Raw genomic sequence first — 121334 nt, 5'->3', positions numbered from 1 at the left:
ATCATTGAAATTGTTGAATTATTTATTTTATTAAAATTATAAAATAATAAAAACCTGCGCATGCGCCTTAGAGCATTAAGGCATGCGCACATCATACATAAACAATGCGAAATTTAAAATGGTATCGTTTCATTTATTAAATTTAAATCAATAAATAAATCTATACTAGTCACGTCCGAAAGATGAAACTGGCTTTTTATTTCGAAAATTTATTTGGCAACTCTTGACAGTTAACTGTCATTAAAACCCAATGACTAAGGAATCCTGGTTCCTTCGTAGACTGAGAAACTAATAGACAAAGGTACTCTGTAACCGCGACTGAGACAAAGATAGTTTGTCAATGTATAAGTTGAATGTTGCCACAGTATCCGAGCTCCCGGATGTTTTGGAAAGGGTAAATATTTTTAGGAGCAATTAAATAAAACCAGTTATGAGATTTTTCTTTTGTCTTTATAATCAATTTAGTAGATACAAAAAATATAAGCAGATTGATTATTGATGACGAAACACATTTCTTACTTTTTCATTGGCTTGTTCATATTTTACAATATTTTGTGAGAATCCAATCTTTTCTACCACTTCGATCCATTAATTACGTAGGTCTGGATCATCTGGAAACAAATCGATAAACATAGGTTAATAATAATTAATGCTCGCAGGTAGTTCAGGTTCTCTAAAATTATAAGTGTAATTTTATGTCAATCACAATTATTACTATGAGAAATAATAAATTAAAATATGTTTTCGATGCCGAAGTCTTCCCGAAACACTGGGTTATTATGGGATTTCATATTCATTTACTTTCGAGTTTCGCCATATTGTCAAATCAATATTTTTTTATTGATGATCGGGGTATTATTTTTCCCAACACTGGCAACACTTACTTGTTGATGTTTATAGGTTATTGAATGTAAAAATCGATATTACGCTAATATTTTCCTTGTTTTAACGCGACTTGTTGTTACTTTAGGCTAAAGTATAAATAATCATCACTGAGAAACTATAAATAAGGACAATAAAGTCGTACTTACGCGTGAAAAGACACAACGGCAATTTTCTTCTCACTATCGCTTATACATGCAATAACACGACAACGCACCATTCTATTTACTTCGATGTCTATATTAAGATAATTTCACCGTCTTTTCAATGTACTCGTATCGATTTTTTACTAAATAATATCCAAAATTCGAACACCAAGCACGATGAAGGCACGAACTGTCAAAGTTTGTTTCGCAACTCAAGTTGCGGATCTTGAAAAACAGGTTACACACTAAGGGACAAAAAATTGGGTATTTGTGTCTTTGTCTTATGCATTTGTTATGGTATTTTCGCTCTCTTTCTTGTGTAAGTGAGAAAGGTATCGTCATTGGGTCTATTAGTTACTCTGTCTACGGGTTCCTTATTCATTGTTAAAACCTGAGTTGTTGATGTGTCAAAGCTTGTCAAAGTGATTTTTTTTTCTGCGATTTTAGCTTAGGATTTTAGTGATTTCTAGAAAAAAAAATTAAAAAAAATATATTTTTGAAAACTGAGTTGAAAATGTGGTTGAAAACATGACGAAAACTTTAAACTATGATTAATAAATTTAAAATGAAACAATTTGAAAGAGATGTAGTTTTCAAGGAAAAACAAGAGTGTTTACGAGAAATATCTCAATACATTGTTAAGTGTGACTTGATATTTTGATGCTTTTCATCTTGATTGCATTGCACATTATTATAAGTAGGTATGATTTGTTTAATATTATTATTTTGCATGGATGATACCAGTAATCAAGTTAAAAACTATTCAAGCAACAATATAAAATTGAACGATCTGGTCCGTTCAAAATGTTTAAAGACACAAAATCAGTATCTCGACGAGATTTATTCTTTGACCGAACCATGTTATTCATGTTGAAGAGCAGTACAAAAAAAAACAAGATGGAATATCTGCAGACATGGAAGAGTTAATGATGTCAGAGATAATGATAGTGATTCTTATTCTTTATTCGCGGCTGAACGCGGCTTTTAGATTTAATATGATTATATTGATTAAACAAAATTTAATTGTATTTTATTATGTTTTTTCTTACTTTCACTAGCTGTTCTTTTTTTTATCTGTATCAGATAACAGTACCAGATTACATATATATAATATTATATAGATGAAGAGGTTGTTAATCTCTCAAAAAAACAAAGCTCGTAATAATAAATTAAAGTATCAAAACTTTATTTCCAACTATAACCTAAGTTACCATTGACCCTACGCAGAAACGCCGCGATGACATTCCAGATAGTGTGGTCCTGTGGCCGCTACAAAAAATATATATACAGCTTAAATTGACACTAATACACTAATAGTTATTTTAAGTCTAGGTTGAAAAGTAGGTTTTTAATAAATAAGCACTCTCAGAACAATAGATTTATTTAATAAATGAAACGATACGATTTTAAATTTCGCGCTGTTTATGTATGATGTGCGCATGCCTTAATGCTCTAAGGCGCATGCGCAGGTTTTTATTATTTTATAATTTTAATAAAATAAATAATTCAACAATTTCAATGATGAGCCTATACGGACCTAACGGTAAAGAATACGATTTTGATAAAATTTGCCAATTTTGCTATGGATGGGGTGCTAAAGTGTAACTTTTTTATACCTAAAATTAAAAAAAAAATTATTAAAAAAAAACTAAAGGGGACCTAACGAAAAAATTGTGGGACCTTATAGGACCTAACGGAGACCTATCGATTAAGGTCATTTTTGACCCAAAATTCTATGGATGGGGTGCTAAAGTTGCATTTTTTTATACCTAAAATTTAAAAAAATATTAAAAAAAAAACTAAAGGGGACCTAACGAAAAAATTGTGGGACCTTAAAGGACCTAACGGGGACCTAACGATCAAGGTCATTTTCTACCCAAAATTCCATAGATGGGGTGCTAAGTTTGCACTGGTGGAAAGGTGTGCTGTTTAGTTGATCACGCATATTATAATATAATTATTACTATTCGTCATCGGTCATTATATTATAAATTGTAAAGATAGCAAAGTTATGTAGCTTTTAAGGAAAAGCAGGCGCGCGTGTATTAATTTTATAATAAAAAAAAAATGCGCAAAATTATTTTTTTAATTAATAGATAATATGTATTAGATATCTATTAGTTTAGCCGTGCCAAGTGAGGCATTTTATAATGTGGTAAATAAACATAAATAAATATAATTAATATAGAGTATTTTTCCCCGGGAAAAACACGCATTTAAATGTTCCTTTTGATATTTTTTGTGTTTTTTTAACAGCAGCGGTCGTGGGAAATTGATTAATGGCAACACTATTTCCGTCGCCATTTTGTATTCTACATGCGGCGTCTTGGTGTGCATCGATTAATTTATCGCCGATTCGTTTTGAAGTGTTGAATTCTTATGAAAAGCAATAATTATAGTTCTAAATCTTTATAAGTACACTTAAGTTTAGTTTTAAAGAAAAGAGGTATCGCTTAGAGTATGGGTCGTGGCAGGTAAACGATTTGTTTTTTATAATTACGTTACTTCAACTGTTCAACATTCATTTGCGCATATCGATTGCATTAATTACTCTTGGTAATTACTATGGTCCCAGTATAATATATGTTTCAAAATTTCTAGAGATCGTAGTCGCGATAGACGTCGTAGTCGAACCAGGAGTCGGAGTAGAAGTCGTAGCCGTAGTCCGCGCTATGGTCTCGGTTCCGGTGGTGGCGGCGGCGGCGGCGGCGGCGGCGGATATGGCGGAGGAGGGCGGAGAAACAATCCGGGCGCTAATCTCAGAAAACCGAAATGGGACCTTAGCAGATTAAAACCTTTTAAGAAAGATTTTTACATCCCTCATCCTGATGTTGAGAAAAGACCCGATTCCGAAGTCGAAGCTTGGCGAAGTTCAAATGAAATCACTCTCAAGGGTAAAAACATTCCCAAACCGACGTTGACATTCGATGAAGCTGGATTCCCTGATTATGTTATGGATGAAATTGATAAAATGGGATTTTCAAAACCAACACCAATTCAAGCCCAAGGTTGGCCAATTGCTTTAAGTGGATATGATATGGTAGGAATAGCTTCAACTGGTTCAGGCAAAACATTGTCATATATTTTACCAGCTATTGTACACATTAATAACCAACCTAAATCTAGTCGAGGAGATGGCCCTATTGCATTAGTATTAGCTCCGACTCGAGAATTGGCTCAACAAATACAAGAAGTTTGTGATAAATTTGCAAATACATCCAAAATTCACAACACATGTTTATTTGGAGGGGCACCTAAGGGTCCTCAAGCCAGAGATTTGGATGCTGGTGTAGAAATTGTAATAGCTACCCCAGGACGTTTATTAGATTTCTTGGAAAGTGCAAGAACCAATTTAAAAAGATGCACATATTTGGTCTTGGATGAGGCTGATAGAATGTTAGATATGGGGTTCGAGCCTCAAATAAGAAAAATAATTGAACAGATTAGACCAGATCGGCAAACACTCATGTGGTCTGCTACTTGGCCAAGAGAAGTTCAAAGTTTAGCTTCAGAATTCTTAAAAGATTACCTTCAAATTAATGTTGGTTCCTTGCAATTAGCTGCAAATCACAATATTTTACAAATCATTGATGTGTGTATGGAATATGAAAAAGAAACAAAATTAAGTACACTTCTTAAAGAAATAATGGCAGAAAAGGAAAATAAAACTATTATATTCATTGAGACAAAACGCAGAGTAGATGATATAACTAGAAAAATGAAAAGGGATGGGTAAGTAGGAATGTTTCATACAATTTCAGTATTGAGATATTGTGTGCTACATTTAAAATGTCAAATGAAAATACATGGATTATATAATTTTAATATTTTCAGGTGGCCAGCTGTATGTATACATGGAGATAAATCTCAAAATGAGAGAGATTGGGTTTTGCAAGGTAAGACTGATGTGACTAGTGAAAGGCTGCAAATCTTTTATTTCTTTTATTTTTATATTGATTGAAATCCTTAAAAGCTTTGAAATTTGATTGACAGTAAAGATTAAACAGTAATTAAAGATTGATATTAAATTAGCGAGTTAAGAGAAGCGGTGTCAGGTCAGTCGATCAGTCGGGTGTGGCAGGTGCATGTAGTGCAATGTGGGAACAGTATCTGAGAACATGTCTGCATGTGCAGGCTGTGGCGGGCTGCGGCAGGGCGGCGGAGGCGGCGGCTCGCGGGCGAAGGGCGCCGCGTCCGTCTCTAGTTGCCGGGGCTAAGCCCAATGCACTGAGCCTTGCCACGCGGCTACTGCGCCGCTTCTCGCTAGCGGCGAGGTGCGGCGGCCGGCGCGGCGCTAGCGCTAGCGCTCGCTGCTCGACCCTCACCGCGCGCCGCCCCCTCGCCGTTCGCGTCCATTCGCGCTTCAAGCGCTTCCGGACGCCCACTTTCCTTAATAGTTATTTTGCGCCATTTTGTAACTTGCGGATTATTTTTATTAGTAAGTTTATTGAGATAGCGTTGAGATCAGACGCATGACATGACTGTTGAGTTCTAAGAATCATTTTATATTTACGATATATAATATATATGTATAATTTATGTATTTCCACTAATAATCATAATAATCTTAAAAGATACAATCTAAGCATAACATGTTTAGACATGAGGCTAAGATAGCATAAATATATTTGTATTTTTATATTGAAACTTGCACTATATAAAGCTGGATGTATCATAAAATAGGAAAAGCTACTCAAATATTTAACTGGCCCAAACAGTATGCCTGCACAAATTATTTTAAACATGTTATCCGGTGCATTAGTGATAAAGTTTTTCAATGAAATCCAAATTAAATTGTTGTTCTTGAATCTAGAAGCATTTTAGTATTCGAAATAAAACTTTATATATTATATTTGTATATCTGTATTACAGTGTATTTCAAAAATATTTTGATAAGTATACAGTGAGTATTTTATACTTAAAAATTTTATAGCACAATGGATGGCTGGCTGGTTTGATTTTCAAGGTGCGGGAGAAATTGAATTTCAAAAATATTGTATTAAATAAATAACATATTTTCAGACTTTCGGAGTGGGAAAGCTCCTATACTTGTAGCCACTGATGTTGCTGCCAGAGGTTTAGGTATGTATTGAAAGCTATTTCGTGATTAAGTCTTATTTCATGTTGAGTAAAACTAATGACTCATTCAATAATCACATTTTTGTTTGCAGATGTTGATGATGTCAAGTTTGTAATAAACTTTGACTACCCCAGTAATTCAGAGGATTATGTGCATCGCATTGGAAGAACGGGACGAACAAACAAGACTGGCACTGCATACACCTTCTTTACACCTTCCAATGCTGCAAAAGCTGGGGATCTTGTCGCTGTTTTAAAAGAAGCGAAACAAGTGGTTAATCCAAAATTACAAGAATTAGCAGAGCGAGGGAGCGGTGGCGGGCGACGTAAGTTAATTTTTTTACTAAGTTGCCAAATTGTGTAAAGTTTAATAGTTAAAGTAAAATATTACAGTTAAGTTATATATTTCGTATGATAATTAACAATCATATCGAGTTTTATAAATTTCAAAGATATTGTTATCACTTAACACCCAGCTCATACTCGTACACAATAATTAATGAATATTAAATGTTTGGTCAGGTCACCGTGGGCGCGGAGGTCGCTACCGCCGCGGGCGTCGCTCGCGCTCGCGCTCGCGCTCCCGGGACCGGCGCCGGCGCACGCGCTCCCGCTCCCGCTCGAGAGACCGGCGCCGCCGCAGACACAGCTCCTCAAGATCGTCCAGAAGTCGCTCCTCCAAGTCGTCGCGAAGCCATTCACGCTCCCGCTCCCGTTCTCGAAGCCGCTCTCGATCAGGCAAGTGCAGCCCTATAAAGGACGCTCCGGCTGTGAATCAGATACCGTCACAAGGCTTATTGCCTACTCCCAAACCGCTTTTGCCCACGCCTATAGGCCCTCAGCTCCCCCCTAACCTCTATGATAAATCTCATAAGAAAGATGCGTCGCCTCCTCCGCCTAGAAATGAATCTAGAAATAAAAGTAATTATCAAGAAAATAGTACCCCCCCTGAAAATGTAAATAATTTCCAACAACCACCTAATGTCATTCCACCTTTAATGACGATGAATCCTCAAATGAACATGTGCATGCCTCCTATGGCCGCCATGAACGGGCAAGGTTTCGTCATGCCGTCATATTTTCCCGATCAATATGGCATGATGATGGCCCCACCTTTCACTCAAAATCCGATGCTTAACGCCGCCAACTGGGGCGCCCCTCCACCCCCGCCCCCTCCTCCGGCTCCCGCTCCCTCTAATACGCAAAGTTATGGGCAAATTGGTTTGGGACAAAGTGGCATAGAGTCAGATTCCAGAAAAAGAGGACGTTCTGGCGGGCTAGAGAGCTCGAATCATTACGGCGGCGGAGGACTCGGCTCCGGTGGCCAAGGCTACGGCGGAGGCTCAGGTGAGAGCCTCGGCTACGGCAGCGGGCTGGGCTCCGGCGGAGGCCTGGGCTCCGGCGGGGGCCTGGGCTGCGACGGCGGCCTGGGCTCTGGCGGGGGCCTGGGCTCCGACGAGGGCCGCGCGCGCGGCGGCCGCGACCGGCGCCGGCGCGGAAGAGGACGCGACCGCGACCGCGACGGCCCCGACTCGGATTACGCGAGCGGGGGCCTCGGCTCGGGCGGCCTGGGCCACGGCGCGCCCGGCCCCGATCCTGGCGGTCTCGACGTATCCCATGGGAGCCTATTGCCGCGCATGCTCCCCCAGAACGGTGACTTCGTCGGACCGCAGGGCGCGAACTTTACCGCCTTCGGTTCTTACGGAAACAAAAATAAAAGAAATCCACAAGATAACGGAGATCAATGTTACAATCAAAACAATATGGGCATGGATTATTATGGACAACAAAACTTCGGCCCCGGCAGACCGTACGGGGACGGATTGGATCAGAGCAACGGCGCGATGGCTAATGGCTCCATGGGATACCACAATGACCGCCAGGGCAACCGCCAGCGCCGGTGAATACGATTGAGGTTTGTTATATTGAAAACCAATGCAGTCTCACCTCTAACCATACTCAGTAAATTTTAAACTTTTTAACATTGCAATAATACTCATAAACAGAATGTCCTTACCGTCATTTTATGCTGTATTCTTGTCTATTAATTTTAAGTTGTGAAAATGAAAAATAATAATGTAAAAACATTCTCTCATTGTTTACAGAAAACGGGTATAATGGAGATTCCCGGCGCCGTAGGAGGCGATAAAACTAAAATACGACAGAAGACAGTTCATTGAACAAATATATTATACTGAGCAAGATAGAAACAACTTCATTCCATGTGTAAAAGTGTTATTTTGTAGCATAGAAATGCAAATTTTGAGAAAATTTAATAGGTACATAAAAAAAATTCTGTTAAACACCACATTCATAACATTGTGTTAATTTGAATGTGTACTGCATATTAAACAAAACTGATTATTAATCATTATAATAATTATAAGTTACAACTGTGTATTAGGTTTTATTAAAATGCCATGTTTTATACTTCTGAAAAATAAAATTGAACGACGCATTTATGAATACGAAATGTATGGAATACTCTTGTTATTCACATAGGTTGTTTAGGGATAATTTCAATTCACATTTGTTAAACATTTCAATATAATAGTTTCTTTGTTCCATCCATGGCATCTAGTACACATTTAATTTCATACTATAATTCCAAATTGACTGTTTTGTAATTACCTTTGAACATGATACAAATACCGAGTGGTATGAATTATTTGATCTTAACCTAATTAAGGATAAGTATGTAACATCTTAATATTAAATAAAAACATTTGTAAGCAAATAATTATTATTTTATTACCCAATACCTATGAAAATTTTTCTAGCGTAATTTAAAGACTAATTGTCATTACATAGTTTAAAAAATTTAATGTAATCTTTATTTTGTTATATTCATATTATGTTCTTTTACTATCCAACATAAAAATCATCTACTAGTTATTTACTGGGACTTCTCTGAGTTGCGAGAAAGGACAAAAGTACATTATTTAGGAATATTGTAATATTATATCTATACTAACATAAAGCTGAAGAGTTAGAACGCGCTAATCTCAGGAAATAAATTCTTTCGGTGTTAGATAGCCTATTTATCGAGGAAGGCTACAATATATCAGCAAAGTGGGTGAAACCTTGGAGCACAGCTAGTGTAAGTTATGAATGGAAATAATATTTCAAACTGAACTGATACTTACCTATTATTATTTTTAGTATTAATATATTGTAAGTATATGCAATGTCATTGTTACTATAGAAACTGGAATTACTTGTTTATTGATTTTGTTATCAAAATTTTTCTTGAATAGACTTTTGAATCTGTAAAATGAGCTTTTGCGTAGATTTAGTGTCGGAGGATTCTTTTTACGAAAATATTACTTTAGGTGTTACAAAACTGCTTGGTAAGTAAAAAACGTATTATAATAATATAACAACTATAATTTCTTATAAGTACTATAAACATGAATCATCATAATCTGATTTTTACATTCTTACATTACAAATGTAACAAAACAGCTTAGTTGGTTATTAAATAAAAATATGAGACTATTCTAATAAGAATTAGCCTTATGTTTTGGTAAAAATATAAAGCCTTCAGGTACAGGTCCCAGAAGCATTTCACTTATTTTAATCCAGTCGGAACAGTTTCCAGATGCCATTAAAGTCTCTAAATCATTTCTTCCAAAATAACTAGGAGGCCTTTCATTTATCTTTTGAGGTGGTCTTTCTAACAGCCCCACGGGAACATAGCGATATAAGAAAGAGAGCCATTCTAATAAAAAGCGTCTTGTGTTTTCTACACCTTGTGTGTCAGAACCCCAATGTTCTAGTCCATAGTTTGTGAATTTTTTAATAATCTCAAATCTTTCAGTGCTGCTTATATCCCAAAGTCTCTGTTCTTTAATTTCTGTAAAAATCCATGGTTTTATAAGTGCTCCCCTACCAATCATCACACCTTGAACTGTTGGTGCTAAGGCTTTTCGCTGTATATAATCATCATAACATAAAATATCACCATTCCCATAGAGAGGACATGGAGAAGCCGCTTTTGCACACATTTCAATGTATTCCCAATCTGACATTTTTGTGTATCTTGCTTCTCTTGATCGGCCATGTAAAGTAATGAGAGAAGCACCCCATTCCCTCATTTGTGGTACAATGGTATGAGCTATTTTCTTATCTTGATAAACCCCAGTTCTCATTTTTATAGTGAATGGAATACTTAATATACTTGAAGCTCCCCTTACAGAAGTTTCCAAAGCTGGCAGTCTATGCATCATAGCTGTGCCACCACCTTTTTTATATATTAAATCTATAGGACATCCTAAGTTGAGGTCAATAAAATCTAATTCTGCATTCTCTTGTAAAAGTTGAGCAACTTTGGTGATTGCAAAAGGATTGTTTCCACATATTTGGGCACCAAATAGATCTTCTGATTCATGTCTTTTGACTAATGCCCATTCTTGTTTCGTACCTTTTAGTAAGGATTCACAAAGTGCCATTTCCCCACATGTTACATCAGCACCAAATGACTTACAGATTCTTCTGAAAGGGAGGTTACCCACTGTAGTAAGTGGACTCAAATATAACTTATCCCTCCAATCAATTTCCTTTTTTTCTCTTGGTAATAACTTTATCAGGTCCTCATCAGTTATAGGTCCCCTACATTTTTCCTTAGTATCACTGTCATTATTAGATACCGATTTGTTATCATAATTAGGATCACTTTTTTTTGCTTTCCGTGCATCATCTAATGCTTTCACTAATTTTTCAGCCAAGGAGAAGTCATACCTCCTTTTTTGTAACTGTATTTGTAAAGATGATTGCATGGTATTTTTCGTATCTTCTAACCACAACTTAGCCTTCTCCTCATTCACTATATTGTAGCCTTCGTCTGAAATATGTTTAGAGCCAAAACGACAAGCAATACCGCGTGGACATCTTCCCCTAAGATTAAAAACGTGACATTCTTTGCCTATATCTTCTTTTTTTATTTTTAAATATTCTAGATAATTATGAATGAACTTACAATTAGCATATTGACAAGGTTTTGTTTCATCTTTTGATGAAACATTAATAATACTTGGGCATGGTTTGTTTTGTTTATCATCTTGATAAGTTTTTGGTCTAGCTTTATTTTGTCCTCTCTTTTTTACTTTTCCTAAACAAGAATTATCATTACATTTTGCCTTTTTAATATCGCAGTCAACATTTTCGTCGTCCAACTTTCTTTTTGCTACATTATCGGTGCTTATTATTTCAATATTTTTTTCAGTTCTATGAATGATAAATTCTTCTTTAATGTTACACACACCCGCATTATGATTTGCCGCAGTAGTCATAGCCTTTTCTGGTGCTGTATATTTAAATAAAATCACTTTTAATTGAGAAATAAGGTTATAATCAAGATTGGACCCAATGAATAAGGAATCACATGGAAGTGACATACCTACAAAAAAAGTGTGGCCGGCGCCATATTGCTTGTAACAAAACATGGCGGTGTTTAGTGCCGAGAATATATCGATAAACATTATTATGTTTATCGATATAAAAATAATATTAATATATTTTTTTTTGAAGTTATACTTCTTTTGGCGCGTAACTTGTAACGCGTGTACATAAACACACACTCTTTTTTATTTATTTTAACTTTATTGTACAAAACATAGAAGTAAAATTACAAATGGAAAAAATGACAATGCCAATTAATAAAATTAAGTATGACGATGGCTGCTCGTGACGGTAACACCTATACAGGGTTACTTGTAAAACACCAGCAACCTCGCCGGACAAGATAGCTAACCCTGTATAATTTGATAAATCCAGTTCAATTTTGACTTCGATATAAGGATTACGGTAGACTTACAATTTGGTAATTTCAGTTTTGAGGAATGTAATATAATGAAACAACATAATATATACTAATATAGGTATATAATAGTATTTTATTACGATGAACAACACAATATACAGTAATTGTATTTATTTATTTATAAATAATAGACAAAAAAAACAATAATATATAATAATAGAGAAAATTATAGAGCTAAACTATTTTGTGTAGCCTGGAATGCACTCAGATACACTCTGTTCATTTTTGAGTTCGGGATTTGAGGCTCAACTGGTACCTGGAAATGAAATGTCACAGTTTACATTAACTAGCATTGTTCACTTTACATTTAAACTAAAATGCAATACATTTTAATTATAAGGGCAATGCTGATGGTTTGAAATTAATATCAACATTAGGGCTTACAATAGCGGAACTTGAATTTATATTTTTGGTTTTATGGCATTGAAATGCTTTATAAATATAAATTTATAAAGAATAGAAAAATAACTTAAAACACCCCATGTATTTAAAGTAAATTGCACTTTCCCTCAGTCAATAACATTTCAACAACCAAATATCACCCAAGTTTGTACTCAAAAAATCATATAAAACCATCTCAGTTTGTTCACAGGCCTCCTTCAAAATAGGAGAAACGTTAGATTATAAATGACAGCCCTAAATCTAAATAAAAAGACCAAAAGTAAATTGGAAGACATCACGTGTCTACAGATAAAAACCTCACCCTGTGTGAATGCAGCGGCAGACATACTGGTATAGCATCATCGTGCAGACTAATCACATCCATTGTTCTATTGAAAGCACTTTCGGGGAAATGTAGGGAACATACTATGATATTATATCCTTTACATTTGGCTTGATATTTTCAGTTTCAATTGCTTCTAACCATTCTCCTTTTCTATTTTCACTTCTTGGTAACCTTCAAAAAATGAATTTTTAGGTTATTATAATTTTAGTCCTGACCTGACTTATTTATAAATACATTTTTAAAGTACCTACTATAAAAGCGATTAATCTTACTTAAGTTAAAATTCATATTAGGTAAATTTAAGTGTTTTATTTTTCCTTCTGCTGCTCTTGGCAAAATTAATTTGTTATTTTGGAAGTGTATTCACCAAAGCAACTATTCTTAAGATTAATGACACAGCCTTGGGAGACGCACGTCTTCATCGAACATTTTGCTGATGTCGAAATTATAAGTCATCACTAGCACCCAAATTCATTATTTTACTAGAACGAAAATATACAAAATAAAGCTATATTTGGTAACAATTTTACACTGAACATAGTCTGTGAATACTCCTCAATTCAATATACATGAAAATAAGTAAATCAGCAAAGTAATAACTAATATTTCAGTCAAAACGTATACATACCGGTGCAAAGACAAACTTTTCTAGTTTTCATTCTTTCCGGAGCCACATCCCACAATACTGCGCTTTGGTATTATGCCACTATTTGTCCTTGACCACTCTATATGTTTTAGACACAAATGTTTGTCACAATCACAAAAATATTCAATATTTTTCAATGTTTACTACGGAGCAATGACAGAGCATGTACATCATAATAACGAGAACATAAAATGGCGCCCGGCCACAGTAGGTATTTGAGCTAACTTCAAATGTCAAACGGTATAGAATTAGCACTGACTGACGTATAGTCATATATTTTCACTTAGCAGAATATTCATTAGTTAGAAAGAGACAGTATTCGTTTTATTATTTCGGTATCGAAATGCATGATATTTGTATAATCAGTTGTTTGTATAGAACATTATGCCCTGTCCATAGGATTCCTTAGTCATTGATTGGACCACACGCCGAGTATCATCTGTCATTTGACAATGACAATCAGTCAGTGTCAATTGTCAATAATTTGTCAGGCGTCAGCTGATCACACAGATATATAAACATTATATTTGGATGTCTGTGGCTGATCATAACTATTAATTAATATTCTCTGTGAGCGAACAGATACAAACATTTATTGATAAAAATTTAACCATAATATATTCTTATTTAAATTTAAATGTAATGCACAATGGAATGGGGATGTCCTAATTGTTTTGCTTTATTATCTATGATGTAACATTCTTGATATATTTTGTGTAGGTATCCAGGAATTTTGTTGCTCTTTCACACGAAAACCACTGAACCGATTTGCTTGATACTTGGCCGTGATAATATAGTTTTTGTTCCAGAATAAAGCTTATGCTAATATAAATATTTTCTTTATCCCGCGATTTCCTCCCCGAGTGAAAACTGAAACTGCGCGGCGCACTTAGTAATAAAAATAACTATGTACATTTTTATTTTTTATCATGATACCATTTCATAATCACGTATTTATTGATCATTATTTTTGTGTCTATTATTTTAGAATCAGATCCTCGTATTTCAAATGTTGCCGTAGAAAGAAGACCTCCATGTGACCGCGTGGCACTTTCGAATTGGGAACAAAAGCATTCGGCAATACTACCTGATGATCTCCGTAACTTTTATCTATCAACAGACGGATTTCAACTCATATGGCATTATAAATATTCAGGAAAGGGAATACTGTCTCCAATATCCATTTTATAGCAAGAAATATGAAAATGTATGTCTGTCTTATCCTAAAAACGACTGTATCGATTTTAATGAAACTTTCGCAAACAGAAAAATAAAAAGGAATCGTTGCCCACAAAAAAATCTCACTAATATCACAGAATACTAATCAATATTCACTATGAAATAGCAGGCTTTACTTAGTAGGCCTATTTTTTTAAACGCTATATAATTACTATAGGTGTAATATTTTTTAATTATAGCAGTTTCATAATAAATCTTATTATTTTCAAATAATTATTTTTATAAACTTACAGCTGATGAAATATTACCAGTTGGATCGATTCGTGTAAATTCGCTGAATGAACTCTATTTATCACCGTCTCTGAAAGATTTGTTAGACTTTTCACTCACCAGACAATCTACCGGGCCTCGCCCCGTTCTCAATACAAAAAGCAAAGTTTTTGAATTGGACTCATGTCGGAATATTGGAAAAGTAAGAGCTTATGCCTTAGGCTTCTGTTTGAACTATGTACATACTTTAAATTAAATGCCGATTTGTGACCGACCGCCGTATTTTTCCATAGTCAAAAATTTAATGTTTATACTTAGCCTACTATAAAATACTTATCCTTGATGCTCTAAGTATTCATCCTTAGGTATGAAAAATTACTAGAATATAGACTAAGACTTAAGAATCATTAAAATCGGCCTTGTAGTTGTTGAGTAGGTAGTATGTTGCTATTGATGATGCTATTCAATGGTTTTTCACACCCCTGCCCTCTGCCATGCTTAGTTACCTATTTTTTTTGTAAGTAACTAACTAACTAGTAAAAACTTATTTCTTTTCGCCTATCATTCGTGTTAATAGTTCGAAACTTTCTCAACATGTAAATTAAAAAAAAACTAGGTATGTTTGATTTACACGGGCGGCGCATGGTCTGTCTGGTTGGCTACCCGTGAAGGTGGCTGGGGCTGGTTGGCGGATTCGTTTACGCACTACTTCAGAATGGCTCTGGTTCACCTAGGCTTGCCGGGCTGGCAAGCGGCATTCGCTAATTTGCCACTCATCCCGTGGGCTGAGGTAACGTACTTCGATGTTTAATAAAAATAAAATGCTATAAAACATGTAATAAACGCTTTTGATTCTTGCATTGATTATATTAAGTATACTATAATAGATAGGTAGTAGGTATAGAATATATTTAGTGGTTTTTCGTGAATTCTTGAGTTTAAAATATTCATTAGGTAGTTACTTATTTCAAGAAAAAATTGTGTTAGTAGCCTAATAGTTTATCCTATTTGGTGCTGAATTCCTGGAAAGTGAAAGGCACAATGGGATTATTATTACGTCTAACATTTTCATATAAAGTTTTGTTATTCTTACAGCAACTATTTCTTCTACTCGCGCCCCATCTTCTGGAGAAAACGGACACGGACGTTAGTTTGATATCTGCCGGTAGTGAGACCGGGCTAAACCACATCGACCCTAACATATTTAAGACCTCTGCAAGACATCACAAGAATAATTCAAGACCGGCTAACTGAAAGTTTTTTTCTTTCATACATACAAAGAAATGTAAACGAATATGGAAATAATATATTGTCATTAAATGATTTGAGTTATGAATGCTTGTTTTATTTTCTCAATATAGTTCTTGCATGTGAGGATTGACGAAAACAGATAAACCAACTTGTAGCGCAACAGCAATGTGATTTATTAAAAATATCAAATAAAAAAAATAAAGCGAAAATAAAATAAAAAGCCATTTACTTACATAAAGTATATTGAAAAATTCTCGATACAATAAAATCTGTAGCTAAATAACAAAACAAAATGGACGGAATGTGAGATTCTTAATGAAGTACGAGCTAACTTGAAGCTTAACTTATACATTGATATTCAATAGCAAAATATTTAAAAATTGCAAAAGCCATAACATTAATAATTATTATTAATTAATTATTAATTACATATTAAATTGATTATTACTATCCTAAAATTACACTGGTTTATCACATGATTACATTTAATGTGATAGCACTGTGATGAGACTGTCTTTATTTTTATATTATAATAAAAAGCATATATCTATGAACTATCAGTGAAATTTATATACTACATTAATACAAATGCTAAACATTCTATAATTAAATGCAAAAGTACTAATTAGAGTACAAAATCAGATAGCCAAATTACATAAGTTCGAAACTTAATTTAGGCCTTGATAACTCTTACATTACAAATAATTGTTAATACAAACACTAGTAATTTTAACTACGTTCTACTTGATTATAAAAAATAATAATTCGAGGGCTAAAAATACTCAATTACAAGATGTCACATAGTCCTTAATTTAAGGCTATTTTTGTGCTTTCGTTCAAACATTTTAAATGACCTTACAATATCTTAGTTATACGAGATTTTATTTGGTGGGAAATTGAACACCATTCGTGAAGCATGTGAATAATTCGTAATTTATTACTATTTATATAGAGAAGAATCTTTTACAATCAAATGTAATATAATTATTAATAAAGATTACAAAAGGTTAATGAAATGTTTTTATAAATGGTAACATTGTGTGAAAAGGCATGGATGATGGAATGATAAATAAATAAACATAGAATATTTTTATGGCATCAGACTTAACTAATTAATACATATCATATGTGTTCAGGCATAATTTCAAAAACCAAAGTACACCATGAAAGATTTTCTAATTAAATTTATAATAACGTTTCTAACAGGCTTTTATTTAAGATCTACCTAGAAATTATTTACTAACATTCTTTTTGTTATTTTAAAACACATTCACGTAAATTCGAAAATAATCCACTCTTCTATAATACAATTAATCATTTGTAATTGTTCTTAGTTAAAAGCAAAGTATTGAATTTTAATAATTATAACATGCCGTAAAGTAAATGACAATGAATTATGCCAATTAACATGTATAAATAAATTAATTGAATGTCTTAAAAATGTGATGTTGTTTAAACCAATCTCAATTTGCTTTTTGAATAGGTATAGTGTGTGAAATAGAGAAATTTATAAGGTTTCTCTAGTTCAAAAGAGTTCGAATATTTTGTAATAAATGACACAATAATATACGGAAGTTCTTGTAAATGCTAATATTAGATATATAATTCTTCGTTTGCGAAATTTTAGCGGTAGCATTTTCGTAAGCTTTGTGCTTCATATAAAATGTATGAAGAAGAATAATGTGACATTTTAAAGAAACACCTACGCGTGAATTAATACGTTGGTATTAAAGTTATACATCTTATGAACTAAGAGCCATGAACATTTCACAGTTGAAATGTAAACATGCTTTGTGATATAAAGTTAACAGCTATTTCGATGCACCAGCATAGTAAACCTATTTTTGTATATATAGTAAACATAAAAAGTGAAAGACCAGCTTTGCTATATATTTTAAATCTTTAAATTGCACATGTAGCGAGTAGCCAGCCATATTTACGCAGTTATGCCATCCAACTAAGAATAGGAACTACCGACTGTTCAACTATCAACTACCTTACCTCAAATGTCATTTGAAAAAATAAGATTTTCTTATCAATAACGGTTTATTTATTTTGCCCTACCCTAGCGCAATGTAGGTTAATATGTATAGGTAGGTTAATAACTCAACTTAGATTACAAATTTATTTAAAATAACAGCTATGACGTCATAACACTGCAACATGGTAATCCTATTCTTAGTATGCTTCATAATCGCGTTACAATTTCAATCTTGCCTATTATTTTAACGGATACACTATGTTATTTAATCGCACGCGTTATCACAGCTTAGGAAAATGCTACATTTATAAAAGTGTTAGTAAATCCAGCTAACGGGAACCCACTGGTGGTCGGTAGAAAGGGAATGGAGGGCGTCCATGATTTTAGAGTAGGTTGTATCGTTGTTTGTGTTAACAATTTCAAGATCTATGTATTTCTCGTACTGTCGCTGTATGCGAGCGCTTTCTTCTAGTGTTTGCTTCAGATCTTCTTCCTGTTTTAATAGTAGGACACAGAAAAATTAAAATGAGTTTTTTTAAAGTGATAAATGCTCAATCGCAGGTAAAACTGATATTTTTAAAATATAATATTTTCAATTAATTATTATTAGAATAAGTATGAATGAATAATTAATCTCATTGTTTGACAATAGATGATCTCAATGTAAATAGTAATACGGAAATAACTCAATATTAATAAACTAACATTAATATTTTTAAAACATGTAAATTCTATTTTTTGAAAACATATTAGCCGGGCCAGAACAACATCAACAGGCGAAAATGCAAAATTCACAAATCAAATCATATCACTAAATCCCTAAAAAAAGAACATAAATAGTTACCAAACTATAAAACTAATTTTACCACTAACACAAAACACATTTCTTTAAAATCTAAACATTCAACATCTCAAATCAATTATCAAAAATAATAATAATTAAAAAATAACCTATAATACTAACCTCATAGAGCGACGCAAGCGACTCGAGCGTTCGCGCGCGCCGCGAGCTGTAGCGGATCGAGCTCTGCCGGTCGAACTACACAAACATGCGCACTTACTACAACTACCACTACATACGTACACTAAACGCTATGTACAAAAAGTGTGAGTTTTTGTAAATATTAATTTCATCTTAGTTATTAATTATTATGTAAATATTATTTTATTTACATAATATTATGAAGTAAAATTATGTAAAAAAAAAGATATTTATTTTTTGCATAATATAACTAATAAAGGACGAATTAATCGTCAGTATAACTATTACATAAAAGTTTCGACACATTCTTTGATATTTGTGAGAGACGGCGAAAAATTTATTAGTATCAAAACTCACACTAGATGTAAATGCAGCACTTTTTTTTAAATCATATCACAAGCAAGAAACAAAAATACCGGTAAAAAATCACAATACTATTATAAATGAATACTTTGACAAATTTTTCGATGCAAAATCAAGCACGCAGAGTAAGTATACGCATTTATTATTTATTAATGATTTAATTAAAATCAAAATTATGACTAAAATTTTTATGCAATAATTAACAGGGACAAAAATCATGCTAAATCGGGAGCAGCTTTTACTCTAACACTATTATATAAATTTTCTAGCAAAACTATAACTTGTATTTAAAACAAATTCATAATTATACCCAGCGCGGCCTAAGATGATCCCTATGACAGTTCGTCTTAGTGATTGCTCGTATGATGGATCGTGTCGATACTTTACTATTTTATAGGCAAAGGCGTGGTTTGCATTCAGCCACGTCGGTAAACATGTTTTTACAAATATTATAAAATGAATTTTTAACGTCTATTATGTAAACGAAACGGTAAGTAAAACAAAAGTTTTCCAAAACATAAAAATGCACCTTATCATTTTCTCGTAATTTTTAACCCGTTTAACACAGTGTATATTATTTTATCATGAAAATGGAATCCCCCATTTAATTTTCCTAAAAAACTTATATTATCATAGGTAAGTAAATTAACGCGAACGGTAATTAATTAATTAATTATGCTGCGATCTTCTGTTCCATTAAATAGTGAATGAACTATAGCTTAAGCATGGAAAAAATGTGAACTCGTTTCCATTATCGAAATTTGTTTATCGATACTTTCCGCACTAGTCGATAAATGCCAACGATGTAAGTTTTGAAGGACGTAAACGTAAAGTCAGATTGATCTAATTTCTCGTTAATGTTAAGAATTGTTATAATTCCAACGGAATATCATTGTAATGGCATAAAGCTACTTAAAAATTAATAAATACCATTTTTAGACGCCTCCGATACGTTTCTAATTTAATGGTGACGCCATTACAAGTTTGTCTCTTGAGAATAACTGTCAGTGTCATAGGGATCATCTTAGGTCGCGCCGGGTATAATACCAATGCTGGTTCACATAACTTCATAAGGGAGAAAAATCTAAACGCAATAATTCTTGCCAAGACAGCTAATTAGATAATATGTATAAGACAAATATCTTTTTCCATATAAATACCGTCAGATTCCTATTGGACGCGTAGGTAAGGTTGCGCAGTTGGTCGATACCGGGCGCGCCGATCATTACCACGAAGGGTAAGAACTCACTGCTGTTGTGTAGAAGCTTCAGTGATTGTGGCGCGCAGTCCAGGATGCACATTTTGCCTGAAATTGAGGATTTTTTTATAGGGATAAATTTTAAAATTTCTGGGCCTATCTTGAAATCTTATTACACTAATGGAAAAGTAAAACATTCCTGATTTTCATCGGCAGTATTTTTTTTTGTTATCCATACTAATATTATAAATGCGAAAGTAACTCTGTCTGTCTGTTACTCAAACACGCCTAAACTATTGAACCAATTTGCATGAAATTTGGTATGGAGATTTTGATACCCGAGAAAGGACATAGGCTATCTTTTATTGCGAAATATGTACCAAGGGCGAAGCCAGGGCGGACTACTAGTAGGTATATATGTCGCAGTCATTTGGTTGACTCTGATATTTGATTGCTGCAATTGAATGGCTAGCGCGTTCATAGGATGACGACATTTAATTAAATGACTAAAGGACAACTCGTCAAATTCTTTGAGCACAGTCTTTGTTTTAGATAAGGGGGTGGGTTAGTTTAGTTATTTTTTTAACTACACAGAAATGTTCTAGAGGCCTGCTCACTATATAGTTACACATCTGTATAGTTACCATCCTTAATAACGGCGCGTATGGAGTCCAAGTGCGTCCCGTACAAGTGTCCGTTGTGCTCGCCGTACTCGAGGAAGCGGCCCGCGTGCGCGTCGCGCTCCATCTCCTCGCGGGACACGAACCAGTACGAGTCGCCGTTCTCTTCTAGCGGACGGGGAGGGCGGGATGTATCTGCGAATAACGTATTATTATGTTTTTGCGTACCGATCAAATTAATAAAGTAGTATTAAATGATGAACACTTGAACAATAAAAGTATGTAATAAAAAATCAGCTACTTATAAGTAAAAATCATAATCTAAAATTGCTCCGTTGCAACATTAAAACAGTTCTACTAAAAAACTCACAGCTTTTCGTATTTATTTATTTTTTCTAATATTGTAGAAACGATTACATATTTTTATGATTCTAAAATTTATTAATCATCTGGTTTAATTATTTGACCATTTTTTGTTCCCCTTTTACATAAAAAAAGATTTATAATATAAAGTGCACTTACGTGGAACAACAGCGCCGAACCGGTCCGGGTGTTCTTGTATCATCTTGTTCTTGAGCGTCCTTCGTCCGACTCCCCTTGTGCCTACGAGAGCTAACACGCGTCGAAGGAACGGCGGCGTGCGAGCCACCTCTTCATATAGGGCTAATTCCGCACCCTCTAGTTGCACGCTTGAACGGGACTCGTAGACAAATTTCTTCTTCTTTCTTGATATCTAGAAGTAAAAATGATTTTATGAATTGTAAACTCCTATAATGGCCATGTTTCATGACTTTTGGTAGGAGAAAATTCTATGGATCAGCAAAATGGTAGTGTTCTCTCGCTTGCCCATCGCACATCTGTGAGCCTTGTCCAAACAACTATTTTTCAATGTAGTGTAATTTTTTGCTGAGTGTATTTTTATTTATCTCATGAGACCGTGGCCTGGACCTTTATATCGCTATAAAGGTCTACTTCTTGTGTGAATAAAATGGAATATGTCAATTGTTACTACTATCTATTAACAAATGAAGTTTGTTAGGAGAAGATATTTGTTAAGGTGTCAGTTATAACTTACTCTAGCACCACATATGCTAATCTTATGCACAAAATCAGCCTCCGGAGGTACATAAGCCTTCCTCCTTTCTTCTAATTCCGGTGAAGGTATTAAGCCCACTACATCAGGCTTTTCTACATGACTCGCTTGCCACCAGTTTGGGTCTTTTCTGTCAGATATCTAAAAACAATAATAACATTTAAAAAAAAATAAGTTTAACCAAATGTGTAATTTTTTTATTTCTACCACTATTTACCTGATAAAATAATATATTTAATATTATAAATTTTCAAGTATTAAATATCAACCTCATACTTATCTCATAGTAAATGTTATTTATACTCACTTGTAAAATGTCACCTTTTTTAAACTCTAATCCTATTTCTTTACATGGAATAAGTGTGTCTTCAGCTGGACTATAGTCAAATAGAGCCCTTACGTAACACTGAAAAAATTTAAAAAATATGTAAGTAATTGAATATTTAATATTCAATAATAATGGGAAAGTTAACTTTTTTTTTTTTTTTTTTTTTTTATTTTTTTTTTATGCGATAGAAGGCAACAGAGCAGACGCGTCACCTGGTGGTAAGTGCTCCACGTCGCCCATATGTACCCACAGTGCCAGAGACATTGTGAGTATGTTGCCGGCCTTTCAGGTAGGTTATTTCTAGTTTCCTTGTATATTAAACAAAAAAATGATGAATTTATTATTATTTTTATATACAGTAGACCCGCAATATTCTGACAATCGTTTTGCAGGGCAGTGTTGCAGTATCGAATTTGTCGGATTATAGGGTACATTTAAATCATATTTCATTGCTTATGCTGGAATAAATACAATATCTTTGAGTAGGGCATAGTAATGGTGACACGTTTTTTGTACAGACTGTACACTGTTAAATCATGCATGATCGAGGCGAAAATTGTTAAAATATAGGTATTCAGTAATTGATGACATGTCGGATTACAGGGGGCGACAGATAGGCCAGGTGCCGGAATAACGCGGGTCTGCCTTAGCGGCAACAAAGACAAGCGACTACTACTAAACCATACCGAGAGTATAAAACAAAATACATACACTTAGTTTATTAGTTAATTGAGCACTCTTATCTTTGAGGTTTGGTCCCACTTTCAAGGTCACCCTGTCATTGGGCTTAGAGACAGCTTCCTTTAGCTGGTCCTCTGAATCTATTTGCACACCGTCAACTTCAAGCAACACATCCCCAACACTGAGTAGGGCTTGCTTTGCAGCCGCACTGCCCGCTAGTATCCTAGCCACTATTAACTGACCATGTTCATCGGTGGTTACCTGTAAAAAGGTTGAGTTTTAATTTTTTAATGATAATTCTAATTTTGAAAATATGTACACACAAAATAATAAATCAATGGAGAGCTCTAGGAATTTACTACTTTAAGAACTGCAAAGAACTTCAAATTCTCCTTTTTCAATTCAAAATATGCAGTTGATTTATTAGTAACAGCATATTTTGAATTGAAATATAATTCCAATCACAATCTACATGTCTCAAATGAATTAATGAATTCAAGGAAACATCCAGGTTTATGCAGTCAAATTAATATTAATAACTCAGGCTACGGAATCACAGACACAATAGAAAATCTATTGTGTCGTGGACCGATCGGGCCACTCGGGGCTCAATGGGTTAATAAGATGCATATTAAATATTTTTACTCACAGTCAAACCCAATGGTTGTCCAGGTACTTTTCTAAGGCCTACAACTTTAACTGTTTCTACAGGCATATCTCCGTTTTGTTCCGCACTTGGATCTAATGCTTCCGCTGTATCTTTTTCACCCTCTTTAATTTCTATTTTATCATCTACGCCTGATCCTCTCTCTAACCAAATCTTTCCAATTTGGTCATGGGCATCTATAAGCGCCTAAAACACGAATAATATCCACTATAAATAGTTACAAAAATAACAATGTTTTTCTTTTAGGTATCAAGCATACCTATTTATTTTATATCCTAATATGTTTGACGATAACATATTTAATACACACCTTAAAGTGAACTCTTGACAGTAGTATAGCAAGTTCTGCTTGTTCAATAGTTCGAATGTTGTTACCTCGATATTCACTGAGTGAACGTATAATGTTTACATTATCCAAGGAGACGGGCTTCACTCTCAAGTCCTCCTCCGAATCGATCGACTGTGAAAAATAGTTCAATACATTAAAACAAACAGACACTAGTGCAACAGTGCATCAAAACAAGATTAGGCGTGGCACTCTTTATTTAAAACTTGAATGAGAACACTTTGAATAAACATCGTATACATTAAATCACTATTCTTTTCGTAGTTTAAAAGTAAATAAATATACGCACGGTTGTTTTACCTGTATTTAAATATTGATTTTCAAACAATATGTAACGTAAACTTATCGAACACACCCTTCTCTTCACAACACAATACGAATTTCAAATATAAATTTCCAATACTAAGTTAGAGAGTAAATAACTCCAATTTACATTAACCCTTAGGTGCAAGGAATAAGGTTAGTATTCCTATCCCCAATTCGCTGAAAACGAGCACAGTGCAAACCTAAAACATCGACACAGTAAAACACAGTGTTTGCGATGTGTCATATCATCTGTCAAGTAAGCTTGGTATCTAGGGCACAGATTAACTATAACAACATTTATATTATATTATAGTTGCAAGTTTAAAAACACATAAAACTTAGATCATAAGTGTTTAAAATAATATTTTAATATAAATTACATTTATTAACAAATAAACGTAAAATTGAAAACTTAATATTTTTTTTTCATTTTTACACATTAATATAATAATTATGAAGGGAAGAACCACAAACCCATATTTTAATAATTATACTGTGCAATCGGAATAATGATTAAAATAGATTTACTGTAGATAACGAGTATATTATGTAATTGTTAGATACATGCCTCACATTTTCTAGCAAAGTCAGGACTTTCAACAATGCTCCGTAAAAAGATAACTTCATGATTAGATAAATCTTCTTCAGGTTTCTGTTCCTCCTTTTCTGAAAAATAGTAGATGAGATTATTTGAACAAACAAAGACTAAAATTTAAAAGATGCCTCACTTGTCTCTCCTATTTAATTTACGCAGCCTTGCCTATTTAATTTCGTAAACGATAATAATATTATAACATCCAAATCCTGAAACTGCTCCCGTCGCGTAGGTACCTAGGCCGTATCATCCACTCAGGCAATTCGGAATTAGTATACAGCTGCTCAAAAGTAGATTATGGTAAATCCTTGTTTAATTAGTTGTGTATTAAGTAGTAGGTATGTAGCTTTCTCTCGTATATAAATTCGTTAGTGTTTTCATAAATTGGATGCAAAGTAAATCGTAATTTCACTTATTTCAATGACATTTTAATTATTTTAAATAAAAAATTTCGTATGGCACCCATTTAACAACGAATTAAACGTCTTGCAATAAAAAAATTATGTCTGATGGATCTATCTAAAGGCAAAAGATTAAAAATTACGCGTTAAAAAACTATGACATATAAAAAAAGCTAGATACGTTACCCGCTCTCTATTTTGGCAAGAAAAAACTCAGGTAAGTGCCCGAGTTTCACTTAGTCACGCACCATTCAGCGTCGTGGCTGGACGTTCTTTTTATATTTTAATCGGCAGTTGTTATTACGAAGTACATGAGTGAGACATGTATTATGTCTCGTGCGTGAGAGTGAAAGAGAGAACAACTGTATTGGTGATAATGCGTTAGTAAGTAGTTATGTATTAATTACGCTGTTTTTTAGTGCAATGATGTTGGCGTATGCCGCGTCTACTAGTATAACACTGGTCAACGATGATTTTGTTGCCCTGGATGTGAAAGTGGTTTCGAATAATTTAATGTATATTATATATAAAACTATTAATGGTTTTAGTAGATTGGCTCTAGTTTTTTTTTAATCCTAATTTTCTTATTAGACTCTAAAACGCAGCATGAAATAGAAGGTATATTTGTTTAACATCATTTATTTATTACAAAGTCTTACTTATCGTTTTGTTTTAGTATTTAATTAATTCAAATGGATATAAAAATAGAGAAAAATCATTAAAACTTATGAAATAGTACAAGGAAATAGATTTTTTAAGCTTCTCTTCTTAGTTAATTTTGGGACAATAGTTTTGTTATGGACCATCAGTAATCTGCCATCATGTGACGATCCCATAAACCCTGATACCTTTATTCGATAATTTTTACTTCTTTTTCGATACGTTCTTCCTGTTTCTCACAAAAATTTTGCAAATTTACTGGATATCTATCCAGGAGACTGTGGGGAAAGTGTAGCTTTATGTTCGTATTTGCTCATAAAATAATGAAGTTTTTTAACAACTGTTGTGCAATTTCTTTATAATTTGGTGTTTTAAATTTACCTTAAATTAACCAATACTATATCTCTCCATAATTTACAAACAGCATCAGGAATAAATTTTTGTTAAATTTTCATCTTTTATCAATTTTCGACACGCCCGTCCTGTAGGGCCGTCGGGTATTCTTCTTATACTTCTAGATTCCCTCAAAAGCCTAAATTCTTATATTTATTAATTATTCCTAATGAATTTGCTTTGTCTAATACTATTAAAAAAACATCAAGGGAATTTCGTATAGGTACCTATCCACTTTGCTGACCAAGTGCTACTGGATTCCTTCAACTCAATACAAACCGAACATTGTTGTTCATAAAAATGATTTTTTTACAGAAACCATTTATTATTCTGATATTCTACAGTCAGTTTTATAGAATAGGGTTATGTCTGAGCGAATAAATGTGCAGAAAACGTAATTCAACAAAAAAATAAACACTTGTTAGTAACCCGTATTCTGAAGGGCCGTAAGAAAATTTAACATATGAAAATCCAAATTAAAAAAAAAATAGAGCCAATTAAATAATTTTAATGATTACATTCGCAAACTGGGTACTTGAAATATATAAATCTGTAGAAATATCCAGAGCAACAAAAAAAAATTGATTTTTTGTTGAGCTGTGTAATAGGTCATTGTTAAAAAATGACTAAAGTTATATAGTCTTCCTGTGCAGATAAGATGCGCACTAATAAACGTAACCACTTCCGCCAGTCCGGACTCTAAGTTAACCGAAATAGCAAGAGAAACAGTATATCAAAAACCCAACTATACTAAAATGACTTTTTTTAAAAGGTTGCTAGCTCCCGTACCAAAAATAAGGTTGCTAGCTCCCGTACCAAAAATAGAGTTGGTGAGTTAAGTAAATGAAAAATAAAAAGATTTTTATTAAACAAATGAAATCTTATTGGATCTGCATTCTGAATTTTTTATAGTTGAGTTAGTTAGAGGTACCTATGCATGGACGCCGCCGCGCCGCAACGACCTCGAGGAAAGTCTTGAGTTTGTTGCTTTGAAGTTTTACGTGTAATGGGAATTGTTATTTGCATATAATACTAATATTATTATTTATAAAGACTATTATAAATACATGATACCACTCTAATCGTATAGACGGTCAAAAATCTAAAAAAGCCATCTTTGTCAACAGCGATGACCAAGAAAAGGTTGAAACCACATACCTAAGCCCCTAAGTATATAATATTTTTCATGTAATATACCGTGAATATAGTCTGTTCTATTAAACGTATCCTTGAAAAAGTTAGTTGTAGACTTTTTTCAAGGCTTTAATAATTTCTTCCACTTTAATGATATACCTACCAGTTTGTTTTTTTCCTTTTCACCGCCATCATAGTGGCGAATGAGATTGACTATACTCGCTTATTCGCATGACCCTTGAGGTCACAGTACATTAGAGCCATCCAGCACCTATCATGTGTGGCCTTAAAATCTAGGTACCTACGATTTAACTGGCATAGTAGGTATATGTAGTTATTTTATTTAGTAAAAATGCCATATGAGGTTTACAGTCATTCTTAGCTATTATCATGCTATGCATCTTATACCCCTATTATATAGACCAGAGATTCGGAAGAATCAAAAAGTGGTTTATAAATTGATGTAAGTAAATTAGTTTAGTTTAGCAGTATCATAGTTGCACGGACTATTGTAGTGTGAGAGATTAAATTATCGCTTTTCGATTTGAAATTAATGACAAATGAGTTATATAAAGATACGAATATACGAGAAGAAAGTAAACATTGTTACGTTAAGAATAATTGTTTCTGTGGTAGCAAATATTATCTCAAATCGTAAAATGCATAGTTGCATAGGTACATTGTTGACAAGTTCACTAATAAATAGTTCACATAACAATGGATATCTAATGTTACTGGTCTCTAAATAACGACTGGCTGGATACGAATAGGTACTTGTATAATATACCCTAAGAATGTAATAATTAGTATATAATTTAAAATTTAAGAGTTGTGGCTTAACTACAACTTATATAAAACATTGAGGATTCAACATAGCTTAAAAAAAATTATTATTGTACTGTCTTATATCTGTACTTTATTGTGACCTTATCTTGAGCATAACCTTTTGGCTTTTACCAATCAAATAAGAAAACATCGTAACGCAACCGGCATATCCAGGAATCAAAAACTTCTAAGGTAGTCAGTATGTGACATCTATCAACCCGTCCTCGTAAAACTTGTTTGTTACTTGTTTGTTACCAATCCCATATGAAGCTCTTGTTCCTGCCGTAGAAACAAATATAGAAGCTTAAAAAGGTTGACATTTAGCTCCTGAAAATGGATCCGGTAACCCCCTTTCGTAACACGTGTTACCATCGAGAGAATAAAAATTATGAAGACATTTGAATATAAACAGATTGTAGAAATAGTACGCTCCATTAAAATTTATTTATAATGCTTTTAATGTAGTAAACATTACAATTTACCAATCGTTAACCACTAAAACGTACAATATATTTTGCGGAAGCAATTTTGATAGAAAAGAGATTTTTGATGAGGTTCTGCGTAATGTTAGAGAAACGGTTACGTGTACGGTTCAGTTGTATATCGAATTGTCCATTAATTATATTTATCAGTATTTTTTCATTCACTTTCATAAATTTTAAACGTACTGGGTGTGATGACATCGAAATGAGTACAGATTATTTTTAGTTATTTCCGTGAAAAATGTTATTTTGAAGACAAAGCGAGCATTGCATCTGGTGCATATGAGAATCGTTTTATCTTTCTAAACTTCTCATAGGAATATTTATTTTATTTATAATTTTTTTAAGATACATTTAAAACGTGTATAAATTTTATATATAAAAAATATTATTATTTTAAATTTTCCCGCTTTTCTATCGTTTAAATGTGGTTTAAATCTTTGGTTAAAATCAACATTGGCATACATTCGCCAGTGAGAACCTTAAAGAAACAAGCGAGTACTTCGTAACCTTTAGATACCGCAGTAAATCGTTATCCGTTCAGTCGCTCAAATCCGTTCAAAATACTGATTTATCGGATTCATACGGTTGTTAGACGCTTACCGTCGTCTGGTGGCTTGTTGGCCGAGAAGTCTCTAAAGCCTCTCCAACTGACAGTGTAGCGGCCGCTCCTTCTCACCATCATCACCACAGATCACCAAGACAACGCGTGGCCCGGGCCGTAAAGCGGAGTTAGGCACGTTCGTGCGTCACGCGGGCACCGTCAGCTGTCTGCGAGCGGCACGTCACACCGCCGCCCGCCTTCGCGCCTGCGCACTACGCTTTGCCGCTATCCCAGTGATGTTCAAAGGTTTGTCGATATGAATGACGCTTGACTTTAAAATTTGTACTTTGTTCAGCGATAAGATTTTTTCATTTAAAGCTTGTAGTTTTCTAATTATTATTATCGTATGATTCATTCTAATATCATAACTTGAAATATATTAATGTATACGTATTTAAATCAATAATTTGTTACTTTATGTTGTACTTATTAAATAAATACTAATCAGTGATACTAAGAGTGGAGGATATGTAATTAGTGATTAGTAATCACTTATTCCACAATGCACATTCTCCAAGTAGAAGAATTATAAAATATATTTAATGTACCTAGAGATTATGAATCTCTTGATTGGTATCTACATGCCACTTTTGCTTAACTTAAATTAAATAAAAATAAAATAAAATAAAAATAAATAAATGAGTAAGTCAAGTAAGTCATTGGACTTAGGTATTATGTGAATTCAATATGCACATATTATGTACTAGCGGTCCACCCCGGCTTCGCCCGTGGTACATATTTCGCAATAAAAGGTAGCCTATGTTCTTTCTCAGGGTCTAAAGATTGTCTGTGCCTTTCATATAAATCGGTTGAGAGGTTTAAGCGGGAAAGCGTAACAGACAGACAGAGTTATTTTTGCATTTATAATATTAAGTAATATATAGTAGGGATGTAGTGAAACGAAAATGTTTCTATAAATAAATTATGATAACTGGTTTAAAAACATTCACAAAATATTTATGACTAGCTTTCGCCCGCGACTCCGTCCGCGCGGATGTCGGTCTTCGCGTGGATGGTTTATTATTCCATTTTGAGTAACTCTGAAAATGACATCTTATAAATATCCATTGGACCCAAATACGGCTAGGCCTATAATAATACGCAACGTGTGTTCGCGGTTCTACAGAACAACGTCTATGGATAAAACTGAAAAATTAATATTAATTTTTTTTCTACGTATTTTTCCAGGATAAAAAGTATCCTATTTTACGCCCAGGATAATAAGGTATAATTATACCAAGTTTCATCGAAATCGAACCGTTAGTTTTCACGTGATGTCTTCACATACAGACAGACAGACAGACAGACAGACAGACAGACAGACAAAATTTTTTTTAATCGCATATTTGAGTTTGGTATCGATCCAGTGTCACCCCCTGCTATTTATTTTTTCAATATTTTCAATGTACAGAATTGACCCTTCTACAGATTTATTATATGTATAGATAGATATAATATCTAGGTGAGGCGAATTTTCACATAATCACTTCAACAACCGATATAATTTCTTCGTAGCTTCTCGATTTTTCTCACTCAACCTTATATAACTCTTTAATCCCAATCAATATGTTTCATATAAAGCTATTACTACATATAAGACTGAAACAGAACACATCTCTAACTAATAAAGACGATAATTTATCGACAACGTCGGGCCACACTGCGCCTCTGCGCGTGCCGCCCGCCCAATCTTATTATTATATTTCGCAACTATACACTCTTCTCTTTACGTTCTGACGCTTATATCCGACGCGAGCGGTTACAGATAAAGCGTATCCATATTTAACATTCACTACACTCATTAATTTCACACTTCGATGGGTATTATGGCTCTTGATTAGATACTTATTCATCTGTATAGTTATTTAAACAAACATTTGTATTATAAACAGTAAAATATTATATTGCTAAATAAAACGAAATTTTGCATGCAATGTTTTGTATCATTAATAAACTACCCCATTTTGTTTCAAAATATTCGACTAGAACACTGTTGGGCATCAAAATATGATGCTTTTTTTTACATATATCTATGTTTTTATTAGTTCAAAATCTGTACAATTTGAAATTGTTTGAAATGGTAAATTTAATGTTATTTTCAATCAACATGATATAGGTACCTCCATACTATTGAACATCATAAAATAAGTAAATATAAAAGTAAACCACATAAAACGTTACGAGGTGACTATAAAATTGCGTGCCACTCCTGGCGAAATGTTCCTCCGATGTTACTTTTAGATTGATTTTATATGCTATCGAGTATGATGTCATAAATAACTGATATACCTATTTTTTACTCTAATAGTAAGGTCAGAAATCAAAAACAAATAAGAACAGATAATGTTATCAGTAATGGTATGTGCAAACACGTGAGTGGGAGACACAAATATGACCTTTTGTAACCTTTATTGCCCTGAAAAGCTTAAGGCAATTATCAAAAATATATCATTTACTTAGTTATTAAATGTGCGAGAATAATACTGTCATTGAGTCATATATTATTTATTATGGATGTATTCTATACCTACGTAGGTATATAATAGATTATCACATGTTTGTGAATAGTTAGTTTACAGTCATAAAAATCAACTAAAAGCTTTATGTTGTATATTCTCTGCACTAATAAAAAGGAATGTATACATATTATTATTGTTTTCAGTATAAAAGCAAAACATGAAGCATGTTTTAAATCTTAAAAAGCATACACAATGTTAAGCATACTAAGCATCCTGCTTTACTAAGCAGCATTTTTTACTTTACATTATTATTAATAATTAATTGCTTGTTAAAGTTTAACTTAAAGTTTATTTATGATCTATCATATACATAATTGCTAGATTAGAATTAAGAAAGTAAATATCTTGTTCCGGGTCAACAAACTTGGCAGGCTATTATTATACTGTTAGGTACATATTTGTACATATTTATACTTTGTAGTTAAACGTCTAATTTGAGTAAAGATTGATTATTTATAATGATAGAGTTTATTATAAATAATAACACATTATAAATAATTTGGAAAATCTAAAAGGTGGCCATTACAAGCTATATAAGCGATATATCACGAAAAAACGTAAGAAATGGAGTAAATAAAATGGAGAGAACTAAATAATTTACTAACATAATTGTGATCATATTTTCAGCTGTGAAATTCGGTGTAAAATTGTTTGTAAAAGTGACGCATAGAGATCTGTTGAGAGGAGAAAATACCCTAGCTCTGACACGTGTATTTAATCACGACGATTTATTCCTATAACGCTTTTACTTGAGAATTATCTCTTGATAATACAATTAATAAATAAATTTTGAAACCTTTAAAAATATAAATAATAATAATCAGACTCTAAAGGGTTAGAAACTAGAAACAAAATAATTAATGAGCTTTAAGCTCTAGAATCTAGATCAAATATATGATCATTTTTTTCTATTATCTCGTATTTTTTAAAACAATTGTCAGTAAGTCTATCGCACGAGCATGACCCAATTCGATAAGTTTATAGATTGAGTTATTATTTTTTTTATTTTATATCTTATAATTTTGAATACTTAATTACGCACGTCCCAAATTTATTTGCATGTATTTGTTAGTGTTCATAATTGTCGGGTCATGATTTATTGGTTAATTTGCGTAGAGATAACGGGCATGTCAAGAGCTATTTTAGGAAAATTAAGTACTGAGTGTACACAATTGATAAAATATATATTTTTATTGGTCACATGTTTAATTTAATGTACGCGAGATAAACCTGGGTTTTACATAATTGATGCACTCCATAAAATTAATATATTGGACTTTGTTCCAACACACAATTATGTTTCAATATAAAGATTAACAAATAATAGATTTAAACATAATGTAATTAAGCTTAAAATAAATCAAATAAAATTTATGTATACAAATTAGTTATCTCGTATGTACGTATACCTAAGTCAAAAGTGTGCGTTTAGCGATACTCTGGTTTTCATTCTAAATTTGATGTAGAACCGTTAATCGTCTTTATTTATGTCCGATATATAAAGTTAAATTTAGTGATAAGCAATCGTCCAGTTTGCGTATTAGTCGCGTGCTCGTTACTGATAAGACAGGTTACTCTTATAAATGAGCTGGCGAGATGTCATTTATCACAGTCTGTCTTGTGTAAATGTGCCGAAGGCGTTTCTTACACACGCTCAAAATAAAGTAGTGAGCTAGTTAAAAAATGCCGTGGACAAGTACTAACAGGTATATATAGTAACAAAAATATACAATGTTTATTTCATAAATTTAGTATATTTTTATTTATAATAATTTTGAGCTGCAGCAGTATAATATTAATAGAATATTTTATTAAGTTAATTTTGCTTTCATAACTCCGTAAAATTGTAAAAAAATGCAACAAACTTTGTGTAGTAGGTAATTGGATTATAATATTAGCCGCAGGAAAATATAGTTATTGGATTATAATAAAAAGTAAAGTAAAATATGTTTATAATATTTTCATATTCCAGAATTTATGCGAAACCTAACTCGAGCACGGGTGAAGGTATACCAGCATTGCCGGCGAGCGGTGCGACGGCGGCGGCCACCGCTGCGGCCGACACCGGCGGTCGCTTCGAACTCAGTGACCATGGATATGGAAAAAGCTCAGTAAAATTACTTCACGTACACAGAGATGGTGACATACACGCTATAAGAGAATTTGAAGTTTCTACAGAATTAAAACTGTCTTCAGAATCAGCATATATTGTTGGCGACAATAAGGAAGTCGTAGCCACTGACTCGCAGAAGAACACAGTTTACGTTCTCGCTAAAAAATATGGAATAAAAACTCCCGAAGAGTTCGGTGCTGTGGTTGTGAATCATTTTCTTTATACATATAGACAAGTCGTAGAAGCCAAGTGCCATGTAATGGAATACCCCTGGGAGAGACTCCAGGCCGGCGCGCCTCATAACCACGCTTTCATATTTTCACCAATTGCAACGAGATGGTGTGAAGTATCACAGGCTAGACATGGTGAGTTTTTACCAACAAGTGAACTTTAACGAATGGTATTAAAATCATTATTGTCATGTCTGTTAAATATAGAACCAATTATTAATTCATGTTTTCTTTTAATGGCAGAGGCGGTAAAAGTTAAATCTGGCTTAAGCGGTCTTCGAGTGTTGAAGACTACTCAGTCAGCGTTTGTGGATTTTGTCCAAGATGAATATACAACACTTTCCGATGCCGCGGAAAGAATATTCAGGTTGGTGCTTATTTCGATTTAGGTCGAGAATATTGATTCAAAAGATAAAACATTTTTAAATCGTTTTCTTCGTTACCATCATATTACTGTTATTGCTACTAACTATTATTTTATCAATTATAACGATTTTCAAAAATATGTATCTCTATGTAATCATGTTAGAATAATTAAATGGTAATTTTTACTCATTATGTTAATTAACGCTATACTCTAAATGGTAGAATAGAACCATATCTTATTGTGAATATTCATTATTTTTATTTTTTTACAATGATTACAGTACTGTCGTGGAAGCAGAATGGACGTACGATAACATGAGGACGGCAGACTTTGACAACGCGTGGTTGACAGTCAAAGATGCGATCCTGGACAAATTCGCCGGACCTCCCGACGTCGGCGTATACTCTCCTTCAGTACAACACACGCTGTATCAAGCCGAGAAAACTGTTTTAGAAAAAGTATCTGAGGTACGTATTCAATTGAGATGTAATCAATAGAAAATTGCATCTATTGGAGGCAAGAATGTATACCAATAAAATAAATATACAACAGGAAAACATCGTGAACAACAAAGCATGTTTAAAATTCGCCTAATTGGCACATTAATTATCTTAAATACATATAAAATCCGTTATATTTTTCACAAACAAAAGATTACACGTTCTCATTTCACAGTAAATTACATATTTGTTTACTTATTGGTCATATGACTCTAGTATCAAAAATAAATTGTTGACCATAAATTCATCTTATCGACATTAAACAACAAATCAATGTACAACATGAATTTATTAATATGGCGCGTGCGGTGATAAACTTTGATAAGCAAATACTTAATAATGTAATAGCTTTGCGTTTATAGCATTTCTACGGCTGCGCAATTAAGCGATATTTATTTTTTTATTACCTATAGATTTATGTAAACAAATATAAATTCTTGGATGTAAAGAATAATTTGTCCCCCACCTTTCCCCGACTATAATAACCGATAATTCTTTTGAATTCAATTAGTTCCCTAACCTTTTTTTTAAATTTTTTTACGTTATATTGTTTGCTAGTATTATAGGGAGACGCTTACAATTTTTCTTTTCTTCTTTTGCCGACAATTTTATCAGTTCTCGTAATGAAAACAATATAATTCGCGTATGAATCAAAGGTGATCATCAAACTCGATCGATGAACGCAAATTCTTTATCATCTAAAACAATGTGTAGGTAACTACCAAAAATAGAATTTGGTACTTAATTTTTATGGCCATGCTCGTTAACACAATATGAAGATCGTTAAATTATCTTAAATTCGTATCGCAATTAGGGAATCATATTTTAATTAAGTGTCATTAATTGAGCCACTAATCAATTTTCATTTTTTTACAGATAACATGGATAAGAATGACCATGCCGAACAAACATTATCTAAATATCGACGTTTCAAAATTCCCCGCCAACGTGACGAAGGGAGACCCCCGCCACTACATCTACCAGCCCATAGACAAGCCCGCAGGCCTCATCTACGCGCAGCTACGCCGTAGACCCAAGAGTCACTTGTGACACTAATATTGTTGTAGGCTTTATTTTATTTTGCAAAATATGCTTGTAAATGATTTAAATTTTCATTTTCACTCTGCTGGAGATCCTATAAGTTCCGAAAGTAGTGTCATGAGAATATATAATAACGAAATATTCTTTGTTTTCGGCAAAAATAATTTGTCAGAAAATCTAAAAGATGTGTAATATTTATTCCTTGTTTTTGTCGTAGCATTGTTATATTTCCGCTGTAATAAGCATATTATTGTCGAAATGTTGAATAATAGAACTGAAATTAAAACAATAATATCTAGTCAAGGTTTTTAAACATTCAAGATATAAGTATAATAAATTGGCTTTTAAGATTTAATGAATCGTTTCATTTTTCCCTTGATTAAGAGAGTTTACTCACGGCCACTTGCCATCATTTATATTTTTAATTCGAAAGTTGCGTCACGCAAATAATACATTTCTTAATGAAGTGATAATTAAAAAAATGAACACACACTATTGGGTGTATAAAATTTATTTTTCTAGAACATGACATATACTTATACTAGCTAATGATACATTTTTGATTTTACAATAAACACAAATACAGTTAAAAATATAGTTAAATAAACATTTGCTTACGGTATATTGAATATTTATGGTTGATATTTATTTATAAACGTTTTGTGCCGATGATCTTATCCGCCAGAGCATACAATTCATCTACGGTCTGAAAAAGAGAATATAATTATTAGATAATTAGTCATGTCCATTGTGCAAAACAATTACCAGAGCTATTACGAAATATTATCATGCAACGTATAAAATATTTCATTTCAAAAATAAAATGTATGAGCATCATGCTTAACAAAGTTATACATTAGTGTACAGCACATTTGAACACACATCTCTTTCAAAACTATTTAAAACGTTATTGTATGAAGGAGATCTTTCGCAAAAGTACATAAAACCTATTAGTTATAATCCAAAAGTTTACAGACGAGGTTAATCATCTCATTGTATTATCAGTATATTATTAGGTTATTAAGTGCATATTATGCACAATAACCTTGATTTGAATTGTTACACAAACACAATACAAACAATAATAAAACAAATCAAAACAAACTTATAATTTGACTTTATGTAAACAGACTAGTTCGTAAATGCTGGTGGATTATTATGTGGATTAAAATGTAAATGCTTTTAAATCGTTCTTTTAAATATGTTAAGGTTTACACTGAATGATGTTTCCAACTATGAATGATATCAATTAAATAAATATGTTAAGAATGATTAATTAAAAGCTTATTTAAGTTCTGGATTGTTAAATACTTTAACCGATTGGTTATATGAAAATATAAAGTTGTCAACATAATGTTACATTACTCGTATAAGAAAAAAATTAAAAAGTTTATTAAACTATATTTTTCAGAAGTTTAAAAAAAGATAGGGAAAAAGCATAATTTATATAGATAGGGCGTGATAGGGCCCAGCCAAAGTTCACTTGAATGATCACGCTTGGCTTTAAATACAAGTCATACACGAGTATTATATGTATCACATTGCTTATCAGTCTGTGTAACTATTTAAGGGTCATGATAGACTGGGCAGTATGTGGTTCAATCCGGTTTGACACAAGCCGTCCATAGGTCTGATATAACAAAGGTGATCCGGATTGAAATCGAGTATGTACTCTATGATTATTAGGGTCTCGATATGGTTTTATCAACCCGACTTAATAGCCGCATGAGTTCATCCAGATGGTTCTATCACTATCAATTGTTTTGGTTCTAGTGTAGCCAATAAAATGAGCTTATGTTGTTCGGGTTTACATTTTGGCATGCACTAAGTGTCGTCTTTACAGCGCCGCCATACATTTTTAATGCAGTTAAATCACAAGCTTCATTGTTAACTTTATTGGAGTGTCGTAAATAGTTATTTAAATGTTTTTGATTAGACTGGTTACATTTTTAGTTTTTACGACTTTGATATCGGTACAAGAGAATTAACTTTGTCAATAAATGAATATGATATTTGGTTAAATAGCAAAGAGCGAAGTATATTCGTATGCACGAAGTTATTATTTTATTATGTTTTGCATTTTCCGTTATTTATTATAGTATTTATTATTTAAACACGTTTTGAATTTACTTAACATATCTATTTAAATTATAAAAATATACATACTGTAAGGCTTTTCAAAGTTTTAACATCATTTGTCTCATATTTCAGCACGGCAAATTGCTCGTCTGTGAAGCGCACTCCTTTCTCGATGTCAGCTTGTTTGAGTTCCTCTAATTCTTCATGACATTTAGCGAGCAGCTGTTCAGCGCTTAATTGTTCATTTTCTTCTTCCGCTACCTCAGCTTCTGCTTCCTCCTCAAGAGCCTGGGACACAAAATAGAGGCAAATTATTTTTATATACGAAACACGTTTAATAATTTGCATAACAACATAATTTTACGATAGTTCACAAATGTTTTGAAAAAAGATTTAAAGTAACTCTTTATATTTTATATATGAATGTACAATAAATATTGAAGAGATTAGTACAAGAGTACTGAGAACTATATCCCTTTCTAACTATAAATAATATTATATTATAATACAATGCGAGTCATACAAAGTTATATCAAATCCCATTTGCGAAGAGTTAAATAATGTTTCTTAGTTTGCAGTAGGTACCAGCAAGGGACAAAGGTCAAAATATTATATATTAGAAATATCTAGATTAGTCTGTGACTTCGAAAATATGTGTTTTAAAAGAAAATATATTGCTTACTTGGTCGAATTTCTGTGAAGCTTTTAGTTTCCTGTAGTAAGCATCCGCACGTTTCTTGGACGCCTTGGCGACCTCCCTATTCACCATCCTCCAAAATACGAAAACAGGATGGTTATACAACTCAGGAGGACATTCCTTGAGCGGCGTCTTCCCAACTAGGATGAGACGCTTCAATCTCTCCATTTCATCGAGCTGCAAGTTAGAATTAGGTTATTTAATGCATTTCGAAATATTTTTCAACTTTGATCTTTTTAATTTTTATCTAAACTACCTACTCTTATCTTACAGGTTTATCATATGTATCGATAGGTCGCGACCTACTCATAAATATAAGCAATTAATGAAAACGGTTAGATTAGTAGTAGATAATTTTGTATTTGAATACGTGGCACTTACGACTCTACTAGATATCCTCTTGTTGAGGTTTTCTTCGTTGACTGCACGGATCCTTTCTTCCAGCTCGGTCATGTAGCTCTTATCTGTGAGCCGCACCAGGTTCGAGCCCATATGCTTCTCCAGGCGGGCGCGGACATGGGGATGCGCGAAGCTGTTAATACGACAATTAATATAGCAATTAAAACGTGATAAAATATATAATCATTATATTATGGTGTGAGAATAAAAGTATTGATTGGGGTCGCCTTAATGGAACTATTAACACCAGATCTAATTACATAATACGGTTAATTAGGCGATAGAAGCCTTAGAATAACGGATATTACTCAGATAATCTTATAATCTTAAAAACAAATTTAAACTTATTATTAGTGTACGAGTAGTATATTTTTCCTGTGTGTAATTTTTAACAGGGTGTCGCCATGAAAAAATATCGGCATTTTGTAGTCTACCAATGCAACATACTTCACCCCATTATCACTTAACAAGCATGTAATCCGTATACAAACTGACCCACATAAAAACAATAAACTTACCGCTGAGGTCGTTCCGATTTTTGGCCGTTCGTTTTGAATACAAACTAGAAACAGCACTGCTGCTGATACTCGACGTCTGGCTCCTTCGCCGTAAAGTTTTAGTACTTTTGACGCCCGTGTCATAGTTGAGACCATTGCCGTGCTATACGATGGCCCTGGCACAGTATGGCACGACCCCAGCCAACACATCATGTTCAAATTCGCGTCTAAGGAAGCGTTTATACCCGATCGCTTTCTTTGATAAAGCAATAGCTACACAATTTTACGACCGTAATCAGGAAATGAAATTTAATAGAGTGCTATTATTGAATTCGCGAGTGAATCCGATGAAACACCGCGAGCGAAATGTGTTTATACGATTCGCTTTATAAACTTTTGTATGGGGAGACAGATGTTTTAGATATTTGCAATCATACGTAATGCATCTTTTTCTCTAATCGTTTTATTGAATATTTTTGATACAGTTAAAGACTAATAAAAATCCGAGAATGCGTTATAAAATAAAGTTACACTTGCGGTTTTGAAATGAATTTATAACTAACAAAGAGTCATATTTGTATAATATGATTTCTTTTAGCTATGAGTACAAACCTTTAGGTTTCGTGACAAAGCGCTTTTCAAAGGGTCATACATGACTTAGTAATGAGCATTTGTGAGATTTATTCATAATTGGGCTTTGACTTTCAATTGTACTATTTGTGAATTCCAATCTAGTCTGTAGTAGGACCTTGAAAAGCTCTAAAGCATGTTTCTTTATCAATGATCTATTTATTGTCGTAATTATAACGAACTACCTATAAAATACAAAACTCTAATGTGTAACATTTGTTTATAGATTATTATAGTTCTTATTCTTTATTGATAATAACTTTTATAATATAGAAGTATCTAGTTTAATAGGTAGTCCATGCCGAGAATAGAAAAGAAAGTAACTTATTAAATAAAAATAATTTATATTTTTAAATTTGAATTTTATCTAAATATAATCTATGTAAAACACATAAAAGAATGTATAGATAGAGTATAAATGTACATTTACTCGTAATTAAAGTATATTAACAATCGTAAAAGAAAGGAATGATCATTAAGTTATAATTAAGCTAACTGTTATCCATCAAATTATTTTTATACTAGCTTCCGCCCGCGACTTCGTCCGCGCGGAAAAATTAAGAAAAATTAAGATTGTTTTTTCTACGTATTTTTCCAGGATAAAAAGTATCCCATTTTATGCCCGGGATAATAAGGTATAATTATACCAAGTTTCATCGAAATCGAACCGTTAGATTTCACGTGATGCCTGAACATACAGACAGACAGACAAAAAATTTTTTCAATCACATATTTGGGTTTGGTATCGATCCAGTAACACCCTGCTATTTATTTTTTCAATATTTTCAATGTACAGAATCGACCCTTCTACAGATTTAACATGTATGTATAGAGTATAGATTACACAATTGACTATCACATTGTGAAACAGGCTTTATAAAATATTGTTGCAAATTTAATGGGCACTAGAAATTAATCCAACCATATAATGAAGCTTGTGACTTTCAAAAAGCTAAAATAGACATGTTGTCTGCATTAACATTATCGTACCCGCCAATTTAAATCATGACTAGCTTTTATATCATATTAATTTTTTTATAAGTACGTTAACAGTAAACGATTTTTTTTGTTTTTGAAAAAAATTAAGATTGCATGATTCATACTCATATTTTTTATTGTCTTTATTGTATGTTTATGTGCTTTCATACTGCTACTTACACTCGATGATCATAAAGTGTAACGTTTATGCCCTCAGAATAAATAAAGAGTCTTTCTTGATGATTGCGCCTTTTTACAATTATGTAGGTAGGTACATAACGTTTGAAACCCTATTTTATAACATGAAATGATAAATCTGCGTCAATGTTTACAATATTTTTAGTTATTACAAAATATTTACCTTATACGCGTATTTTAAAATCCAAGATAATATTGCACATGCTAGAATTGAAAACATTTTTATGCCTTTATTATCTCCTTAAAAAATTCGCGTTTGTATTTCAATGCAAAACAACGACCTTAGACAACAATAGGTTATCGTTTGAAATTTTCGTTAAATATTTTGTTTCCATAGCAGTAACGAATGAATATAGAGCCCAATTTAAGATTTAAGTAATAATGAAACCTTTCGGACCTCGCATGTCGGACTATTTACTCTTTATCATCTGAGTTGTAGTCCACCATGTACCATTAATTTACAGTAATAAAAAAAATTGAAGTAAACATAATATGAAATAACATACATTAAAATAATTTGATAAATAAACAAACTTATAAAAAAGTAACTGGACTAAAATCTTAATGACATACAGTATAATAATGTCTCTATTTGAAAAGTTATTGGATACAACATGGCATACTCCAGCTTGTTTATCCGGTGATCAAGGTGTTTCCTTCAACGGCCGTTTAAAATAACATTAGTGAGTGTTCCAGTCTTTCAGAATGTTTACACTCAACATCTTCTAAATAACACGAGACGACGCAATATCTACGTCATCGGTTTGACGCGGGTTTAACGCGAGGTATTTCAACGCGAGGCAAGATTGGAGGTGAGGTGTGCGGGGCCGTTCGCGTGACACGCGCTCCTCGCGCTCCTCGCGTCGTTTGTTTTTCGTAACGTTAGCGCTATGCCACAGTGTAAAATACTTATATCAAAAGTAAATTGTGATCAATTTTTATTATGTAAGCAATGTAAAAGTGTTTGTGTCAGATTGTAAATATAAAAGTAAATAAAGAAATCATTTACAACTTTATAAACTGAGATAAGTAGGTACTAGGAATTTATTAATTAGCACAACATAATTATGGAAGTACTTGGTGTAACTAATAAATATTACTTGCTGCTACCAGTAGAAGCTTAGAGTATTATATTAGAATAGTATAGAGCGCGTGTATTACAATATAACTACAATACTACAACAATCTACAAAAATGGTCTGATATTATTTCTTCGTAAAATTATAAAAAAAAAAAAGTTTTATTGAAAAATATAAATATCGCTAATTTCTGAACATTTTCACTCATAACATTTTTATTTATAGTTCTATGACAAAAAGTTACTGGACCAAAATTGTAGAAAATTTAATTTGCAACAAATAATGTTGACAATTTTTTTTTATCAGATTAATAGTTTAAGAGATATATCATAAAAACCATATTAAGCGCTATTTTTAAGATGGCGGCCGTGGGACAAGGGTGGCGACCCCACAAACTTGGTGATAGCTTCACACTAACCCCCCCTACACATCAAAAAAATAAAATGCGTCCTCCTAAAAAACGCAACCCCAAATGTAACTTTTCAATGAACTATAATAACAATGATTATGAACTAACTATTATCATCTATTATACAGTAAAAGTTCCTTATTCGCGCTTCCTTTATTCGCGTTTTCACTATTCGGGAATTAAAAAAATGCGACCCAATTTCTATATTCGCGACTAAAAATTTTTTTATTCGCGGATTTAATAAGTACATACATAATAATAAAATTATTCCAATAGGTATCTAACACAATATCCTTGTCAAATGGACTAATAAGAAAGTAAAATAGATCTTATTACAAGTTAGCCTAAAGTACATAATATTATGTTGTTAATTAATGATATCGCCGAGGCCTTTGACCCAAGCCGCCTTTGTCGCAAGCCGCCTTTGCCGCGATTGATGTTTTTGAGAATGTAAATAAACAGAATGGAAGCAACCTTATAACTCAATAAATAAAGTATATTTTTAAATGTAGTTCCGTTTATAGTAAAAGCCGCTTTGCGTGTTTTATAGGTTTCGTCTTTCACATTCGTTACAAAAATAATTGTGATCGAGTAACGTCTACTGCACTCTTCCTAGTTTATAAATTTATAATGTCAACTAAAAAAAATGAGACACGAAAAAAATCTCAATCGTCACCTAGGAACGTATAACGTAGAACCTATAATCCCATATAATAATTACCATTCCGTATTCACGGTTTCTGTATTCGAGGCATATATTTTATGGAACATATACCCCGCCAATAAGGAACTTTTACTGTAGTGATTAATAATTATTATTAGTCAATAATCATTATTATTTGACTATTATCAATTATTTTTTAACAAATAATCATTATTGTTTTTTTCCTTAAAATAAACAACTGTAATTAATAATTATACCCCAAAATTATGCAAATAATACACCAATTACGTAATAATAATAATATTAGTATGGAGAGATCCATACTAATATTATAAATGCGAACGTAACTCTGTCTGTCTGTCTGTTACTCAATCACGCCTAAACTACTGAACCAATTTGCATGAAATTTGGTATAGAGATATTTTGATACCCGAGAAAAGGCATAGGCTACCTTTTATTGCGAAATATGTACCACGGGCGAAGCCGGGGCGGACCACTAGTATATATAAAACAAATTATTATAAACTAAACTCTTATTTCACAGTAACGCAGCTTTTATCGTTTTGAAATAAAAGCATACGAGGTGAAACTTTATGACCAACTGATATTTTTATTCTGTGGCATCAAGTAACTACGTTTTTATCATATTACTCAATTTACATACTAGTTCTCTTTTCCTGTCCTTTTTTGTGATACTGACACTGCTTTCTTCCGAATTTTGTTTGTTTTGTTACCCATTTTCAATAATTTATCTTTACTCAAAACTTAAAATCGAGCGGAGATAATTTGACACAGGTCCTACGTTAGCAAGCGCCTGATCAGGACTGGCGGGGTAGCGGGCAGCGCGGTTTGTAAAGAAAACGCTGGGCAACGTTAAGTTCTGAGATATAATATGTATTTAATAATTACAGGGCTTCAGTAGAAAACCAAAATTTAGCACGTTTTCTGCAGTACATCAAAATACATATCCTTATATAAAAATTATTTCCAAAATCAGAAATTTCATTAATAAATAATTCGTTTTCGATCTTTATTTTAGCCTATTTTTATGATTTTATATGATCGAACAAAATACACGTGGTTGTGTAACAAATTAGCACACTTTTTAGGAAATATCTTGAAGTGTATTGATTATTTTTTCTAGAAGCGTCATATAATTGCAAATACATGAAAAATTTGATCTTGCAAACCAATTTTACTCCGCTTCGCTGAAAGGACTCCCCGTCACGTAGTATAGAGTACAGGTGTTTTTCTTTTAGAATTTCCCCGTGCGTGTTGTATCTTTAACCAGGTCTAGATTTGCATCATATTGTAGAGCAAGGTTATAAATATTTTTTTGATATTTAAAATCCAATCTCGTTTAATTAAGAAGATTTTTAAAAAGTAGAGCTTTTGTTATAGGGGAGATCCTGGACCATAATGATATAGGAAAATTTAATACAAACATGACAATGTTATAAAATATAAGACACAGTTTTCCAGTATTTTCTTGTTCATTTGTAATTATAATATATTTGAGGTGTGAGGATGCTTCCATGAAAAAGCTCCAATAGTTTATCTAATAAACGTTTGCAACGCAAACAACAAAACAGATTATAAAAAGTTGCTGTTCCATTGATCTGAAACTTTTGATTACAAAAAGTTCTTCTTCAAAACACATTGATATCATAGCCTTTGCAAGTTCGGAAACAAACATATGACTAGTCTATTACCTATTGGAATGCTTATTTAACAAGCGCAATGAAATATTATGTTGCGTTGTCATAAATCACATTGTACGCGTTACGCCAAGAACTTTCTCATTTAGATCTCAACGATGAAACTCTACTTGAGTCATAACCAATAAATAGTACACATTTTTATGGGGCATTACGTCAATGTGGTGTGTTATATGAATTAGATCTGAGGAAGCAAACGGAAGCATTCTGACACTGCCAACTATGCGATCTTACATCATTGACTGTATGGTTAAATCATTTTATCATAACCTACTTTTGGGAAAGGGAATATCTTTTTTACGTTCGTTTGTAGATCATCACTTTTGTGATGATTTATGATAGAGTTTTTAGATTCATGCTATTAAATAGTAACGTAATATTTTTTTTTAAATTAATTTTAACAGATTAAATATGGTTAACAAACTGTTTTAAATATAAATATTATGTAAATGAAAAAAAAAAAAAGATTATTAATACCACAGAATACAGTTGAAACATTTAGACAAAAAACAACAACAAACAATACAGAAGCAAATATATTTAATACTATTCAAAGAGCTGTAAGATAATTCACGAGAAAATAGTAGTATTACTCATAATAAGTATCGTAATGTATATTTGACTATTTATTACGTAAACAAATTTGTTAGCCAATTTAATATTGTTTATGGAATCCAATAATAAAATAGCAAGCTTTATTAAAGCTTTGCTCTCCGCATACCATTGTTTATGCCATATTGGTTATTTACTTTCCTTGTTTATAAACTAATATAATATTTACATTTTTGAATCAGGTTTTTATTTCTTGTAATAATAAAGAATCTATACATATAATAAATCTGTAGAAGGGTCAATTCTGTACATTGAAAATATTGAAAAAATAAATAGCAATAGCAGCACAAATATGTGATAAAAAAAAAATATTTGTCTGTCTGTCTGTCTGTCTGTATGTTCAGGCATCACGTGAAAACTAACTGTTCGATTTCGATGAAACTTGGTATAATTATACTTTATTATCCTGGGCATAAAATAGGATACTTTTTATCCCGGAAAAATACGTAGAAAAAAATAAATCTTAATTTTTCCGCGCGGACGGAGTCGCGGGCGGAAGCTAGTTATGAATATCACGTTAATAGATTTATAAGCAAATTTAAAATTATAATGTTGATATCTACTCTATCGAAGACAAAACTCTATTAAAAATAAAGTACTCTAACAAAATCGAGAGACTTTCTGTTGCAATATTGGTTAAAGATCCTGAAGACTCCAAAGATAACCTTATCTCCGGAGCGGCTGCTTTTATTCCTCAATGTAAAGTTTTGTCGCGAATAAGGAGAAGTGGAGATGCCGGGTCACGTTTCTTCGTAAATATAAACGCAAACATGATAATGAAATAAATATGACGCATTTGTCTCTACTTATATGACTATATTTCAATGTAATTTTCGTTAAATGTCTTTTTTCAATTATAGATTAACTTCTGCGTAGAATAATCTCAACAGACAAGACAGAATGTTAAATGCATTGGCTGTGCATAAATTGTATCGATTTATAAATTAATAAGAAACTCCCGAGCCGCTGTTAAGACTTGTCGGCAGTAAAATGGAAAGACGTGATACTTTTAAAAATAAAGTCTTCATAGAGTACGTCACAGTTTAATAGTTTCCTAAACGTTCAAGTATACTCTACCGAATTACGATCTCGCCTTCACAGAAGTTTACACATAGTTATATTCGTATCAGCTTCATTGTAGTAAGGAGTGGTAATAAAGTATTGTTTTTCTTCACGTACAAAAACGATCTTTTAAGTTATAATTAGAACAATGAGTACACGTTGAAAGTTATCTCTCAAATAAACAGCATTTTTCAGATTTTACTTAAGATTCTTTTTGTAGTTTAAAAATAAATATTTATTTTAATTATTGTTCTATTACTTATTCACATATTACGTAAAGAAACATCGCTAGACATATTATGTAACTGTTTAAAATTGATATATCCCTCTCAAACTTATGACAAATATTATTGTTATGATTTTATCAGACTTCCAAGAATTTTCTCCTATCACTAATAATTGTCAGTGATTTCGCACGACGATGATTAAAGTAAACAAACGGAAGTTCATAAAGATGACGCGAGACTGTTATCTTTTTTGTAAAAATCATAACAATACGTGGTCAGATGGTCAAGTGATCTCACAGGGAAACACACGCAAGTTTCATCATGATTAATGAGGGTTTGCGACTCGTCCGTCTCCGTGTAATAGGCAATTTAACTTTGTAAATAATTGTCTATCCTTAGTTTGAGAATAGTTTGATTAAGAATTTATTCCTAGTCAACAACTATACAATTTCCGACTTAATTTTACGATGAATATAGATATAGCAAGACGAATGGGTGTCAAATGTCTATATTACGTTGTGACCAAGTTTTACAACTTCCTGCGTGTTGAACGCTAAAATAAACACTAATTAGGCAATCTAAGCAATAACATTTGATAACACTTTGAATTGGGTCGCACTTGTGATATAGTACTACGGACAAGAAAAGTGCAAAGAAGACTGATAAAACAGAGGCACCTGAGAGCGGACGCGACTCTAGCCGGAGGTTCGAGATAAGGCGTATCATCGACATCGCCAGCTGATCTTCTTCTATCCCGGCCCGCTAACAGCTCTATCGTAGTCCAGAACCCTTCAGAGGCATACGACGACGTCCGTTGCATTGTCTTTTTGTCTAATGCAAGCTGTTCGACGCGCGGCTCAAGGTGCAATGACTGCTTCCATTATAGTCGCCAAGTGGCAAACGGCCCGAGCCACCCCGATCCACACCCCACGTGTTCCACACGCGAACATTAATCTTGCACCCTGACACCTTCCACTGATCATTTTCCTCGCATAAACCGAAGTTTATCGACACTCGCGTTTGAAAAGCCGTTTTAATTAAATCTGCTCACCAAACTGATGGACGTCTAATTCAAACATTTGAATAGCGTGCGAATTGAAGATGTACCACAATGTACGAGGTCGTCGGCGTTAATGATACAGGTGCATAGGCGCATGTGTTCTAGTATTAAAATGGGAAAAGGTCGTAATAGTTTAATGTTGTATAGTGATGTAGCTTAGCGACCCTTGGCAAATTTACGTAGCTGGTTTACCTGGGGTGACCCGGATGGCGCCAACGTCGCGGGCTGCGACCGGGTCAGCTAGATTTGCTTTTTGACGCGGCTTTGCTAAATAGTTGGAATACTAAAACCGAAACCGAACAGATAATAATCTATTAGCAAAGATGTCAAAACTTCAACGGGAAAAAAAATAGAATGATTTACATTTTGCTCTATATTAATTTGCTACATATGTATCTTTTTTATGCAAATACGTTATTTAAACAATAATTTTAATAAAAACAATCAATTAATTTTGCACGAGGTTACTTGATAAAGTTCGTCACGTGATGTTAAATTAGGATGCTTAACATGAGGAAGACGCAAGTATGTATGGCCGATAATAGCCATTGTGACGTTCTAAATTGATAAAATAGTCAGAGGTCGCTAGGTATTATGATAATATTCAAAGCCATAAAATTATTAAATATACATATAATGCACACATACAATTTTGTCAATGAACGCGGCACGTGCAATTGCATTTATTCCCAAGTATTCATAAAATCCCAAATATCCATATATTTTACTAGCTGCTCCGCGCGGTTTCACCCCCGTGGCTCCACTCCTGTTGGTCGTAGCGTGATGATATATACCCTAAAGCCTTCCTCGATAATTGAGCTATCTAACACCGAAATAATTTTTCAAATCGGACCAGTAGTTCCCGAGATTAGCGCGTTCAAACAAACAGACAAACAAACTCTTCAGCTTTATAATATTAGTATAGATGAGAATATAATTTGACTGTAAAGATCATTGCTATTTTTGGTACAGAAAGTCATGTTAAAAGCGTGAATGTATCTAAAAATACATATATGGGTAGATCTGTGGATGAATGGATTTTTATTACTCTTTCACGTAAAAATAGATCGGATTTGTATGGAAATTGGCACAGAGATATATTCTACTCTCGTTACCACGCACGATATTTTGAACCCGGTATAGTAGGTAATTCGCGAATAAAGCGACGGACCTCAGGTAGACTAATATATTTCTTTTATTGTTTCTTTGTTACATTTTAACCAAAAAAAAACCAATCGATCGAGTTCATATTATATTACTTCAACATCAGGGAGCCACATTTTTACTGGGCAACGTAGACTACTTATGTTTTATTGCTTATATTCCGGGTCAACTCAGGTGAAACCGGGAAAAGCGGCTAGTTACAAATAATGCTGATAATTATGGCCCCGCCCTCGCTCCACCGAGTATACGTGTAATCATAATACTCATATAATAACATCCTCTGAGATTGTGATATCTACTCATCAAAACATCAAACATATTTGAAAGCACGTGTATTTTTGACTATCTTCCATTTTTTATATACAAGATAAAAAAGTGTTTGTTTGTGTCGTAAAACTAACAGCGTTTTTTAAAATAAAATACTGCTTATGAAAGTTTAAAGGGTACTTTGTGTTCCATAACACGAGAAAAATATATTTTACTTTATCCATCTAATTGTCCAATTCATTCGTAAAAAAACATTATTCGTTAAATACCTAGTTATAATAAAGGTTGGCCGAAAAAAACTAACTCGGTCGAATACAAAAGCTTGAGCTAGAATAATTTCAGTTGGTGACTGGTGTTCGCTCTAGACTCTAGGTCTAGAGTAATTAAAGCACACCCCGGACACTCCATACAAAATTATCGTTTTGACAGTCACACTGTAGAGACTGCAAATGTGTGTGTTAACGCTTTATGGTTGGCACATTTTTGACTAGCGTAAAAAAAAATTCGCGTTTTTCTGATGAAATACACCCGTAAACAGCACAATATCTAACCATTTTCTACGAAAAACGATTATCACAAATCCAAAATAATAAAATTACTTTAAGTCAATTTGATTAATGTTGTCAATATTCGTTGCGTATCGTCCCTGTAGAAAAATATGGACCATTTTATGTCTGATCGTGCGGGGTGAGGTAAGTGTTTAATTTTGGCGGGAGGCGGAGAGTGTCCGTTCTGTAGCGATTAGCTATTATTATGTACTAGCTTCCGCCCGCGACTCCGTCCGCGCGGATGTCGGTCTTTGCGTGGATGGTTTATTTCTCCATTTTGAGTAACTCGGACAATGACATCTTATAAATATCGATTGGACCCAAATACGGCTAGGTCTATAATAATACGCAACGTGTGTTCGCGGTACCTACTACAGAACAACGTCTATGGATAACTGAAAAATTGAGATTAATTTTTTTTCTACATATTTTTCCAGGATAAAAAGTATCCTATTTTACGCCTAGGATAATAAGGTATAATTATACCAAGTTTCATCGAAATCGAACCGGTAGTTTTCACGTGATGTCTTCACATACAGACAGACAGACAGACAGACAGACAAAAATTTTTTTAATCACATATTTGGGTTTGGTATCGATCCAGTAACACCCCCTGCTAGTTATTTTTTCAATATTTTCAATGTACAGAATTGACCCTTCTACAGATTTATTATATGTATAGATTCTGTGATTAAAGTAAGGAAGTCTGTCAAATTAGTCATACATAGTGTAAGTTGTAACGTGAGTCGTGAAAGATTTTTAGTACCTATGGATGTTTGCAGTTTATTAGTCTCTCGCGTACAAACGGGACGGATATGGATGAAACTTTACAGGAAAATTATAGGCTATACTTGTTGCTCGAATACATAAATAAATAATTATAAATAAAACTAGCTGAGCAGGCAAACCTTTTCCATATTTCATATGAAAATTGGCCGATTCTAAAATATAAATTTATACAGCATTCTATATTTAGAAAAAAAAATATTTTTATATAACATTGTATTGTATCACAACAAACGATATTGTTTTCATTCTAGAACTTTAAACAATTAGCGAATCGTTCTTATCAGTCACTACTCACTGTCTTTAGTATATTTTAGTCAATATTTTGAATTTACAATATTTTCGTACTTCTGCGACCTTATAACATTAATTTACTTAAATAAAATTCGATATCACGCAATAAAACTAAAGAAACGCATTTTGTTTACACTACGTGCAAATTCTGAGAATTTAGAAACCTCTGATATAGATAATAAAAATTAATATCCGCAGGGTTCGGTTTGAAATGGTAAGAGGGGTTCTGATGAAGGTTTGGATGGTTTGGGATGAACATTTTTTGTAATGAAAAAAATTATAACGTTTTCCAGTTAGATGTATTTGATGTCTCCTATTTATTAACGAGTGTAAAAGCATAATTAACCAAACAATCATACCATTTCAGGTTTTGACATTTATAGCGTAACTGATAGTACTTGAAAAATAGGTACTACACAGTCGAAAGAGTATTTTTTAGATGACTTACGCATATTGTATGATTTTGGCTTGCCACCACCGTGGGAGGTTTGGCAGTTGGAAGCGTTTCATTTTCCTGCGGCCACCTTCACCCTCGACCAATTCATCTTCACCTTCCACCTTTGAGGGTTCGAAGTACACAATTATAGTAATGATTTGAAGTTAAGTTATAAGGTACGTTTGTGAACTTTTTGTTTGAAAAATACTTTAAACTTTTTTATTCTATCAGATTATAAGGCATCTTTGAGTGTATTCTTATAGATAAATAATATAGGGAAATTTTTTATGCTGAATACACATACTAAAGTTTATTTAAAAAATTGTAGTAGGTAAGTAGTAGTTAAATTTGTACCTGTAGTTTTACTCTTTTATCTTTTTCGTCTCCTTGTTTGGTGTCATTTTTACTGTCCGACATTTTCAATTTTATCGATTCTGGTTACTTAAAAAACTGTTAATTTTGATCACTGTAAATTTATTGTATTTAAATTAGCATTGCACAAAAATTTTGGTCCGTTTCCAAAACTTCCACGAAATATATGTTTGTGTAAATATTGTCAAATTTCTACATGACAGTTGTTTTTTTAAGGACTACGGAGGTGGCAATATATTATATCATATCATAGGTGCTAATTGCTCAAGTTGCTCTTTACCTACTACTGCTGTAGTGTAGGTATGGTTCGGTAAGGATTTGAAGGGAACTAGGAAGAATCTGTAACTGTGTCCATTATACATTTTAACATAATAAATTATATCTATTATATCTAAGCCTTTAGATTGAAATCGAGCATTGAGCGAAAAATTGCTCATAACGCGTCGTGGTCATAGTAACTATGACCCTAACTGTTAGGGATCGACAACGCGATATTCGTTTTAAGAAAAATGCGGTCGGAGACAGATTTGAAAATTAGAAACCTATTCACTTTCAATTATGCTCACTTTCGATAAGGACAAGAATTGATACTGTTAAAAGTCAAAACAAGAAGTCAATTTTTGAGGTTTGGTCTCGTCTCTTTCCTAATTCCTCCACTACTTGAGCTGCTGCTGATAGCAGAATTTACAATAATTTTCTAAGATTTCCAGTGATTATTAATATTATAAAGTATTCTCAAAAAGAAGAACAAAGAGGTTTAAGAAATAAATAATCAATTTATTATATGCATTATGCATACAAAAATTCATCCATTAACACAATATGTATTTTTATCAGACGCTGCTTCTAGAACAAGTGATTTCTTTCTGAAAGTTTCCCAACGCAGTCTTATTTCAGGATCTGTTGGACCCCACAATTTGTTCGGCTGGCAATTTATTCGTATTCGCTGAAAATTTTATTAATTTTTAAATTAATATAATTAAATAAATGATTTATTTATTTATTTATTTATATTTTAGGAGAATCTACAGCTGTATTCTTAAAAAGTAGTCACATAATATAATAATCACAATAAGCCATTTACAGATTCTCACGACTAGAATAACACAAATATGTAACAGATTCAAATGTAAGCGATTATGCACACGAATCAAATGCTTTCGAATTTACTTATACTATTGTAACACTAATTAAATTACATATTAACTCGACCACCAAACTGACGAAAGAACTCATTTGCTAACTGACGCTTAATTGAATAAGGACTGCTGCAGAATAAGTCAAAATCGAACTGTTTTGATAGCTTGTTAAAGTTATTGCTTACGCGCAGAATAAACGAGTTTTGACGATAGTTAGTGCTGACTGCGGAAGTAAAGATAGGAGTATATTTACGAGATACAATTGAGGGTGTGTATAGTGAAATTTTGGCTAGTAGATCTGGGCAGTCTATTTTGTTGGATGTAATACCTAAAAGTAATAAGATATCAGCAATCTCCCGGCGATTTGTAAGAGGTAGAAAATGAAATTTGCTGCAGACCTCGAAATAATCCTCAGATTTGTACGGGACATGTAATCGGTAACATAGGAATTTCAAAAACTTCATCTGTATTCGTTCTATTCTAGTTATATATTTATCGTATCTCGGATTCCATATTGGCGACGCATATTCTAAGATGCTGCGTACGTAAGCACAAAATAGAATTTTAAACGTTTTCGCCTTTTTGAAATCAGACGAAATTCTCATTATAAAGCCTAAAGCTTTAGATGCTTTAGCTAGAATACAATCAATATGTTTATCAAACATGAGTTTTGGGTCATGTATTACTCCTAAATCTCTTATGTCAGGGCTAGTTCCAAGATCTTGATTTTTTATTCGATAGTTGAATTGCAGTGTTTGTTTTTTACGACTAAATGAGACAACTGTGCATTTACTAGGATTGAGATCTAATTTATTTTGAGAACAATAGAAGTCTAGATTATTAAGGTCCTCTTGAAGCATAGCAGCATCAGCAGAAGAATCAATAATCCTAAATATCTTCATGTCATCAGCAAAGCAAAGAAGATTTGAGTATGTGAGGCAACTTGGGATATCGTTTATGAATACGCAAAACAGAAGAGGACCTAAAAGGGAGCCCTGAGGTAATCCACTTGGTATTACAACCCAACTTGATATGTAGTTACTTATTACAACTGCTTGAGATCTATTGTTGATATACGAAGAAAACCATCTTAGTAAGTTACCTCTAATGCCCATAGTGTATAACTTATGCAAGAGAATCTTGTGATCTATGCGGTCAAAACATTTACTGTAATCCGTGTAGATTACATCAACCTGATGGCCTGTCTCCATAGCATCAGTAATATAATCATTCAGAAGCACCAGGTTTGTCACGATGATGCAAAACCTACTGCAGGACCGACTTAGTATACGCACATGGTCTGGGGTAACATAAGTTGAAGGCTAATTGTACACTGTATTAGTCCATCAGTTTTATTTTGTATCATACGTGCAAGTGCATTTAGCAATATATTATTATAACTAATTATTATAAGAAAAAACTACATGTTACCACCGTAAAATATGACATAAATAGCTTATAGATTGAAGTGATGTAAATTATAAGTTCACTTCAATGTTTTTTTTAAACTGCACCTATAACTTAAATGATAACCTCATAACCTCTTCAGGTTCGATATTTGCTAAATATCTTTAACAATCCATTATTTTTAGCACATCAAGATCAACTTTGAAGTGCCGAAAATCACACACATGATGGCATTGTTATCTTAAATACATAATATCGAGATATATAAAAAAAATATCAATAAATGGAAATATTTTCTGGTTGCCCTCGCTTTACCTGCATAACGTGCATAACCAAAGAATGCTCCTATGGGTATGAGATGTCATCATGTTGGTAAAAAGTAAAAAGTAACTACTCCATAGCATCCTAAGTATCTCCAGACACAAAAATCTTATTATCGTTCTACTGCGACGTAAAATAAAGACAAACAAACACAATTTCTCATATTATATATTATAATAATACCTGTAAGAAAGATCCCTTAGTTTTTAATACGAGTATCACTGCATATACGGGGATGAAGATGACAGACGCTAATGCGACGCACCACCCGAGACCAGTCGCTTCTCGCAACGAGTAAGATGTTATAATCTAAAATTGAAAAATAAATATGATCATAAACTCCAATTTAGTCATATAGTGATTGTCATCTAAGATTTTTATTTTTGGGCAAAAATAAATCAACTTGACTGGACTATCTGAGTCATGCAATTTGCTCTGCTCATAAAAGGAATTTTTCGCAATATTTTAAATCAACAATATATGAGCAACGAGTATACAATATATAATGTATTTAAATTGGAACCAGCAGTTCCTGAGATAACCTTACATAGAGATTTTAAAAAATATTCCAAGTACAAAATATATATAAAAAAAAATTACCAACAACAAAATCGGCACGACATATCTCCACAACACCATCCAGATTCTATTCAACGGTGCTCCAGTCATGAACACTACGTCATCAGCTAGGTTCCTAGGCCCATATGTATATACCGCGGCTATAAGCTCCAAGCCACATACCAGAGGCACACTGGCTATAGCCACGTGGGCATCCAAGAGACTGATAATATGGAGACCACCCTGGGGAATACTTCTTAGCATACATTTTTTATAGACCGACAAGCTTTCCGCCCACGGCTTCGCCCGCTTTGTATTACACCCAATAAATTATAAACCAAAAGCTTCCTCTTCAATCATAGCCATATTTTGTATGTTGAGGTAGGTTTCAACGTTAAAGTACAAATCGATAGAGGTAATGTTACATGCAATGGCGTGCAAACAAAGAGTATTGCTTATAGAAACTTGTAAATTGATATTGGATACGAAGTTAATGTTTAAGGAAAATTTAAAAGCCTTTTATTGGTAATCTACCTTTGTAATGACGAATAAAACGATCAAGTATTTTTGAGATCATTCGTTATTCGTTACATACAAAAAAAAAACAAATCCTTCCTTTTATAAAGTGTAGAAAATGTACACGATAACTAAGTACATGATAACAAATTAAATAAAAAAAAAAATTTTTTGAAAACTAATTTCATCGTTAGCATAGCGTGCAAAATTCTTATAAATTCGATATTTCAGGAAGTTCCTTTGCGTCAATAAGTTAAGTAATTCAACACATAGCCACTATTAGGGTGTCAGAACTGAAGGGAACAAACAATACATGCTATATATCTTATGCCGTGTTCATTTCGACACGAAATAAATCAAGCTAAGCAAACAGGACAACTCGGTTGCATGAGCTCAAACTTCACGTGACAAATAATTTTGCAAACTTCAGCAACATTGTTTCACTTGTCACGGTTTACGCGGTCACTGAACTCTGGGAAAGTTATATGGATCAAGGTAATTGTGCAGTTCTAGAATAATTATGTAATGCTGTTTGAAGGTAGTTTGACTTGGTACCTAACGGAGATTTTTTTTTATACCAGCCATTGTCTTTTGCTAACAGACATGCAGACTGCAGCTGTTTATAAAAAGAAAGACCGAAAGCTTGCTTAAATGGGTAAGAAGATAAAGAAGAAAATGTACATATTAGAAATTTACACCAGCACATTTTATTGCCAGGTATTTCTATAGTCTACTATTTAGTAGACATTAAGCTGTAAGCTATATATAAAGATATCTTGAGTGCTAATAAACTAACACTTACCTGTGTAGTGCATAAGGTAGACAAACAAAAGAGCGATACACACGTTAAAAATGTTATTAGTTTTTTCCTCCTTCTAAGTTGAGGAAATTCGTCTAGTATACCCGCTATCACTGCTTCTATAGTTACGAACTGAAAAAAGAGAATCTATAAAACAGTGGGACAAATTATATGGACTTATGTTTATTGTATAATATGATTTAATTATAATATAAATAATGGACTTTTTGAAGGCAATATACTTAAGATTAATTAAATCGAGATTCAAAACTATTACAAAAATTTTATAAATGTTGTAGTTCTTCAATGTTGTAGAATGTAATATGATATTCAGTTGGGCTTTATTTATGTGGTCAGCTTTATTTAGGTTTCAGTGCGGTTTTGAACCCTTTTCGTTGTGATATGGGTTTTGCCGATTGTCTAAACATCAACATATATCATTGACTAACTGCAGACATCTTGTATGTAGTAATTAGTTAGTCACTAGCCCACAATCTTTAGCTAAGTACATTTTTTTGGTAAAAAAAAAAGCAAGCAAAAAATTTAGAAAATTATCCCTAGTTCCCTTAATGTATGGCTTTTTGAGAGCAAGTATTATAAAAATAAAGCAATTCCAAACGTTACTCTCAAACTAATAGAATTGTAACAAAAGCATTTGAACACTAAACGGTAACTGGTTAAAAGAAAATGTTTTATCGTATTCAATCGCACGAAAGCTTTTTCCTCGAAGTGAATAAATAAGTCGAAGCTGTGATTCACTGAAACTTGGCACACGCACGCGAGCGATTGACAAGCCTTCTATTTGTACCTTATTGGATAGTTCTGACAAATTGAAATTGAAATTTTATTTTGAGAAATATACAACGAAATATGACTGAACTGAACCACTTGTTTATTCGGAAAATAAATGATGTTTTTTTAAAGTGTTTTTTTGACTTATTCACGACACTTTAGTTCTTCTTTTATGACGAACATACTACATAAGTAGGTAATTAAACAATTTTATCTGAAACAATATTCACAAAAAAAACCACCCCAACTGAATATAATATTAGGTACTACCTCAATTGCCTGCCTTGCGAATAGTTTTCTTTCATTATTTTTTTTTTCGCCTTTTTTCAAAAAATCTCTTCATATCTTTCAAACCACATACATACTTAGAAAAAATCTGAAAACTGACCATTGTATCAATACCCAAGAAGAACAGCATAACAAAGAACACGATCGCCCAGAAGTTAGGCACGGGCATCATGGCCACAGCGGCTGGGTATGTCACGAAGGCTAACCCCGGGCCCGCGGAGGCAACCTCACTTATCCCCACACCCGCCCGACCCGCCAGGAAACCTAGCACCGAGAACACTACGAAACCCGCCAAAATACTCGTGCCGCAGTTTATCACTGGTATTATTATGGACGATCTGGAATACAATTTAATTAATAATAAAAATACTGGAAATAAATATAGTAGGTAGGATCAGGTGAACCCGAAAATACATAGCAAAAAATAATTAGCAAATAGCTACGCCTCATCGTTCTTTGCAAGTATAGATCTCTTGGGCAAATATAAGCCACGCTGTTTAGTTTGACTTCTAATAAAAATATTTTAGTTTCGTCACGAACGCTAAGCCCGGGGCCGTGGAGGCCACCTCACTGATCCCCACACCCGCCCGATCCGCTAGGAAACCTAGCACCGAGAACACTACGAAACCCGCCAAAATACTCGTGCCGCAGTTTATCACTGGTATTATAATGGACGATCTGGAATATTATGTGTTAACACATTATACTTACTTAAAATATAAGGAACAGTTGAAAAAATATTGAACTATAATCTACGTTTTAAGTTTTAACTAAGAACCTAGCTAGTAGCTAGTTTCACACATCTTTGGCGAATAATATAGGACATGCACTTTATTTATTCATTAGTTTTTTTGTTTTGTCCATGGCATGGCAACAATTATAAATATCTTCATAAGGATGGAATTACATAAATAAAGGATACATTACCGTAAATAGTTGTAATGGAAATTGTTAAAACTGGCCATGCTGACTAATCCTCCCCAGCCAGGGCCTACAGAAAAGAACACTTGGGTCGCTGCATCTGCCCATACCTGTAAACATTATACTAAAACGTGACTTTGATCACAAAGGAAAACCCTATATAATAGAGATAAGTAAAATGGTAATTAATTAACATATATTATAAAAAAAGGTAATCATTAATCGATTTTTAATAGCCATTCGTATTTGTTCTATGTGACTATTATTATCCAGTTCATACAAGTTTTAAATTAGGTTAATAGTGATTTGCCTCCAATCTTAATAAAGATCAGCTAAAATGCCGCTTGTGATCATATCCTTTCACAGTATTATGGGACCGGAAGATTCTGCACGACCGGAGTTTGATCCAATCTACGATCTAGTTTAAGATCACAGAAATGGAAACTTCTACATTAAATATTCAAAAGAAAGTAACTTTTGGCTGATGATCACAAGAATAACAAGGAGGGTATTGTGAAATTGTACTCATTTAATAGTATTTGTTATTTAATAGTGAGGTGGGCCAGGGATTCGGCGATTTTTTATAAAATTGAGCAGCACTTGAAAAAACAACACAAAAGTGACCAACTTTATTTACTTGAATATCGATAAATATTAGAGAGCAATTTTAGGAAATTAGTATTACCTTTGGTTTAGCTAATTGGCTCCAATCGGGCCATACATAATACAAGATGCCTTGCCAAGCTCCTGGTAACGTAGTTCCTCGTATTAGTAATGCAAATAATACCACATATGGAAACAAAACGGTGAAGTATACGATCTGTAAAATATTTAAACAGAATTTAATATTATTTCTCTTCTATTTTCTGGAAAAATAAGATGTAGAATTATAATGCATAATAATTTGCTCTACTTAAAAAAGTTATAGTTACAACAGCATTTTTTATGATAATAATACACCAAAATGTGTTGGCTTTTTGAAATATGGTCTAAGTCTGAGGGTATGTTTAAAAATATGATGATTAATATAAGATAGAATGTAAAAAGTTATACAAGACTAGATTTCTAATTCACCTTTCCAACGCTCTTTACACCATTGCAAATGCAAAGGTACACTATTATCCAGGAAATTACATTGCACCAGAACACTGGCCACACTACTCCTCCGATTTGGGATATACTTGGAGACATTTGCAGGATACGAATACTGAAAATAGGAAAGTTTTTTAAAGTTCCATTGATCTATCTAATATTAGAGAACATTATTTTAACACTGAAAATTTTACTGATTGTTTTATACGTCCAAGACCTTTCTGTTTATGCTATGATAAAACGATACTTTATAAGCTATCACGAAACTCATGAAAAGTAATATTGAAAGTGCCGCTATCGTAAATTTTATACGTCAGTTATACTTACTGAAAGAATTCATCTTCTGGTGTCGATGCCGTACCATTGTATAATAAACTTGAAGTGCTAGTAATCTAGAAATGTTTATCATGTTCAATACATATTCTATCAGTGTTTTCTTTTAAGCCTGTAAGCTTATGTGTAGGTAGTTACTTCTTTGGTTTTTGAAAATGTTTGTTTTTAAAATAATATATCTCAATTCTCATCATACCCATTGCGTATGTAACCCTAATTATTTATAAATAATAATTATTCTACCAAAAATGATAAATAGGATTTACAATATGTGCTAGACATGAGAACATTTACAAGAACATTAATTCGAATACCTCCGCGCATTTGTCAGTGTTCCATGAATTACCACAGTCTTGCCAAGGCAGTGGCGAGCTGAAGGAATGATATATGTACAGAATCGGGTATGACATAATGACTGCAAAGTATGTTACCGCTATAACGTTTAAAATTATCACCGCGTAGCCGGCCCCTGTTGACAAATTGTATACAGCTAAAGGATGGGCAGAAATAAATCAGAAGTAGAGCAGTTGCGACATGCACTTGATAATTCAGAAGGGGATATGGAGAAATACATGATGAATGAGCACGTGTTGATAAAAGTTTCTGTGATTTTTAATTGGGTTCATATATAAGTGATTAAAGTTTTTAGTCGACCCATAAGTACCTTTATAAGTATGTAGTTTAACCATTTATTGGAAAAGTTTTTATTGGTTTGTATTCAAATGATATGGATGAGAATATGAATATTATTTACCTTTGAACAGTGGATTGATGTTAAATACTGATATGCATCCTGAACTAGCAAATTGTCCCAATGTCGTTTCCAAAAATACTAATGGTATTGCACAAATAAACAGCGTTAAGAGATATGGGATTAAAAACGCGCCTGAAATTAGGAAGTGACTTTTAACAGGGAGATACAAATAGTTAAATTATATTACTAGAGCAATGCTGCTAATAAAGTCAATACCAGAAACAACAAATAAAACATAATCAACATTATTTTCGTCTTTTTCTTCCAACTTGCGAGCCTCTAGGTATATAATTTAACCAGAAAGTGTACAAACCCCCGCCATTCCGGTAGCACAGATAGGGGAACCTCCAAATATTTCCAATGCCGACAGCATAGCCTAAACACGAGAGCAGATACTCGATCTGATTGCCCCAACGCTCGTGACCCGCCATTCCCGCCTTAGCCACAGACTAGTAAATAGTTACTACGTAAGCTAAACCGCAGTAGACAGATGGCTAAACACTGGACGCGGGTCGTGACCCTAGCTCGAGTGACTACTGAATTGAGGATGTGGATGCTTAGTGTGAAGTGCCGTATGGAAAATAAATATGCCTTGATTGCTGTTTGGGGGGCGTGTTACTGTCACTCTTAATAGTCACAAGAAAACATAATGTTAAGTAGCAGTTATTGAAGTCGAATTAGAATAACCATTTTGCAACTTTTGTAAGATAAATGTATATGTTCCGAGTGTTATGATGAAGTCTGTTCAAGCGTGTTATGTATGCGTATTGCGTACCAAGTGCGTACGTACTAAAGTAGAAATTGTTCAGAATGACATGAAGTCAGGAATTTTAATCAAAATTAAAAAAAAAAAAAAAAAAAAAAAAAAAATATATTTTAAATTTTATTTATTTTTATTCAGTCACCACAAAAACTTTTCGATATAATTATATTTCACAATAATTCAAGATCGTACAGTATCAATACTGAAACCAAAGTGGCAAGTCAAGTTATCTGGTGGGAGCTGCCTTGAGGAAGATGGATCGTTTTCTGGCTTGCCTTTTGCGGTTTTCACTGCGCCTAAACTGTATTGTAAAACCTGGACAGTACATAAATAATGAATGTATTTTATTCCTGTAATAGTAGAGTCAATTTAATTATTTAATTTTATACTGATATATCCTGCTTCGATTAAAATTGCTTTCATTAAAATTGGCCAAATTATTGAAAATGACCTAAAGCGTACCTTTTAATGGGAATACTCAAATGTCGAATGCACTACGACTTTTTAAAGATTCCAAGATAGACGATAAAGATAATAAATCTGATATTAAAATAATTATAACATACAGAAAGGTCCCCATCCCCCCAGTGTATAGCATCCTCTGTGCCCAGCGAGTCGTCCCAGTGGAAATGCTGTGGCTGGCTCCAGTCGGGCCTCTTGAGTGCGCACTTAATTGTAGCCAGAGTGACTCTTTGCTCCCCTGGAGGCTTTAACGACATTGCGCTTTTCTTGTCCGGTTTGCCTGGCTTGCCAGCGAATGTCTGGAGGTATTTTAATTTGAATTGCTTTTTGGTCTTTTAAAACCCCAAATATTTTTTTCTTTTACGTTAAAAGTGGGGAAGACCCAACAAAAATTAATAAAAATGATGGTATTTACAAAATAAAGGTTTTTCTTTCTAGAATTCCCCCATGTCATAAATTTTCGAAAACACCGCATATTTAAAGAGAAAAGCAGTTTTATCATGAACGTCTAAACATCCATAAATTAAATCTTAGGTGATAATTTGATTACCATTGAGTATATCAATCGTATCGTGACGACAGTCCTAAATGTATCCCGCAGAGCCGTTAGATTCGGACAAAATATCCTAACAGTTGGCTCTTGAAAGTTCATAATTTTATTCCACTGCACTTTATTACTCTCAAATGTGGTGTAATGGCAAATTATGCGAGAATTCTTGGTAGTTAAACGGTTATAAATATCAGACGCGTGAGATGACGCTTCGGGTTCTGCAAAGTAATAAATCAGTTTATTATCTTAACTCATTCATAATCTGCTGTGAACTTTATTTGGATTTCGGATGTTATTTGAATAGCACGTGCGATATATGTTTGAGAATTTGGAAAGATTTATTTTTAGTTAGGTACATGATACTTTTTAATTTTTATGTTTGACGAAGTTATGACGATTCCAAAGTGCAAGAAGGAGTCGAATTAAAAAAATAATTATCTGAGTTACAGATTTAAGGATCGTGTCTTTGAATTTGTTATAAGTCGATGATCTTAATTATTGTTACATTTAACAAATTAGAACAATTAGCTAACTAGTCATTACCTGTTTCAATTGGTTTATTATGAATGTTAAATAATATTAATTTTCTATTTTCTAATGTATTGATATTTTGGACTAAGTACATTCTAAGTACTTAATAGTTTTGAGTCTGGTAAATTTAATCGTATGTAGAAATAATAAAATAAGCACCAAGAATCATCTTGCTCTCCACAGCAGAAGCTTGCTTGGAGAAGTTCCAGTCTTCATCTTCTGGTGGTGGCATCATTTCAATTAGAGATTCGTTTTGACGGAACATTAGAAATTGTCTTCGAGTAGAATCTAATAGGGGCAGCTCTAGTTCAATATGAAAAGCTGTCGTAGCACCCTGCATTGAAATGTGTGTGAATATTAAAGAAAAACTCTTTAAAATTACTATGGATTCTGTTGATCAAATTGAATCTTAGATACTTAGGTACTCATTATTTTTAGAGTACAGAAGGAAAATGTAGAGACAGTAGAGACTATAAGAGACTTATTTGAATCATGTATATTTTACTTTGTTCCTAATACAGTGTAGGTATCTATTGCATCTTCAACTACTTGAGTTTACTCAACAAGTGAGTGGTCTACACCGTCTACAATTCACTTCATGTATTTTACCTTTTCCGGTTTAGGCGGTTGAGGCACAGATATAACACGAAATACGGTGAAGTCAAAGTATGCTGAACGCAGATCATCTGGATGGGGTTCAAATGGTTCTGCAGACCGGTCGGTGGGGAGAACTTCGCGACAGTCCAGCCATTGGAGACGCGGGAAACGGGTTAGTGTGGTGCGTGCGTATGCGGCACACACCTGGAAGGTGTAAGGTTATATATGGCGTATATATAACCTTACACCTTACACACTCAATCTGATGTTTAATTAGGAACCTAGCCTTTTTTTTAAATACCACCTTTCACTAAAGAGGCTCTTGATTAATTGGCTAATTGGGTTGCTAGTTGGTTGCGATATTCATAGCTAAAGTAATATTGTTTCACCTTTCATCGATGCTCCGCTCCAATGAGGAAAAGCGTGACGTGATAAAACCCATCTCCTTCCTTAGAAAATATTATTCCCAATTCGAAAATATAGGTATATTTTTAAATCGGTTTCGACTTGATGCTAGATAAATAAAAGTCTTTGCAACAATAAATAACTACGCCTGCTCCAAAAAAATAGCATAGCTGTGTAAATCAAACGCGTATTATAGCATAATGTAAGCGTAGTAAATTTAGTAAAGTTACCCATCCAAATATTAACCTGAATAGTCCTAATTCATGTAATATTTAATGAAAATAATCATTTTATTATTGAAGTCAATAAAATTGTTTTTGCTAAGGATTTATAAGCGCCACCTATTAGAATTTAAATGAACATACCGAGCACGGATTTCCCGCCAACTGTAAAGACGTCAAACATGGCAGTTGTGCCAAAGGTTCTAGTACAGAGTTCAGATCATAGATGTCGTTGTCGGCCAAATCGAGAACCGTGATGTGATGAGGTAAACGCGCTACACCTTGGATGCCCTCTAAAAATATTATAACAATAATTATTCAGAATGTTAAATTAATTATATTGTTGTTTTAGACCAATTGACCTATTGTAAGGGAAATAAATAATTTGAAATTTTACGATTTTTTGTTTTCTAAAATATTACCTAGTTTATAGGTAGGTAGGTACATCTGATTTAAAGGAACGTTGATGAATATAATTCCGTTTCATTAAAAATTGCCAAAGTCAAACCTGTGGTTACTGGTTTCTCGTTTGCTATTGTTGTTAGATTTTTGGTCAGAATTGAAATTATAAAAGACACCCATAAAAGTTTGAGTTAGGCAGAAAAGGATCTCCTGGCAGATTTCTGGTGCAAGTTGTTTCTTTTCTAAATACCGCCTTACCGTCATTTAATAGATTTCTGCTTAATCCCAAATATATGAGCTCCGTTGGTAAATGCTCAGTAAAATGATCAAGATTATTTATTCGATTGGCTTGAAGTTCAAGCAGTTTTAATCCGGGAGGTAGAAAGCTTGCATCAATTTTATCAATGAAGTTACATGCCAAATTTAATGTTATGAGATTTTTAAATTCCAATAATTCTGCATCCAGCTCCGTCATCTATAATAGTCACAATGCACTTTTAAACGAAATAAAAATATACTTAACACCTATTTTTTTATTTGCCTTACAAATTCGTCTATTATCTAGTCATAAAGTGATTTAGAAAGTACCTCAATATCATTGACTCTCAACACAGTGACCCGTTTCAAGTCTTCTTTCAAACATTTTCGATCGTTAATTTTGACGGCCTTTTTAATAAGCTGAATCATATTATCCGTGATACAATTGCAATTGTTAAAGCATATTTTTCCTTCCTCGTTTGCGAATTTTTCGTTATCCCATAATGTTATGGGTAACATAATCTCCCATTGCTCTTCTAAACTCAAAGTATTCGTTTCATCGAAGAAACCCCTTAGTATACTTTTATTTATTTTATTCTGCAATGCGGTTGAAAATGATAATTGCGGGATATTTTCTTGAAGGCACTTCTTTCTATGATACCTTCCAGCATTATCACTTAGAGTCCAATTTATTCCGTTCTCTATTCTGTCTTGGTATCCTTTCAGATAAACAGGAAATTTAATAAAATATGTATTGCCGATGATAAATAAGAGAAGCACTTATTATATTATGAGCTTAGATTATGAGTAATAATATACCTTCCACTGCATCTTCAGGAACATAGTTAAGAGAAGCATCGCTAACGTTGGGCCTTGCTACTTGCGGAGTAGGCTTTTTAACAGTTTCTTTCGGTTTTGGTGGCATAAGTTGAAATAAATATCATTGATTAAACAACTATAATTATTATTAAACGTGCATTGCTGTGCATTGCATAATGCCATAAACAGTTCCACTTCCAAATTCGAAGTATGAAATTGTCAATTTTTTTATTAATTGTGTTTAGTTTTCAGGACAAGGAAATAAAAATAACAGTACCTAAAATTATATTTTTTTCATTAATTCAAAAAAAAAAGTACAAATAATATACCTACTTCATTTTATGTTTAATTCATTTATGTTATTGTTTTATTACTATAAAGTTCAATTATACTTTTACCGTGTTTTAAACGTAATACGTATGTCGATAAAACAGTTCAAAATCTCGGAAGTTTTGTGTGAGTGTCCATAGATGGCGTTATTGTACGCGATTGTCGAATCTCGGATGTGAACAGTGAATTGTACATACGGTGTTATAATAAACACACAGAATAAACAGCTGGTTATCGATGTGTGTGTCACAATGTCACAATGTAATTATTTTAAAAACGTGGAAGCAAGTAATAATCTTTAATACATGACTTTATGAGTCGATACAACAACTTGAAACGATTTTATTTAATTATTTAAAGCACACCGTGGCATCGTATCTGAAAATTTCGCGAGTGATAATTTTGTATGACAATAAAGTGAAGTGAAACGATGAAGTGACATTGACATTTTAATCAGTGACTTATGGACGCGGGAAATTTGAGCAGTTTTTATAGAAATTTGAATGTGAAATGCCGTGTTGTATCTCATAATATTTAAGTTCCCGCGATAAAAGTTGTGTTTGTGATGTGGAGTGAAAGTAGTTTAAATGTATCGACTAGTTGACATTGTTGTGTGCCGATACATGCATGTGCCCTCGCATCATTGGCAAAACACCATTTATGTGAAGAATTCACCGTCTACTTCCGCATCTGTTGTAAATTGTGTTGATAAATAATAAACACATATTACAAAGGTATTGAAAAATTTAACTGTCATATATTTTTTAAAATGAAAGAATATTTGCTATAAATTCTTATTTTCTCCAATTCATAAATTCAAACAATCACGATAAACATAATTATGGTATGCGAAAAACAAGTTTCAAATTAAAAGTAGATTGTGTGGACGAGAGGATTTCTAGACATTTATTCTATTAAAATATTAATGACCTTGATGTTTGTTAGTTCAGCATACAAAGAAATTAATATTTATCTTTATGTATTAGTATAACAGTGAAGGCAGTGAAGGCTAATATGAAAAGGAATTTTTATAGGAATACCTACATTGTGTTGCTTATAGCTGTTGTTCTTTTTAGGATATATAAAGAACTAGCTTTCCGCCCGCGGCTTCGCCCGCGCGGTCAAAGAAAAACCAGCATAGTTCCCGTTCCCCTGGGATTTCCGGGATAAAACCTATTCTATGTCCCGGGGTAAAAAGTAGCCTATGTCCTATTCTCGGGTATCAAAATATCTCTATACCAAATTTCATGCAAATTGGTTCAGTAGTTAAGGCGTGATTGAGTAACAGACAGACAGAGTTACTTTCGCATTTATAATATTAGTATGGATATTGATAGTATGATATCTGCAAATTCCTTTTTCGGATAATATTCGCGATTTATTTACTGGATATACCTAACCTAGGTATTGTTACGTAACGTAGGTAATTTTTTTCCATAGTTATACATACCTACTGAACTTAGGTATAACTGGTGTAAAACATATTATACATAATCCATACTAATATTATAAATGCGAAAGTAACTCTGTCTGTCTGTCTGTTACTCAATCACGCCTAAACTACTGAACCAATTTTCATGAAATTTGGTATGGAGATATTTTGATACCCGAGAAAGGACATAGGCTACCTTTTATTGCGAAATATGTACCACGGGCGAAGCCGGGGCGGACCACTAGTATTATATATATATAGGTATATGTATAAAGCGTAATTTACTCACTTGTTGCTTATAAAAATATTTCAAAATAGCACTTTTATTGACATAAAAAATAAGTTAGGTAATTAAATCCAATGTGCAACCTTTTTAATATGTTTTTCGGGGACTAACATGTCCATTATTTTTTATCGTTTTTATAAAAAACATTCTTGAATCTCAATTTGTAGCTATACTCAAAAATTAACCTCTGCACTCTAGATCTCGATAACTCCATCAATTTCCAGCCATACACATACCTACCTAGGTACCTAAAAACCATCTGCCAATCAAGATTTTTGGCAAAAAAAAATCAAAACGATTCTTTTTTTCCAGTTGCAATGACACACATAATATCTAGTATCTACGCATGGCACACAGTTTCAGTTTGTCTATCCTTCATTTTTATCCGGTGTGTGGTTGTGGTTGTGTCCGGTGGAAAGAAATATATTAATGATTCTTTTATTTTATTAGGGAACTAGATAGCTTTACGCCCGCGGCTTCGCCCGCCTTTTCAAAGAAAAACCCGCATAGTTCCCATTTCCGGGGTAAAACTTATCCTATGTGTTAATCCAAGTTACCCTCTATAGTTATGTGTGCTAAATTTCTTTGTAATCGATTCAGTAGTATTTGCGTAAAAAAGTAACAAATATACACACCTACACATATACATACATCCATCCTCACAAACTTTCGCATTTATAAGTTCAACGCATCCAAGTTACCCTCTGTGTGCTAAATTTCATTGTATTCGGTTCAGTAGTATTTGCGTGAAAGAGTAACAAACATACACACCTACACATGCACATACATCCATCCTCACAAACTTTCGCATTTATAATAACTATTAGTAGAATCTCAAAAATCAAAAAAATCAAAAATTCTAGCTAGCTATTAGTTATATTCTGTGGTATAACCTCTAATAATTAATTGTTAAAAATAATCATTACATATTCGTGTTGTGAATATGCTTTCCAAATTTTACGTATATGGTGCTCATAATCTACATTTGAAATCATGTTGTGCAATATCTAAAGATTTGACAACTACAGGTGTACCATAACAGCTATATCCAAATAATAAAAAAAATACACATCCCTTTACTGTACAAACACGTCCACTGCGTGAGATGGAAAATAAGGTTTTCGCTTCAATTTTGGCTGAGATAATTTTTACTGTGGTAAACGACTTCTTCTTGTACTATTTCCAATAATTCATATCGACGTATAAGTTTCGAAAAAAAAACTTAAACAACACAATATGTTCATATTACTGCTTACAATTCAAAGCCTTTTAAAAATATAGTATTTACTTCTATCTTTAATCTATGTAGATTTGTAAATTAATCTGTATGATTAACTAATAGCTTGTTAACCAATTAGACAAGATTCTTTTAAATTTATAAAAGACTAGCTGCTCTCCGCGGTTTCACCCAAGTGGCTCCACTCCTGTTGGTCGTAGCGTGATGATATATAGCCAATAGCCTTCGGCGATAAATGGGCTACCTAACACCGAAGGAATTTTTCAAATCAGACCAGTAGTTCCTGAGATTAGCGCGTTCAAACAGACAAACTCTTCAGCTTTATAGTATTAGTAAGTATAGATTAACATGGATACTTTGAATATATTTAAATTTTACCTGTTACTTAAACAGTTGCTATATTAAGAATAGGATTTTCAAGGAAATCCTCTTTTAAATATGAATGAGAATAAAAACGCTCCTACATACAATACATTCAAGTTACTATAAATAAGTGATGTCTATATTTTTACCACACTTGTGTTACAAAAGGAAGATTTACTCTGTAACTAATTCGAATTAACGGCCTGTGTTTGTACTTATATTGCTTGGAAAATTTTTCTTTAGTCACGGACTCACGGGACTTGTTTTGATGGTAGGTACAACAATATTGTAGTTGTTAATCCGCGTTTTGAGTGGTATAGGTAATCATTATGTAAATAAAAATGTTTTATATTTTCCTTAAAAACATAAATAGTGTTTAATGAAAAAACACATAAATGAATACCTACATTATTTTAACCATATTTTAACTATATTTTTAATCAAAGCCAGTTTTGTGGCGGTAGTTATTACAATACTAATTACAAATAGTCATGTAAAATGTGTGTCATCTTTGTTGTAGTTTCATTCAGACAGTTTTTATTCTAAGTTATAACCATAAGCGTGGGTAATAATGGAAGTTTATCCATATAATGTTGATGTAATTCTATGTCAACAGCATATTGTCTTCATTGTTCAGTGTAAATTTGTTCTATAAAAAGATACGTACTTTGGACTCGTCGAGGTCAAGTTCATATCTTTTAAGATTTAATCATAGATAATATCGTGTGTCGTGAATCTGCAGTAAAATTTATTGTTGAATAACAATTGATCTGTTGGAGTCTCGCGCGAATCGGAAGGAAGGTTGAAATAGTTTTCATTGAATTCTGATAGCCGCTTCCAACACTCGATAGTTAGATGATTTTGAAGTATATAATAAATTGGTGACGGAAATTGGATAAAAAAAAAAACAGTAACAAAAAATATTAATTGCGGATGTGCAGGAGGCACTTCTACAAAGTAAGCTATGTATAAATTAAAAATTCTAATACTTAATGATAGATTTTAATTGCGATGTAATTGTATTCATTGAATTATTTAAATGTCGTGGATATTAAATTTTGGAATCATCATTCTTTAACTTAAATGAGTAGTTACTACTTGTATGCATACCTACATCCTTTTATAAAAATAAAAAAAGCAAAAATTTTGAGCATAAAACACTTCTTTATGATAAAAACTACATGAGGCGTTTAGATAGTCGCATAGTTAAATCGGTTCCGTAAAGATAAGAAAGAGCTATTCGAATTTCGATGCAAATAGGAATAGGAAAGTTTGTTTCTATAATTTAAAAATAGATTTTTATTTGCAAGAATATCTACCAGTGCTTTATTTTTTTCATATCGAGGTTGCGGCATACTATGACCACAGATTAGAGAATAGTTACTTCGTAACTATGACGTTAAAGTGCGGTTAAACTAATGATTTCAAATTGTTTATCATTATTCTACCGCTAAGTTATTTAAAGGTTTAAATGATAACTATCTTTCCAGATCCAAAATGGGGTTCACAATGACCGAGGGAGGTTTCGGCGTGGGTGACTATGTGGCCTTTGGCGTGCTATGCGCCTTCTCTTGTGCTGGTGGGATATGGTACAGTGCTGTTGGCTCACGGTCCAAAGCAATTGTAGACTTGAAGGACTATCTGCTGGGAGGCAAATCTATGTCCACGTTTCCTGTGGCCATGTCGCTTATAGCTAGGTAATTATCGAATTAAGATTTTTTTAAACTGTTGTAAACTTTTTGAAGTGAAACTTCTTTATCGGGGTTGGAAAAAAATTTAGTGTAACTAACATTTTTTCGTTACACGCGTGACATTTTTCCGTTACGCGCCATCTTTTTCTTATCCCTACCACGCGTGATTCGGCGTATTTCTGTAAAGTTGCATATAGTTAGTTAATTATTTTTTGAAAAATAAGGTCATAAAGAAGTTTCATTTCTTACGTGTGTACACTAGAACACGCACACATTTTTTTGTTGTATCTTTTGCTTTAAAGTTAATTTTAATTTAGATTATAAATACTGTGAACTAGGTAATATTTTAACTGTTGCTAAGTTAAGTTAACTGTAAAACGTAAAATAATTACTTTGCAGTTTGCACATACCTAGATACAAATGTTTTGAATAATGATAATGACAACTCTCTAAGACATTGACAAATGTAAATCATTATAAATTAATGACGCAAGAAATGCATTATAATGACGCTATATTCAAAATATCATTAGAAAATCATTAAATCAATATTAATTTATTATGAATATGTAACGAACTCATTTAAATGTTCTTAATTAAAAAAAAATGAAATGGATTTATTAAACTATGTATTTAAAAATTATAATCTGAAAAATTGTACGCCACATTATTTTTAAAATAGCATCGTGGTATAAATTCAAACTGACTTTATTCCTTACTCTTGCAACATACGAAAATCTCTATTATAAGATACTCAGTGTAGATAAAAAAAACACGAGATAAAAGTTACGGGAAAAACGTACAATTTTACATGAAGTCGCTTAAAAAATATACAGTTAAACTCCTTTTTGCAGTTACGTATCAGGAGTCACTATCCTGGGTACTCCAGCTGAGATATACAACTATGGAACCCAGTATTGGCTGGTCATTGTTGGTGTGTGCCTCAGCTGCTTTGTTGTTGCTACTGTGTATCTACCAGTATTCTGCACTTTGAGGTTATCGTCTTCTTATGAGGTAAGTGTTCTTAGAGGTTCTTCTAAAGTTCGTGATAAGTGTTGTGACTCTAAAATCATTTTAATTTAACTGTTTCTTTTATTTCAATTGCAAGATATTTAGCCTTAGAAGAGAGTTCATGCTTTTTTAAATTGTAAATATTAGCTTATTTTATGGCACCTCACATCAAGTTATACCTACGTCAAAAATAATTGATAAAGTGCTTACTGCTTACGCAGGCTGTATTTAATATTTCTAATTATAATTTGTTGATTTTACATCATTTACACCTATTTTTAGTTAGTTTATAAGTAGAATAGTACTTATTAATTAAAGATACGAGAGCAGTTTATAATAACTTAGTACTCGATGTTTAACTTTACATTGATTCATAAAACTATGTTCACATTATATGTTATTGTAGAGCCAAGTATATATGGTTACAATATATCTTTGCAATATATTATATCTATAGACTGTATTCTTTATTATGTAACATGTGTTATCTATATATGCAATTTCTTCCGTGTTATACACGAGGACAGTTTGTTTTAAAATGTTAGATGGATTATGTCATTTGCTATCTTATCTGCACAACAATTGCAACGTTTGGGGGTTATCATAACTAAATCATTTACTATTATATTACCCTCGTAATCCATCATGATCTTATTTCGGACTTGGTCAACAATTATGTCATCGATAGATGTTTTTAGTAATATAATAATTTAATAGTTGAGGAAACTGGCGGTTTTTTTGTATAGTCAATAATTCGTATGATATGGTCATGTTACTAATTATATAAGCCTGTACTACAAATGTGTAAGATATCATGTTATTTCTCTATAAAGAGGCTAGATAATTTTTTTTTTATATTTGATTTATTTTTTCAAATACCTAATAGCGTAAACATGGTTTTCCTGGAAGACAAAACCTTCATGTTCACCTGTCAATATTTTGATACTGTCTTGACGATGATGACTTCGTCCTTACTCTTATGAATTGTGTGCGCAGTATAGATAGCAAATAGATGGATTGGGCAGTGATCCAATCCAGTCACATATCGTGTTCATTGCGCATGCAGTGATGACGGTCAGGGGTCAATGTTCTCATAGCTCATATAGAGAAAATGTCTTAATAACTGCCCACCAAAGGTTTGGTTTTGTGTTAGTGGAATGGCAAAGTTATTGATGTTTCAGGAAATATTTATCTTTATGTATAGCAGTCTTAGATCATTAAGAGCAGTAGATTTTATAAATTAAAATAGCTTTAAATAATTAATAGCAAAGGCAACTCTAAACATTTCTACTTCCTTAATCGATTTTTACTTATGAAAAATTGCATCTGTGTTTATTGAAACTTGATTTAACTATTAGCACTTTTGCATTAGTTATGTTTGCGAGATGTTACGTTGTATTTTATAAGTTTATAATATCTATTTCAAGTAAATAGCTTCTAAATAAATTCTTTAAGCTTAATCCACAATTCATTAATATATTTATTTTCCTTATTTCATGTGCATGCAATTATATTTACTCACGCATTTGTTTTATTTCAGTATCTACAGTTGCGTTTTAATCGACATGTGCGAGCCGTTGCATCTATTTTGTTTCTTTTGGACGAAGTACGTATTATTTTTTGTTTTATTTATTTTTGTCTGTACGCCTCATAAATATTTTGTTGGGAAAAACCTCGCTCTAGAATTAATATTTGACGTAATAATTTTCAAACTTATATGCACAGCCAAAAACCTAATTTTGATACAAAAATATAGTTAACGGAAACATAACAATAATGGATAAGTAATAACTTCTTATTTTGTTGTATTGTGAATTTTTATAGCTAAGAACTAGTTTAGTTTGCAGCCTCTACAACTATATTTTTACGTTCACATCTAAGTATTATATAAACTCTTTAACACATACAAAAATTACATAACCCGACAATATCATGTTAGTAGGTTAGCACCATTATAACTCATGTACAGTACTCCAAAAGTGATAATGCGCATAGAAATCTTCATCACAGTTCGGTAACTGTCATATTCCCGGAGCGTCCGAAGATGATATGTATATAGAGTGGTTAAATGCATTTTCTTCATGCATAATTTAGTAAAATTTGTTGAGGCAAATGAAATACATTTTGGAAATACGACAATTAGCGAAGATTTGCATGCGCAGTATTAATTTTGGATTACTGTAATTTGCATGTAAATGTATCCGTGCCAGGTTATTTGAGGTAATAAGTAATCAGCAATTCATTTTACAGTGGGTCATTCGCTTCTTCAGTAGTGGACTTTGCTCATTGTCGTCACACAAACGACTAATTATTTGTTTGTCGATCTATGGACTCAAAGAATTAGACATATGATTTTTTACGATTTTATGTAGGTATTTTTATAAAATGAAATGGAAGTTAATGTTAGAAAAATAAAATTAATGGAAAAATTGTTTGTGGTTTTAGGCATTGGTACCACGGTAAGGTCACGTAAGGTGTAGGTAGGTAGGTAGGTAGGCGTAGGACGCAGGTGTCAAAAACAACGCCATGATTTTTTTCTTTTGTAGGTATACTTAAGTAAATTAATATTGCAAATTATGAAAATTATGTCAAGATTGTTATTTTAATGATTTAAGTATTATTAGAGTCATGCTAATTAAGGTGTATATTATAATATTTATTCAGAGATTTAGTGTCTCGTGATATTCATTGTTATCATTTAATATCTATAATTAGGAGCGGCTGACGTTGTAATAAAAATAAGTATAGAGAATAGAGCGTAAGCGTAAAAGAGCTGTATATTGCATAAATTATAAATCTACTGATGCATAGGAACGGATATATTTTATGGGATTTTCCCTTCGAAGCATCTACAATAACTTGTTTAAAACAAGAGGAAAATATAGTTACAACTAACATGAGTCTAATAAAGTCCCCTTGTAAATTACAAAAATAGTTAATCATAGCATAACCCGTGATCGATAAACATTGTTGAAGCATGAAATTAGCAATCGTCATTTACGAGCAATCTTTAAACAAATAAAGAATTGGATATTGCAGTTTTATGGCTGTAATAAAACGAAAGATTGCAAAATTCGAGAATTTATTTTTTCTGCTTTATATATGTTAATTCATATTTATTTATCGTTTACTTCTCGAGTATTAAGAAAGAGTATGCTAATAATGACGTTTTCTAGCGTTGGAATTTGATTTGCGATTGCCTCTACTTCAGTTTAATGCACATAATATAATTATATGAGTATTTAAAACTATGTTCGTGTATTCTATGAATATAACCATTACAACAAAACAATAGCATCTATGATCTATCAATTGAGTATTTGAAAGCAAAATCAGCACATCACGTTAGACGCAACGTGGGCGGGAGTACCGCAACCGAATAATACCAATTGACCAATCCAATACGTCATAAATTATTGTTTGTGTAGTGTTTTGTACTATGCGGAAGTTCTTAAAGTATGTATTATTAGAGGATGATAATAGATACCTAATGAGTTAGTTTAGGGAACAGTTGTGATTTATGTTACCTATAAGTTTCGTTGATTTTCTATTTTTCTTTACCGGTAGTAAATTCAAATGAAATTGATGATTTTCCTCTCGCTTTTTGTCTGACGATAATTTTTATTAGTAAAAAAAATACTTAGGCCTGTTATGGTTTTGTACGGCTCACAAGTATCGAGCTTATAGGAAGTTTCACAATAATTATAACAACCCTAGAGATATTATATAAATGTATCGTTGAGTTATAATGTGTAGGCAACTTTTAAATGTTGAAAAAACATATTTAACTTTTCGATACCTCGTACAAATTTAACAATTTAAAGGCGAAATATTATAATTTAATTATAATATAGAGCAAATAGTTCTTTATAATTCGGAACTTCTTTTCCATGTGACTAGAGCCAAACAATTGTGTATGCTTATATCAACTTTGCCTTGTTATTATCAGACAGATTACGATCAGTCATAATTACTTGACTCCAAGAAATAATTTACGATGCGAGATCATTATGCAGTGTCCTTTAACAATGTCAAAGTAAATAAAGGTCATGCTTTGGTATCCGATTAATATAGTTAATCCTCCTTATAAAATGAGTATTTTTTTTACTTTGAAATCAATTAATTAGTAAATTAAAAAAAAAAAAATCATTTCCTTATTTAATGGGTATTTTAATTAAGATTTTTCGCTTCACAGCATGTTATGATGTTGTTACATGTACTTAGAAAATATTCTTAGAAAATGATTCTTAAGAAATTCCTTTTGTTCATAGGTGCTGTTTCTGCCGATGGTGATATATGTTCCAGCTTTGGCATTTAACCAATGTAAGGTCATTGATTTTTTATGCATAAAAGTGTAATCAAGCTCAAGTACTTTTTGATTTTTTTTTGATAAATCATAATATACTATTTTTAAAGAGCACCAAGCAAATAAATAAAGGGAAATAAAAATAATTTTAGTTCTATTTTAAGTAATTTCAAATGTCATGAACATTCGGGTTATCCCCAACAATTGTTTATTTTCTTATTTTTGCACTAATTTAAACAATCTTCTTGCTCTATCTAGACATATATTTTTGATTTTTGGTTGATAGATTGTTTTGTTAATACCTGTTATTTGTATTAACTAAATATGGTAATAAATTTTCAGTGACAGGGTTTAATGTTTTCGCCGTGGGCGGAGCGATGGTTTTAATATGCGGCCTTTATACTGCATTAGTAAGTATATATTTAAATAATTTATCTATGCAAATTATTACGAATTTAAGACAAAAAAATTGTAAATTTCCATCTATCTTTTTATTAAAAATTATCATATTCGCTCGGCGCTGACGAAGACGACACTGATATTTGGACTCGCTAAAGTTAATATTTTGATACATATTTTTTGTGTAACTCAACTGATGTCGAGATTGAAAAAATTACAGTAATGGCATTGTTATAACTTAATTTCTTAAGGTACGGATAATTTTTGACCGGAATATTTATATTCATCAATGTGATGAGAGTTATTTTTAACCTGCATATTAATAATATGTGTATAGGTACCATATCAGATTTCATTTTTCATTAGGTCAAGGTATTATAGAATAAAAACAAGGTTGTAAGATATGCAATTCATGGCGAGCAAAAAATTTGGGCCACATGTAGGTATTCGGCATTCGCACCACGGTATTGACATTGGACTTATCGATATATGCGTTTTTATTTATATCTCCTTAAAAGGCCAGCAACATAATATTTGTAATTTCTGATGTTGTGAGAAAAGAATATATAGGTACTATCGTTAATTTTTATGTAGTTTTATTCGTCTCTCATAAAATATACTTTGGTGAGACAGATTTCATGTTTTCAAAAATCCTAAATTGCTCTTCTATTTCCTGTAGGTACCTAACACCTCCTTAGTTTATATAGATTCTGTAAAGTTTCCTGTTTTTTAAAGTTAAAATGCAGTTATTAGCCGTGCCGACCGAGACTATTTCAAGTTAATTGGTCCCTTCTAAAAATAATGCCTCTTCCAAGTTCTATATAAAGACGTATCTCGAATGGAAAAGCTTCTGGAATTAGGACATCTATAAAAAGATTAAAGTTTAAATAGACGTGGAACAGGAACATGTTATTGTTATAATAACTACTAGCTGACCCGGATAACGCTGTCCTGAAATAGCTACTCTAGCCTACCCGTGAACAAAATTTCATGAGAATTGGTCAAGCCATTTCGGAGAACTATAACTTTTGTTGTAGATTGTTATATATTATGTATTAGATAGGGATATCCTATAGATAAATCTAAGTTCCTATAGATCTAAGAACAAAAGATTTACATATATTATTGGTGTAGGGAGGTCTCCGCGCGGTGGTATGGACGGACTCCGTACAAACGGGAATAATGTTCATCGGCATAGTGCTGATGGGGACAGCCGGTACGCTAGCGGTTGGGGGGATAGCCACTGTCATTGATACCGCTGATGTTTCGGGGAGACTGCATTTGTCCAAGTGAGTATGGTTTTTCTATATCCCATTTAAGAAATTGTCTGTGGTAACAGTATTCCGATATTTCCAACCTTTTGTCGCGGTATTTCTAACCAGTTCTTTGTATTTGGGGCAGTGTCAGAAATGTTTCAAAGTGAAAATAAGTGTTATAAAAATACATGGTAACAGTATTCCGATATTTCCAACCTTTTGTCGCGGTATTTCTAACCAGTTCTTGTATTTTGGGGCAGTGTCAGAAATGAAAATAAATGTTATAAAAATAATAACAGAAAAGATCAATAAGATTCCTACGTGATGACTGATGACTGATGAGGCTCAGTAAAATCGAAAAACCGGAATTTATTTAAAAATCTTCGACCAAGTTGTCACTTTTCTGGCCTAAGTGAAATATAGGAATTTAAATCTTCAAATCTAACTTCATTTTTATACAACTGATTGTAGATTTCAATGCAGGAAACTGTTCACATACAATTTGAATAATTGTTTCATACTTTACTATCTCGCGTTTAGCTGGAGTTTCTCCCCCTACGAGCGTCAAACGGGATGGGGCGCGATTGTTGGCGGCTTCCTGTATTGGACCTGCTTTAATTCCGTCAACCAAACTATGGTGCAGCGATATATTTCTCTGCCCACTAAGAGAAAGGCGATTGCGTAAGTTTTTGAATTTTGCGTAAATACTTTTCAGGATAACCATAACTGTATAATTCCTAGGTACAGTATACTGTACTATGAACTATAGCTCACACTAATCCTTTACTCATTACTGCATGCTGCTGTATTGTTAAAGCACTATAAACTTCTTACAATTTATAGGCTTTATGAATTTGTTTCGCTTTACTGATTGTAATGCTGTCGGAATATTCCAATATATAACAACTATTAACTATATTAATCTTAAATTATCATTATTTTTGATGATGAGTCGAAATTTAATCGACGATAACAATTTGATGATGCGTTTATATTGCTAGGCAATACACAAGGAAAAAATAGTTTAAATCATTGAGTTAATATGTACTACTAGTAAATATTAACTCAATGGTTTAAATCATTAATATATACAAACAGCAGTAGATATGGTATGTCTTGGGTATGTCCGTGTATACTGAGGGTCATTATTATTATTTCTAATGTATTTGACAGGGTTTCCTTTACGTATCACGATTTAAATCATACGTCGATGTACAATGTACATATGTATATTTCACCGCGACACGTGTAGTGGCACGCGAGTGAGAGTTGTAAGAATGAGGTCGAATTTCGCCCACTGACCAATCCTATTATGATTAAGTACTTCGTAAAACCTTATAAATTTTACATCGTCATACATTTTTGAAATAAAACTTCTTTATCGGGGTTGGAAAAAAATTTAGTGTAACATTTTTCGTTACGCGTGACATTTTTCCGTTACGCGCCATCTTTTTCTTATCCCTACCACGCGTGATTCGACGTATTTCTGTAAAGTTGCATAATATAGTAAATTATTTTTTGAAAAAATAAGGTCATAAAGAAGATTCACTTCTTACGTGTGTACACTAGTGCACGCACACATTTTTTTTGCTTCCTAAAGGCGCGAAAATCCACTCTTATATGTTTTTTTTTTCGTATTCCAGCGCTTTAGGTATATTCTGCATAGGCGCAATGTTCGCAATCAGCCTCTGTGTATGGTGTGGGTTGGCTGCTTGGACGGCCTGGGTGCAAGGGGGTTGTGACCCCCGGGGCGCGCCATTGGTGGATGATAGACTTCTACCGGCCTTTGTTACTTATGTGTCGAAGACGCAGAAGCTGCCGGGGTTGGCAGGGGTCTTTCTAGCTGGCGTCTTTGGAGCTGGGTTGAGGTGAGTGCTAATTTAAAAGTTAAGTTTTTAAAGATACTTTTGTTTTTGTATTTTGAGGTTTAAGAGATTGAAGTTCGATATCAATTTTATATTAAAATCATCCCATTTAAATAAAATGTCCCCAAGTAGTGATCCAATTTAAGGCTTTGTCTGACAGACACTAATCGCGCATCACAGCGTTGGTGCTCTATTTGACGGTGTATCAGGCGCGTCGGCGCGGCGGTCTCAGGTTAGCGCTCTGACGCGCGCTACTTACGCGTTCTTCTGACAAAGTTTCCAAAATACTTTTTAAGCTATTGCATAGCTTCTATCGCGGGCCTTGAGCGCGGGGACCGAATCGAGAAATTCTGTAACAAAAAAACCTCATGCTCCCCACCCCGACGGGCGGAGGTGTGGCTTGAAGCCATACTATGCAATAGCTTTACCGCGGCATTCCCCGAGTGCCACACGTCTTTTTTTACAATAGGTACTTAACATTTACTTTTTAAGGTGGATGTTCCGACCGTCCCTCCATACATTTTTGATTACCTCTAAACACTTAACACAGACACTATTTCTTTAAAACTAATCATTTTATCACTTCTCTATAATGAAATGTGTGCGCGTTCGACCTTTTTAATCAATAATTTACAATATTTACTTAGAAAAACAACAGTAAAATACCGGAAAAATTTGACACTTCTACAGTAGTGTGCGTGACTTTTGCCAAGCGAAACACGACATAAAGCACGACATCTAGCGCATAGACTATATACTTATTACAGATCTAGCGCGTCAATGTCTAAACGAAAGGCGATGTTTAGACATAAGACGCGCTAGATGTCGTGCATTCGCGTTCGTTATCTTATACATAATGAGCATAATTCTAATAAATCAAAGTTCTGTGTAAAAATTGAGTAATTTCATTTCCAATCGTTCAAAGAAAATAACAATAAAATAAAATAAAACTAATGACCTTAGAAACTATGTTTTTTTTTGTAAACAATTTATTACTCATTATTGTTCGTCCGTCGTAGGTCTGTAAACTGTATTGTACACTGAAGGTAAATGGTACTGTAGGTACTTTAGTTCGGCGTCGTCGTCGGCTTGATATAAATTACATTCTTGATTTCATTGACACGCGCTATGATTTGCGCGCGGAATTTCTTGTGTTGTGAATTTATTTTTGTATGCTATGCATTTTAATTGATTCAAATTGCAATGTTTCTCTAGTATGCATTTGAGACTATATTGTAAATTGTAATAATTGATCGTGGGTATAGTAATTAATTATTCTAATAACGCAATTAGTAATATATGTATTTTCGGTGGGATTCAAAACAAAAAATTGGCCCGTGATTTTTATGAAATTTCACCACATTGCAAATCACATCAATCATAGTTCATACACATGTATGACGAAAGTGATTAGTATTGTGGCTAACATTGACTCATCAGTTCATCACTGAAACCAGTGATAAATCAGTACCTATATCATATTGTGTTTGAATATTTTTAAACAATGATATAAGTATACAATTATTATAAATCGGTAAACTATCAAAGTAATCACAAACTTGCAAACATTGGTAAAATGTCCAGTAGTTTATGAGCCTATTCATTACAATCAAACAAACAAACAAAGTTTTCCTCTTTATAATATTAGTGTAGACAAACACTATGAATACGATCACGAATGCAAATTCGGGGATTTTCTAATTATTGCTAAATAATAATTGAATTCGTTTTGAAATACTCTATAATTTTTAGTGTATAAATATTAAATAGACATTTATAATGTGGTGCTCATTTTTTTTGTACTGCTAACGCTATTGTAGGTACCTATTTTCGTTGTTTTATTTCAAGTGAACACGGCCATACAATTTTGTCACGAGCCGCCTATGATTGTAGGTACTTTTGTTAGGCTCCTTCGTCGTCCGCGTCGCGTCGGCTCGAAAGTTCTTGATTTCATTGTCACGCGCTATGATTTGCGCGCGGATTTTCTTGTGTTGTGAATTTATTTTTGTATTATTATTATTTTTTATTTTTTTTTTTATTTTATTGATTCAAATAAAATATTTCACTAGTATGCATTTGAGACTATATTGTATTATGTATAATTTATCGTAGGTATAGTTATTCTTATAACGCAGTTATATTTTCGGTGGGACAATTTGACCCGTGATTTTTCTGAAATATCACCACGTTGCAAATCACATCAATCATACACACGTATGACGAAAGTATAGTGGCTAACATTGACTCATCAGTTCATCACTGAAACCAGTGATAAATCAGTATATCATATTTTATTGTGTTTGAATATTTTTTAAACAACGATATATACAATATTATTATAAATCGGTAAACTACCAAAGTACTTCCGAATTTTCAGACAGACAAACAAGTAGTTTGAACACGCAGTTTTCTTATACTAGTAGCAAAAATCAAAACCATAATATTATGTTTACCTACTATATTTTACTAAAAGTCGAGTGCGTCGAAATCGTAAATAATAATATAATGTTTTTCACCTTCCTGGTTATTTTCCCATAGTAAATAGTGTTTTAGGTTTGTTGTTGTAGGTAGGAATAATAATAATTATTCTTACTTGTTGGTTATGAAATGTATATTGAAATAATTTACTTTTACAAATCATTAGTGATATTACCTAGTTTTGAGTGAAAATGCTTGGATCAGCATAATATTATATGGTACTTCAAATACATGTTTTGATAAAAAAACAATAGTGTAATAAAATAAAACTGCGTTTTATTGTAATCAATGTTGACAGTTTTAAATTCCAAAATTATTGATCAATAAAATAGTTTACACCAACAAATATAACTTTTATTTTTATAACCATCGTTCATAATATAAACCGTAGCAGGTGGCGTTTTGAAGTTCTGTCTACTCATACAGAAAAATGGAAAACTTGTTTTTTTTGTAAACAATTTATTACTCATTATTGTTGTTTGGCTGTGTGTTTAGCAACTCGAAGCGTGGTCGTCCGTCGTAGGTACTTTTGTTCGGCGTCGCGTCGTCGCTCGTCCGCGTCGGCTTGATATAAAACATTCTTGATTTCATTGACACGCGCTATGATTTGCGCGCGGAATTTCTTGTGTTGTGAATTTATTTTTGTACGCTATGCATTTTAATTGAATCAAATTGCAATATTTCTCTAGTATGCATTTGAGACTATATTGTTATAATTGATCGTGGGTAGGTATAGTAATTAATTATTCTAATAACGCAATTATATTTTCGGTGGGATTCAAAACAAAAAATTGGCCCGTGATTTTTATGAAATTTCACCACATTGCAAATTATATATTATACAATTACAATTACAATTATTATAAATCGGTAAACTATCAAAGTAATCACAAACTTGCAAAATATGCTTTTCTGAATTTTCAGACAGACACACAATTTTATTAGTTTGTTTTAGCAAAGTAGGTACCTATACCTATACGCTTACGTCGCGCGTCGCGTCGCGTCGTCGAAAACGGTGCGCCCAGAAACAAACATACCTACCTAATTCAGTTACAATCCTTTTTTTGTTCCGTAATATATTGTATTCTAATACGATTTTTTTTATTCGTCGGCCAGTTCTACTAGGTATAAAAAGATAAAATTGAAATATAATTATTGTAGCGACAGCCATATGTTACTATGTTTTCGTAAATATGTTTTTCACCTTCCTGGTTATTTTCACATAATCTTATATATATATAAATGAATCGCAAAATGTGTTGGTAAGCGCATAATTCGAGAACGGCTGAACCGATTTCGATAATTCTTTTTTTATTATATTCCTTGAAGTACGAGGATGGTTCTTATGTAGAGAAAACGTAAACATGTACCACGGGCGAAGCCGGGGCGGACCGCTAGTAAATAATAAAATAATAAATAGTGTATTAGATTTGTTATTGTATCTTGTGTCTTGTTGGGAAATGTTCAAATACCTACCTATTGAAATAATTTACTGTTACAAATCATTAGTGTTATTAGGTAGTTTTGAGTGAATAGGCATGGATCAGAAATTCAGAATATAATATGCTACTAACTACTCAAATACATACACGCCAAACTTGTTTTACATTCACGCCATCTAGAGTTCAATCTTTATCATTTTTGTATACGTCTGTGTGTGTAAACGACCCTGTATGCAATGACAGATGTTAAAACGCATGGTTTTACCGAATTGGGTGGATTTTAAGGCAATGATATGACATATTTAAATAAAATATAATATTCAGTAATCGCCATGACTATTCCTACGACCTTAATCTTTTCCAATTACGCAAAAACTCAAATAAACTAGAAATGTAGAATTCAGCGCCATCTAGCGGGACATTGGCTGGGAACAGATCGTAGCAATCACCTTAACTTATTTTGTTCGCAGTTCGCTATCAGCGGTACTAAACGCGTGTGCGCTAGTGGTAGTGGAGGATCTGCTGCATGGGTGGCTGAAGGTGCGGTTCCGGCCGCTGGTGGAGGGCGTGCTGGCGCGCTCCGTGACCGCCGCGCTGGCGCTCGTGGCCGTGCTCATGCTGGTCGTCATCCAGCAGCTGGGCGGCGTGCTGGGTGAGTGTGTGGGGCAGTCAGCAGTGTGTGGGGCAGGCAGCAGCGTGTGGGGCAGTCAGCAGTGTGTGGGGCAGGCAGCAGTGTGTGGGGCAGTCAGCAGTGTGTGGGGCAGTCAGCAGTGTGTGGGGCAGGCAGCAGCTCGCTCCGTGACCGCCGCGCTGGCGCTCGTGGCCGTGCTCATGCTGGTCGTCATCCAGCAGCTGGGCGGCGTGCTGGGTGAGTGTGTGGGGCAGGCAGCAGTGTGTGGGGCAGGCAGCAGTGTGTGGGGCAGGCAGCAGTGTGTGGGGCAGGCAGCAGTGTGTGGGGCAGGCAGCAGTGTGTGGGGCAGTCAGCAGCTCGCTCCGTGACCGCCGCGCTGGCGCTCGTGGCCGTGCTCATGCTGGTCGTCATCCAGCAGCTGGGCGGCGTGCTGGGTGAGTGTGTGGGGCAGTCAGCAGTGTGTGGGGCAGTCAGCAGTGTGTGGGGCAGGCAGCAGTGTGTGGGGCAGGCAGCAGTGTGTGGGGCAGGCAGCAGTGTGTGGGGCAGTCAGCAGTGTGTGGGGCAGTCAGCAGTGTGTGGGGCAGTCAGCAGTGTGTGGGGCAGGCAGCAGTGTGTGGGGCAGGCAGCAGTGTGTGGGGCAGGCAGCAGTGTGTGGGGCAGGCAGCAGTGTGTGGGGCAGGCAGCAGTGTGTGGGGCAGGCAGCAGCTCGCTCCGTGACCGCCGCGCTGGCGCTCGTGGCCGTGCTCATGCTGGTCGTCATCCAGCAATTGGGCGGCGTGCTGGGTGAGTGCGTGGGGCAGTCAGCAGTGTGTGGGGCAGTCAGCAGTGTGTGGGGCAGTCAGCAGTGTGTGGGTCAGGCAGCAGTGTGTGGGGCAGGCAGCAGTGTGTGGGGCAGTCAGCAGTGTGTGGGGCAGGCAGCAGTGTGTGGGGCAGGCAGCAGTGTGTGGGGCAGGCAGCAGTGTGTGGGGCAGGCAGCAGCTCGCTCCGTGACCGCCGCGCTGGCGCTCGTGGCCGTGCTCATGCTGGTCGTCATCCAGCAGCTGGGCGGCGTGCTGGGTGAGTGTGTGGGGCAGTCAGCAGTGTGTGGGGCAGTCAGCAGTGTGTGGGGCAGGCAGCAGTGTGTGGGGCAGGCAGCAGTGTGTGGGGCAGGCAGCAGTGTGTGGGGCAGTCAGCAGTGTGTGGGGCAGTCAGCAGTGTGTGGGGCAGTCAGCAGTGTGTGGGGCAGGCAGCAGTGTGTGGGGCAGGCAGCAGTGTGTGGGGCAGGCAGCAGTGTGTGGGGCAGGCAGCAGTGTGTGGGGCAGGCAGCAGTGTGTGGGGCAGGCAGCAGTGTGTGGGGCAGGCAGCAGCTCGCTCCGTGACCGCCGCGCTGGCGCTCGTGGCCGTGCTCATGCTGGTCGTCATCCAGCAATTGGGCGGCGTGCTGGGTGAGTGCGTGGGGCAGTCAGCAGTGTGTGGGGCAGTCAGCAGTGTGTGGGGCAGTCAGCAGTGTGTGGGTCAGGCAGCAGTGTGTGGGGCAGGCAGCAGTGTGTGGGGCAGGCAGCAGTGTGTGGGGCAGGCAGCAGCTCGCTCCGTGACCGCCGCGCTGGCGCTCGTGGCCGTGCTCATGCTGGTCGTCATCCAGCAGCTGGGCGGCGTGCTGGGTGAGTGTGTGGGGCAGTCAGCAGTGTGTGGGGCAGGCAGCAGTGTGTGGGGCAGGCAGCAGTGTGTGGGGCAGGCAGCAGTGTGTGGGGCAGGCAGCAGTGTGTGGGGCAGGCAGCGATGTGTGGGGCAGGCAGCAGTGTGTGGGGCAGGCAGCAGTGTGTGGGGCAGGCAGCAGTGGGTGGGGCAGGCAGCAGTGTGTGGGGCAGTCAGCAGTGTGTGGGGCAGGCAGCAGTGTGTGGGGCAGGCAGCGATGTGTGGGGCAGGCAGCAGTGTGTGGGGCAGGCAGCAGTGTGTGGGGCAGGCAGCAGCTCGCTCCGTGACCGCCGCGCTGGCGCTCGTGGCCGTGCTCATGCTGGTCGTCATCCAGCAGCTGGGCGGCGTGCTGGGTGAGTGTGTGGGGCAGTCAGCAGTGTGTGGGGCAGGCAGCAGTGTGTGGGGCAGGCAGCAGTGTGTGGGGCAGGCAGCAGTGTGTGGGGCAGGCAGCAGTGTGTGGGGCAGGCAGCAGTGTGTGGGGCAGGCAGCAGTGTGTGGGGCAGGCAGCAGTGTGTGGGGCAGGCAGCAGTGTGTGGGGCAGGCAGCAGTGTGTGGGGCAGGCAGCAGTGTGTGGGGCAGGCAGCAGTGTGTGGGGCAGGCAGCAGCTCGCTCCGTGACCGCCGCGCTGGCGCTCGTGGCCGTGCTCATGCTGGTCGTCATCCAGCAGCTGGGCGGCGTGCTGGGTGAGTGGGGGAGGGGGGCAGGATTTTATAAATAAGTCGTTAATAAATAATCGCATGAATCGCAATAATCGTATGTCAATAGTTTTTGATGCGAACATTTTTCGCAGGGGAAAATTTTATGGGTTCGATTCAGCAGCGTACTTTCTCGCTCGACCATCGCAACCGCTTCAATAAATTAAATAGTTTAAAAGTTCAAATACAGTCTTAACTTCTGACGGCAGTCCACATGACACCTTTTATTCCTGCTCAAAACTAAAGACATGATCCATTTGCATTATTAATTGCCAATGTTTACCAGGTGTGGCAACAGCCCTATCAGCGATAGCAGCAAGTGCGACGTGCGGCATATTCACACTGGGCATGTGCTGTTGGTGGGTCGGGCCGAAGGGTGCACTAGCGGGTGGGATCGCTGGGGCATTACTTGCAGGTATGTAGTTAACTGTAATGTACTACATTACAGAGCATTTAGTGCAGACTGTTCAGAACACACTGTATAGAACAAATTGCATAGAACACACTGTATAGAACATATCGCATAGAACACACTGTATAGAACACATTGCATAGAACACTCTGTGTAGAACACATTGTATAGAACATATTGCATAGAACACACTGTATAGAACACGTTGCATAGAACACATTGCATAGAACACACTGTATAGAACACACTGTATAGAACACATTGCATAGAAGACACTGTATAGAACACATTGCATAGAACATCCTGTATAGAACCCATTGCATAGAACACACTAAATCTGTACAGAACACCCGCGGTCATCATACAAACCAGACATACAAAACAGAGATATTTTGATACCCGAGAAAGGACATAGGCTACTTTTTTACCCCGGGACATAGGATAGGTTTTATCCCGGAAATCCCACGGGAACTATGCGGGTTTTTCTTTGACTACGCGGGTGAAGCCGTGGGTGGAAAGCTAGTATCAAATAAATCGTCAATCCAAAGGAATATAGCACCTATCTCCATACACTTACAGTTCATATTTGCATACAGGTGTAACTTCCCTGGGCACGCAGGCAGCAGCCGCGGCGGGTTTACGCGCTCCTCCACTAGAATTTGATGCAGCGTGCGCTAGAAACGCGTCGATTGTTATGGAGAATACTAATATTGTGAGATATTTTATTTTTCTTTAATAAATAATAATCTATAAAATACCGTTGCTTACCCTTGCAGACTCTTTTTGTAAATCTTTCAAATCACTACATAGTATAAAACAAAGTCGCTTTCTCTGTCCCTATTTCCCTATGTAAGTATGCTTAAATCTTTAAAACTACGCAACGGATTGATGCAGTTTTTTTAATAGATAGAGTGATACAAGAGGAAGGTTTTAGTATATAATTTATTAGGTTTTAGACAAAGCGGGCGAAGCCGCGGGTGGTAAGCTATAGTTTAAAAATAAGGTTCAATAAACCAAATTAATTAAGAAGGAAAGGTTTGTTAGATTCGGTTACTCAAGTTAATTAGTTCAGTAAGGAAGCAGAAACTATTTTCATGAAAGTAATTTAAGTACTCACAATTACTCCAAATAAACAGTTTATTATTTACAGGATCCAGAAACAATATTCCCCCTATTCCGGATATCCTATCACTGGATAGCTCCTCTTGGCCTCCTCGCTACACTCACAGTAGGAGCTATAGTCGGTTGGTTCTTCGACAAAAGAGATGATACCAAAATGGACGCGGAATTATTCACCCCAGTGATATGGAGGTGGCTGCCACCAGAATGTATAGAAAAAGCGGGGGAAATTAGAAGAAAGTTGGCAGTGAAAGAGATTGACTCCCCTGCACCTTCTTCTCCGCTTATTTTGGGCAGGATTGCTAATAAGGTAAATATAATTATAAGAAAAAAGACATAAATAAATGTCAAATAGTTCACACCAGTATTATGGAGGTGGCTGCCAACAGGACGTATAGAAAAAGCAGGGGAAATTGGAAGTTAGTAGTTAAGGAAATTGACTCCGTAATATGTATAAAAACATTGCGCACGGGACAAACCGTTCCAATGTCATGAAATTAATGCTTGCATTGTAAAATAAGGTTTCCTACAAGTAAAATCATTGAAAATGTAAACTCAACTTCTATTTCATAAAAAGATTAATTTAAAGAATATTAAGAACAGAAAATTAATTTTACACTAATCATAATATTGACGATTAACAAATCTTAGATCCTTTAATTTTTATCAAAGCAGATACAGATAATACAAAAACTTGCTAATCTTTTTATCATTTATATTTCAGATGGAAAGACCTCCAGAGACTAGATGAAGGTTATTTACTTCTTATTATAATAAATATGTAGTAATATTATGTAAGAGGTTGATTTGTGATTAAATTGTTGAGTTTGTTGTATGTGATTTGTTTAGAATGTATTATAATTTTAATGTATTACGTGTAAAAATGTGTGTAAACGCCTTCGTTCTTATGAAATTGATAACATCTCATCATCTCATCTTTTACAACATAAAAATATTATATCAAATTCATAATTAGGTCAGATTTTTTGTATAATAACTAGTAATTATACCTACTTAACCCATATTTATTTGTAAAATGACAAAAATAATTAATCTTAGATTTGAAAAATGTTCACTGATACTGTAAAATGTTAGAAAGTTAGTGCTGATTTACACAGGGTCAGTAACTGACTACAAATTCGAGGTAAATCAGTGCTGACCCGAAAAAAAACCCTGTGTGAACAGATTTGAAGTCAGTACAGAGTCTTGAAGTCTATGTAAACAGTTAAAGTCTACTGACCCTGTGTAAATCAGCACTTATGTATTTAATTAAAATTGTAGTTAAATATGTTTTCTAATGTAAATTCTTCGTAAGTGTGTCTGTATGATTTAATTTAATAAATAATATAATTAAGTATGTATAAGTTATAGGGTATTTGTTCTAAAAGGACAGGCAGTAAAATAACCATATAAGTAAGTTTATTTTATAAGAAACTAGCTTACCACCCGCGGCTTCGCCTGCTTTGTCTAAAACATAATAAATTATGTACCTTACTCTTGAATCACTCTATCTATAAAAAAAAACCTCATCAAAATCCGTTGCGTAGTTTAAAAGATTTAAGCGTAGGTACATAGGGACATAGGGACAGAAAGCGACTTTGTTTTATACTATGTAGTGATTTAGAGTATTTGATGCTTTAGCGAGTCCATATAATTAATATAAGTATTTTATATTTCACTATTGGTTCTTTAGTAGTCTCTTAAAATAATTGATATTTTGAAATGCGGTTAAATCTCAATTTTAAGTATTATTTTCGAATATTAGTTATCAGTTCATTCCTTTTACAATGTAGTTGTAGAAAACGGACCAATTAGATTTTTTCAGAATCAATTATTACGCTATATTTATTAAAGTAGGTAAAATTATCGAATGGTTTCTCGAATTCATTAATGTTAATTACTTATAATATCATTAACTAAACTATCATAGCCTAAAATGTAAGGCAAATAATAAATCCCGTCTTGTAAAATAGTATATTTCAACAATGTACTTACAGACAATAATAAAAAGCAGTATGCATAAGTTAAAATAATAAACCACGCGTGCCTTAAAGTAACAGTATTTGATAGTACTTAAAAAAGTTATTTTTTTATGTATGGGAGGATAATTTAGATATTTATTAATATAATTGTATATATATGTAGATTTTAATATGTTTTTGGTGCTCATATGCTAGGATATTTTCGAAGCATTTGCTTTAGACAATCTGAAATAGGTACATATTTTTCTTCTTGTTAAAATAACTTTAGAATGTATCAAATATCACACAAACTGTTTAAATATGTAGGTAATGTTCTTTAATTTAAAAGGTTTCTATTTTGTTAAATATATAGATTTATTTTACAGAATGAAAATGCATTTTTATTGTAAAATGTGCCAAATGTGTGATTTTAATATACTTTGTTTAATTATGATAATCATTGTTTGGTGCTAAAATAAATATTAAATTTTTTGGCTGTTACAAAAGTATAAATATGTATTTTTTCAGCTACCTCCATAACTATTGAAGAAAATGAAGGTACCTGTGAATTTGATTGAAATTTGACCAACGAAGGACCATAAACATAAGTATTACAGCACTTTATACAAGTTGTAACAATCTCGTTTTGTTAATAAATAATAAATATACGCACAAAACTGTGTAATTATTTCAATTTCTATTCGTTCGTCGTTCCAAGCGAAATATTCTTAAGGCGTGCGACAATTTGTTCCGTAAAACTGGAAGTTATCAAATTATGGGGAGTCACGTAAATACAGGTGGCTGGGAAGTCGGCTTGTTTTACATTTGAATTGAAAGTTGCATTAGGGTGTAGAACGCATTAAATGTGGGTAGTTAGAGATATGGTAACTAGGAGGGTAGTTATAAAGAATCTGGTGAAGAAAAGAAAGAAGAAGAAAACTAATCGTGGTCTGTTAGGCATAGTATGGTTATTGGTTATGTTGATAATAAGACCTAGGATAGCTTTCAATTTTTTAAATTTTGCTAGTCGGGGCTTAAATTGTATAATTCGCCAATATTTTTTACAATCTAGAAGTTTTGAAGATATTTATATGTTTCACATTTTGCGTTCATCGAATATTTTACATCTAACAAGAGATAGTCAAAATAAAGATGTTTTATTCCGCACTTCCATCTGAGAAGCTTTTATTTCTCAGTAGTAAAATAGGAAATTTTCAAATTCCCAGTTAAAAAGTCGTAAATCCGATAGCGGCGTCGAAAAGCCGTCGGTAGAGCCGCGTCGTAAACTCAATTGGCCTAAGAACAGTTTAATTGTGTTCTGGAAATAAAAGTAAGGCTCCTTCACTGTTTCATGCTCTCTTACCGCTTTTCAGTTGTTGTATACAGTGTACACTATGTAAGAGGTTGTTTTGATTTCCGAGTATTCCTACTCGAAAATGAAAAATACTAAGGTTAAGCTTTGGGAGCTTTTTTGCTTGTAATTATAATAGGTTGTACTGTACATGGTTTATTATGGAAGTAGGTTAAAATAAATAGTATCGGAAGACGAGGATGATTCATGATATTCACCAGATACTTACCTTACAAACTGAAACACGATCAAAATCAAAACTGACACAATGACTAACGAATTATCCCAAGTAAGTACCTACTAAGAAAAGTTTTTTGGAAATAGACGTCCAATAAAGTACATTAATAATACGTTAATTTTGAAAATTGAAAGAAGGCGCAGGCACACAGCTAGTATAATATACACAGTTATATCCATGTTTATAGTCATCTAAAATGAACGCGTAACACCACCCGCAGCGACAGTTACGCAAATTATTTTATTGTTCTCATAAAAAGCACGCGGGCCATCTCGGTAGACGCCCAATTAATTAATGAGCCAACTCGCAAATTAATTACACCACTGAGACGGGAAAGGTGTTTTAACTAACGACATTTAAATATTTCTTACGGACATAAAACTTTTGGATCTTATTCCTGCTATTCGGTGGTACAAGAATTAACGATTACAAGTTAATACTTTTGGTACTAAATCTGTTTGTGTAAATTAGTAATTAAAGGTTACATAAATTTAGATGTACAATCACTGTTATCGCGATTGTTCGATTCAACCTCTTGTTCTTTGCACAGCGAGGCATGTAAGGATAGGTTCAATTACATTATTTTTTCGTATCAAAATATTAACTGTTATCTAATGTTACAGCACACGTTACAGTGAATATGTTATTTTTAAGTATCTAAAAACTTTTGTAAATGACTTTTATGTCCAACAATCGTTTAAGCGTCAAAAGCAATGCAAGTCCACGAAACTACACAAATCGAAAAAGCAATCGACCGAACCAGCAAGATCAACTAATCTCGTAATAAAGATAAAACAGCGGATTTTTTACAAGATTTGTCCAAGCTTAAGTGTTAATTTTTTCGCTCCTTATCTCGTTTCAAGCGGCCACCCTCGAAGGCCATTGGTCAGCACCCTCGCCCATTTACGCCCCTTATAAAAATTGTGACCGCCACGTGACTGAGACTAACTTCATTCTTATCTTTTTCTTAGGAGCTTATGTGGTTTTGTTCACACCGCGTAAAAGATAAGGACTACCCTGAGTGGGTATCACACTAAAGTAATAGGATTAAAAGTTCTAGATAGTTAGAGATACCTTTTATGCTTTAGTACCTATAAGCTGGAAATGATTGGAGGCTGATAAATTTTAGGAACGAAATTAATCAACGAGATTTTAATGTTGTAATTCATTAAGTAGGTACTTATACTAAATAATAATGTAATTGGTTACATGGCAAACAATTGTGTAGTACTAGGATAAATAATTGATAAATAGAGTACATTAAAAACACAACTCTATCTTAACAATTTCTTTCGATCCAAGTAATAATTATTTTCGGTTACATATCTCTAATTGATATTGATCAAATGGAAGATAGATATTTAATTGCATTATTTTTAGATAATATTAAAATAAAGTAACTTGTTACGTTTGAAGTGCAAAATTAAAGATGCCATTCTGATTTGCTTAGGAATTCTTTAACCCTTAGCAGAATGCAGGTTTAGCTTCTCCAAAGTACCTGCCAGACCTTTCACTCCATAAATCGGAGATTTCCATAACTGAATACCAGTTAGATGTATGAGTGTGTATTCTAATATAAGCACATAAGCTGCGCTATTAACACGAGCACAAAGACCGAGCCTAATAGTCTGGCAATGTTAGTCGGTCGAGACAAGAACGGCGTTGTTTTAATTGAGTTTCCCTTTGCACTTTGCACCTTTGTGGCGAGTGTCACCCTCAAACGAATACGGGCTCTGTGAATGAACGAGTAAGATGTGGAGGAGTTCCGATTTAAAAAACCATTAATTTTTGGTTCCTGTGTTTGGTGTTAACTGTTTCTCATGATTTTTTTTCGAGGTACAGTTGATTGCTGGAATGATTTTTGAAGGGTTTTCTTGCAGATAATCTCAGCTGCTATAATTAAACTATAACATATCAGTTCACGCGAAACTGAAGAAAACAACATAACATTAAAATTATATATTATACTCTACGATAATGCGTAGCACTTTTGTCCTACTGTGCTACAGATTCTAATAAAATTACGTCATATAACAAAAAAAAACAACTGCCAACAGTTTAACCAAACCCGAAAGAATAAAACATTCCACATTTAAAATACATGTGCAAACTTTATAAAAATATCGTAGTACCGCGTAGAAAAAACAACACTTCGTAGAGCTTTGTAATCGCCTGATATGCCTTGTCGCCTCATTTAATCGCCACATTACATGCAAAGTGCATCTCTTACATGTAAAACAGTCCCGTCGGGTATTTAAATTTTCGCCTTTCCTCGTAATTCGTTGAGTGCAGACAAAGGCTGAGGAAATCGCTCTAATGTTACCTGATGTATATGAATTGATACACCTATGTCTTGCTGAAATATGGTGAAGCGTCTTGTGGGAATAAACAAATTGTTCACGGTTTTCAGTGAAGTTTTGCTTGGGATTTATTTTGAGATAAATCTACGAAATGTTTTAAAGAAATTGCTCGTAGGTGCTGTGGTTTAATTAAAATGTAATAATATTTCGGAATTTTGATTCATTTTGTCAAATGAATATGTATCTAAGTCAGATTTTATACACTGTAATTATTAGACAATATGATTTTTGCAAAATTAAAGAATTTTATACTAGTTGCATTATGGTTGCATTACTACTGAATATGCCGTTGGTCACATTTTTTGCACTAGGTATAGTATCTATTCGTTCGATGGTTAATTGAATAATGATTAGTGTTTGATTCGGCATTCCCAAATATGAACACGAATATAACAATAAAGAAGGAATAAACTAATTTTCGACGTGTCAAAGTAAATCTCTAGCTCTCAATACGAATGGCAATAAAATCCATAGCAGGGGTGTATCCCATGATTGTTCACTCACATCTCTATAGGCCTCCTGCTGTCCTGTTTATTACCGACTTTTTATATCTTTATTTGTATTTGAAATACAAATAACTTACATAATGAAATAAATATAGAGTATAACTAATTATTTTTTCTTTTACAATCTTTTTCAATTCATATCTAGTGTATTATTGGTAATTATGTGTTTTTGCCGTAAACTGATGAGATATTTTAATATATCTCAAAATCACATGCAAAGATCTGGATCAAAATAAATTTGAACGTACTTCCAACATTTTTTTAAGCTGGTAAAATGTTGCAATAAAACATATACCGTTGATTCCAATAATATTTTGTATAACTAGTTAACATAATCACTGCAAAAAAAATAGATTCACAAAAATCAAGTTAGGTAGTAAAAGTGAAGACTACTTTATCGAATGTGTCGTCGGCTATGATATATAAAAGAGCTAGATACGTTACCCGCTCTCTATTTTGGCAAGAAAAAACTCAGGTAAGTGCCCGAGTTTCACTTAGTCACGCACCATTCAGCGTCGTGGCTGGACGTTCTTTTTATATTTTAATCGGCAGTTGTTATTACGAAGTACATGAGTGAGACATGTATTATGTCTCGTGCGTGAGAGTGAAAGAGAGAACAACTGTATTGGTGATAATGCGTTAGTAAGTAGGTATGTATTAATTACGCTGTTTTTTAGTGCAATGATGTTGGCGTATGCCGCGTCTACTAGTATAATAGGTCATTGGTCGTCGGTGACATTTTTTGTGTTTTTGCAAGTCCGACAAAATGGCGTGATCAGTGATAAGCAGCGGTTTGTCGACACCAAATGAACGATTGAGATAGAGATCTGCCAATATGAGGGTCCTTTCCGATCGAGTGCTAAAAGAAACGTGTATTCGAAGTTTTCTGAATTGGTCACATAAAATTACCAAGTTTTACGAGTGCAAAGCTGATGTTTATTGGCAAAAAGTCAACTAAAATAAGTTTTAAAGATTACACTCCAGATAATGTAGACTGTAGATTTTTTTTGATAGGAGACAGAAATGTATCACGTTTGTATCGAAATTTGTAACCGTATATTATATAGAACAACAATAATGATAACTTTCTCTCCACTGTGGATAATTTGAAATAGTCTTTAAACCAACTCTAAACTATGATTTACTATTATATTTCGTTATAAAAAAATTATATCGATTAGTCTAAATAACAATTATTGGCTTGCATTTCATACATAGTAATAATCTTAAAATGTATATTTGGTAACAGTGAAATCTTCACATTTACGGTCTCGCCTTATCTAGTCGATAAAGTGCAGGACAGTTTCTAGCGGGCAGACGCCTCGAGGGCATTAATTGAGGTCCGTCGCAGGCACTTAATTTTCAATAGTCCGTCCTCTGGCCGCGCGCAGTCAGGTGGACGCTTTGTACGGTCTGTTTGCCAAGTCCACGTATTTATTTTAGATTCTATTGTACTTCGCTCCAACGCTTTTGTCTAGAAACAGCCCTGGCGCACACTGCTTTGTTAATTTTATTAATACGTGAAACATTTATAAAACGCGACCGCAGGAGCGAATTAATGAGTTTTATTGTTGAACAGAGAGTAATGTTTCCGAAATGAAGCTCGCGGCTTATTCTAAATTCGTTGAGGGTGAGCGTGCAGATTTCAACGTCTTAATTTTATGTGCGTATTTTATAACTGTCTGATTAAATTTAATTACACGCATTTACTTAATATGAATAGGTGCGCAGTTGTTCCTGAACATAATTTAATTATGAAACTTTTTAAAGCTCTACATTTTGTTTTTCACATAATTTGAGCCACACATCATTTATTTGTTACCCTTTCAACTTTTATTTATGCATATATTACTGGATGATGTGGCTACATGTTGTTTCCAGGAGTTCAAAGGAAAATCTCTATTTGAGATTGGGGTTTGATCCCGTAAGTCCACACAATAACTGGGCATTCCGGCGAAGTGGACCAACAAAAGAATTTAATATAATTTGTTAGGGCGGAGACGCGGGCGGTACGTCGGTAAGCTTATTATCGCTGGGTCGCGTCACCAAGAACATGTTTGTTTTGTACATGAACGTTAGCCGGCCGTCGCCGCGGCCCTGCGAGAGTCAATAGCGAGAGTTTGTGCACCCGTTTAAACATTAAAGAGCTCGCAATGTTTAGCGACGGCGCAAATTAAAATAGGCTTTATGCGAAATCTAATTTGTGAATTAGGGAACCGAGTGCTGCGTTTGAGAAGTACCTGCCGTGAAGGTAGATGTTTGTGTTAGTAATGGAATTAATTCCGCTCTTGGTTCTTAGAAGGGTTTGCTTCGATAATTTCAGAGCTCCTCAGCAAAGCCTTTTTAAACGTCAATGACAATTAATTTGTGTTGGTTTAAACAATTATTATAATTGAATTTGAATCGTTTTTGCTACAGGAGGTATTGTCCGTTAAATTAGGTTAAGACAACATTTAGAGATTTCAAAATAATAAATTATATCTAAAGTTACGTATGATGGCAAAATTTCACAGAGGTATTTGAATGTAACTAGATAAAAATTTGGTACGCTAAAAAGTTTAACACGTGTAGGTACCCAATAACTATTCACAGCTTGTGTTCCGTATATGATTTCATTAACCCGCGTCCCTTTGAAAATACGGGTCACTTTCAGAATTCGTCTTCAAAGTTATCCGCTTTAAGGATACGTATAAAACGACCATTTCAAAGTTTACAACTAGCATTAAATGAAAGTGTATTAAAGATTCAGAGAGGTTCGTTAAGTTACACCTAACCGCTGAGCGCCGCGAGGCAAGGGTTCTGAATTAGTCAACATAACATGGAATAACTCGACGGAAATGTTGTTTTTAGGATTAAATTATACGTCAGGAACTGTTTGTCCTTTGTATGTAATAGTTTTTTATTTTGCTACCTTTTTAGAATTGTTTTATCCTGGATATCTAATTCAATGATTGGTCAAAAAGCTATAAATATAAAAATAAATTTATTTTCCTTTGTCACGTAAAAGGCAAGAGCTTTATGAAGTGTATGGGTAAGTTAAAAAACTATAGTTAAAATAAAACAAAGAAATTTTAATAAAAATAGTTTATTGCAAAAGTATAAATACAGTCGTTTACAAACAGTTTATATGTATCATTATCACAACTTTAAGGCTGCTGGAGTATTTAAAACAAACAATCAGATATGCTTAAGATTAACATCGAGATCGAATTTGAGCCAATATATTGTATCGAGTTAAATTCGATTTAGCTTTGTTACAATGTTTGCCTCATCCAATCTAAACATTGATGTAGCAGTGCCGTAGCTAGTTGACATGCGGTCATAACTTGATGAAATTTATCAGCGTATAGATTATAATAAGTTTATGTTTGAAGGACGTGGCACGAGCACAGCTAATCGGTTTATCTGACCGCAGACCGCGGTCGGTTCAAAGGACCATCGCAAAAAGCCCGCCTTTGACTACGTCTTCAAATATTTGCACCGAACGCCGCAACCGCGCATTATTTTCAAAATAAACATAATAATCCTTTGTAAAATAGCGGAAGGTAGACAGTTAAATTCCATAATGTCCAATACATTCACTAAAGAGCGTTACATGATATTATGTTGGCAAAATTGTATTGTATATTTATAATTTAAATTAAGCTCTGCAAAACAAGTATCTAATTAATGTACTTTAAATAAGACTTATTTGACCTCAGTCAATGTATAAACAGTCAATATATCAGACATCCTGAACCCAAAAGGAATTCCCTCTACCTAGACAAACGTCACATCACCTCAGGTATTAATAAGTCAATCTCTATGATTAACTGCGGTGCGAATTTACCGCAGCAAAACATATTAAGCAATTCATTGAGATTCTGTTAATCGAGACACGAATGTCGAATAAACCTAGATGTTTACAGTCGCGAGCTGTTTGCCTGCGGATTTAATATTGATAGCGGAGGCTGTGGTCCCGCGGCGAACGTACTTGAGTACCTGTGAACATGATATGCTCTTGCCTCTTGCAACTAGTGGCAGTTTGTCGACACTGTCGTCAATAGCATTAACGACTCAAGTGGTTTAACATTTCACGCGAGTTTGTCCTCATATGCAAGAACATATTATATTTCAACAAATAGGCATTTCTTGTTCAGATGTTTAATTTTTCCTTTGTATTCACGATATTAAGTTATTCAGAATATTTATTTATACGCAAATGTGAACGACGCTTATCTAACAAGCTTTCTTACAAAATACTCAACATACAGGAAACTTATAATTCAAACCGGCCAAAGGATAAAATCCATCGTGCACCCTTCACTCAAACGGATGCCACGACATGCCAACTTTCATAAATATCAAAGCAGGCTTCCCGAAAACAATTTCTTGCGAATCCACCGTTCACACGTCGCTCCATTGCCGGTGGCTAACACAATTTTATTCGAGCATAAAAAAGGAGCTCATCATGCAAACGCCAAAGTTGCGGGACGTGGCTCGTGGTACCGCGAGGTAAAACAATTTATCTGCATCGACTGAATTACGGGCGGTGCGATGTGAATAAAATATGTCGCCGGCTGTCAGTCGAAGGAAGACGTAGCGCAGGGCTGCGACGCGACGTAGCGTTGAGGGACATTAGGTACATGGGATTAATTAATTTTATTGAAAAATAGTTTAAGTATGTAAATATTAAGATTCAGAAGAATCACAATAATTACAACTCGTCTATATTAAATAGTATTCGCATATGCTTTATTATTTACAGCTCTACCTATTAAAATTATTAATAATGTTCAACCATTTTATATATTTCATCTAACTTTAAAAAATTGCAAAATTTTTAAATGAATCTTAATATTTTTTAAAATTCGAAGAAAGCTCTGTGAAAACCCTGAATAATTTGATAGACATGAGAGATCTCCACGAATTACGTAAGGTAATACAATATATTCGCTTTATTTTTGCCCAAAGTTATGTTTCGACAATGATGGCTTTCGGACGTGGACATGACATTTGACTTCCTTGTAGGGTCCTGATAATGCCTCTCGGGATTACATCAAAATTTGGGTAAGAGCAGTCATAAATATTTGCAAACCTGCTTACGTTATTAGAAAAAGATGATATTTTACATGTTTACTTGTATCAATTGCAATGTTGAGTTAAAAAAAAAAAACATTGATTACACAAAATAATTTTTTTTCTTATTATTATGTGCAAAACAGTCCAACCAATCAGAACGAATAAGACACTACAAAATAATATAATCCAATTTCAAAGAAAATAGTCTGAACACAGTACGTAAACCTCAAATCAATACAAATCCTCCATCCGATCAGAAAAATATTCAATAGCGAATGCATTTGTTACCCTCAATCATAAAAATTCCACGTTAAATGTATGACAAGTGTATTTCCCGGTCGATTAGTCGCCGCTTGAATGTCAATTGCTCTGTTTAGCATTCGGCGGGCGGCGCGGCTCTGTGGAAAAAGTCGCTTAGAATGGCACCTCGTTAACGTATTAACGTATTTCTGGAACTTTAGCATTTTGAGTCTTTAATGTTGTATGCTAAAAATATAGATATATGGAAAAATATGTGTTTTATTTAATGTTTATTAATTGTTCAGTTATGTTACGACACACATGTTATTATTATTAATAAGTCACATGCACTTATACGTGCGGGCGTGCATACACATATTATAGAAGATTTAAAATATTTTTTTTCTATAATTTATAAATATGTGAATGGTTAAATAAATATTAAAAATATGGCTAAAAACATATTTTAGTGAGTAGGTACTTTAAATATAATATTCTGCTTTACAAATTCAAACATTTTCTCCGTATAATAATTATTTCCCTCAAAGAAAATTAAATACTTATTCTAAAAATAATGTCTGTTAAATAGAATGCGAAATGTGAGATAATATAATTTTGAAATAAATAGAATTAAGCTTTACCTTATTCTGTCTGAATATTATTAATAATTCCACCAAAATTGATTCAAAATGTAAAGAAATCTCTCAACCGTGGCTTCGCAGCTCAATGGTTTTCAATTCGGTTGGTAGAAGACAAACTAACGCCGCGACATCGTAAGCGTTTGAATATTGATAAAATAAATATTGGAGCACGTGACCGAACATTTTGCATTGTCTCCGGCTGTTTGCTTACGGTGACACAATGGAGTTACATTTTACAGATATTCAGTTTCAAATTGGAAGATCCCTTCGTTATATTGTAAAGCTTATTTATACAAAAGATAGAAATCTAAGCACAAAATATGTTAAAATATATTATAAACCTTATACATAGAGAAAAACTAGTTGTTAAGCCCTATGCGGCTCTACATTTTTTCAATTTTCGATGTTACTGGGAATATTGTTTCTGTTAAATTAAACCACACGTACAGAAAATACTAAAGTCACACTATCACGCTACCTATCTACGCGTCTTTTAGATCGTTCAAATAATAATATTTAACTATTTACAACATCCAATCCCATCATATATTTTACCCACAAATGTAATGTACCCATACAAAAAGATGTTTAAAACTACAAAACCTTTACACAAACAGTGCTTCCTCTGTATTATTTCGTAAAATATTATATTCTTTATTTACTTCTTTGCATACCTTGTTCGGGTTTTGTGTGGCATTGTCAGTGCACATTTATGTTAATGCAACTATTGTTGGAATATAAATCCAGATATTCTATGAATATCCTGCAACAACAATCTGCAGATTGATGTTTTAGTGTCCTTTGTTCCACATATAACAATCAATTTGGTTGACGTAAATGTATACGACGACTTACCTTAGAACTTGAGCGATTTATGTAAAATCTACTGTCGAATGTTGTAAAATATTATATGTTAAGTGTCTACGCCTGTTAATTTATAATAGCAATCGCGCACCCACCATCATAGATTATCATTTTTATTTTTATTTTATTATATCGGGTAGAATGTATTTTTTCCACTTATCTAAAATACTTTGTACAAAGGTGTGTCGGTCTCGAAAATAAATTGTTTTTAAAAGGAATATTGAGTTTCCCTAAAGAAATTCCAGTTCCCAAGCCTAAAGCGGGAACAATTTGGCGACCGTGACAGGACCAAAAACGGATGAGTTATCTAAACATCTACGCAATCTTTTTGGGACTGATTCCTGCCGAAAGGGATACCTAACCTGCTCGTCTGAACAACGCCACATCTAAAGTGTCGTGCCGGAGTGCAGCTCAAAATTCATACAAAGTTAAGTGCAAATCCTTAATTCCTTCCGTTCCTAACCATAAAACAATTTAAATTATAGCAATTGATTTATTACCTAACCTATTCTCACATCCTCACGCCATATCCCCTTACGTAAATCGTAATTAATTTGTTCAAAATTTAATTCATTTTTTGTTTATAACAATCTCAAATATCATCGCCTCTTCTCGCTCATAAACTCGACTTCGCCGAATAATTTCAGGAGCCGTCTTCTCAGGCGACTAAATATCGCTCGCACGATCTTCTGCGCAGCAGCTGCGTGTCAGCAGCAGCCCGGCTACCAGCGGCAGGTTCCACCAAGCGAGGAGCGTGAGATAAGCATTTTATTTCTTCCATAACTTTATCAGACTTGTTGACGTGCATTTTAATTATTAATTAATCGAAAATAATTACATAATTTGAAAATAATTACATACTTCCTTTTCATAACAATATTTAATTAAACTATTTTACAAAATGTCTACGGAATCTAATCAAAAGTTATTAAGAGATTCATATTCAAAAAGGGCTGCTATTAAAGGCCAAATTACAAAATTTAAAAATTATTTGGACAGAACTAGCGAGTCTACTTTAATGGATGAAGTATTAATGGCTGAATTTAAATTGAAACTTAGCAAATTTGAAGCATTGTCAACAAAGTTTGATGTGTTGCAGACTGAGATTGAGGTTCTAAATTCTGAAAATATAGATTCCGAGATTGATGAAAGAGACGACATTGAGAACGATTTCGTCCAAAGTATTGCTTCTGCTAAAATAATGATTAAAAAATATGATAATTTATTTAATGACAACGAAAATCGTAGGAAATCGATGGGCAATGAAGACTCTTTCCATCAAGACTCAAATAATAGATTACCACGAATCGAGATCTCAAAGTTTAATGGTTCATACTTCCATTGGCTAGAGTTCCGCGACACATTTTCAAATTTGGTTCATAAAAACAAAAATATCACTGATATACATAAATTTCATTATTTACTTTCTTACCTTGAGGGTGATGCGGCACGGATTGTCTCTAATCTCGAAGTGTCAACAGCAAACTACCAGGCAGCCTGGACGCTACTTTGCGACAGATATAATAAGAAAAGACTTCTTGTTGATCATCACTTAGATTCTTTACTTAATATTCAATCTTTAACTCGTGAGTCCGACAAGTCACTACGTTTTTTAGTCGATCATGTTACAAAAAATCTTCGCGCCCTGTCTAGCCTGGGTCAGCCCACTGACTATTAGGATGTACTTATAATATTTATTTTATCATCTAAATTGGATAAATGTACTCTTGTTAAGTGGGAAGAGTATCGAAATACTATTGATGACATTCCAACTTTGCAACAATTTCAAAGATTTTTAATCAACCGTGCAGATGTGTGAGAATCTTTAAATCGTAATAAGGTTTACATTAATAATGAATCCCAAAATAATTCTAAATTACAATTATTCACACCACGTCCCTCACAACTAAATTCACAAAACCATAATAAATCTGATAAAAATAAAAATACTAATTCATTTTCTACATCTAATCAAAATGTTTATCTTTGCATAATTTGTAACGGAAATCACAGAATTTATGACTGTCCTACATTTAAGTCTAAAAACATTCAAGATAGGCTGTCGTATGTAAATAAATATAAATTATGTCGAAATTGCCTCAGACAAGGGCACCCTGTCAGTGACTGCCGCATGGGTTCATGTCGACAATGCCAGCAAAAACACAACACTCTCCTCCATAGTTCTAATGATTACGTCACTGCCAACTTAAGCACAGATGAGCAAGTTGAACCAAACGAATCTGTAGCAACCTTTTCTAGACAAATGTCCAAGCATGTTCTCCTATCTACAGCATTGATAGAAGTTCTCAATCCTATTAATAAGCAGGTAGAAAAGGTTCGCGCTCTCTTGGATTGTGGCAGCCAGTCTTCATTTATCACTAAATCCCTGCAACGAAGAATGTCACTAAAAACTTGCCCATTGCAGGCAATAAATGTCATTGGGATTGGCAATAATTCTTCTAATACAGTGTACGAAAGCTGTCTCACTCAAATAAAATCTCTAAATAGCAACTACAGCGTTACTCTTTCATGTCTTGTTCTCAACGAATTGACGGGCCGCTTACCTAAGACCCCAGTTGATATTCAAGCTCTCAAAATACCTAATTCTCTTACTTTGGCGGACCCTGAGTTCTACAAGCCAGCTCCGATTGAAGTTTTAATTGGAGCAGATATCTTCTGGGACATTCTAAACAGCGAACAGCTTTCTTTAGGTCCTAATAATCCTAAATTGCAAAATTCTAAATTCGGCTGGATAGTAGCTGGTCCAATCAACAATTATTATTTCAGTAAAGAAATTATTCATTGCAATCATGCCAGAATTGCAAACCCTACTTCTGACGAAATTCACAAAATGCTCACAAAATTCTGGGAGCTTGAAGAGCTACCCCAAAAAACTGTTCGAAGTCAAAATGACATAGCATGCAAAAAACACTTTCTAACTACCACCACTCGCTTAGAAAGCGGCAGATTCTGTGTGAAGTTACCCCTAAAGGACTCACCTGACTGCCTCGGCGATTCATACTCTCAAGCTAAAAAACGATTCCTAAATTTTGAGAAAAGATTTAGACGAAATAAAGAACTAAATTCAAAATACGTTGAATTCATTCGTGAATACGCTGATATGGGCCATCTATCTGAATCACCTACTCCTATTCCAAATCCATCATATTTTTTGTGTCACCATGCTGTCATAAAGGAGAATAGTGAATCTACCAAACTTCGAGTAGTGTTCGATGGCTCAGCCCCCACAACCTCTGGCTTCTCTGTCAATGACATCCTCATGGTAGGCCCAAATATTCAAGACTCTCTTTTCTCCATTTTAGTGAGAGCTCGGCAACATAAATTCATTTTGACAGGTGATATCGCCAAAATGTATCGTCAGATTCAAATTGAAAGTTCAAATCAAAATTTGCAGCTCATATTATGGAGAGAAGATGAGTCTCAGCCTATCAAAACTCTGCGACTGAGTACTGTCACTTACGGTACCGCAAGTGCCAGTTACTTGAGCACGAGATGTCTTTGGCAGGTTGGACAGGAATGTGGGGACGAAATAATCAAAAATATCATTCAGCACGACTTTTATGTCGATGATCTAATCACCGGCTGTGATGATGAAGATCAACTTAAATAATTTCAAAATTCAGTTTCAAACGCTCTAAATTCAGCTTGTTTTCCTCTACGAAAGTATAAAAGTAATTCAAAAAACTTGTTCCAAAATTTACACGAAATTAATACAGAACATTTGACAATCAGTGAGTCGTCGAGCGCTCTCGGACTTTGTTAGGATCCATCGAAGGATGCTTTTAATTTTCCCATCGAAATTCCACTTCATAGTGACAAAATCACAAAGAGACTTATCCTCTCAAGTTCATTTCGAATCTTCGATCCCTTAGGTCTTTTGAGCCCATGCATTATTCAACCAAAGATTTTGCATTAATCAATGTCCATACAGCCGTCGAATCTGAAATTAATTTTGATTTTAAAAAATATTCTAAATTTACAAAACTTCAAAGAACTTTTAGTTACATTTTACGATTTTTACACAACTCTAAAAAACAAAATAAAAATAATAAACTTACCGGCATTTTATCAATTGACGAATTAAATAATTCTTTTAATTTTATTTGCATGCTGTCTCAAAAACAAACTTTTACTTCAGAATTTGATAAGTTGTCAAATAGTAAACCTTTAAGCCCAAAGCCCTTAAGCCCTTTTCCTCCAAAAAATGGAGATAACGATAAAATTTTAAAATATTTTATCGTTATCTCCATTTTTTGATCATCAGGCGAATCTTATAAGAGTCGGTGGCAGGCTCAGATCATCTGAATATAAATTTGAAAAGAAGCATCCCATTCTTCTAAATTCAACTCATCATGTGACGAAGCTTCTATTTGAACGCGAACACGTTCGATCTCTGCATGCAGGACCGCAACTTCTGTTGTCGATTATCCGCGAGTCTGTTTGGCCTGTCAATGGCAGAAAACTAGCTAGGCGCGTTGTCAAAAACTGCGTTAGCTGCACACGTCTTCGTGGTCAGACCTATAATCCAAAAATAGCTGACTTACCTGCAAATCGCGTCAACGTTGACTTTCCCTTCAAGTCTGTTGGAGTAGACTATGCGGGCTCTTTCTTCATTCTAAATCGTAAAGGACGCGGTGCTAGAGTAGTTAAGTGCTACTTATGTCTGTTTGTGTGTTTGCGCTTCAAATGCATTCACTTAGAGGTCGTATCTGATTTGACAAAAGACGCTTATATTATGACACTTCGCAGATTTGTGGCACGCCGTGGAAAGCCAACCGAAATGTTTTCCGACAACGGTAAAAATTTTGTTGCTGCCGCGAAAGAATTAAATAGTTTTCTAAAGGCTAATCAAGAACCTCTGTCTGAGTTTGCTGCTCAGGAGGGAATAAAATTTTCTTTTATCCCCGCTTACGCTCCTCACTTTGGTGGAATATGGGAGGCCGGGGTTAAGTCCGCTAAACATCATATAAAGCGAGTCATGGGCAATACCCATCTTACGTTTGAAGAGCTTTCGACATTGTTTGCTCAAGTTGAGGCTATTCTCAATAGCCGTCCTCTATGTCCCATGTCATCTTCCCCGAATGACTTCCTATCCTTGTCCCCAGGGCACTTTTTAATTGGAAGACCATTGAATGCACTACCGGCTCCTTCATTGGATAACGCTAAAGAGAGCTCCCCTGATAGATATGGCAGACTTGAACAAATCCGCCAACACTTCTGGAAGAGATGGCAGAAGGAGTATATCTCAGAAATGCAACTACGAACCAAATGGAAGGTTGACAAATCAAAAATAAACATCGGAGACCTCGTAATGCTTCAAGAGGATAATTCTCCACCACTTTGTTGGCGCATGGGGCGTATCGTTCGATTATTCCATGGAACAGACGGCGTTTGTCGAGTTGCGGACGTCGAAACTACAAGAGGCTGCGTTCGAAGACCTTTGGTTCGACTATGTCCTCTGCCCACTTCTGAAGACCTTCAAGCTTGAAAATCTACGCTTTTCACCGGGGGGAGGATTATGTCTACGCCTGTTAATTTATAATAGCAATCGCGCACCCACCATCATAGATTATCATTTTTATTTTTATTTTATTATATCGGGTAGAATGTATTTTTTCCACTTATCTAAAATACTTTGTACAAAGGTGTGTCGGTCTCGAAAATAAATTGTTTTTAAAAGGAATATTGAGTTTCCCTAAAGAAATTCCAGTTCCCAAGACTAAAGCGGGAACATAAGTATGTAATTAAGTTGCTTAATATAGCGTCAAATAACTAAGTTATATGATAGGGTGGAGAATACTAGGACATGTGCTCTCACGTTCTCTAGACGAGATTTATGAGGCGACCAGTTAAATGATTGACGCTAGTAAACACTCCGATCCCGATACCGTCAGCGTATGATGATGCTTTGATGATGAGCGTATGATATGATGTCTTCGACAGGCCCCTTATATTGAGATACATAAGAATGTGAAAAAATGATTGAGAAGGATGCTGTAATTATTAAAAATCTATGTATAAAAATATAAAATGAAAGGCAAATTTTTCATCTCTTCTTATGATAGGTAATGGACACAATAATGACGTCTAGGTGACGAAATATTCAAAAATAAATAATAAATTTTATATATAAACATAATAAAACACTGGATTATTTTTTTACAATTTAATTATCTAATCTTACATTTGCACTTTATCATTAAAGATGTTCAAATCTTCAAATCTCTTTTCTGTCCTAACATTTCAAAATATCCGGACAGTGCACACTGCAGTTGTCCATCGTCCATTCCTCTGTAAACACCCTTAGATAAATCAAGTAAGTGTGAAAATCGCCGAGAGATCAACTTCTTCCGCACGGTTGTTTGTTCTGAAATCGAACAGATATTTGAAGCTAGACTGGCTATTTGCTCGAGCGAGCTGTCCGTAGCTACTGGGACGTACTTACATTGGAACTAGCGGACTGTGATCTGTAAAATAAATGAATTGTACATAGATATAGGAAATGATTGAATTTAATGTATTGAGTTTGTTTTTTATTCCTTAAATACTGGTCTTTACCAGTAACGAGTGCTCTATATTTAGTTCTTGAAAAAGTTATTGCGCTAATGGGAAGTTTCGTAGTACCATTAAAAAGAAAATATACATTCTTTATACACTTTTTTAGAATACCTAGGTATTACAATTATGTTTTTATAATATTGTGGTTTATGAAATATAAATATTCCCAAGCATTTGAAAAAAGGATTTGCTTGATAGATATACTATTTCACCCTGACTTCTAACACTTTACGGAGAGTATGGTTGTGACAGACTGATAAACTATCAAAGTCTTAAATTTAAGAATGTAAATACGAATCTCGTAGGATAGGTATTGCGTAAACAGACAGAAGAAAAAATTATATTCAACCTAAATAAATTGGACTATGAAATCACGCTCTCTATTTTCTTGTCCAATTCCAAAAAACCGGCTCCACCATATTTAGTTTTATTTGATACATAAAACACGATCAACTGATTTTTCCAGTCATGCAACGTAGGAGTAACTTAACAATTAACATTATATTAATAAAAGTTTATCAAGCATGAATCTAGATTTTAGGATAGGTCATAGGACCTATGATTTAACTAAGGTTTAGGAATGGAATCTCTAGATTGTTCTCTAGATCAAATCGATAAGAAATAACCTATCAATTTAAATCTGGAATCAATAAAAATTAGAGTTTATAATAATGGTGTGTTCTACTTATGTGAAAAAGATCAAACAACTTTAAAAAGCTATGTAATTTAATATACAATTTACGTTATGATTACCTACTCAAAAAAAAAAACTAAGTTAACAATCCAAGTTTGTCATAGGAAGGTCATAGGGTTGATCATTGGTGATGAAACGAGTGTTTTTGCATGGGTAAGTAACTGTATAATAAAATAGTTTGGAAAATCCAAAAGTGCACGCCTCATAATCTCATCCTTTACAATAAAATTGATTATTTATAAAGAGTACGTGACTATAAATATAAAAATGAAATAAAATAAAACATTTGGAAAAGTAAAGAAAGCGGTACCGTAATAATTGAGCTATTTTTCTTGTGGCCCCACCTAGATGTGAAACTGCGCAGGTTTAAGGGACTGACTACCAACTTATTTTTTTAAACCTTGGCTTATAGTATAAAGAATCGAGTTTATAATGGTGAATTTTGAGTACACTATAAAAAAAAAAAAAAAAAAAAGTCGATATTTTTTTTGTTTATTTAATAACAATTAAACCACATCGAATCAGACCCTGAAAAATGAAAGGGTTCTATTCCTGAGCATACTCAAGCGTAAGAGAAAAAAAAAGACTCGATTAGTAAAGTATTTCGGTCGCTATCGTGTTAACAAAAAAAAGGATCCGCACATACAGACACACGGACGTCCAAGACAGAACTTTTTTAAACTGTTTTTTAACTAGTTTAAATAACAAAAATGACATCAAAAATATCATGAACGTTAAAAATAGTGTTTTTTCTTAATATGTGTGTGTATGTATTATCTTACAAGTGCAATGTATGATACATAAAGACATTTTAAGTTTGAAAAATCAGATGTTTTGCGCGAAGTGACAGTAGTACCCACCTCAACGCTTCGCTTATGAGGCGTGCAATATATTTTTTTCGAAACTAGATTCCAAAAACTATTCGTTCTTCTTTCTGTGGCAGAAACTGTCCTGAAGCTCTAGCGCTGTGATACAGAAGCTCTTTGGGGAAAAGGACAATAGTGTGTATGTCCCCAACATTTACAATGTAAATTGTTGTAACTACAATTATTCTTTTTGTGGATCTCAGTTGATAATATTCTGAATCGTGTATTATAAATATATTTTGTATAAGCCGTCACAGAAAAACAAACAATGTAGATATTTTATTTAGGTATATTTACTGTCTATGAATAAATTACCTATTTAAACAAATCGCAAGAGAAAAATAATTTCGAAAAATATAACTACAATTTCATTTTAACATGACTCTATGACAAATTTATTTTGTGAAAATTCCTTTTTAAGGATACAGTATGATGTACAATACAATTAGATATAGACATTCTGAAAATATCAAGGATAAATGTGATTGTTTATTGAATGTAATTTATATACAGTTTTTTAAGAAATTATTTTCTGTTTAGTAATTTTCTGTAAATTGTGTTTTATATGATAATCTATGACGACTATTTTGTAAAACCAAAATGGCTTTACCATTGTAATATAAACAGTTATAGTTATTATTATAGTCAAGCTTTGCCCCATGCGATTGCTAAGTCATAGCACGTTGGTTGCAGCGTTGCTTATACCCATATGTACCGGTCAATTTTGTTTTGAAAGCGACTTTGGTGAAGCTTTTGTGCCTTGTCCTCGATTCTAATTGAAACTATTTTGGACATAGGACAATGCAGTATTGTCCGCGTGTCCAGCGGTGTTTGCCGCCTTTATTAATTCAGGTGGGCGTGGCTGCGGGTGGGCGGAGCGTGGGCGTGGCCAGGGATGTGGAACCTCCCACCGGCGCGGTATAGTTTGCGTTAGCTGCGAGGGCTTCAGTCGCTTATCTGACGCGACATTCGCAGCTCGCTACGCGCTCGAATCTCTGAGTAACTTTGCATCGCTCTCGATTGATGCTCGAAGTTCCCAACTGATAACAGAGTCTGTTTTGTTTTTGTGTTGAGCGCTAAACTCTGCGCTTGTTACTTTGCACGGCCGCCCACGCACGCTACGTAAGTTTTATAATTAAGTTTTTTTTTTCATTTTTTATGAAAAATCGTCAAATTATTGGAAAAATACAAAACCCTTGATAGAGATTTAATTGTTATCTGCTTTGTTCCTTATTTTTCAGATACAATATTTATTTCATTCTATGAAAAACCCTAATAATAAAAACATGTAATTGATGATTTAAACTTCAAATTTTTTCAAGTTTAAATATAAAACTACAAAATCATTAGAAAAATAGTAGAGTCATTTATAACACTTTCACCAATTGCGTTTACACTTTCCTTTGGTACCTCAACATTTAATTTTCCCCTGACACCGCCAAAGCAAATCACATCTAAATTCAGCGTCACAAAAAACGTAAAAAAATCCCACAAATCAATCGTCATCTATTCCAATTGGTATCGTGCAGTTTTTCCTAGCGCCGGATAAAAATGTCCTCCCGCCCAAACCATGTCCTACCGTCCCCCGCTCCCCCGCTCCCCGGCAAGCATCATTGCTGACTGTAGAGGTTTTATTGGCTATACGACCTTTTTATGGCATTTGCGGTGATCGTTTTCACATACAATTCTAATAATGGTCTCTTTCAAATGCTATTTGTTCTGGAAAGTTCGCTGAAAAAGTTCTTTGCGTAATGGTTAGAGCGCTTGTTTTGATTGTGGGGTTGTTGCACTTGAAATGCGAGCGTTTCAATTTTCGTACGTTTTTTATTCAGTTACGGTGTCTCATTTAAATAATTTAAATAAAAATGCTGGAGTAGTGAATTGTATTTAATAAAATATTGTAATTCTTTTATTCTAATTAATTATAATAATCATTTTTGTGTCAATGTTTTTTTTCATCAAATTAAGATGAATTATTGCGAAGTTATTTATCTTAATCTAAATAATTAGAGTTAAATATGAACTTCAATTATTTCTTATCACAATTATCTCTACATTAATACAAATTCAAACAAAAAAATGACTTACTAGATATTTCTATATCAATCAAACCTTCATAAATTGAACACGAAAATTATCTCACAAAAGTAACGCTCACTTTTACACATTGATATTTATAAATGACTTGTAAACATTATCCAAGCTGCAGCCAACGCGCTGCTATAATGAGGTTGCGATAACGAACCCGCTCGTTACGGTGACGGATTAGAGCGGGCATGACACACTTATGTGCTAACCGATATCATGCAAATTGATGCATTTACACGCTCACTCGATGTGATATATTATCTGTATTCTGTGGTAGCTGTTTGAAGTTGTTATCTGTGCACGATTCGTAAGTTTGGCAAAGATCTTGTGGTTTTATAATGGGGGTAGGTATATTTGGTATGAGTGATTATTTTTATTGGAAATTAATTAATATAGGTATGAATGACAGTGGTTGGTAAGCTGGTTGGTAAGTTTTTTATGGTTCGTACTTTTATGAAAATTGAATTCAAATTCAAATTCAAATTCTGAATTGACACTGATTCATATTTAAAGCCGTTAATCAATGTAAGATGATGATGATGAGATAATGACGATAAAGTTATGCATTAAATTAAGTTATAACGTGAAAGTATGTGGATGAAGTTTTAAAAAAGTAGAGTGACACATTCAATGTATTCTTATACATATACATAGCTTGTAGAGATGAAGACAATCAGCATATCCTGCTAGATTTATTTATCTAACCTAAATAAACTTTACTAATTTAATAAAGCTAAAACGATAAATATAACCAATTATTACAAAGCTTACAAAAGCTATTCAAATTTAAGCTTGCCACATTTTCGTTGGAGCATTAGGTATACAATCAATGAATAAAAAAGCGGATTCAAAAGCTGTTAGACATTTAATTAGCAGTTTTCTTTTTATTTATTCTTTCGTTCTTTGTTTCAGCTTTCATTTTCTATGTTAATTAGGTTAATTTTTATATTTCTGAAAAAGGCATTAATCGACCAATCAATTCAAATAAGGTAAAAGCGCAACACAACTCATAAAACAGGACCAACAAACAATGGGTCTTCAAGCGATTTGCATTACCCAAACAGTGCACTTGATCCGGCACGTGCGTGTGACACTAGCCCGGTATTATATTATGTGTGGTGACACTAATGGTGCCGCTGAATTACTACTTAAAATTAAGCAGATACGTCCGTCGTGGCCAGTTACATTATAGGGGGGACTGACGTTATGCTAATTTGTATAATAAATGTGATCTTTTATGCTATTAGGGAGACTTTGTCATGCAGAGAACAAATATTTGTGAAGATTTTTACAACATTTTACTTTTATGAGATGAGAAGTAGAAATAGTTATGTATACGGGTGGAGATTGTAGACACTCATTTTGCGTAAGACGAAAATATAGTTAGTTGGCTAAATTCAATTAAAGAATAGACTATACAATGAAGTGAGAATATGTTAACTTAATTTTAATTATATAATAAATAATAAATCATTTATTTGCGCCATTTTGAGTTACAAAAATTTAATGACCCAGGCTCCTAATATAGTTGTAAACTGTTTTTCAGGAGCCTGTGTTCACACTAATTTATTATCACTGTTACAATGGCGTATACATACACGAATTTATTCAGCTTATTAGTCATAATTTATTATAATATTATTTGTTACATTTCAAATTATACATTATTATTGATTATTGTATTACCTATTTAATAATTATGCATGCATTAAAATAAAATAAAAATAAAAAATAAACATAAAAAATAAAAATAAAAAATAAAAGTAGTTAATATACTCGGTTAACCCTAGTGTGTGGACGTAAAACATGATGTGGTGTGTAGGTGTGAGAGTGTTGTGTGAGAGTGTAGTGTTAGAGTGTAGTGTGTGAATGACTTTAGTAGAGAAAAGAACTGTCCTAGTTATGAGAGTAAACGTTCAGTATTTACATAATCAAAAGTTGAGAGCCAGTTTTTAATTTTCGATTTTATTTGGTAATTTGTACACCTAGTTATGCCATTAATAAATAATTGAAATGTAGGTATGTATCTATTGTGTATTCAGAATCAGTTTTAACAGCCACATAACGTATGTGCGTTTACCTTTTAAAATTTCTGTTCCATCAAGGGGAATCCCCCTCTTAAAGGTTCATTTACAAACAATTTGAACTCCACTAATACAAGAACACTAAATGCTCATACCCATAGAAACCTAACGAGATGTTCAACAAGATTACAAGAACAATACCAGTCATTAGAAATGGAAAACTTTAAACACGATATTCTACCTGATTTTACAGCGAACTGCATCTAACAAGTGAATACGAAAGGATTCCGAGCACATTAAAACTAGATGAGGGATAAAAGTCCCCGCAAATGATGCTAAATGAACGCGCAGACGAGCGGCAGAGCTGCGAAACGCTGCGTTTTCAATATTTTAAAAACGATAATTTGTAGGTATCTGTAGAAGTAGAAAAATAGACATGAACGTTAAAATAGATTAATTATAAAAATAAAAAATAGATAAGGAAGATTTACTGGAACTGAATTTGCGAAATTATGTTGAAAGTATAGCTTCTTGATTCTTCACATAGTTCAAAGCATCCTATCAATCTTTTTTTGTTCAATATTATTTATTCATGTTATGAATTATGATCGTGTAAAATACCAAAAATCACATGTAAAATGTCCATATTAGTACGGGAGCTAGCAACGTTTAAAAAAAAGTCATTTTAGTATAGTTGGGTTTTTGATATACTGTTTCTCTTGCTATTTCGGTTAGAGTCCGGGCTGTCTGGCTGGCCGCAGTGGTTGCGTTTATTAGTGCGCATCTTATCTGCACAGGAAAATATCCCTAATTTAAAGTCATTTTTTAACGCGTAATTTTTAATCTATTGCCTTTAGAAGATCCATCAGACATAATTTTTTTATTGCAAGACGTTTTTTTCGTTGTAAAATAGGTGCCATACGCAATTTTTATTTCAAAATAACTAAAATGTCATCGGAATAAGTGAAATTACATCAACATGAGTCCGCTTAAAAGGTAAGTAATAACTTTATTATTTATATTATATTATCCTTTTTTAATACTTATATTGAATAATTAGTAAACTAATATTTTTAATAGATGGTTTCATATTTATTACACTTTTGGGTATAAATAGAAATTTGATGATATTTGTATTTTCTAGTGTTTGATTTTACGCGAGTATTATACATTTTGAAATTAAAGACTTGAGAAAATAATACAATGAATAAATCGCGTTTAAAATCCGTTAAAATGTCTTTAATTTCTTGATGATATTTGGTTTTTATCAAGTTTACATTAACGTCCTATTTGAGGTTCGTTGGGAAAAAGGAGGCGATATGGTAGATTGTTGCAAAAAAACTGTAAATAGTAAAATGAATATTATATATAGTATAAGTAACACAGTGATTACTTATCCTTCACTGGGACTCATGTTGATGGAATTTCACTTATTTCGATGATATTTTAATTATTTTGAAATAAAAATTGCGTCTGGCACCTATTTAACAACGAAAAATACGTCTTGCAATAAAAAATGTATGTCTAATGGATCTATCTAAAGGCAAACGATTAAAAATTACGCGTTAAAAAATGACTTTAAATTAAGAATATTTTCCTGTGCAGATAAGATGCGCACTAATAAACGCAACCACTGCGGCCAGCCAGACAGCCCGGACTGTAACCGAAATAGCAAGAGGAACAGCATATCAAAGAACCAACTATACTAAAATGCTCACTTGTCAACGTTGCTACCTCCTAGAATATATGTAATTAATACTAATAAAATGCTAATTTTATAACTATGATAAATATATTTTTTTACAATGATAATAAAAATGGCAATATAGTAGTAAAATTGCAATATCAAACATGGAAATGTATCAATTAATAAAATGAATATTCATGTTTATTAAATGTTATATTCACCATTTTTTTGGTGCTACTCACTTGGAACATTATTATTACAACTATATCAATCTGAAATAGGTACTCGTAGCGTTCAAACCGCCCGTGTGTACAAGTAGTACGGCCGATTGGTTTAGTTAGCAGTGAGCGTCGCGCCTCATTTGCTTGCCGCGACAACCAGCGCCGCGTGACTTTGTTAGCACTCTTTTCACTCTAACTATCTGCTCTACTGATAAATCGGTGTCATATAAACGTACGGGATGCAATTTGGTTTGTTTGGAGCGATACGTTCTACGTAATGATCTTTGTGTATCGTTTTACTGTTTAAGTAGGACATAGTGACTCCTATGGGTGTCGTGTTTGGATTATATTTTTTTGTATGGTAAATTATATAACTTATAACCATATTAAATGTTTATCTTTTGCCTATATTCATTAAAACAAATTAGATTTATAGTTAATACACAATTAATTAAAATAAATTTTAAATCCAAAATAGTATTCTACATTCTACAGTTGAAATAAATTTAATATTATTTTATTATCTCTACATATACTTAGTATATTTTTATAGAGCACAATTACTTAAAAAGTTATAATCAAATTAAATTTAATTTAAATATTATTTAAACATATTATAATATAATTACATAACCACTAATGATTATAATACAGGAAAATTCTTAACAATGATTTATTACATTTCTAGAATGCATTCGTTATTTTGCGATAAACAAAAACAGCGCGCGTTCTATTTTCAAAATAAAAAAAAAGTTTAAATAAATTATTTTTTATTTTTAAACACAGCAAAGAGTTCAGTTTAGTGAGGCGTGCTTAGAATGAAATGGCGCGCCATCGGACACGAGGGCGGTTGTCGTTAGCGTTTAATGATTCCTTAATGATTGCGCCCGCGGCACCAGACCTCCAAACTCACAAACAAATCTATCTCTACGTTCAAACTTATTTTAACGACTAGAATATTGTTTTTGCGTCTAATGCAGATTCTAAGTATATTTGTTTAGTTTCAGTTTTAGTTTCTTTTTGCATGCAAATAATAATCATTTGTTACAGAATATATAATTACCTACATAGCTGTCATGTTCGTCTTATAAGTACCGCACAGTCTACAGAAAAAAAAAAAATTATAAATAAAATAAATAAACATTGTCCATAGACCAAGTTTAAAAAACCTAATATTATATGGTAGATTCTATTCTGGGATCAAAATGGTTCTCTAATTTCTCTGTTATTAAAACTTTTAATCCTCTTTTTTATCTCTACACTTACTTAGTTAATCGCAACTTAAAATATTATATTTATTTATACATGTGAAAAGATAGTACCTAGGTTTCAGCAAGCCGTTGGCGGCCCATTAAAAATAATCGATGCCTGCAAAAATATCGAGATTTTTCCACTAATGACATAGCGCGGGCGAAAACAAAGCGAGCGGGGTTGCTTCGCGGCGACGCTCGTCACTCGCCGGTAAATCCGTCTGTGCTGTGATTAGAAATGTGTTAAAGGGCTGATAGACGTACGAACTTTAAAGTCGCGGTTTTAAAGTTCGCGTACTTACTCGGCTCGCGGCGGTGACAGACGTGCGAGCCAAGGCGGGCTTCGAGTAAAATTTCAAACATGTTGGATCGTCAACGAACTTACTCGACGGTTTTTAAGTACGCGTACTTGGGGTGACACACGAGCGAAAAAGGTCGTCGAGCCACAAGTTCGCGTACTTACTCGTACGTCTGTCACCCCTTTTATAATTGATTTCAAGTTATGATTTTTTATGTTTAACTGTTGTGGGTTTTAAATCTATGCTGGTAATGATTATAATGATGCATGTTTGTATAATTTGTTGACCCCACATAGTTTGATAGAACTAAGGAAATTGGAAATCGTTCATACTTAAATATAACTTCATAGGTATAGTCTTTTGTGTAAATGGTTTTATTTCATATTTAGTGTTATGAACTTATATATAAACTTTGTTCATGCTATGAACATATGATAGAAGAAAAATAGATTTTAGTTGATTTGTGTTTAGCGTAATTAAGTACCTAATTATTAAGCTAAAAACATTTCTATTTTCGCCAATTTGCTATTTGGTTTTAAAAACTACTTATCGGTTATTTTTAAACAAAACAAAAATCAAATGTGGCCATCCAAACATCATTACTTACATCAAGCTCACAGCCGTATAATCATACATAGGTACCATGGATAAAGCATTGTACCTACTATAGTAAATTCTTGGACCTTATTCAACACAGAATAAGTAACTTTTTCCTATAACACGAATTATAAATATACCTTCTTTAATTTCCAAATTTTATGAGTAATAACTGAAGTTTATTTCCCAAATGCTTAACAGATTAACTAGCTGGAGAGATGCCGCGAAGCGCGCCCGCCTTGTTTTTCTTACAAATGAAATTATTACGCGAATAAAATATTTTACTGTCTGTCAATTTAGCGGGTTCACTTCGTCGAAATGTTCCGGCAGATATTAAGCAGAGGTTAAAATTTTATTTGTAGCGAGTTATTGCCGAATACCGAGTTCTGTGTGCTGTTGTTAAATTCTCCCCGGTACATCGGCCTTGTTTTCGCGGGACTGCTTTGCTATTTTCATATTGTTCGACATAATGTGTTATTAATTTTCTTGTTATAGGTATGTCAATTATATTTTTTGAATTTTAAAAAGAGAATTGAGCGTCACTCTTCACTAACTGTTCTTGTTAAATATAAGATTTATTAAGCTAATTAGACTCTACATTAATTAATAAAGAAAATCCACTACTACCTGGTATTATTTATTTAAAACTCAGATTCAAGCAATTAAACAATTAATGTTAACCTTTACAAATCATCATTCAATACGAACAAATTAGTAGAGCTCATTTATATCATGACATAAATAGATTGTGGTCCATTGAAAACGAATTGAATATCTCGGAGATTGGGTGTAAGCGGTAAGCCGTGTGCGGCGCAATCCGCAAAATATTTGCAGATGGTTAGAGAGCGCCGGCCTGAATGGACCCGTGATAGCCGCGCTCTTGTAGGCAACAAAGCTGATGTAATTGGTGCATTGTAGGCGGCCTGGGGCAGGCATCGTTAGCCTTTCTTTCGCAGACGCGGTTTTGTCCGGGCCTGCTTGCTAATTAACTATGAAAATTAATTGATGCAGCAAAGTTTCCGACTGAAACTTGAATTAATTGGCACGTCCGACTTCAGTCTAATTAGGAGCCTGAGGCTTTTCAGTATCGCACTCGTTGAAGCCGTGAAAAACACACAAAAGTGTTGTGAGCGAATGTTTTGTGCGCACTGCGAATTTTCGAATCAAAGTACCTACGGCTGGCTCCCTAATTGCAGGCTCTCAATTGCTTGCACCCGAGAGATACTACGCTATATTATTAACATTCATATTTCAACTAAATAATTTATCGAAGCTTTTTATTATTTAGAAATATTTATAAAACACGACAGAGGAAGCATTTCTTCATGAGAGAAATCCATGTATTGCTTGATTAGAACCAACCTAATTTCATAAACTAAAGGTCTTAACAACAGCTTGTTAATAAGCTTTTACCAATTATTTTGTCATTTAGTCATAGCCGTTTACATCCTCACAGGTAAATATCATAAAAAATTGTTAATATTTTTTGTCGATATGAATCTTCGCACGGCAAGGGAAGTCTCGGGGCAAAGGAGGCACCATAATTAACATACATTATGAATTATCGAAAACGACCGGTGCCGGCCGGTAATAACACGGTTCGTTCTTATCGTAGGCACGGTAATGAATACGTTGTTGTTTATTAATACGCATTTCAGACATTCACCTTGTATTTGTTGTATAGTGGGATTATAGTTTTATTACCGCCTAATTGGGTTTATTAAAGACAGTTTGATGCGTTATCGATATTCGTCTGGCGTTATTACTGATGTGTGAAATGTATGTTTCTATTGTAATTGGGTTATAAATGTTAAGATAAATTATAATTATAGCGCAATTAACTAAATTAAGTGCAATCTATCCATTATTAAATTCGTCATCTCGATCACTAGATGAATTAATTGTTATTAATTAAAATTGTTTGTAATAATTATTAATTAATAAATTCAAAGGATACTAAAGGGGTTTTTTAAGTTCTTTCATGTATAGAGAGCTGCATTATTCTTGAGAGAGACACTCAGTTCTTGTCCCGGTTCCATTGTTGTTTAATTAAATTAAATTTATTAAATTATTATTTTCGATAATAATTTCGGAAATTCATTTATACTTGGATTATCTCTGACCTCTATTGCTATTTTTGATAAGTATTCTTATGGTGCATATACGAGTGAATGCTCATTCTAACCTCACTATTACAAATTCTTTTAGTGTCAACAGGGGTAGAGCCTGTGGGACGTGGGTAGAGCAGTTTTTCATTCATAATACGTTCGATAATATTCTATGCAATGTTCTAATACGAACAACACTGAATACCACAGTTTTTCTTTACACTAAAATATCTCTATGTTTTTATTTTTAAAAATTTATTATGGCCATTTTACTCATTAGGTTAAGTACTTTCGATATCAGTTTAAAGTTTTTTGATATCTGCAATAGTTACGGAATAATCGCTTGTGCACACTTAACGATTACACCCTGTATAGCCTTCCTCGCTAAATCCAACACCGAAATAATTTTTCAAATCGGACCAGTAGTTCCCGAGATTAGCGCGTTCAAACAAACAACGAACCAAACCACCAAACTGTTCAGCTTTATAATATAATATTATATACTATAAAGATACTTAACCGCAGCATAACCGAACCT

General features: G+C 33.9%; 11 protein-coding genes and 2 long non-coding RNA genes across 19 annotated transcripts; 6 read left to right on the top strand and 7 right to left on the bottom strand.

Moving 5' to 3' along the window:
• Positions 1–431: 431 nt before the first annotated feature.
• On the bottom strand, positions 432–1391 carry LOC123706430. The gene is made up of 2 exons (XR_006753400.1): positions 1032–1391; positions 432–611 (listed from the first exon to the last, which is right to left on the bottom strand). It is a non-coding gene; the product is annotated as an uncharacterized LOC123706430 (long non-coding RNA).
• Positions 1392–3308: 1917 nt separating this feature from the next.
• On the top strand, positions 3309–8847 carry LOC123706411 (ATP-dependent RNA helicase DBP2-like). The gene is made up of 7 exons (XM_045655679.1): positions 3309–3502; positions 3630–4760; positions 4863–4924; positions 6051–6110; positions 6200–6433; positions 6630–8022; positions 8213–8847. Exons 1-6 carry the CDS (start codon positions 3489–3491, stop codon positions 8009–8011), a joined length of 2883 nt encoding a protein of 960 aa, XP_045511635.1. The 5' UTR covers positions 3309–3488; the 3' UTR covers positions 8012–8022; positions 8213–8847.
• Positions 8848–9351: 504 nt separating this feature from the next.
• LOC123706421 (tubulin polyglutamylase complex subunit 2) lies at positions 9352–16086 on the top strand. The gene is made up of 5 exons (XM_045655692.1): positions 9352–9457; positions 14290–14457; positions 14774–14952; positions 15367–15540; positions 15846–16086. Exons 1-5 carry the CDS (start codon positions 9382–9384, stop codon positions 16002–16004), a joined length of 756 nt encoding a protein of 251 aa, XP_045511648.1. The 5' UTR covers positions 9352–9381; the 3' UTR covers positions 16005–16086.
• On the bottom strand, positions 9477–11466 carry LOC123706415 (tRNA-dihydrouridine(47) synthase [NAD(P)(+)]-like). The gene has a single exon (XM_045655687.1). It carries the CDS (start codon positions 11396–11398, stop codon positions 9608–9610), a length of 1791 nt encoding a protein of 596 aa, XP_045511643.1. The 5' UTR covers positions 11399–11466; the 3' UTR covers positions 9477–9607.
• On the bottom strand, positions 12025–13324 carry LOC123706429. 3 transcript variants are annotated; one of them, XR_006753398.1, is made up of 3 exons: positions 13284–13324; positions 12632–12826; positions 12025–12184 (listed from the first exon to the last, which is right to left on the bottom strand). It is a non-coding gene; the product is annotated as an uncharacterized LOC123706429 (long non-coding RNA). The 3 variants fall into 3 exon arrangements; XR_006753397.1 differs by lacking the exon at positions 13284–13324 and adding an exon at positions 12907–13184; XR_006753399.1 differs by lacking the exon at positions 13284–13324 and adding an exon at positions 12928–13183.
• Positions 16087–16225: 139 nt separating the features above from the next.
• LOC123706413 (protein PALS2) lies at positions 16226–29790 on the bottom strand. 3 transcript variants are annotated; one of them, XM_045655680.1, is made up of 12 exons: positions 29660–29790; positions 25135–25232; positions 24225–24374; positions 23897–24100; positions 23278–23508; positions 22546–22644; positions 22221–22379; positions 21668–21878; positions 21170–21340; positions 20488–20633; positions 18947–19021; positions 16226–18475 (listed from the first exon to the last, which is right to left on the bottom strand). In XM_045655680.1, exons 1-12 carry the CDS (start codon positions 29739–29741, stop codon positions 18299–18301), a joined length of 1803 nt encoding a protein of 600 aa, XP_045511636.1. In that variant the 5' UTR covers positions 29742–29790; the 3' UTR covers positions 16226–18298. The 3 variants fall into 3 exon arrangements, with proteins under 3 accessions (XP_045511636.1, XP_045511637.1, XP_045511638.1); XM_045655681.1 differs by lacking the exon at positions 18947–19021 and having other exon boundaries at positions 29660–29789; XM_045655682.1 differs by lacking the exons at positions 25135–25232; positions 29660–29790 and adding an exon at positions 24550–24634.
• A 3962-nt stretch (positions 29791–33752) lies between these two features.
• On the top strand, positions 33753–36785 carry LOC123706419 (uricase). Its single transcript, XM_045655691.1, has 5 exons — positions 33753–33885; positions 34152–34657; positions 34766–34889; positions 35170–35356; positions 36266–36785. The coding sequence occupies exons 1-5, from the start codon at positions 33863–33865 to the stop codon at positions 36437–36439; spliced, it is 1014 nt and encodes a 337-aa protein (XP_045511647.1). The 5' UTR covers positions 33753–33862; the 3' UTR covers positions 36440–36785.
• Positions 36786–37039: 254 nt separating this feature from the next.
• LOC123706428 lies at positions 37040–52676 on the bottom strand. The gene is made up of 6 exons (XM_045655700.1): positions 52589–52676; positions 52247–52356; positions 39588–39738; positions 39192–39383; positions 38597–38797; positions 37040–37136 (listed from the first exon to the last, which is right to left on the bottom strand). The coding sequence occupies exons 1-6, from the start codon at positions 52649–52651 to the stop codon at positions 37080–37082; spliced, it is 774 nt and encodes a 257-aa protein (XP_045511656.1). The 5' UTR covers positions 52652–52676; the 3' UTR covers positions 37040–37079.
• A 731-nt stretch (positions 52677–53407) lies between these two features.
• LOC123706416 (sodium- and chloride-dependent glycine transporter 1-like) lies at positions 53408–62145 on the bottom strand. The gene is made up of 12 exons (XM_045655688.1): positions 61840–62145; positions 61527–61658; positions 61087–61241; positions 60767–60831; positions 60422–60554; positions 60033–60167; positions 59354–59457; positions 58527–58764; positions 57350–57478; positions 56074–56274; positions 55657–55782; positions 53408–53552 (listed from the first exon to the last, which is right to left on the bottom strand). Exons 1-12 carry the CDS (start codon positions 61955–61957, stop codon positions 53412–53414), a joined length of 1677 nt encoding a protein of 558 aa, XP_045511644.1. The 5' UTR covers positions 61958–62145; the 3' UTR covers positions 53408–53411.
• Positions 62146–62469: 324 nt separating this feature from the next.
• LOC123705971 lies at positions 62470–66642 on the bottom strand. Its single transcript, XM_045655094.1, has 9 exons — positions 66535–66642; positions 66046–66434; positions 65716–65932; positions 65200–65348; positions 64442–64633; positions 63992–64166; positions 63302–63519; positions 62856–63050; positions 62470–62604 (listed from the first exon to the last, which is right to left on the bottom strand). Exons 1-9 carry the CDS (start codon positions 66638–66640, stop codon positions 62470–62472), a joined length of 1776 nt encoding a protein of 591 aa, XP_045511050.1. The 5' UTR covers positions 66641–66642.
• A 446-nt stretch (positions 66643–67088) lies between these two features.
• Positions 67089–91802, top strand: LOC123706414 (sodium-coupled monocarboxylate transporter 1-like). Of its 3 annotated transcripts, none has more exons than XM_045655684.1 (15): positions 67089–67598; positions 71673–71879; positions 72728–72887; positions 74425–74490; positions 77156–77207; positions 77533–77600; positions 78724–78878; positions 79386–79526; positions 80489–80713; positions 85101–85282; positions 87917–88045; positions 88639–88754; positions 89193–89471; positions 89886–89914; positions 91651–91802. In XM_045655684.1, exons 2-14 carry the CDS (start codon positions 71680–71682, stop codon positions 89910–89912), a joined length of 1800 nt encoding a protein of 599 aa, XP_045511640.1. In that variant the 5' UTR covers positions 67089–67598; positions 71673–71679; the 3' UTR covers positions 89913–89914; positions 91651–91802. The 3 variants fall into 3 exon arrangements, with proteins under 3 accessions (XP_045511640.1, XP_045511642.1, XP_045511641.1); XM_045655685.1 differs by lacking the exon at positions 67089–67598 and adding an exon at positions 71105–71139; XM_045655686.1 differs by lacking the exons at positions 89193–89471; positions 89886–89914.
• Positions 91803–104514: 12712 nt separating this feature from the next.
• Positions 104515–106014, top strand: LOC123705970. Its single transcript, XM_045655093.1, has one exon. The coding sequence runs from the start codon at positions 104515–104517 to the stop codon at positions 106012–106014; it is 1500 nt and encodes a 499-aa protein (XP_045511049.1).
• A 1000-nt stretch (positions 106015–107014) lies between these two features.
• LOC123706422 lies at positions 107015–108087 on the top strand. The gene has a single exon (XM_045655693.1). It carries the CDS (start codon positions 107140–107142, stop codon positions 107890–107892), a length of 753 nt encoding a protein of 250 aa, XP_045511649.1. The 5' UTR covers positions 107015–107139; the 3' UTR covers positions 107893–108087.
• The last annotated feature ends 13247 nt before the right edge of the window (positions 108088–121334 follow it).

This window comes from Colias croceus, chromosome 3 (assembly GCF_905220415.1).
Source record: "Colias croceus chromosome 3, ilColCroc2.1".
Classification (NCBI taxonomy): domain Eukaryota; kingdom Metazoa; phylum Arthropoda; class Insecta; order Lepidoptera; family Pieridae; genus Colias; species Colias croceus.
The sequence above is the reverse complement of the archived record's forward strand: the minus strand, read 5'-3'. Positions and strand labels throughout refer to the sequence as shown.

Coding starts and splice junctions, on each gene's coding strand:
- LOC123706428 (XM_045655700.1), bottom strand. CDS start 52,651: ATGTCGGACAGTAAAAATGACACCAAACAAGGAGACGAAAAAGATAAA. Junction 52,357..52,588: donor ATAAAAGAGTAAAACTACAG/GTACAAATTTAA, acceptor GAACCCTCAAAG/GTGGAAGGTGAAGATGAATT. Junction 39,384..39,587: donor AGAGGATATCTAGTAGAGTC/GTAAGTGCCACG, acceptor TCTAACTTGCAG/CTCGATGAAATGGAGAGATT.
- LOC123706414 (XM_045655684.1), top strand. CDS start 71,680: ATGGGGTTCACAATGACCGAGGGAGGTTTCGGCGTGGGTGACTATGTG. Junction 77,601..78,723: donor GCGGCCTTTATACTGCATTA/GTAAGTATATAT, acceptor TTATTGGTGTAG/GGAGGTCTCCGCGCGGTGGT. Junction 85,283..87,916: donor GCAGCTGGGCGGCGTGCTGG/GTGAGTGTGTGG, acceptor AATGTTTACCAG/GTGTGGCAACAGCCCTATCA.
- LOC123706421 (XM_045655692.1), top strand. CDS start 9,382: ATGAGCTTTTGCGTAGATTTAGTGTCGGAGGATTCTTTTTACGAAAAT. Junction 14,458..14,773: donor ATGGCATTATAAATATTCAG/GAAAGGGAATAC, acceptor ATAAACTTACAG/CTGATGAAATATTACCAGTT. Junction 14,953..15,366: donor CATGTCGGAATATTGGAAAA/GTAAGAGCTTAT, acceptor AAAAAAAACTAG/GTATGTTTGATTTACACGGG.
- LOC123705970 (XM_045655093.1), top strand. CDS start 104,515: ATGGGTTCATGTCGACAATGCCAGCAAAAACACAACACTCTCCTCCAT.
- LOC123706422 (XM_045655693.1), top strand. CDS start 107,140: ATGACACTTCGCAGATTTGTGGCACGCCGTGGAAAGCCAACCGAAATG.
- LOC123706416 (XM_045655688.1), bottom strand. CDS start 61,957: ATGGCGGGTCACGAGCGTTGGGGCAATCAGATCGAGTATCTGCTCTCG. Junction 60,168..60,421: donor GTGTAAAGAGCGTTGGAAAG/GTGAATTAGAAA, acceptor AATATTTTACAG/ATCGTATACTTCACCGTTTT. Junction 59,458..60,032: donor GCCAATTAGCTAAACCAAAG/GTAATACTAATT, acceptor TAATGTTTACAG/GTATGGGCAGATGCAGCGAC.
- LOC123706411 (XM_045655679.1), top strand. Junction 4,925..6,050: donor GAGAGATTGGGTTTTGCAAG/GTAAGACTGATG, acceptor ACATATTTTCAG/ACTTTCGGAGTGGGAAAGCT. Junction 6,111..6,199: donor TGTTGCTGCCAGAGGTTTAG/GTATGTATTGAA, acceptor TTTTGTTTGCAG/ATGTTGATGATGTCAAGTTT.
- LOC123706413 (XM_045655680.1), bottom strand. CDS start 29,741: ATGATGGTGAGAAGGAGCGGCCGCTACACTGTCAGTTGGAGAGGCTTT. Junction 21,879..22,220: donor TTAGCATATGTGGTGCTAGA/GTAAGTTATAAC, acceptor TTTTACTTCTAG/ATATCAAGAAAGAAGAAGAA. Junction 20,634..21,169: donor ACGCGCCGTTATTAAGGATG/GTAACTATACAG, acceptor CCTCAATTTCAG/GCAAAATGTGCATCCTGGAC.
- LOC123706419 (XM_045655691.1), top strand. CDS start 33,863: ATGCCGTGGACAAGTACTAACAG. Junction 33,886..34,151: donor CCGTGGACAAGTACTAACAG/GTATATATAGTA, acceptor TTCATATTCCAG/AATTTATGCGAAACCTAACT. Junction 34,658..34,765: donor AGTATCACAGGCTAGACATG/GTGAGTTTTTAC, acceptor TTTTAATGGCAG/AGGCGGTAAAAGTTAAATCT.
- LOC123706415 (XM_045655687.1), bottom strand. CDS start 11,398: ATGACTACTGCGGCAAATCATAATGCGGGTGTGTGTAACATTAAAGAA.
- LOC123705971 (XM_045655094.1), bottom strand. CDS start 66,640: ATGCCACCAAAACCGAAAGAAACTGTTAAAAAGCCTACTCCGCAAGTA. Junction 66,435..66,534: donor TCCTGAAGATGCAGTGGAAG/GTATATTATTAC, acceptor TTTATCTGAAAG/GATACCAAGACAGAATAGAG. Junction 62,605..62,855: donor GGGGGGATGGGGACCTTTCT/GTATGTTATAAT, acceptor TGTACTGTCCAG/GTTTTACAATACAGTTTAGG.